Source organism: Pleurodeles waltl, chromosome 3_1 (genome assembly GCF_031143425.1).
Source record: "Pleurodeles waltl isolate 20211129_DDA chromosome 3_1, aPleWal1.hap1.20221129, whole genome shotgun sequence".
NCBI classification, from domain to species: Eukaryota; Metazoa; Chordata; class Amphibia; order Caudata; family Salamandridae; genus Pleurodeles; species Pleurodeles waltl.
In genome coordinates, this window is record NC_090440.1 from 344,054,497 (window position 1) to 344,198,675 (window position 144,179).

Here is a 144,179-nt window from a genome sequence, read left to right on the forward strand (position 1 = left end):
TGAATACATATTCCCAGCTCTGTGCCTTCTACTGTGTGTGCCTTTATTGTAATGAAAGAAGCTTCTCTATTCTAATATTCTCTTTGACTCTCTGTCAGAACACCTCCTCTCTTCTTGGGGTTCACAGCTTCCTTTGCTCCTGGGTCATTCTTGTGTAAAGGAGCTCCTGCCCTCCTTCCTCATATGGCAGAGCTCCATCAGTACCACAAATTCCTACTTGACAGATAATTTTAGCATACCCATTCAGTTCAGATCCTTTTTTAATACTCACCAGAGATTCCCACTAAAAGCTGGATGAAGTAAGCTTCCCAACATGTGACCCAATTATATAGTTGATCTACAAGACCGTTGTAGGGATCTCCTGGCACCTTCTGATAACTCCTTCCCTATTTCCACTGTAGTACCTCTATAAACACTAAACTTCCCCTTACCTGCTGGCTTTAAAAGATTGTTCGCCTGAGTGTTGTCTGCTACAGTTACATCAGCAACTATGCATACAGCCGCATTTGGGATTTTCATGATTTGTAACACAGTGCAGTGTGCAATGTGGCTTATGGTGGTGCTAATATAGACTAAAGAAGACAAGTATTTTAGTGCAGCAAGAACTGCTGTTGAGCCAAGCTTAAAGGTAAACAATTATACTGCATTGCATTCTTCAATGTTTCGACTAAGGTAATTAAAGAGACAGGCCATCCTCAGGATAAAACATACATCCTGAAGCAACTTATTTGCTGGGGTATCCTTGTGTATTATTATGTTTTTTGATGTCATAAATGATTAAAGATGTATATAGACGCCATTAGTGATGTTATTGTTTATCATAAGTGATCTTGCCACCAAGAATAGAAGACCAACAGAAACATTAATAGATTTTGCCAAAAACAATGGTCTCTAAAACGCCAGTAATGCAGTCCCAGTTCACCAGGCCCATGCCTCTGAAAAACCAGTAGGACTCAGACTAAACATTTGCCACATTTATTTTTCAATAGGCTACTCTGCCTCCGGTCAGATACTGTGGTATACTCTATTTACATTGATGTGGACTGGCTCCTTCACTGCTAGCTTAACCCTCTTGGTGTGTGTCTCAGCCAATGATCAACACACACACATTCATCTCAGTGTGTCTGTGGACCATTGGCTGACAGGTGGAAGGGCTTTTAAGAATCATTCAGTACTTCTTCTTTTTCCCCTGGGGCCGATGACGAACTGCTTCTGCATCTCTCCCCACTCCCCGGTCCATCTGTGACAACAAAATGCTGCAAGACATCAAAGCTTTCCCCATCGTAGCTGAGGAAGCAGCAGGTAAGGCTGTTGTCAACTCCGGTGGGGAAAAAAGGGCCAGAAAAGGCCACCCACGTGTCAGGGAGGCCTCGTTGGAAAGGGATAAGCCTTCCTTTTCCAATGAGGCCTCTCTGAAACCAACTTCTGACATTAAATCGGAGCGTGCCGTGACCCACTGCCAGAAACCCACAAGACACCTGGGAGATATCTTTGTGGGTTGGTCCTCTGGGTATGGGCCACCCTCCTCGCCAAGGGCACATTATTTTTTTTTTTTAAATAGGTGTTTTTTCCATGGGAGGCGTGATTGCCCCCGTGGGATTATAAATACATTTGGAAAAAAACTGTGAAATTGTCAGGGGGTCAGCCCTTTGCATCAAGGGCTGACTGCCTGTGTGCCATAATATTTTTTATACATGTATGGTTTCCCTGGGGACCTCAGTATACCCCAGGGAAACCACACAAGTATAAAACAAGTGATCTCTCTCTCTCTCAGTGAGAGAGAGAGAGAGAGCAATCAGCCCCCAGATATCCATACATATAAAAAAGTGATTGAGTAATAAAAATGTCAAGATACTCTTGTGATGTACCTGCTAAAGAGAGATATCAGAGTTTTTTCTAGTGGCAGTTTTGACATGCCATACAGTAGTGCAGAGGGTTAATATGCCTGCTGCAAAGAATTGATCTGCATTTTATGTAGATAGCCGAGTGGATTAGTAAAGCCAGCAATTAGCAGTGCTTTAAAACAAAAGAAATGTATGTGAAAGAGCTGCTATGGAAAGATGAGGGGAACTTTTGCTGGGTGGTAATGAGGGAATCCAAGGAGGAGGTAATGGGGGTACCAAATATGATTGTTGCACTGGATGCCACCAGTGCTCAAGGCTGTGATGATGGGTATGTGGAAAGGTGAAGTAGTACTGTGCCTGTTTGCTCTTTTTTAGTGTCTTTGGAGAAACTGCAGATTTAGGAAAGATGACAAGGTAAGGTGGCTTTGTTGTTATTTACCGTTGCACACATCACTCACGCACAAACCCACCAACTGTTTTAGAACAACCAATATGCCTTCTACGTAGGATAGTGTTTAAGAAGGACAGTTTTCACCAGTAGCAGAGATTGTGTCTCAGTGGATGACTGCTGCTCTAGCAATTACTCTGGTTATGGAGGGAAAGCTCTGAGGCAGGATCCGAGACTGAGACAGCAGATACAGAGACAGCATCTCAGGGAGAGGAAAATGGAGCAGTCTTCATCGGCAGAGTTCCATCCAACGACTCATCTTCCAGTGATTCTGGGGGACACAAAGATGTCTGTTGTACTGTTCCTTCGCACAGCAGCAGGATAGACTAACCCAGAGAAAAGGCACAAGCGACGGCGAGCAAAGACTGAGCACTCTCCTGGCAGCCCCCCAATTTACTTCAGTCCCAAATTCCATCTGGGCGATGTTGGACGTAAAGTCGATGTGGCCACCTTTTTGCCAATTGACTATGTCCATCTCTTTTTGGATGTTGAAATCTGTTAGCGCGTCAGACCTTAATAAGTAAACTTACAAGGGGACGCAAATAGGTCGATAAACCTTTTGACTCGTATTAAGAAGTTCTTACTATAGCTACCGTACATAAATCAATAATCAATACACAATAATCAATAATCATTAGCAATCAATAAGTCAATAATCAATGTAGTCGGTAAACGTCACCCACCATGACCTTTCAGCCATGAATAACCCACACCTTTAATAAAAGTTTAGTAAGTTTATTTCCCTTATATTAACAATGCTAAAGTCATGTAGATTGAACTCAAAATCAAATGAAACACATATATAAACAACACTGGTTGTCCAAAGCGGCGGAAGAAACGCAATCTAATCAAAGCTTGAACCACAACACATTCTAGAGCTACAGTGCAAATCAATAACAAAGTCAGTTGCGACAAAGTTATAACATACATGAAACTCAGTAAAGTAATTCATCAATCATTAGTCCCTGTAATTGTCGTTCATTTGTGAGGGCCCTTAACTAACTTCAAATTAGCATCAGCACGTTGGGCTTCATGCAAAACAATTTAGAAACACACATTTGGAAATACATCTAACTATGGATCTGTCAAAACAGCGCAGTTGGTACCCACGAAGAAAAGGCATAAAATACATAACAGTCACATTTCATTCATATCTACGTATCCTCGGTATGGGTCAGCAAACTAGGATCAGTCTTCGTCCTCAGGTCATCAATCGATCAGCAAAGCATCAGGCTCTCGGTCAGAGAATATGAGCCCAATGACAAATTGAATCTCAAATCTCTCCTAAAGTCTCTTCTTCTCCCAGGGTCACTCTAAATCTCCTGGCTAAATCTCTGAATAATTCTCTCCTGTCGTGTTGTTATATCAAAGTCACCTAAACTATCCACTAATTCTCTATTGGTCAGTTAATCGTACGTTTATACTTTATTCAATAATATTTCTATACCAAATCTATGAATTCTAATATTTCTCCATTCACATGCAGTTCATTGGTCTGCCTTCCGATGTTCTCATCATTCGGCTCGTCAGGTAACAATATTGTTGCATCTTCAGCGCCAGTCAGTATCTTCATTGTCCTCTTCCTGGGAAAGTACATCTCACACACATTTCACACAAGTTGTTACACTAGCGGGAACATCATTTCCTTTCAGTCGGTTCTCACGAAAAGCTTCTGCTAAGCACTTTTAACAAGACAATGGACATTTCACAGTTTAGTTCACTCGGTCAGCATTTTTATTAAACTCTAAGAAATACAGCTTCTGCATGAGGCCTGGCAAAATAGGCCAAGACACTCCCTAAGTTAAGACGTACAATTAATAAAGCGAGAGCACACTTCATAACCCTTAATATGACATATTACTACATTAATCTAATACATTTTAAATATTTCATAAGTATTAATCATCAATTAGTACATTTCGTGAACTCTGGCGGCCATTCTTCGAGGTCACATTTTCAAATGCGTGCATTATTTTTCTACGTTATTCATTTTCTACATAATTCATTATTCAAAATACGAAAACACTCATTAATAAATATCTAATTAGGACACCTGCACTAGCAAATCCTTGAGCGAATTGTGCATCAAACAAATGTGTGTGTCAAACTATTTCTGAGGGAGTATGGAGGCTCTCTAGGTCTTCGTTCTAGACATGCCAGTGGACTCCCACTTTGCTTGAGGAGTTGAAGATATTTTTGGGTGTGGGCTCAAAATGGAGTTAGTGCAGAAACCAACCTTGCAGTCTTACTGGTCTACTGGTTTGGGTAACCCCCATCTTCACATCATACATAAGCAAAGGTTATTTTTTCCTATTGCAGCGCATGCTGCATTTCAGTGACAATTCTGCTTGTTTGTAAGCTCCAGAAGTCCAAGGGCAATGCGGTGTGTTCCAATGAACTACTTGCAGTCAAGTTCTCAGATAGGCATGATGTGTAAGTGCTCACTACAATTCATGACGAGAGCAATTTCCCGGTCTTGGTTTGGGGTCAGATGGACGAAGTTCACAAGCCCACTTGATAACTGGATTACAACAAGTGCATGAGCGGAGTGGATAAGAAAAACTAGGTACTCCAGCCACACAATGCGAGTCGTAGGACTCGCACTTGGTACAAGAAATTGTTTATAATCCATATATTGTTTATTGTCAGACAGCCACTGGAAAAGTAATGTCCTTCCTTGACTTTCATTTGTCCATCACTGAAAGTCTTACTGCTACAGAAGCAGCAGTCTCCACTTCATATGTTCTGGAGAACATGGTAAGGCTGCAGGAGCGTCACTTTACTGATCGCGTTCCTGAAACACCCATTAAGGCACAACCATGTTGTTTTGTAAGGTCTGCTCTGAGCAAGGAGAGTCAGGAGAATCATGTTTACTGCTTCAGTGCCCATTTCAGCCAGCTCTATGTTTTTCTTCTTGCTTTATGTTGTATCATACAAAAGTGAAGTATTGGTAAATTGACTGAGGTGGGGCTGCTGTTAGGTAAACCTTTCATTGGCTGTGCATGAATACCTACCGTCCATGGGTCACTACCTCACTAGGCAAGCAGGCGCAGAATTTTAGTTCCTCTATTTCAGAAAATCATTAAATTATGGCCTGCTCAACACTTTTATCTGCTGTCAGAATGTGGTAGGTGTTCTGTTTGCTGATTGACAAGTGCATTATAGCCCCGTTGTGCATACTGGTAGACAGAGCACATGCCACGTTGTTACAGAGTACCCTGTGTGGCAAAATATTAAAAGCTTGACTAGATTTTGAAGCACTTGTTAAGGAACTTATGTATACTATGCAAGGACCAAAGTGATTGCCCACGAGAACCAGAGCAAGTGTAATAAATCAAACAAATGTCCTGAAGGGACTTTTTTGCTAATATTTCTACTTGCTTTGAAAGTGTGCAAACTCAATTAGTAACTTGTATCATAATGAATGTTATTGAAAAGGGGTACAGGATACAATATCTTGTAGGGAGCTTGTTTTCACATCTTTAGCATAAGATGTGAAAACAATCTTCATGCAAGATATTGTGTAGTGTACTCTTTTTCAATAATATTGGGTATGATACAAGTTAGAAATTGAATTTTCACACTTTCAAAGCAAAAGTAGAAGTGTTGGTGAATGAACCCCACAGGACATTTGCTTGGTTTATTAGTTTAGGGAACTTAGGCAGTATACCCCAGCATGTTTGCCTTAGTTTCAACAGTAGTTATGCTCGCTCAGTTTGAGGACTAGGCCTTGAAAGGCATACAAAAAAGGTGTACACTGTTCCAAATGGAAAAATATAGGTGGTCATTCTGACCCTGGCGGTCTTTGACCGCCAGGGCGGAGGACCGCGGGAGCACCGCCGACAGGCCGGCGGTGCTCCAATGGGGATTCCGACCGCGGCGGTAAAGCCGCGGTCGGACCGGCACCACTGGCGCGGTCCCGCCAGTGTACCGCGGCCCCATTGAATCCTCCGCGGCGGCGCAGCTTGCTGCACCGCCGCGGGGATTCCGACCCCCCCTACCGCCATCCAGATCCCGGCGGTCGGACCGCCGAGATCCGGATGGCGGTAGGGGGGGTCGCGGGGCCCCTGGGGGCCCCTGCAGTGCCCATGCCACTGGCATGGGCATTGCAGGGGCCCCCGTAAGAGGGCCCCTACATGTATTTCACTGTCTGCTGTGCAGACAGTGAAATACGCGACGGGTGCAACTGCACCCGTCGCACAGCTTCCACTCCGCCGGCTCGATTCCGAGCCGGCTTCATCGTGGAAGCCTCTTTCCCGCTGGGCTGGCTGGCGGTCTGAAGGCGACCGCCCGCCAGCCCAGCGGGAAAGTCAGAATTACCGCCGCGGTCTTTCGACCGCGGAACGGTAACCTGACGGCGGGACTTTGGCGGGCGGCCTCCGCCGCCCGCCAAGGTCAGAATGAGGGCCATAATCACTAGGGGAACATTAAAGTTCAGGAGCAAGAGCCCTCACACATCCGAGAGGATGTCATGCTTCAACATCGGGTAGCTCCTCATCAGACCGGCGCTGCAATGTCTGACGGGCTCCCCATAAGGGGGCTCTTTTCCGGAGATCTTTTAGGTAGCAGCTGTGGTAGCAGACGCTACAAGACCTGGTGTTGCGGTCAGGCGCTAATCCTGGCAGGAGAGTGAAAGCTAAAATTGGTTCCCAGTCTTAATAGGAGCGAGTCAATTTAATTAATCAATGGAATAAGACCGGGACCAAGATTAAAAACAGAAGGAAAGTGTAAAATGAGGAATAATGCTCAACCACTTTCTGCATGGTGCTGGAGCTTAAGGAGATTATCATCAGGCTCCTAGGACATGGTCAACATGTTTCGCGTACAGTGGTCTAACAAGATCCTATGACGCTTCTTCAGGACCAATACATAATAAGACTTCTCCTGTTTATATTACCGAAAGTTTGCAAAAATGTCAAACAAATCATATAGTCACTTACATTGAAGTTCACTAATTGTCAGAAACCTCTAATGGTCGCCCATCCCTTGGTACATGGGGGGCCCCTTGGGAAGTAGCATGCTGAAAGTGGTCACTATTTGTGGATGACGGCAGTCTGCAGGGGAACCTACCCGAAACATGTTGACCATGTCCTAGGAGCCCGACGATAATCTCCTTAAGCTCCAGCACCATGCAGAAAGTGGTTGAGCATTATTCTTCATTTTACACTTTCCTTCTGTTTTTAATCTTGGTCCCGGTCTTATTCCATTGATTAATTAAATTGACTTGCTCCTATTAAGACTGGGAACCAATTTTAGCTTTCACTCTCCTGCCAGGATTAGCGCCTGACCGCAACACCAGGTCTTGTAGTGTCTGCTACCACGGCTGCTACCTAAAAGATCTCCGGCAAAGAGCCCCCTTACGGGGAGCCCGTCAGACATTGCAGCGCCGGTCTGGTGAGGAGCTACCCGATGACGAAGCATGACATCCTCTCGGATGTGTGAGGGCTCTTGCTCCTGAACTTTAATGTTCCCCTAGTGATTATATTTTTCCATTTGGAACAGTGTACACCTTTTTTGTATGTTCAGTTAATTGGGAGACCGTACACTGGACCAACTAATCTCCCAGTCCCTCCCTTTGTTGATACTTGAAAGGCATACTCTGACACCCCCAACTTGCATCTAAAAACTGGAAGGAGTTGGATTTGGCACAGTAAGTGTGCTGATTGAGCATGAAAGACATGTTTTCTTGAGCTTCAGGTAGCTAGGGATGGAAGACATTAGTGTAGGTTTACTTGGCAATTATACAGGATTAGTCAGGACTCTGATGAGGACAGAGACATGAATAAGTAAGAAAAGCTTATGGTAGGTGTGTTTTCCCAGGGATATTGCATAGGTAGAATGCAATTAGTAAAGGTAGCACAGATATATATGCCATGACTTCATCTTCACCTACGGATTCAAACCCATTGGTGCCACATTCGCCCTGATACTGAATTACTATGCCACATATGGGAAAATGCTTGACCTGTTTGCCATGCTCATCCTCTGTCAGAACTTAGTAGATGTTCAGTTTGCTGTATGATAAGTACATTACGGTCACACCACTGAACATAGAAGTGGATTGGACATATGCTTCATTTTCACAGACTGCCCTGTGTATCAAAAACTAATGTTCTTTATAGTTTAAGGTGTTCTCTTCAGGGAACTTTAGCAGTATTCCCCAGCATTTTTGCCTTAGTTTCAAAGGTAGATGCCCTCACTCAGTTCAAAGAATGACGCCCTTGAGGCATACTTGGACAGCCACAACTTGTATCCACAAACTAGAAGAAGTTGGATTTACCACAGTGAGTGTGCTAAAGACGCATGTAGGACATCTCCCTGAGCCTCATGTGGCTGTCATGGGAGCCATTAGTAAAGGTTCACTAGGCATGCATTCAGTCATGTTCAGAAAGAAGGTGGTTGTTTGGAAGGTGGTAAAATGTAGTCACTGATTCTGTCCTGTGGCACATGAATGTGATGGACCTTTGCATGGCAGCAATATGTTGATCTGCTTGGCTGGATTGGGCCCGCGGCTGACGGCATGAAAGTCCTCTGTGTGATATATGAATAGTGTGTGAATGGACTATAAAGTGGTTGGTGCCTTGATGTGGCTTTTTGGCTCACCTTCAGAAGTCTTGGTTTAAATCTTCAGATAATTTGATAAGTATTTGTGCTTTAAAGCCATCATTTCTGGAGGTGCTAAAGCCAACCAGTGTAAGCGGTGGATTAACTTTAAAAAATTGGTATCAGATTTATAGCTGTGGCGGTAAGATGGTTCTTACTAAGAACTCCTTCTTTTCTCATTATGAGTAGCTCTGGATTTTGGGCCCTAGCTCAGCTGGCATCTCAGCAGAACTGCACATTTTTGAAAAATTTACATCCAGGGGAGTCAAGGAGTGCATGACTTATGTAGCTCACACCAGGTAATAGTACTCAGAAGCCCATGCAAACGTCAAACTTTGGTAAGAAACATACATTTTCATCACATTTCTGAAAGACTGAAAGAAATGTTGTTTGCATGGACCCACATGTTTCCTACCATCCTGAGTTCCCACACATCTCACGATAAGAACAGTATCCCACTTGTGTGGCTGGCCCAAGAGAAAGGAACACAAAAGGCTCTAAATGGTTATGTTGGGAGATAAGCAGTAGGGGTAGGTGCGGTATTTGGGGCAGTGCTGTGGCACCACCTATGCAACCCTACAAACCACAGACATTTTTAAAAACTAGACAACCAAGGGAGTCCGGGTGGTGTGCCTTGCGTGGAACCCACAAGGATCTCCTACTGAAAAGTGTCTATAAGCCTCAAACTCTGACTAAAATCACAAATTTACTTAACATTTCTGTGATGTAAAGTTCTGGATCTGCATGAATCCCAAAAATTCCTACCACTCTGCATTACCCCATTTGTGCCAATAGAAATGCTGCCCCACTGAAAGCTGGGAAGATGGTGACTTTAGTACAGCAAACTGTTCATCAATGCTATTTTTAAAGAAAAAAACACGAACAGACACTTTTATCTAGAGCAATTTTTTCCCCTATTTTTCTCCAAAAACTGAAAATTGAGCTAGATTTTGCCAGGTTTCTCGTCCCCTCCAGGGGAATCCACAAACCCTCAGTACCTTTAGAATTCCCAGGATGTTGGGAAAAAGGACACAAATTTGGCATGGATGCCTTATCTGGAAAACAATTATGGAGTCCTAAATGCAAACTGTCCCAAATAGCCCAAAAACAAGGCTCAACACAGGAGGGAGAGGGGGCAATAGCTAAGGGGTAAATGATTGACCCGTGTCTTCTGGGTAACTTGTGTAATTTCCATCCCAATAAAAAAAAAGGGATGTTAGTATTTTTCTGAATTGAATTGTGTTTGGAGCTTGTCCAAGCAACTAATATTACCATCACAATATTTCCAGTAAAATCATGACATCATATATCCGTGTTCAGTGCGTCAGGATATACTGGAAGACGTTTTCTTATTGAAAGTTGACTGTATCTGCCGCAGAGGCAAAACTCTCCGGTATAGGCTTGAAACTGTGTTTAGTTTTTATGGTTGAAAAGGCTACTTACTAGGGATGACTCAAGGGCAGCAATCCCATTGTTTCTAGCCAGCTGTTGTCAGCTACATCTTGACTGCAGTACTTTAGTAGAACTGCATACGTGCCAACTCTGGGTTTAGGAGGAAGTACCCATGTTGAAATACAAATATTCAGTGTGTTCGTTCTCACTCTAACGCAAATCAATGCGCTTGCCTTTTAGCAAGTGTGGGGTATACAGAATCCCATCCCCTCCCTCCAAGCCTTTCCCCGTGAGAATTCAACTCGCTACAAACGCATAACAAACACCCCTCCCTCGCACGACAAACCACAGAAAACGTCGCGCAATCAAACTCGTTGCTGGAGGCTGGAAATTCTCTCTTGCTCAACTTTCACTGAGAAGAAGCCGGAATGTTAGAGGCAGTAATCTGCGATATTTTAAACGAGGAAAGGCTGTTTTGGAGTTTTGCGGCCGTGCTTCTCGGTGTTTATACCTTTTTGGCGCTGTGTGCAGCTCGGGTGCACTGGGTAAACACTGCGAAAGAGCTGTGATTTGGTTCGGAAGAGCGCTGCATAATAAAGGAGAAAGGAAGCCCTTCCTTGGCGCTGGCAGCAAGATCCTGCCGCGGCTGAAAGCAAATGTGCCAAAAGGTTTGAGTTGCATCTTGGAAGGAGGGGGAGGGGAGGAGAGCGGAGGCCATGGAGGGGTCAATGTGAGAGGAGGGCCTCACACAGCATGAGCAGAGGAGGGAAAAAAGACTGGCGAGGAGCAGAGCGCAGCCCAAACGTGCAGGAGTGTGTGGTGCGGCAGCAGGCTCAGGGCTGGCTGGGGGTGGGACCCTCTGCTGGAGCGGGGCTTGCTGGTAATCAGCCTCCTCCTTCTGCCGCGCTGCCGCCTTGATGGATTGACTGGAGATGGATCGAATTACACCATTTGCCCAGCTCCGGTTTGTTTTTCTCCTGTTCTTGGAAGGGTCTGGACGAGTTTGGGGATTATTTTGGTGGGAGCCTCTACGTCCACTGAGCAAAACGGATTGAATAAAGGCGCCCTTCCTTATGAGGTAAGCGGACCGTGTGTATGAGCGGAGCCCGGGATTGCGCTGCCTGCCTGCCCGCGGCCGGCTTGGGGTGCGGGGAACTTGTGCAGGACGGCGCTGGCCGGGGGGCACCGAGCACTCCTGGGCAGAGGGGCTTTCTTCCATGCACGGCGCGGGACCTGGCAGGGACCCGTGCCCGGCCAGCAGAGGTGGAAGTTGCAGACAGAGTTTTGGCTTAGATCCTGCTGCATCGGTGTTTGCAGAGGGGAAGGGGGGCTGAATGAGATGGTAGGAGGGGTTCCGTAAGAGAACATTCGTGGTTCAGTGTTTAGGGTTTAAGGGTCGTGGTAAGTGCAAGAGGGAATTGAGGGTCGACGGTAGAATAAGGGCACAGTAGTTGGGTTTGGGGCGAGGGAAAATGGTGGGCATTAGGGGTTATGGTAAGTATGAATACGGCAGAGACTGGTGTGTAAGTAGGTAGTGTTTTGGTCCCTTTTTTAAGAGAAAAGGGTGGTGAGCATGGGTTGTGATCAGACGGGAGTGCGTGAGTGATGTGTTCATCAATGCGAAGTGGGCTCGGGTGAGAAGAGGTGGCGGTACTCTTTATTTCTTGGTTGGACGACTAGGTGAATGAAAGGACTGTGAAGGAGGGGTGGGAAGGTAGGACATTGTTAGGAGGTACTGGGGATGTGGGTTGTTGGGGTGAGGGGGTGCCTGTTGTATCTCCTTCTGTCTCGGGCTTCGCCATTTGATCTCGCCCGAGGCTTTGAAGATCACAAAGCTGATTGCAGCTGGGCCCCTCAGGACAGAGCATGTGTCTGTGCTGGACTCGGACCCCTCCCCCTTGGCTGGTGTTGTGATCCGACTCACAGATCTGAGCTGACGTGAAGCCCCAGTCGTCTCTGGACTGTCCGAGGACGCAAAGGTGGACTTTAAAGTTAACAAAGACTGAGCGGAGGGGCTGGCCTGGCGCCTACGCCTGTGAGTGGTGGAGGGCGGCGGCCAGCGCAGCCTGAGGCCCCAGACACCGAGCCCATATGGGCCACCGCTTTCCCGTGCCTTGACCCGGGCACAGTCGATGTCACACAGGCGGCGCAGCCCTTGGCTCAGTGGTGTGCAGACAGTATGTGCGTGCGACAGTGCCCCAGGCACTGCGGTGCCCAGAGGGGCGGCTGAGCCCCGGGCACAACGCTGACAATACACTTAACATTGGACGTCTGGGTTACGGCGGCACAAACCTGCGAGAAAAGCGGGGAACCAGGACCGTGGCCAGCCCAGAGAGCACCCTGGTCAGGGCTAATAACGGCTCTTTATTTTGAGAGGCTTAGAACGAGAAACGTGAATCATGAACTGTTGCTTTCTCCACACTTTAAATATATAAATCAGCGAGCTGGCTTCCCCCATCCCTTACACTGTGTAGTTATGGGTAGGGCATGCCTATTGTTCCCCATTAAACACTCTCGATATGCCGGTTACATTGTAATATTCCCTCATGCCACGTTCCCCCATGCCCAGGGACGCCCAGGGATGCTCTCTGTACACAGACCGTGTGATATAGATAGTATCCATTCGCACCTGTGCAATATTTTCTTTACGTCTTATGTGGTGTTGTATAGGTTGGGCTGCTTTTATTTTGTGAGTGGCTCAGTTTTCTGCAGTGGAATGGCCTTTTTGTCGCCATATGATGTTTTAATGGTACACCCATAGGTTGGGCTATTACCGTTACTCCGATCTGCCTTCCGTGTTTCACCCACATGTTGACTGGCATCTTTCCCGCTCAGAGATTGGCCTATAATATTTGCCACTCTTGCATGATCAGCAGGGTGGTATCTTTCTAGTAGTGGTTACATGTTAGAGCCATGGGATTGGCTTCCATCTTCCCACAGTCCCTATTGCAGCACATTTTCCGTGTTACATCTTAAACCCATTGACTAGGCTGCCGACAGCCCAACAGGCTGAGTCGCCTTGGAGCCAGAACCCAGCATGGATATTTGGTCCCGGTTTGGACGCAGGACTCATGCTGGGCAGGCACCTTACAGAGACCTCCCGTTACATGTTAAAGGTGCAGGTTGATGTTTGTCTTTCATTTTCCTGTTCGATAGTGACCCAAAGTTTATGACAGAAAATTACCCTATCTCTGCGGCATGTCCAACCCCCCGGTTGGCGGGTTTCTTTCCCACACCCTGTATTACACATCACTAGCTGCGCTCTTTCCCACACCCTGTGTTACACATTACTGGCTGCGCTCTTTCACACAGCATCTGTTGCGTGTTAGCCCCGCAGATTGGCCACTCTTTTCCAAACAGCTTATACATGTTGTCTGATTTCTTTCTCACCACCTGTATTACATCTTACACCCACAGACCGGCCGCTGTCCTTCCTGCACCCTGTGTTATTTACAAATCCACATGTCAGGTTTTTCCACAGTGTATTATTACTCTAGGCACAAAGCTGGCTGTTATTTTTCCACAGCTCGTGTTGTCACGTGCTCGACGCATGTTTGCTGGTATCCGTACCGCAGTTGTGGTAAATGTACGACTCACAGGTTGGACGGTAGGTTTCCCACAGCCTGTATTACAAATCATTGACCGCTCTGTTTCTCACTGCAAGGTTTATGTGGCAGACTCACTGTGTGGGTGATATGTTTCATACAGTTCGTGGTAAATACTAGCATACTGTACATGCCAGGCTCACAGGTTGGCTGGTTTGTTTCTCCCAGCCTGTGGTAAATGTTCGATTCGCAGGTTTGGTGAAGTATTTTTCATTGCACGTGTTACATGTTAGACCTGTATGTTGGCGCGTCTCTTTCCCACAGCATGTATGTATGTATCCTGTTTAAAAATGTAGGCTTTCAAATTGGCTGCCGTGTCTTCCACAGCCTGTGGTACGTTAGAACCACAGGTACTCTGGTGTTTTTCTAAAAGGACCTTTAGGTTGTCTGGTGTCTTTTTTTTACAGCTTGTGCGATATACTCACTGGTTGGCTCAGTCTTCCTCATTCTTTTATATTAGACACCCAGGGCTCTTAAGCCATAGGCTGCTGTGGCACAATTCATTGTCAGTTTTACACGTTGAAGCCGCCATAAGGTGGACTGGCGCCTTCCCACAATTTGTGATGTCTGTCTGCCCCACAGGCTGACCTGCTATCTTTCCAGCGTCTGCATTAGATGCTAGAGGTATATGCTGGGGTGGCATATTTCTCACATTCTGCGTCGCATGTCACGAGGCTGGCATATATCCCTTCATTTGCATTGCATGTGAGAGGGACTGGCATGGCCTCTTTCCCACCGTCTTAACTCATTGGCTGGGCTGGCATCTTTCATACACCCTGCTGTGAATTACAGCTATATAGGTTGAGCTGTATCGTTGCCTCTTGTCTGCTACTGTTCGAATCTGTAGGCTCCGTCTGTGAACTTTTGTTTTTTTTACCACAGAATGTGCTACATGTTGAATATTTGCCTGGGGTGCCATCTTTCCACAGCCTGTACCATACTGCTTACCCAGAAACTGGGTGGGATGTTCTGTATGATCGATGGAATCTCAGACATGCAGGTTGGACAGGCATCTAACCTTATGGCTGAATTACATGTGGCATCATAGTCGAGGCTGGCATCGTTCCCCCAGTTTGCTGTACAAGTCTAATCAATACATTTGGATTATATTTTTCCTCACAATCGGCGCTGCTTGTAAGATCTATGGCTGGCCTGGTATTTCTCTCACAGTCTGATTTTAACTCTCTGCCTCATAACTTGGGCAGTCATCTTTCCCACAATCGGCTCTACAAATCTGCACTACATGGCGGCCCTCACCACCTGCATCTCCTAATTCCCCTGGACCCCTAGAACGTGTAGTGTAACGTCAGAACAAGAGACTGTCAGCGTCTTTACCACAGTCTGCTTCATTAGAGTTGTGCTTGACTATATCCGAAATTCTTTGTTATATTTTGATCTACAGGCTGGGCTGAGCTATTTCCAACAAGGTGCACTAGAGGTAGGGTCTACATTCCGGCCTCGCACCTTTACCACAGTCCATATTACTTGTGGGATCTATATGCTAGGCCTGCACCCTTACCACAGTTCATGCCACATGTAGAATCTATATGCTGGGCCCGCATGCTTACCACAGTTCATTCCAAGTGTAGAATCTATAGGCCGGGCTCGCACCCTCGCCACAGTGCACTTTGCAGGTAGAATCTATCGGCTGGGCTCCCAGCCTTATCTCTGTCCACACGCAATATGCAGGAGCTATAGGCTGGGCTCCCACCTTTACAACAGTCCACACACTATATCTAGGATCTATAGACCGGGCTTCCACCCTTACCACAGTCCACACTACGTGTAGGATCTATAGGCAGGGGTTGGACCCTTACCACAGTCGTCGCTGCATATAGGATCTATAGGCCACACTTCCTTTAGATTTATAGGCTGATCTGATATCTTTCCCACAGCCTTCATTAAATGTTGGATCTATGGGCTGGAATAGCATTTTACCCCACAATATTGGATACAGCCCATTGACAGGATGGTCATCTCTCTCACACTCAGTAGTATACGTCGGACCTATAGGCTGAGTACACCACTCCAACAGGTGGTATTACCCGTTAGGTCTGTAGGCTGTGTTGAACCTTCCCACTGCGTGTCACATCTACAGGCTATGCTGCTCTGTTCCCCACAGTCTGATCTGGATTCTTCCACATCACACACTCAGGATGAAGGTTGATTCTACATATTTAGGGCCTTGGCGGACATCTCAGGTCCTTCTTTCAGTGATGAGACGCTGCTTGCGAGGCTGGGCCGATACCTTCTTTACCAGTACATAGAGGTTGCATTCATGCCACAGGCAGAACACAGGCAGCATCTCGGGTGACTCATTACCAGGAGCAGATGTTGAATTTGAAGTAATTACAATTTCCAGCGGGCCTCTGTGTCACTGCTTACAGAGCCAGCACCCTTTCCCGCGCCCCTGGTTTGATCACGTGCCATATCCGAGTGCTGCATTACTGGGCAGCAGTCTGTCCAATATTTAGGCCCATGTTTATACTTTTTTAGTACCGTATGTGCGTCATTTTTTGACGCAAAATCGGCGCAAACTTGCAAAATACAATTGTATTTTTTAAGTTTGCGCCGTTTTGGCGTTAAAAAGCGGCGCAAATGCAGCGCTAAAAAAGTATAAATGTGGGCCTTAACGGCCCAGGCACGTGGTTGACACTGCTACCTATGTGCACTGGGAGATAGTTCACATTTTGTGATTTGGGGCTGCGTGGTATCCTCGCAACCCTCAACTGCTGTTCACCAGGCCTCCATAAGCTTATCCCTCGGTGTTACACACTGTGGCTGTCACCTTTGGTCCTGTAGGAAGGGAGTAAGTGCAGAAGTCATGTTCAACGTGACTGGTCCCCTCAAACCCCCCACGCCCCCGGCCCCGTCACTACCTTCCGCTCCCCATCTCTGTGCTCTCCTCACTTCCACAATCTTTGACCCGGCAGGGAATGATGGGATATAGGAAGCAAGATGTATATTACAGCCCTACCCCTCCCCCTCTACACCAGCCCCTCCACACTCTCCCTTAACCAGCTGCGCTGTCTCCTCTCGTCCAGAGTCTCCTCCCCACCAATGACTTATCCCCGCAAGGAAGGATGAGGTGCAGAAGGCGTGCTGAACGTCACTGGGTTATAACCCCCGACCCCTGGTCTCGTCAGTATCCCTTGCGCTCCAGCTCTGTGCTCCCCTCACTTCCGTGAGCTCTACATCCAAGCTTTGACCTCGGAAGGAATGATGGGGTGCAGTAGACAGACTGTGAATTACCGCTTCCTGTCCTTTCTACACTTCACCGGGCCCTTCCACACCCTCCTTCCCTAGCTGTACCCCTTCTCTCGCCCTCCCCCCACACACAGGGCTCCTCCTCGACGGCCTGTCCCTGCAAGGATGATGTAGTGCAAAAAGCAGTCTACACGTTATAGCTCCCAGGCCCTTCCACTCTCCTACCTCTCCAGCTGTGCTCTTCCCTCCCTTCAGTGGGTTGTACCTCCAAGACTTGGCCGTGCAGGGAAGGAACCGGTGCAGAGGAAGGCTTAACATCACTTAGTCGATGTCCCTTCATCACTTAGTCAATGTCCTTTGCTCCCTCAGCTCTGCACTGCCCTCCCTCCCCCGGGCGCTATCTGAAAGCCGGGTCCCTGCAAGGAAGGATTTAGTGCAAGAGCAGCCCTAACATTACAGCTTCCCGCCCTCCCCCATCCTTTCAGTGGCCTCGCTCCGGGATACAGCGGCAGCTATATTTCAATCTGCCCATCAATTATGGATGGTAACAAATAAGAGGCAATTCAGTGTGCTCTGGTTGCAGTGGCAGCAATAGCCCACTCCGTACTAGCCGCGTCTGGCCTGGAGAGCCGTGCTTTGTTGGAGTGTAACGTGGCTAAACTTTTTTTGTTTCGCCGCTGGAGGAATGGAAACCGGAGCTGTTTTCGCATTGATTGGAAGGGGTTGGCAGGCTCTTCATTATTAATGCAAGCGAAAGGTCACCCAGGTATTCCTAGGAGGGGATTACTGCAGCCTGAAAGGGCCCCTTCAGACTGGGTGAAGTAGCAGGCTTGCATTGTCTCGTTACCATGTAAAGCTGGTAACTAGCTGCGTGTATATTTCTGTGATCATTAGTGGCGCAAGCAGCTTCATTCAACCTCCCAAGACGTGCTCTTAGGATGAGATTTATTTCATTAAATTGAACTAGTTGGCGGTTTGTAAAAACACTGCACTTCCCGAGAAACACACGAACTTTCACACACTAAGGCACTGATGCCCATGCCATTTTATTGAGCGAACTGTTGACTGTATTAATAAGTACCGTTTCTCATTATTGTACTTAAATATATTTTTTGTGGCAGTCTTAACTTCGGGCATGGACCCGCCCCTCCGTGACTTACAGTGCAGGGACTTAGTAAAAAAAAAATGCTCATCTGAGGTTAAAGTAGAGCATCCTGGTAACTGATGGTGGTTGTTCCATTTTCGCTGTTCGATATATCGGGCAGAACACGTCTTTTTTCAAACTAAATAACAGATTGGAGTTTTAGGGTGAGACAGATCTCGGGTTAGGTACCAGCTGTAAAAAAAAACGGTTTGATTTGTGTGTCCTTTTTCGAACATATCCATCCATCGCTTCCTGTCTTTACGAAGTCGACACATTAATTAGTACCAAACCATGTTAGGTTTTCATCTTTGCAAGGTCGATACTTAGCCGTATAATTATGTTACAATATCACTTGTCTTCTACAGCTGATTGAAACGGCAAAGACTGCGGGTTTAAGCGCTATACCCAGCCACTAGCTATTGTTATCACGTTGATTTTCTTTTGTGTGCGTAGGGCAATCGCTAATATTGTAAATGCCTGTGTAACTACGCAGTGGTTGTGCATGAAAGGTGATTTGTTGCCGACTTCATCAGACAGCTCATAGGGCTCTCGGTATGAGTCCGCGCTGTCCCTTTGGTGCTGGGAGAGAACAGGCTTCCCTTTCTTTCTCTCTAAACACGGCCTTCTTGGTGGTTTACCTTTAATTCCATACATGGTGCTTGCGTGCGAGCGGGGCTGGGTTTAATTGCCACGGGTGTTAGGTTTGCTGCCATTTATCACATAAACATTTGCTCCAGTTTTACGAATAGAAACCGCAACCCATGCAAGGTTGCTCTGGTAGCAGAACACGAAACTTTCCGAGCTCCGGTAACGCTTCATTCAGCTGCAGGCCGCATCCGAGTCCTGGCATCAGCTTTGTAAGCGGGACAGACGAAACGTGCCAGAAAAACTACAGCCCCGGGCTTCAGAACCTGTTATGTGTCAGGAAGCGCACCCTTTGTGTGCATGTTTGGCGGCATGCCTCGTCCCTCCCCTTTTTGCGCCCCCAGCTGCCTGTAAGCGGTGAAAGTAGTGTATTTTCCTAAAAGCGTGCTTGTGTGGCAAAGTATGAGCCAGCCGTGGGGTACCGACCCACTGAGTTAGTTAGGTGCGTGAGCCAGATGCCGCCTGGTCCTACATGTCTCTGGGGCTTCGTGCGGAAGCGCCCGTCGCTGAGCAGTCCATGCAGACCACCCCAGCCTTTGGATTGCGGGGGACTTTCATGTACTGATTTCAAGTGCACTGTGACAGAATAGCAAATCAGAATAGGGTTTTATGTTTGTTGTAGTTGTAGTTGGAAATCCTTTAAAAAACGAATGCCTTTGCGTGCTGTTCTGTGTTTCCTTTGGCAGTGGGCACTGTTAATTTTCCTGCGATTTGTTTATAATGTTAAAACTCGATGACTCTTGAATGGAGTCACCTGTAGACCTTCTTAAAACGTTATCATTGCTTTTTTTGCTCGCTTTATCAATGCCTGTTCGTGTCCCGTTTATTTTTACTTTAATTTTAGTGGATAAAATATGGGAGCCCGATTTTCAAGTTTGTGTTATTCATTTGCCTGGAGTATGCGAATAGTGCTTCGAGGTAGGCATGCTGATGTGCGTTTAAGGTTAATTTTATAGAAATTTTTATTTTTAAGGAGCTAATGATGCGCTGTTGACGTCTGAGTTTCTGTTGGGATTGTTGAGCAGATCTGCAGACCCTTTTTATTCTTAAATTATTTGGCGATGTGAACTGCTTGCAATTCAGCTTCACTTTATTTTAAATAAAGGAACGTTTCACTCGATGCGTCCAGAAAAGGCAACACTCACAACAAATGAGAAAACACATTTTTCATGTATTACTTATTATTGTGTAGTTGCACTAGGGCTCTGGCACACAGGTCACGTTAGTACTTCATTTAAAAAATACAGTAACACTGCACAAGCCCCTGCACGAAGCTTGGCCATTATATCACATAAGTATTTAGCACTGATATTGTTTGGGCGTCTGACTTTAAGCACCAAAGGAAGAGAAAGATATTATTTCACTACCGTGCCCGGGCACAGGAAAAATCCCAGGTGAATGCTCGTGTCGTATTTCAGTCCCTTGATTTTTAATTCCAGTCGAGAAGGGAGGGAGTCAGTGGGCGTCGGAGACTTACCTCTTCCCCAGTAGCTCGGGGGAAAAAAACAAAGGCGAGCTGAATTCAGGTCTCCACTCGCTGAGCACACCTTTTACTTGTTCCTGTAAGAGGGTAAACACGCCCCTCCCTCGCCTAGATTAATAGTGTGCTCCCGGAGCGTTTAACAATGGCGCAGAAAGTGCAATATTTACTCAAGGTTGATTGTGTATTTTTATAACAGCGCAAGCAATTAACTGCTGAAAAGGTGCCTTTTTATCCGAACTGCTGCGGGGAGAGATGAGCTGGCGCTAATGCCCCGGATAAGCCACCGCGGTTATGGGGAAAATCCTCATAAGCCACGTTGTTGCGTTTTTACTCGTCCTGCGAGTAAGCTACCTGTTGAAACTTAAAAGTTCAGAAGAAAAAAGTTCTCTCTGGCGTGTTCGAGTGTCATGCGGGAGAACTGCTGACTGGAAGTCACATTGGCTGCCTCCCTATACCCCATTTCAGAGAGCGCCCCCACCTCTTAATTGGTCTTGTTTGCCTTGTCACGCACAGACAAAAATTATAGCATGTTTAATGCTAACAGTTGGTTATCTTTGTATTCAAGTTGGAAACTTTTCTAAGTTGTCTTACTTCTGAGCATCACGTTTTTGAGTAATCCAAGAAAAAAAAAATGAGGATTTCACATATGTATTCTGTGAGGTGTGTGTTTACTTCTCTGTTTTTTTTTGGCCCCATTAGTCTTTTGTTGGCGAGCCCACATTAGCATTTTAACAACCCTGAACTGAACTTCTGCCTTTCTTCGGACCTGGGCTCAGTGTGTAGATAATCCATCATCCTGTCTCGGGCCACAACAGGCCACTGCCTCCAAGGGCCTTTGGAGCCGCGCTGAGATCAACTGACTGTGAACGACACAGCTGGCGGCAGCCATTTTGTCCCTTCCACGCCACTGGCGCCATTGTCTGGCACTGGTAACCAAAGCTAACACCCAGAACGGGAGCCTCTTTTGTTTGCCAGGCCCAGTCTTGTCCTACTCCAGCTCGCTGGGCACACCTGCAGAAGGAGAGCTGGCTACAAAGTGGCAGCCGAGTCCAACGATTTAACCCTTTCACGGATCACCACTGTCTCCCATTCAGCCTCCCTGTGATTGGAAACACTTGAATGTGACTGCAACTAATCTAGCCTGACATAAGTGTTGGCAGTGCTTTAAATCGGCAGGTTCTGTCCGGTCCTGAATGCCTGCACTTTTTTTAATTTCAAAGTGAGAGTTCGTGGACTTCTCATCACTCATGCAAAACATTTCCTGAGAGATTACAAGCACATCTAAAGAGCAAACGGGTACTCTGAATAGCGATTACCAGCACGTCTATATTTCTGTATAAAGTACTGTGTTTGAATATGCGCTGTGGGGGCGATTACACAAAGATTCAAGGACATGACTGTGTTCCATGTGCTACCGCCCTTCTTCTGACTATTTTTCCAATTTCTGATGATTTTTAGTACATTCCATTGCATCACACGAGTGCGTTGTCGAGGATTACAGAAATAAAGCACGTTTTCAGAAGACAACCTGGACAGGCAAAATGAAACTAAATTGGGTTCTTTGGTTCATTTTGAAAAATGGGACAAGTTACTCATTCAGGAGAAAAATAATGAACACAAGCAACAGTTTCTTACTCCACCTTGGCCGGCGCACCAGCCCTGTCTCGTAGAGGTTAATCTACAAGTATCTAACTACAAGCAGTAGTAGCATGGCTTATGCTTCAGTCTGATGTGTACTTTCTGCATTTTCTGGTGTGAATCCCATGGGCACTGCCTGCTCACTATCTTGTTAGATTCTCCCCCAGGCACACCCACTTTCCCATAATTTAAGAGCAAGTCATGCTTATTCTGCATGCACTTTGCACTTCTGATAAGCAAACACGATTTACTAAAAAACATATTACTCATCGGTGGTTGGTGTGAGTGGCTATAAGCTGAAGATTTCTTCTTGAGACTCAGGATTCCATTTTAACCCACATCAGGTTTTGAGATACATTATGCCATGTCCTTGCTTACATTTCTCTCCTAGTGCAGTACCCGGCGATGATTGCCTGGTGGTTCGCTTTAAAGTCATGGCACAGCCAGCCAGCATTTCCTTGCAGCTGTACATGGAACGTACTGTACCTTGGCTGGGAGCTTTGCACAGATCTTGCCTTGAAAGATTAGATTTGGCCAGCAGCTGTGTTTGCCTTCTTCTTTTCCTGTTTTGTGTTATTGGTCGTCAAACCCATATCTTACATGTTAAATTGACATGCAAATATGGTTTTGATGGTCTGTTTATGTTTCTGCCTTAGGACATGCATGAAGCTTTCCCTTGTCATGCGCTATCCAAAGCAGCTTTCTTTTATTATTAGAGAGCATTGAGTGAACAGAAGAAAATAGATTGCTAGACAGCGTGCCCACCTCCCACATCCACTGTTCTTTTTACTGACTGGAAACAGCACGCCCATTGGAAAGATAGTGATCTGCAGACGGGAGAAGATTGTGGCAGTAAATGTAGCAAATATGCACACGTCGGTGGGGTGGACGCTTGCCTGAGCTTGCCATTAAAAGAGGGGGAGCAATTACTGAACATCTCGGCGTGGAGAAGTGCACAAGTGAACAACATTCTACCAGTGACTCTTGCCCCGTACTGGTTATCAGCAGAGAGACAACTCGCTGGGTTACTGTGCGTGCTGCAGAGTCCTGTGTGCATATCACATGTCTAAATCTCTACTGCTCCGACTGGGCTTTTCATTTACCTAAAGTCACTGAACTGTTATTTATAACGCGTATTAGCACAGAGAGGCAAACGCTATAAAATGGGTTCCGAGATTAGAGAGCATCTAGCATAGCCTGCTAATAACCTTAAAATGATTTGTCAGTATTGTGAAAGGTACCTTCTTATTGACCTCTACAATTTCAATTTCCTGGTTTAACAGCAACCAAAAAGGGCGCTACCTTTGTGAAAGTACAGGCATCCATTGACCCATAGTAGAGACTTGCACTCACGTGCAGTTAGTCATCCATTGCACGGTGAACTAACGTGACTGTACGCCAACAGCAGGAATATAGTTGGATAGACTTGGGAACCATATAGTATTTGCAGACAACACCTGCCTGGGCGCCTCTGTGCATGCACAAGTAGACGTGTATACTTCTGATGTGTACATAGACCGCTTTTACCCCAAGTGTAGCAGAGAGGGAAATCTGTTCAAAGGCTGGCTGCTGTTGGGAGAGTCCACTAGCACGTGTTGAGTTAGCACAAGAGGCTGTCTGTCCCAACCATAGAGTCAGACAGGGACAGCCGGGTGGCTGACACGGCAGGCTCCTCTGTTTATGCCTGTCATTTCTAGACACTGTCCCACTCCCGAGTCAGCAGCAGAAAGGGGACGAGTTTCAGTCAACTTGACGCTAATATACTTTGCAAGCGCATCTTACACGTTGTGTGCTCACAACAGCCTGCGTGTTGGGGCATTGCAGCAAGGACTGTTATTCAGGGGCTCCATAAAGAAAACACTTGTGTCAGGTAGGTGATACATTTACACCTCAGAGTGATTTAGCACTATCCAAGGATTATTCAATATACCTTGTGTAAAACATGATCTTTGAGGGAAGGTGCTGTACTTTAAACATGAATAAAATTCCCAGTATAAAAAACAAGTATTTGCAATGCAATGGGTCTCGCATTTGCTCGAATTAAAGATATTAGCGTTCTAAATTCCTGATTGGACTTTTCTTGCCATACAAATTGAAAATGAAAAGTAAAACAGTTGAGATAAGCATGTCAGTTCAAAGCGCTACAGCCACCATGAGCATGAGAGCAAGAGTTATTGGCTCCCTGCATGAATGTCTAGAAAGGATTGCGGCTTGGATGAAAGGCAAACCGAAAGCAGAGGCGGGGCCATCACATGCTGTAATAGAAGAAAGCGTGACGTACTGTTACGGCTAACAACAATGTTCACTTAGTGAAATCGCATACGAGGGAACTAAGCACCGAAGGGAGAGACATTTCACAAAATGAACTAACAAAAATGAAGCATTTGAAACCAGCACAACAAAGAATAAATTGCAAGAGTGGGTGTGTTTAAAAGCCCACAGAGAGATTACAACAGGCCAGAGCGCTTGCATGCTCGACCCTAAAAATCTTATTAAGCTTTATTACCAGTTGACATAACTACCAAAAGACTAGACCGCTCTCGTGTGGATTGAGCTAACCTTTAGAATGCAACCTCTTCGGCTCCCCAAGCTTTTAGTTCCTTTCATTTCAAGGCTGTAACCTAGGGGACTTTCTAGCCTCCCTTGTCTTATTCCAGTGGCTGCTTCAACCTGCAGGATGTTGTCTTTTTGAAGATAGGGCACAGAGTCCTTCAATCTTCCTCACGGCATTCAAGGACTGCATAAGACCAAATGGCAATGACTAAGCTTACTGCAGGATCCTTTTGGTACCATACCTGTCCTGGGTGTGATGCCACTCTACTCAGTTTCCAGTGGTTGCTGAGTCCACTGTATACATAGATCTGCTCATATTTGTTTATTTCAGTATTTTGAAGAACATACTAATGTTGCCTTCCAGCCTTTTAGGTTCTCACTTAGTGTGAGATACCAAATGTTTCCTTTTGTGTAGTGGAAAATGGCCCATTAGCTAGAGCCAAGACATGCAGCCCGCCCTTTACTGAAAAATAAGAATCATTCCCCCCGCCGATTGATGCAGCCATTGTTTGTCCCAGATTGTTCATTTTTATGAAAAATGATATGGAGTATTGAGTATACACCACAATTAGCTGTGGAAAGCATGTTCAGGAGACATTTATTCTCACTGTCATGTTTACTTAGTGCATCATAGGTCATGTTTAGCTAGTGTTGGCTCTCAAGCATTGATATCAAAGCTGAAATGTCATATTAATGACAAATTAAACCGCAATTTCTGATTTTAACCAAATTTCGAGAGACTTCCTTCTGCAGTTTACAACATATTTATTTCACTATTCTTTTTATTAATCATAATGTAATTATTGCCCATGGTCGATCAGCGTTTGAACTATAATGAGCTAAGAAGTTACTGCATGATGACACCCAAAGCTTTATCAAACACCCAAATAAAAAAATCAAGCATATGTAAATACAAACTTTGAAAGGCAGTTGGCGCTCTGTGGATCAAAAGGTAGAACAAAATAGACATGTGGACAAATTAAGTGTTTTAAATGTGTTTTAAACATAATTTTAAAAACAAAAACATATTTCTTAAAACTACATCTGCTGATAAACTCAGTGGTTTTATCACTACCAACGACAGTATATGATCTAAAGCATGCACTTTTATATTATCAATAAACATTTTCCATCATAGCTAGAGAATATCTTTGTAAGTCCATAATAAACCAACTAACAATATAATAATATTAAATAATACCCCAATACTTGTTAAATACATCCAGGAATGACAGTTTGTGGTTTTGGTGACATCTTCAACCTTACGTTTTACGTTCCTGTCAGTGACGGAATAAAGGACCATATAATGGTCTGCAAATTAATGAACAATATATACAGTTCATTTCTCCCTTCAAACCCGCCTGATCCTTTTTGTATTGCAAATATTTAAAAAAAAACTACTAAATGGATTCGCACCAAACCACAAAAGGCCCCATCTGAGTAAAGTTCTAATTTTGTGCCACGTTTGGCGTAGTTCTGTTTAGTAGATTTTAAGTGGCAATTGAATCTTGGACATAGCTACACAGTTGCTTTGACAGACTGTGTAATATATGTATTATAATGTATGAGCTGAGTGTTATATTGTTGCTAGAGGAATCAGCCCCCCGTCAACAATGGTAATAAATGGCATATTATACTCTATGGATCAGCCTATATGCGTTATGTAATGGTGTCTTTTTAACAAGTGATATTAAACTGAAACCTAAATACAAAGGGTTACATTTGTGCAGTATGGGAAAATCACACTAGAAACCTTGTGGCTATGAAGATAATTTTCCCCTGTGTGAAGTAATTGTTACCTGCAATCTCTGAGGTAATAAAATGTGTTTCAACTTGTAAACTTTGTGTGACAATAAACTTGAGTTTGACCTTTGCACTTTAGTAAATGTGGGAACATCGTATTAATCTCGGGGAGCTGGGCAAAGTGACAGGCACCTGGAGAGGTCCTGGGCTTTCAGAACAGGTCTCCAAGGGCTCCAGTCCACTGGAGAAATGGCCAGTGGAATAAAAGGCCTGTCAGCCCTGCTCAGATTTGTAAGAATTATGATATTTATAGGGAAGGACAGGGTAATGACCCACTCAGGGCTTCAACTCTCTTGAGTCATGGCCCCTCCCCGCACCAGTATTGACTAGCATGCTACACGGCCAGCATCAACACATATGTGTACGTTGTAATGAGCTACTCGTGTATATCATTAAAGTGGTTGCGCACCACAGAGCTCCCCAGTTACCAAGGTCCGTACATGAGTAGTTATCCAGTCCATGTTTTTTTTTCTTCTGGCACTTCAGTTCTTGAATTTCTAATGGGGTCAAAAGGAGTACAAATGCCAGAGTGTGATAAAAACTGGAACAAACGTAGGCAGCCTTGATATTTGACAATTCAAGCTTCAGCAACCTAGGTGGCAGGCTACCAAACAAGAGCGCTATTCCTCATGCACTCATTTTTCTTGTTTTTGTTGATTTATTTTTTTCAACAAATGAAGCACTGTTTCGATGGTACTGCCCTTTTTTTTAGTTTTTTTTATTATTCTAATGAATTCCTGTACTTAAGTGTATAATGTGAGTTCGTGAAACCGACCTACACAGTTGCCGTGACTGCGTTTAAAAAAATAAAGACATATTTTCCAGTGAAAAACTCAAGAAGTGCTTTTGCCTCATGCAATCTGGACATAGATATTTCACCCAGATTTATCAGAATAAAAATAGATTATTGCTGTGCTCCACATATCACTCGTAATGGCCAAGTGCCTTTAGCAAGGAATAGCTCAATCCATCATTGTTCCCGTTGCATGACACTGAGCGCGGGGGCCTCCGCTTCACGCACAGGCAGCGCGCGCTGCACGTTGGTGGTCCGGCCCCGAAATCCTCCAGCAGACTTGGAACTGCAATAGAAGGCTGATACCGTGGCCCACAATGGCAGTGGCTGTTAGTACTCGCAGGCACCATGGCAATCATTCGATAAATGGCATTGTGTCGTTCCCAGTGCACCCAAGAAGGCCCAGCTTAATTCCGCTGTACACTTGTTTACCCCAAGAACCCAGGCACAATGGGCGCTTCATGAAGTTGCGGCGTGTATCGGGCCCAGCACAAAACGCGTTCCTTCGCTGTTGTTTTTGCTACGCTTGTAAATCTGACCTACTTTCTGAGGAAATATATGCCGTTACTTTACTGTAAAGTAAAACTTTCCGCGTGCCAGCATTTCAAGTTATTCTGTGATGTGTTAGATTTAAGTGGCAGAGTAGTCACAGTTAACGGTTTTCAGACTATTGGCAACCATAGGAGCCTGCCAGGGCCAAGTTTATGTACCATGTTTAGCTAGCTTCAAGCGCCTAATCGCTCTGCCAACTGTGAAGAGCTGAGGGCAAACGCTTCCATTCCGTGCTCTAGTGCCCTAGACTTTCCAGCTACAGAATGGTGAACCACATGACGCAACTAAGCCTGTGCCCGAACCCACAATTGTAATAACAGTAGCTGTTTTCTTTTAAAATATGTTCTCTTTTTTTGTGTGCACTTTTTGCTTCCAAGTTGGCATGCGATCCTAGACATTTCTATGAAAAATCGAGCCCCTGAATGCCCTACTACTAAATTATACAAGTGTGTGACTCCTTTCCAACGCTATGGATGTGAATGGTAGGTATCTTAAGCATCTTTTTACTGGATCCAACCTTTCGGAAACATGATGTCACCAGTCAGGTCACCCTTACTCCACTGAGCATGGCTCTTCAATAAAATATAACAATAGATGGATTAAACAGCTGTGGAACGTGCTATTCTTCGTAGCCTTTTCCATCCTGCGGTCAGCATCCATCAAAAGCCTTAATGTCCTGCTTGAACTGAGCAGGGCTTCATCTTTGCTCTGCGGTGGTTGGTGAACCCACATAGCTAAGTGCAACGGGATGGACAGGAAGCCCTATAAATATGTAATGAGAGGATATGTATGTATAGATACCCTGAGCGTCAAAGTGGCGTGATCGTGCAAAGGGAAGCAGTTTAACTTGCAAGATAGCACAGCCAGTCACAACGGTCATATATTAATTGTTCACTACCGGATGGACTCGTCAGAAGAGCATGTTTACTAATAAATAGATGGGACTCCGAATGTTTCTGGATTGAGGTCTACTGGTAAAATTGGCAAAACACAAAGAGCCGGACAGTCAGACCAGAATAATTTCAAAATGCACCTGTCATCCCATGCTGCATCACTCTAGTTGTCCTCATACTGTGCCAAACAGACCAAACTAGCATCAATAACTAGCATATGCATTACTACCTACGACACTTGATTATGCATAAATCAGCACCATAATCCAAGTATAACTGTCTTCCTACTGTGCATCTTTACAAGTAGAGCACATCTTGTAGGGCGTGTAGCACCTGCCAAGGCCTCTCAGGACACGTTAATGATAGATGCATACAAGTAACTGAATCATATATCAACAAAGGTGGGAGAGTAGCAACATAAATAGTTAACTTCTGTCCTGTGGGGGTGTTGTGGGTAAAGGGGTTGGTTGACATAGGTTGAAGTCTAGGTGTAGATTCCTTCAGCCTCATCAGTACTACTCATAGAACAATTAGCTTTAAAGAGTATCAAGCACAAGTGCACCATAGCCAGAGAGGTACTTTAAAGGCAGCGACTACATAACAGTAAAAGTAAAAAAAAAGTTACAACTTCTTGTTAGTTTCCCTGTCCCTCTGTCTGTCAATCATTACACTCTCCTCAATAAGAAAGAATGTATCAATTGCTATCCCGACCATAACCCTTTCAGCAGCATCTGCTCACCTATTCTGGAAATGTGTTCCGGGACCATGAAAGCTCCTTTTAGTTTAATGATGATTTGCTGGGAAACAGTATTTTCTCTAGCCTGGCTCCGAGGGTTTTATGTTTTGCATGGGGCATTTTGAGTTTGGATAAAGTGGACCGTCAGAATTTATCGTTATTTTCTTGTTGCATTGGAGCTGCAATTGCCCATTGCCCTTTGTATCATTTTGTACTGTTTAAAAACATCTCATTTCAACGCTTCTATAGTTAGAGTGAGGGTGTGGAGTGAACTGTTGGATTTGTATGTGATGGAGTTGAATGCTATTATTCATGTTAGAGAGTTGAGGTTGTTTAGTTATCTTTGGTGCTGAAAAAGCATGGCTTGTTGCCACAAGTATTTCATTTGGTGCTCTGCTGGTTGAAGGAAACGTTTATGTTGGTAAGGTGCTTGCTTACCTGTGTGGTGGTAGTGGTGAGGCAGACAGTTGTTTGATTGGAGTGTTATCTTCTATACTACATCTTCTTCTTACCTTTTGTGCTGTTGGACAGTAACAGGTCCAAATCTCTATGGTTCTTGTAAATGTGAGTTGCACTAATTTAATGAGACGGGAACTTGTTGCTGTATGTTGTGTAGTATATTTTGCTGTACTGTGGTAATGGTTAGTGCTGTTGGAGAGTGAAGAGTTGCCGTCTAAATTGCCTGTGGTGCTGTGTTAAGGGAGACTGTGTACAGAGTTGATATTTCGAGCCTTCAAATTGTCGAGTTGGGAGCTCTAGAGATATCAGATTTGAAGTTTTATGAATATTTTGATTTTTTATGTAATTGTTATTTGTATCAACACGAACGCCTCTCACTAAAGTCTGAGATCTTAGGCATATGACACTATATGACAATGTCAAATCATCTAAGACACAGAATTATATGAAAACACTAAATATATAAATGCGGGCAATGCACCAACGTTTTTTGTGACTAAGATGAGAATTTGCTGATCTGAATTTAATTTGAACATTGTACATTTTCAAGCATTAAACGAATGATGTGTTACTAATTACCCTAAGTTCAACATACATGATGAGGGGAAGCCAGTATCCTTTAGGTTATACATTTGGTTCATGGAACCATATGGGACCAGTTAATGCCATTTCCAATTTTGCAGTGATATGATCACGGCCATTGTCCACTACATGTTGAGCCTTTTAAGCAGCAGTGGTTATTGCCTACTAAAGGGAGGGCAGTGATCTTTGTTTTGGTCATTGTTAATTGTTAATTGAAAAGTAAAAGTGCTCTGTTGCACTATGGCTAGGTCCACATTATAACAAATACTTGAAATAAATAAGTAAATGGTGTGGCTCTTAGAGGAATGTCGTCTCTGCATCAACCATATATATATCTTGCCTAAACTAAAGGTCCTCTGTACCAAGAGCCAGTCTGTGGGTGCGGGTAGTGACCATGCTGCTAGTCCATCCGATAAATTATTTTCAGAACATCACTCAATGTCCTTTGAATTTGATGAAAGCATTCTTGGTTTGTTGGAAAGCCAAACTAGCTCAGTCACTCCTTGAATAGTTAGCTACATAGAGTGAACTCATTAGAAAAGTCAGGCTTGGCAGTACATTTGCTATCCCCTTAACAGTGTTCTAAAAAGGGACAACCAAGTCAACGCCTCTCTTTAAAAAAAGGTTTTTAACAGAGGAAAATTATGTACATCTTTCAGAGCAAAAACACCAAGAAATGTATTTGGGTATAGAGAGCCTTAATTCTAAGTCTTGTACTCCATTTAACAAATTGCCTTTGAACCTTCCAGTTCTAAAAGTGGTGTGCAGACCAAAGCTGTGTACGCACATGCAGGTGACTAAATCTATGGGGCAGTATTTGATAGCCGGTGCTTAAAGTCAGAACCAGGAGGCCTGGCAAAGTATAATTCAATGTCCACCCCCACCTTTTGATCAGCTCTGTTATTTCCATTTAATGGAGCATTTCTTTTTGATCTAAGTTGAGGTCGAATCGTGTCATCCTAGCGAAGGGGTAGGAATTAGTCATACATAACAATGAAGGAAAATCATTTTACAGTTTAACACAATTTTGACCACACAAGGGAACCCCAAGTTGGAAATAAAGTTAAAGGGTATATTACAAATCCATACTCAAATTAATGTGGACAGTTCTCAAAAACAAGCTGTAAAGGTACAAAATTACCATTTGGTGACCGAAACAACTTAGTGAATTTAGGTGGACTAGCATAAGACAAACTAAGCCTTAATTAACTGCAATACAACGTAACAACAAGACTTGGTATTCAGCAAATAGGTGTTGTCCTGATCTTTTACACATTAGTGCAAATATAAATCAAGTAACTAAACTAGCTAGAGCCCATGGGAATTCTCCTTATTCACAGGACATGAAGGCAAAAGTTAAACAGCAAAAACAAAACAAAAATAAACTTGAAAAAGAGCATCTGGGGCAAAAAGAAAGTAACTTAAGTAGGTAACGATTGAAGTAAAAAGGGATGGTGACAGCATATCAGAAGCTCGGTCAAGAGTCTTCTCGTGAGTCTAAGTTCTCTCAGCAAGCATTGGAAAATGTGGGGTGAGGGAAAAGAGGTCTGTACCTCAAAGTCCAAGGGAATAGTTTCCTCCCAACAAACTGAAACTGATTAATTAAGGTCCAAAGTAAATGATGATTCGTCCATTGGTAATGCCCAAGGGTCAGAAGATTGCATTGTCCCCTCCCTTCACATCACACAACAGTCATCTGCAACATGCTTAGCAGTTCCCAAGACAGTCCCGGGAAGATGTCTGTCCTTGGTGTCCTGTATGACTTTGCAACAATATGAATAGGACTACTCTTCTCATTCTCAGTCTTTTTGTGTATTTCTCAGGCTCTCCATGAGTAAAACAATAGCCCATTTATTTCCCAACTAACATTTCGTGTGAATGGCACCTGAAAATAAATGACACATTAGCACAAATGAAGAACAGTTTCTCATGATTATAACGCAAAGGCTTAGCAGGCCTAACATAGCTAAGCTAAAGCAAAGTCAGAATTTCACATTTATTCCTGTATATCAAACATATAAATTCCTGTAATTATAAATTGTCATTAATAATTCTTGTTTAAACCTCACGTCACCGCAAATGCATAAAATAACTTGTTAACACGTCAGCAAATACGATGGATAACTACATTTTCTCAACATTAGCCTATACCATTTAGTACATATGTGTCATGAAAATCTTTATTGTTTCAAAAGAAAACACTCTTTATTAACATAACGATTAATGTAATGTCAAAATTGGTGGTTACATTTCAATTAAGGTGGTTATCCCACACGCATTCTTTCCGACTCTACAGTAAATGCACTTCGATATTGACTGTAAGTGCACCACTTCACAATTAGCTTGTCATAAATTCACATAATACAGTGTCAACATTATCATGTATAGATCAACATTGTGACGTCAGAGGTAGCAACCATTTCTCCGCTGCACCACATTTTATAGCACTGCTAGTGTGGTGCACCCACACCACTGTCCCTGGAAGGCAAGTAGACTGATCCAACAAAGTATAATTTTGGACTGATCTCAGATGATGAAGCAGATATTTCACTAGCAATTTTATTGCATTGTTTGTTGGGGAGGACCAGTGTAAATAATCAGATTTCCTTCTTTTAAAATATGCTTTAAAGCTGGGGATGCCACAAATGATGTCCTTTCTGCACTAACTTGTTTAGCATTTAAGTATTGGTTGACCTGTTTTGAAATTTATTCTTGATCTAAAAAGCACTCTTTTATGTATGTTTGTTTTGTCCATTGTGTGGCAGCCCTTGTTTCCATTAATTTGCTCTCAATTGGCAGAGCTGGTAGCTTTAGATTTCGGCCCTGATTTGCAGCTGTGCATGAAGACACAAGGATATGGGTAAAACTGGAAACTAGAATTTTGTCAGAGTGGTTCCAATCAATGATTATCTGAATTAAGGTTGTCAGCTTTTTTTGCTTAGCCCTTACTTTGGATGAGAACATTGTTGTTTCTGGGAACCTTCCTCCATGTTTGGTTCTTTTGAAGGTCAGTGAAGTAGCTTAAGTGAGATTCAATGGAGGGGTGTGAATATCAAATTTCGCAAATAAAAATCAGTATGCCACAGGGTGGAGAGGTGAAATGACCATGATTTGCGGTGGACTGTTGCCATGAAGAAAAGGTTCAGCACTGATCTCCAGTAGGTGGGCCTCTGTCTAGAGTTGTGCAAAAGGAGAAAAATAATGGGTTGGAATGTGGGCCCAAAACATTGCTAGTGTTTAGACTATTTGCAAGCTTTCGTATCATGATCTTTTGGGTATTTGATTGCCAGTATTATGCATAGAAACCAGAAAATGGTGCATCTTTCTAAGCCTGTTACTGCCTTTGTTTGGTAACACTGAAGAATCAATACATTTTACTTGTATGGGCGCCAATCTGTAACTCTTTTGTTAAACTAGTATCTGTCTATCTATCTATCTCTATGTTTGTGTTCTAATGCAAAATGAACAAGTTAAATGTATAGTTAAATGAGGACGAAAAAAATACAATAAAGGCATAGTAGACCCACCTCATGAGCCCTCAGACCCAACTCTCAAGCCAAGAATGCAGTTATTTGAGGGGTGTCACTCCCCAACCCCTCCCCCGAAACTATACCCCTTGATGCACTACTATACTATTGTATGCAGATTACCAATAGACTCTCATTGGTTTGCAGAGGAGGCTACACCATTTGATGAGATGAGATGTGTGTGCAGGGCTTTGTACTATTTGAGCCACTTCAATTATAGAGAAACTAAAACAAAAGTTACTCCACATGCACTTTTTACATTAGAGTGCTAGAGCCTTAGAATAAGCATAGCGGCAGAAAATGAATGTGCTTGTTTGATTTAAAAGTAAATCCTGTCTCTTAACTCGGAATGCTAATCTTTAAGTATTTTATCGAAGATAAGATTTGCAAACTGGGAGTCCCTTATGGATAAATGTTTTGAAATTCGATTTGATGGATGCTTTGTGGCACACGCTTGCATTTCAAACCAACATTAAATAAACAATGCACTGGCAAGTGACATTTGTCTTGCAAGCAGCTTTTGACATTTAACATTTTAATATGCACAGAGTTCTAACATCAAGAGCAGCCCACCAAAGCAAGCTTTTTGTATTTGTGGCTTGAAAAGACCATACGTTCCAGTTTCCAGGGTCCAGGATCCACTTTAGGAACCCGATTACCCAGCTCAATCCTATTTGTGGCATACAAACTGGATAGAGAAGAAGGACTACTTTGTTCTGCATGCAGTCGGTGTCATTCTAAACGCTGTAAATTACTTTGACTAAGAAAGTCACCCAAAATATCGCCTCTAAATGGATCCTAAAATATATGACATTTTGGGTTCGAGAAGAGAAACTTTCCACCTTCAAAGGTAATGCATAATGCCTACTTAGTGGAGAAGTGTGGCTCAATGGTTAGAGCGGCAGACCCTAAAGCAGAGATCTGGCTCAAGACCAGGTTTCAAGTCCCGCTTCGGCAGGTCTTGGGCTCAATTCCCCTTGACCAGATAATTCTCGCCTCGGTGCCTAATCTAATTCATGGGTCACACTCTGCAACTCTGGGCAATAGCTTGCTTAATCTCCACAACGGCCCCAACAGCGCTTGGATGCCTGGCTTCACCCTGGGGGTGCTCAGGAGTGGGCGCCTCACAGGGAAAAGCCAGGAGGGGTTCCATAGCGGTATGAGTATAGCGCCTTGAGACCCTAACGGGTGAGTAGTGCGCTATACAAGTGCTAATTTACATTTACTTCCTTGTCCGGCAAAGTCAATAGGTACAGCCAAACCACAGAACATGAGCAGCCATGTGGTTTGCAAGAGCACCACACAGGCATGTGGGGCAGGAATTGCAGATGCTTATTGTCAGAAATCATATGAACAGCAAATCACGGAGTGAAATCTGAGAACATTGGTACTGGGAATTTATGAGTAGCTCTAATAAGGGAAAGAGCGCATAATTTAAGGTTGTTAATGATAATGTTATAGTAGCGGCAATTACAACCAAGATGTACCATCAGTGCTTAATGTGTGCAGGTGGTTGCAAGTGGGTGGCACAGCACTCATTTTTTGGGTTCCTTCAGAATTTCTTTAAAAGTATATTAGATAATTCCAGGTAGGAAACCCGCACAGAAAAGAAAAAACAACGTTGCTCACAGTGCCATATCAAGTAGAGATTGGAGTGTTTTAAATAATCATATCGGTCATCATATCAACAGTGAGTCAGATATACGGGCGCTTCTTCTAAAACAATAAGGGCTCTGAGATTTGCATATCACTGTGTCACTTACCTCTTCTTTGCCAGGATAAATAACTAGGCCTCAGGAAATATTTCTCTACCTGCCTATCCATATGTGCACATGGTTCGCAGGGAATGTAAGATTGTTCCGAATTTGCAAAAAATCTCGAACATCCATCAGACATGCACATAATATTGACATTAATATATTGCTTCTACTTGAAGAACTGTAGCATGTTTCACAGATGACCAAACCAAACCAAACCAGTGCTTATTTAAAAAAGAGCCTTTTCAAGCTGATTAAAATATAAGGTGCTCAACTACTTCCATCTCTCCCACTTATTATGTGCTCAGTCTATATTTCCTATGCCTTGCTTATATATGCTCGGTTTTATTTTAGCTTGGTTTGCACTGCTTCAGTATGCCATCTGTCTGGTTTTGTAGATAGTCAGTGCAGCATTGCTTTAAATCCTGCTGTTCAAAAACGTGTGGTTCTTTGCTGTATGCCCCCTTTATATGTGCATTTATCAGTAAAAAAAATATTTGTAGTTACTGAGACCTCAGTATTTGAACTGGAAGACATCTGTTGTTTTTAAGATAAATCACAAGGATTTTTAAGGCAGATAACCAATTTGTTGCATGGCATAATATAATAAAAACGGATAAAATACAGATGAAAGAACCTCCACCCTCCTTGCTGGACACACATCAGTTTTACTACCTTCAAGAGTACTCTTGTTCAGAGTCTGGTATTCTATGGATACTACATCCTATAGTGTAATGACCCTACAGGGAACGATATTTTCAACTCTGTTTTACAAAATTGCTCACCTGCTCAGTGCAAAGAAGAGGCCAAACATCTGTAATCCAATATTTCATATTAACACGCACGTATTTTCTTAATTCCTAAATATAATGACACTACTAGAAAAAATAATTCCAACTCAGTTTTCAAAAGTTGTAGTTTATTCCTAACAAAAAAATAAATACATGTAAATATTGTGTATTTCATGTGTGTGTGTATGCAGATTAAAACTAAAGTTAACTTCTATCCTAATATGAAATAAACAAATCTTGAAGGAGACATTTTCGTTGTTTACCACCAACATGGTACCGTATTTGAAGTTATGTTGAGCTCCTTTAGCATTAAAGTTCATCCATGAATCAATATATTTCAACAATGGGGCTTTAGGGGACAGCCGTCCAGAGGGTGGTCTGTCCCCTGGGGGCAATATGGGATTGGCACAGACTAGATAACCTGTGTGCCTTGGGCTACATCCGTTAAAGGATGTAGCCCAATAAAATATAGCTGCCATTTTGGGGCTGCCACCCACCATTTTGTTGGTGGGCGTACACTGTGGTAGCCCCTGGTCATCAGCTTCAGAAAGTTTTTATCCCGCCTGCCACCTTAGAACAGGTAGTCAGGGCATTGCGCTTGGTTTGAAAATATCAGGGGCGGGCGATTGCAACAGGTGCATAAAGGGGTAGGTGGTGTATTGGATATCGCTTGAGACAGGTGCTAGAAGGGGCGGTTGGCCCTCAAGTTTGCAGGCCTTTACTTAAGGTTATTTTGGTCAACATAGGCTATGCAGACGGAAAGGGGAGATGTCAACAGGCCTACATCCGAAATCCTGGAAGTTAAAGGTTATGACATAGGAATAAATATACCACTACATCTCTCCTCCCTGTAAATGATTGTTTTAAAGCAAGTACTCAGAGCATACATACATATACGCTATTATGCACATCAAAGTTCAGTTGCATTCTGGCATGTGTATGTTATGTATTCATGGATGAAAATACAAATAAAACTTTATAATAGTGAAACTCCAACCCCCATCATACGGTTGTAGCACCTTATTAGACATGATTACGTAAGGTGCGGAATAGCCTTATGCATGGACATGGGTGGGGTAATTCACCTATGTATCACTCCAACGATGAACTCGAGAGTGCATCCTCTTCTGGCTTTGACGCTATATACCACTGAAAAGTAGGTAGTAGACCTTGTTCGCTCCATCATGCTACACTGTTTTGTCGATAAACGCAGCCAATAAAGAGTTAGTTTGAGTTCTTTGTTTAATGCCTAGTGCAAATCTTCTTTGACTAGACTCTTGGTTGCTTATTGATTCACTATCTAATAGAATAAGTGTCTTTTATTGAACAATGTTCAGGCTTTATTCAACACGTGGAGTGATATATTTTAAGGTGGAGCGCTTGTCAGAACCAAATAACGTTTGCCCTAAATATAAAATATGAAACTTGATCAAACTCTTATTGACATGAATTATCTACGCAAAAGTTGTGTTGTGCTGGATCAAACAAGATATATCCTGCTATTGCCTCTGTTGCCTATGCATAATAGTATGTTTATTCGCAAAAGGATGAGAGCTGAGTTCATCTGCTCATTCAGTCTCTAAAATTAATTTCAAGAGACTGTGCAAAGCTGACCGATAAATAATTAATGCCATCATTTGACTACCCTCTTGTTCATTCACATTTGTCTTGTATGTATCAGTAGACTAACGCACTATTTTGCCTTCCTGTAATATAAAGTAATTTAGATTGTTTGTGATACTGTATTAATGCACTCTGTTGACTCCCTATATTACGTCATCTTCTTGCTCCTCTGTTTTTTCACCCATTATTCACATCTCCGTTCGCCACAAATCACTCTTAAAGTCAGTTAACCCAGTTTCTCCTTGGTCCCATAATGAGATATTCCCTAACGATCTTACAGTAAATTACACATTTCAGGTGTTCTCTTAAGATGACTAAAAATAGTGTAAATTAGATAAAATATGCTAGTAATTTGCGAAATGCTGAATTTGCAGCGACACAAAGGTGACTCCTAAAGTAAATTACCCAATTTACAGGGAAACACATTCGAGGATGTTTTAAGGCTGTTAAAAGCACGTGAATGAACTTTTCAACAGTATGTATCCGGAAGTCAAAACTGTGTTCCAGGGATACAAATGTGAATTATTAATATTCTCGGGGTGCCTCAGCGGTGAGTGGTACTATCAGCACACATTATGTTTGAAAGTAATCTGTATATCGTCCAGCCATTAAAGTGTATAAGAAAACAAAAGAATTTACATAATAAAATATTCAAAAAGTAGCAATAGTGGAAAACACTTCCAAAAATTCATTTATCGAAATGAGTGCTGAATGCAGTGTTCAAGGGGCCAACAAGCGTCTCGTTAGGTTTGACACTGAATAATCACAATGAAAAATCAAAGTTGATCTATCTACACCATTGAAATGTTGCTGTCGGACAGTACACAAAATAAATGTCAAATATACACAGGTTTGACAGTGAATAATCACAATCAAAAATGCAAATTGATCCGTGTACGCCACTAAAAGTGGCAGACTGCTTTGGAGCCATTCCGAATGTAAGGGGAAATATGTTTAAAGTCTGCCATAAGTGCAAATTCCCAAATTACATTAAATACAAATTGACAGTCTACACCACTAAAAGTTGCAGACTGCTTTTGAGCCATTCCGAATGTAAGGGGAAATATGTTTAAAGTCCGCCATAAGTGCAAATTCCCAAATTACAATAAATACAGATTGACAGAATTCATCAGAAAATGGTTGAAGAACACAGCCTTCCACAGATGTCTACTGATGGTTTTAAAACCGTTTGCCTGATGGTGTTATTGCTTTAAAACAGATAAAACGTGAGTCGTCTTTTTGGATTGAATAGTGCTCATTTAGTTGATGGAGGCCAGAGCTTCTTTCAAGTAAGATGTGTTAATTAATACCTAAAGTTAAAAGCGCCCCTGAGCAGGTGTGCTCATCGGAGCTGTTGGGATGATTGGTGCCTTTCACATCATTTAACTAAAAGGTACTTCTGAGCGACATAATTTTACTGCTTTTGGAATTTGGTGTCATGTCTTGCTCTGAGCAAATATTGAATCAGAATCAATTAATAACACTCTTGTACATCGCCTATATATCTAAGTAGATAAAATTGTCGTAAAGCACAAAATGTTCACACACACTGGCAGAAAGACGCTGTCTTTTACTTTTATCTAAGATTTATTCCATTGTGTATACAGTCTGAGGCGCTAAAATGTAGCTCTGTGCTGGGATAACTGTAATAGCAATAGCCGTACCTCCAGTGGCTCTCACATTCCAGCAGAGAAAGCGCACGAAGCTTGGGAATGCTTCTGGTATTTTTATGGGAGCCTCTTATAACAGGGTTATTGCCCTCTGAATTATGTGGCTATGTCAACACTGTGAAGTACACTCCACACCCAGTATGAATTTTCAGTACAGTGATTTATGTGATATGCCTATCAAGTAGTCATGGGCCCTTTCACACTGGAAAAATATTTAAGTTCAGTTATATAAGTCCTACATGGGCTTTAAAAAGGCATAGAATGTACACACCACCTGATGACTCCGTGTCTTCTGGCATGTCTTCAATTGTAATAAATAATGCCTCGTTTTTGGATTTTGAAAGGTAAGGATGCATGCAGTTTAGCTTTCCTGCTTCTGTTATTGTCATTTTCTCATTGCTAATCAAGCGTCATGTGCTAGCCTATAAAAAACACTCTGTTGGCGAGGTTGGTAAATTTTTGTTGTAATGGGTACACTACCCCAATAGCACTGGCCCAGTTCTGTAAATATGGATGCTATTTGACCTTCTGCACTCTGGCCTCACTGATCTTTTGACTGTTGTTGGCATTGTCTGTATTAAAATTGGATTAAGTGGTTCTTGATTTCTGGGCAAAACAGTATTTACCCACTATTCTCATCTTCCACACCTAGCACTTGCATGTGACTGCTAATCCCCTTTGACAGAATAACACCAACTTCTATACACTTTCAAAAGTCTAACCTAAAAGTACTCTCTGTGGACATAGCAGCACCTGGGATCATGTTAAAGGCCCATAATGTGGATACCTTTAACTGGATGCGTTAGGTACAACCTAGATCTGTGCGCCCCACCACAATGAATGGGTTTTACCCTCAGTGCAGCCACAAACTTACGCCTGCCCATAGGGCAGCACATTGATGAAAGCGGACTGGTTGCTGGTTTTCTTTTCACTGTGAAGAAGATAATCAGGCTGGCACCTGAAGGGGCGACAGAGATCTCCCACCGCAGGTGGGTGCAGTCACTGCACCAGCCTGCAGGAGGATGTCTGGGGTAGTCACTAGAACCCTTTCTTGCCCCTTCCTGAGGAGCACTCTCCTGGGGCAGTCTGGCTGTGCACCACGTTTGTGTGTCACAGGCAGTGTGCATCTTCACAGTTCCTTTGTCTCTGTGCCCTAAACTATCATATGGCAAGGACACAGAAACTAAATGTTTCATCATTTGGGTTGGGGCAATGTCCCCTTGCATATGAGGAAACACCTTCTTAGGATTGCACCAGAGTTACATGTCTGCCAGCATGATCTGTATTACAGAATGGGCTACACAAGTGTCTGCTGCCCCTTCTGTAACACCAAAGTGTCCTGGGTTAAAAAAAATCGGCGCACACTTCTGTTGCACCCCCAGGTCAGTTTTGATAATAAGGCCCCTGGAGAAACATTCAGAGTATCTTGCTTGGTTAACTGTCATGCATTTATAGACTTATTTTCTCACCAAACGAAACAGCATTAATTTATCAATTTCGATTCTCATTCCACCTCAATTTCTGAAACTTACCTCCATTCTGTAGCAGAGCACTCCAAGAGCTGAATAATTAGTCACTGTACTCACATCACTGGTCCCTTCCCATCCATTCTTTGGCATTGAGCTAAATATAATATGAACGTTTTCAATGCTTCTATAACTTAAGGTGGCTCAGCAAACCGCAGTGCGCAGCAATGTTAGGAAGCTTATGCAACAGGAATTTGTATTTTTGCAATGATGTGGAAAATGTGTCTTAATTTACTGATGATTAGCATAAGTATCTTGTCTTTTTGAGTTTTCACTACAAATGGTATTCCTTGTAATGTGGCCTTAGAAAGTTATGTGTGACAGGTTATGTCTGGACTTTATGTGACTGTAAGGATTTGTTTAGACTCCTCTTTTTCCCTTGTTTATGAAGGATTCGTGTATTTACCTGAGGTGTGTGGAGTTTAAAAATGATACAAGTATTTAGAAATAGGCTTTGCCATGGGTTGAACCAGATTTAGGTCTCTGTCAGTGCTCCACCATTTCCTTTTAAATATTATTTAGTTAAACACTGGCTAGTGAGTATCTTTTGGGTTAAGATTGGATTATGTTCAAGATTTGTTCGTGCCACCATCAGTAATCCAGATAAATGTTCACATCCTTTATTTTTTAATGTCCCATTTAGTTAATTTCTTATTATATCTACACTTCTGTGTCCACAAGACTGGTATACCATTAAAATACGGACTCATTTTACATTTTCAATCTTCCTTAAAGTGAGACGTTTTCATTTTTTAATAGATGGGTTATACTGTAAGCAAAGCAGATTGTCCTTTTGGAAGGTACTAAAACTTTGTTTACTTACAGGCCATGCCAGTCTAATGGAGGCTCTAGTAGTCGTGTCTGATTTTATATGAGAAAATGAGGGTTAGGCCAGGCTAATCCGTCGACTTACATCTCCACGGTCGGCTCATTTTTCCACCATGGCGACGGAGTAAATTCCTCTGTTGCCCTGGTGGAGATCCCGACTGCCAAATTTATGAATGACCACCAAGCTGGTGCTTATTTGTAAAGAACTGGCCAAAACCATCATTACAGCGGTTTGTGTCAATGCAGTCTGCTATTTGGAGCAGGGCTGCGTCAGCATGACGCAACCTTGCACTAAACAGTATTCTTTTTTTCTATTTTCAAAAATAAAATCCCCAAAACAGAATTTTCTTTTTGAAAATAAAAAAGTAATGCCCCCATTGCCATGGGAGTCCTCTCCAGGGGCATGGGAGCAATATTTGGGTTTTTCCGGTTTTTACCGCAAACCCTGGTGGAGACGGAGTGTGTCCTGACCTGGGTACACATAGTAGATACGTTGCCTTGTACCGTTACTTAACAGACACTGTAGAGAACAGCACCCTCCATTTGCAGATTACTGCAACCTTTTACAAAATACTCCACGATGCACAGGGCAGTGAACTCTCTAATTCAGGTACCACCTATTATTTAAAGTTGAATTGCTGTAGAGTCAAGTAGCAAACAGATCCCGTTCCACGGCATGTCCATACTTAACCTCCTATCTGCAGGAGCTAAAGGTACACCACCCTGGTGACACGTGGAGGAAGAATCCATGCCCACAGACTGGCCAGGAGAAATATTAAATTCTCTTTTTCTGCAGTTTTTTCATTTCCTCCTGAAAGCCCGACGAGCAGTACATTTCCCATCACTTGAGCTATCAGACCTCAATGTGCCGCCAATCATCTACTTAGCATCTGCATCATTAGAAGTCATCCTGGCCACTTTCAAGCATCCTGGCAGCTTGTTCTGGCGTGGAGGAGGGGCTCCTGCGCTCATACGAAAAGCTGGCGAACAACCCAAGTGTAACTAGCGATACCAGGAGCCAATTAAGATCAAAGCTGATATATTCAGTAATAAGCCTTCATCCTTTTAATATTCAACATTCTTTTTTTCAGTTTGACACAGATCAAGAGGTGTTAATGCATATTCTTTCAAATGAGTCGAGCAGTGCTTTAAAGTGACAAAACTGTTATTTGTTCTTTCACAATCAATTAGTATCATGGTTCAGCCTACTCTGAATTGCTCTACAGCTGGGGTGGAAAACATCCTTGTCGCTGCAATGCCACAGTCTGCTTGAGGCTATGTTCTGCTGCACATTTGCTAGAAGGTGCCCATAAAGAATAAACTGAGTAGACACTTGGAGGAGCAACGGGGGGCAGATATTTCGTTCAGTTCATAAACGATCTGACCAGCGCTTGCAGGTATGCAATCATTTTAGCAGGAGAAACACAATTAAAAGCATGCTTCGGGTTTGAGGCTTTCCAATTTGCATCAGACAAAATGCATTTCTCCAAGCACACACAATGTCCTAACGTTAACACGTTCTGAAATGTGAATTCATTAATTGAACAGGCAGACTCTGAGCAGCAGATGAGACTCTAACGCTGGCCAATTCGAAGTAACAACACATCTTTTGACGATAGTGTGTTCATGTGGAAAAGCCCCTCGAGAACTCGTTAGGCAACTTGGCCGTGCCTTAAGAAGGCTAGTTAGCAGTGATTTGCTCTGGCCTGGGGTACTAGCTACTCATGTTTGGCGCTGTATTCCTTTCAGGTGCACCTCTGTTACAGTGGTGGACTGGGAGGTACCAACACCCCAGGAAAATGTGTTTATATCACTCCCATGGTGTACCCAGTGAATGCAGCAAATGAGTAGGCCATCTACAAGTTGTAGCTGGGGGCAAATAACATATATCTTTAACAAAATAGAGCGTTCCCTCAGCTATTTGCAACCTGGATAGCTGATGATTCTTCGTACCATGCAGCCAAGAGCTCCTGGTCCTCAACCTACCTCCTCTGTCCCTAATGGTTAGTACAAATGGTCCTATTGTTATGCGAGAAGGAAGCATAAGACTTACGTCTTGTACGTCTGTTTGGGTAACTGAGTGGGATGGTGTATCCACTGCACAGATATGTGTTTGTAATTTACAGAAATGAGCATAGATTCCAACTAAGTAGAGACAAGCCTTTACATTTGCAGGGTGAATCTTCACTGGGTTCACATGCTGTGCATTATTCTGCCATCTAGTGGTTGGATCTGGAATTCTTCTGTCTGCTGTTAGTCCTATTTTTTGTTTGTTGCTGCAGAACATCGTTGATCTTTTGATACTCCAGGTTCTTCCCCTGGGACATCAAACATCAACTCCAGAAGCTTGTTTGTTGAGTTGCCATCTTCAGATACTTTTTTCTGCCATTAAATCTGAAAGCAAAATGGGACCACAGACCATTTTCTAAGGATACTACATCTTTAATTCGAGTTTCACTGTATTTGTAATTAACAGAAAACGTCCTCAGATTTCAGCTGAGCAAACGCATCCTTTAGTTCCTTTGTGGTCAATACAATGAATGCACATGATTGGCATAGTAAGTACAGGTTATTAGGGCACACATCACATGATTTAAGTTCTTCTTTAAATAACGTGTGTAGTGTTATGCTTTTGTGCCAACAAGCCTGAGATGGAAGGTTCATGTTAGAATCTCACTATGTAGTACTACTGGATGTGGGCATCTTTTAGAAGAGGATTGCTGCAGCCTGGAAGGGAGATGTAGAACTCTGTGGCTGGGCCTTTTACTCAATAGATCTACTTCTTCAGCGCATTACGAGTTGGCTGTGCTTATTGCCTGTTGGCTACCTTTGCATTGAGAGTCAGCTACTTTTTAACTCTTGTGAGTGGGATCTGCTTCTTAAAAGACAGAGTGACATTAGCAAAGAAACCAAAACACAAGCAATAACTTTTCATGTGCTGGCAGAGCCTGTGAACTTGCTGTAAAGGTTGCGAGAAAGCTAGTGAGAAATGAGATCACTGAAAATGGCAGAGAAAAATAACTTCTATCGCCCACGTCTCAGCAGAACACTGCAACACAGAACGATGCAGTCACTGACAAGTGATAGAGGGAGAGTCTTTGCATGGCACTGAGGGGCTATGCATTTTTCTACAAGCTTTCTGATGAATCAATTTCCCTTACGGGCGTTGCTGCGAATTGTAAGCGTGCACAGTAATGTGATAATTGTCCTTCCAGTTTTGTAATTACATATCTGATTTGAACACTCATAAAGAAAATCGACGTAATTGTTAGTTTTTACATATTTTTCATGCACAATTCTGAATTGCGCTGCACCTTCATAAGAGTGAAGCCTGTGAGTGCCTGTGCTAGAGTATGCATCTCCCTTACAAGACTCTGTTGTGTACAGTAAAAGGCTTGGAACCCGCCTGTCTCATACCATTTGTTGGCTTGCGTGCCACTCTTCTTTACAGCCTCGTAATTGGGCACTGCAAGGCAAGCATCATTTCCGTTCCCTGTGTGGAGCAGGGCCCAAGCACTGATTGATTCAACTTAATCATTGCCCGTTCCCTTCTCCCAACATGATTGAGGTACTATTTTGCTCTTTTTAACTTCTACTGCCCTGCAAACAGAATACTTATGACTGGCAAAAAAGTATCCAGCAGGAGAAACTAAATTGCAAAGTTTTATTTTTTAGAGCCAACTTTCTTTTATTTTGCCAAGTTGCCCTTTATTATGTTGCAATCATGTTTTCTTTTGTTTTTGCTAATGGCCGCTCTTCTCAAAAGATTGCGATTATCTTGTTCTAAATATTACACTGTTTCTTGATTATGAGTAATTTCTGAAATTATGCTTTAACACATAAATCATGCAGTACCCCCTATTCCACCACACTACAATCCACCCCAATCCACCCCACAGCAAAACATCTCACTCCAATCCAAACCACTCACCCCAATCCACTCTAACCCACCCCAATCTAATCTACCGCACTCTAGTTCACAACACTCTGAATCAAAACAATCTGCCTCACTCCAATCCAAAACTATCTGCCCACTCCAGTCCTAAACCATATGCCCCACTCCAGTCCAAAACAATATCTCCCACTGCCATCTACCCCACTCCAAAACAATCTGCCCCGCTCCAATCCAACACAATATGCCCCACTCCAATTTGCCTCACTCCAAAACAATCTGCCCCACTCCAATCCAAAGCAGTCTGCCCCAGTCCAATCTGCCCCAATTCAGAACAGCCTGCCCCATTGCAATCCGCTGCATTCCAATCCAAAACAATTTACCTAACTCAAATCTTCTCCACCACAATCCCAAAAAAATTGCCCCACTCCCATGTACCCCACTGCATCTGCCCGACTCCAAACCAAAACAATCTGCCCCACTACAGTCTGCCACAATACAAAACAACCTGACATGCTGCAATTAGCTGCACTCCAATCCAAAACAATCTGCCTCACTCCAAACTGCCTCAATCCAATCTGCCTCACTTTAATCTAAAATGGTCTGCGCCACTCTAATCCACCCCACTCCAATCTGACCTACTTCAGTCCAGAACAACTTGTCCCAATTCAGTCTTCTCCATTGCTTTCTGCCCCACTCCAGTCTGCACCACTCCAATCCATAACAGTCTGTCCCACTCCAGGTCAAAACAATACACCCCACTCCAATCCAATTCACCCCAATCCAATTCACCTCACACCAATCCAGTCCACCCACCTCCATCCCAGTTCACCCCACTGCAATCCAATCCACCATACTACAATCTAATTGACCCCACACCAACCCAATCCATCCCATCCCACTCCAATCCAATCGCCTCTAATCCACCCCAGTGTAATCTGCTCCTCTCCAATCCAAAACAATCTGCCCCACTCTAATCCAAAACAATCTGCCCCACTCCAGTCCATTTCAATCTGCCCCATTCCAATCCGCATCACTTCAGTTCAAAACAATACACTCTATTCCAATCCACCTCACCCTAATCCAATCCATCACACTTCACCACAGTTCATCCCACTACAATCCACTCTACCCACATCATTGCAATCTATCCCACTCCAATCCAATCCATCCCTTTCCAGTCCACCCTAGTAAAATCATGGCCCTCTCCAATCCAAAACAATCTGCTGCACTCCAAAATGCTCTAACTCCAATCCTCCAATCGAAAACAATCTGCCCCATTCCAAAACGATTCAGTTTGCCACACTCCAACCTGCCCCACTTTAATCCAAAACAAGTTGCCCCACTCCAACCTGCCTCACTCCAATCCCAAACCCCCAGTCCAATCCAAAAAAATCTGCCCCACTCCAATTCGCCCCACTCCAATCCACCTCACCTCAATCCAATCCACCCCACCCCACGCCATCCCAATTCACCCCACTCCAATCCACCCCACTCCAATCCAATCCATCCCACTCCAACCCACCCCAGTCACTCCAATCTGCATACAGTATCCCAATCCAAACCACCTCACCCAAGTTCAATCCACACACTCCAATTCAGTCCATCCAGCTCACTCCAATCCAATCCACCCCACTCCAATCCAGTCCAGTACACCCCACTCTAGGTTCAGACCATTCCAATCCAGAAAATCCAAACCACCCACCCCAATCCAGTCTACCCTACTCAAATCCACCTATCCCTATTTCAATCCACCCCACTCCACTCAGTCTCCACAATCCAATCCACCCCACTGTACGCCAATCCACCCCACTACCTCAATCCACTTCAACCCACCCTACCCTATTCCACCCCACTCTACTCGCTGCCACTCTCTGCCACTGTGCCACTGAACTCTACTTCCCTCTACTCAACTCTACGATACTCTAATCCGCCTACTCCATGACACTCCAACAAATCCACTGTACTCCCCCACTCCACTCTGACACTCCACGCCACTAACTTTTAGCCATGCTGAACATCAGCCACACTGGTGTACAACATAGCAAAATACATTGCGAAAGCCAATAGCTTTTGCATAGGTGAGACCAACTGGCTTTGCCAATGCTTGTTAAATTGTTTGTCGATCTGAAGGGCATTGTTAAGACGGCCATTGGCTCTGGCCCTACGAGCCCTGCAGAAAATGAGTTCAGATGTGTACACACTCAAAGGATAATTAAGGAGTACTACTTTTGAAATGAAAACGGAAAAGATACCTCCGGCCTTGCATCATTTTCAGGAAACTGATAGGAAAGGACTGAAAAGGCTTGTTTCACTTGCCTCAGTCAAGTGGCCAGTACAGGCAGTGCTGCGTCTCTCCTTCTCCTCTGTCCCCTGTTAACTAAGGTGTCAGATTGCTACAGAATCACTTTCGTGTTTGCTTCCTGGGTATGCAAGGCCCACTCAGTTGTTCCTAGAGAATCGCACAGCATCTCTCACCTGTCCGCTGGTAACTAACGAAGTTAGAAATAATTGCTTCGAAAAATCTGTCCTTCTATATTTGCCTTGAATTATTGGCCTGGATCAATCACCGAAAAACAAATTTTAAAACTTCTGTGACGGGTTGATGACGCTTCTAATCAAGCAGGGCCGCTTCACCACAGGGATACTTGATTAGACCCTTTTGATTGCAGCATACGGATTTCAATACGATTTAGCTCCCTTGAAAAGCCTGCTCTGCGGGATTACAACACTTCATGGTGTAAAATACCAGTATCGGTCCCTTATTCAGTCCTCTGTTCCTTAGAGCTCCTTTTTTTGTTTTACAGGAAGTGACGTGCACGCTCTACAGCTAGTGTCAGTGAAGAATAAGAAACTGTGAAGTTGGGCTCCGAGGTAAAATGCTGGCCCTTTACTTCTGGGTTCAAGAAGGGCACATAGACAATAACGTGTGTCAAGGTGACCCTGAAAAGACTGCTAGCGTACGTCTGTTTCATTGTATCACTTCTAACATGGCAGGTGAAGAGTTGGCTCCTTTTGTTGCTGTCAGGCTCTTTTGTTCGTTGAACTATGTGAAAAATCGATAGACAATATCTGCACCCTGGAGTGTTTAACTTTCTAAAGTATAAAGTCACAGCGCAGTTCTTGGAAAGATACAAGAATGCGGTGATGCTTCTGAAGAAAGCCAACCACCCACTGCAAAGAGAGATGGCTAGTCTTTCAATGAAGTCCCCTCGTCAGTCAGATCCGAATACAAAACATACCTTTTATCTATTTCCTGCCCAAATCCCAGGCAGTTTTTTGTTACTGATTAATAAAGCCGTTTATTCTGTCAATTAACTTGAATCATTATTTGTTTTTCAATGCATTTCTTGTGCAGATGTTAATGCATAACTTCAGTACGCACTTATAATCTCTTCCTTAGCAATATTTTTAGGACTAAATTCACTTTCCAACATACACAAAACGCTCTACTATAATTGTGCACAAAACCTAAATACTATTCAGCTTAGCTTAAGCCCTCCCTCACATTGCACACTTTTTCTCTCTTGTGTTTGTGTTTTAGGTAAAGCATAACTGGACGTGTTACACGCTCAAGATACAACCAGAGAAGTGCGCTTGACTCTGGACTCGAGCAAGACCCTAGGATTTTGCTAGATGACAAAAAAGGGCTGAGTGGGCCAGGATAAGGACCACAAGGGATATGTTGCTTCCCCTGCACGCCTCTTGCAGATAGTCTGCATGTATGACAAGGTGCAATCACGTCTCCGCACTGTCAAGTGGACCATCATAGGGCTCTAATAAAGAATTAGCCAAAATCTAGGATGTGGTCATTTTGTTGAAGACCTGTCTTTTCCCCGTCCACCCTCTGACCCCACAGCAGGCCTTCTCCAGTCTGCCTTCATGCACCTTGGCAACCTGCTCTCTTTCACCCACTTAGAGCAAGATACAGTCGAGCAGTCACCTAGTAGATGCAGCTTTGCTACCACACAACTTTTAGCCACCGGTGGAACTGCACATCTAGCTGCTTGTGACAGAAAATATGACACCCTCAACACAGAGCTATAGCTTCAAGGCTTGTGCTGTCTGTCACTATTCCTTGCTCTAGAGTTCCCACCAAGCCTCTTGAAGACTTCTTAACCAAGACCAGAACACACACAGCACCGATCAGGAAGAGGTCGCACCACAGCTGTTGGTTTATGTGACCCAATTCTTGCCTGTTCAGTACTCACGTGAGATATGCACATATCACTGGGGACTGACTAGGTTAGCTGCTGGCATGTGCTATGGAAGAAGGTAAATAGCATACCTACCTGAACCCACTTTTCCGTTGAAACTGCTTTAGTAAAAGTGGTACACAGGTTGTAAGATATAGATATAGATATATCATCCTCGAGCCACTAAAGCACATTACCGAGAGATAATGTCACTAAGATTTGTGATCAAGGTGCTTTTGGCCCTCACCCTTCTGGTTCCCCTTGATCAGCATTACGCCCATTACATTTACATACTAGCTCACTTGGTGATGAGACTGCTGTTCTCAATGTTTAGGAACTTTCCCCTCTGGGAGAACTAACGTTTCAGTAGGCTCTCTGTGTGGCTTTATGCTAAGTGTAGGCAAAATTAAAGTCCTCTTTCCAGACCAGTTGGGCAGTTGTGCTAACAAATGCTGGCATATTTCATTGAGAAGCCTCTTTCACACTTCCAGACCTCAGGAAGTACCTTACAGACTCCTTGTTATGGATGCAGAAACATCTTCAATTCCACCTGTATGTTGTTGCTCATAGTTTTTCTGTTCGTGCTCCAAAATTGTGGCATATGCATCATGACGTGAAGTCATCAACATGTAGGGGACCCCTCACGACCACTTTCACACTCCAAGTTTCGAACATGTACTTGTGTTTTTCTATTTTTATAGAGCTCAACCCCTAATGCTTGCTCCTTCCAGTTTGCTGTGTGATTGTTTAGGTGAGGATGTTCTTGTGCTTGGTGGTGATGACATCTGTAATAAGTATAGAGCAAACAAGTATGAGTGATGAAATAAGTCGTGTCCTCAAGGTTATTTAATCTAGTGTGGTTTAGTTTTAGAATCAACATGGCAACAAAGGCAACTGAAGCACAGTTGTCCTAAAACAACGCAACTGTCTACACGTAGAAGGACATCAAAAACCCTACTGAAGAGTAAGCATGACTTCTACACGCTGTCTGCTCGGGGTTATATTTGTTTTTACCCTTATATAGTATTAATTAGAATGGTTTTAAGATGCAGCAAGACACGTGCAGCTGTTTTTTGTCAACAATAATCTAATTGCAGGCACATAGACGAAGTTTAATGAAAAGAGCGAATGTGAATTTTCTGTTACATACATTAGTGGAATAAAAAGAGGGAAACAAGAACGATCAACGTGCCCGTAAAAGTGTATACACTTGACGTTAATTGGGAGTATGCAATTGAAATTATAGGAAATAATCGTTTATAAAGTTTCAAGTTTAGAGATGTGGTTGGCTACTGTTTGGCTGTACCTTTTGATATTCGGCAGACATTTTCAGGACCAAGAGATTATTTAATAAGTGAGAAATAATGTATACGGAAACCCAAAAAAGTATAAAGAGGACCCGAAATAATTATAATAGTTTGGAGAATCAAAAATGCAGGTTGTGCTGCCATGTTCGTGAATCAGATGCAGCGCTGAATTATTTGCTGAAGTGCTTCGCTGGTTCCCTGTTAGGTCTGCATAATATCAAGAAAAGTCTGAACAACGCAAAGAAGAAAGTATGTATTGCTTACTACAGGCCTAGAGAAAATAAAGAATAATCAGATGAGCTCCAAAATGAGCCAAAATTCTTCTTGACTGGAGCAAAAACACTCACAGCTATGTGACCAATAATATTAGACGTGTGACAGATTATTAACTCGTTGAAGCAGTAATTTATGTCAGGGAAGAGTTTCAAAGTGTCAGCAGATGGACAGGAAAATAATATGTGAGTCACATATCACTGACAATCTGCAGCATGGGACCTCCTTGCCAATACTGAAATTGAGCACTTGTGGACTGGTGAGTCTGCTGGCGTTTGGTTTTGGTTTGGCTGGACCCAAGAGAACTATAGTTACTTCAGTAGAAGCAAGTCAAGGCAGTCGGCTCAATCCTTAAAGATAACGTGAAAGAAAACAAATTGGAGCCCTATTTTTGAGCAGTACAGAAAGGCATCACCCATGAGGCCGACAAGTTTGCTGCACATCACAAAAAGTGCCCGTGCATATTTCCAGCATTCCGGTAGCAAACATTTATCTTGGGGCCAGTTGGGGGGTGGTTTGCACAACTGGTAAGCAGACAGGTATGTGCTTATGATAGCTCTGTGATGAAAACAAAATCCAACAAAATCATTTGCTGCGCCGGGGGAGTCTTTATTTCATTACACTAAAAGAATGGCAACACAGAGTTCTAATTGGCTTACTCGTAGCCTGACAGACAAATGATAAGCTTGTTCCACATATCCACATGTTTAAAATATATTGGTCAGAGTCAAAAAGAGTGAACAGAATTTTCATCTAGGAATGCCTTCTATATCATATGTGAGGCGTGCGGGCAGCATCATTGTCTGACGCCCCCTCCCCCCAGTCGCTGCAGCAGTCTAACTCGAGCAGATAATGCGACCCGCACACACTCCCAGCCACGCATCCCCTGCAACCCTCCCGCTGAAAGCTCAGAATAGCTAGCATTTGATATGAGGATACCAGACGGAGGCTCTGTCTCCTGGTATTGCCGCACCAAACTCCAGTCACTCTGTTATGAGGGCCAAATTGGAAAGATAGTTTCTCCGATTTTGCATGTGCTGATTTCTCCGGGCTTAGTAATGCATATTATATGGAGTGATTGTAACTCTTTGTAGCGCATCATTTACTTTCCACAGGGTTTCGTACTGCTGTGTGGCAACTGCTTAAGCAGAGCGTGTGTGTTTATCCCATTAGTGGCTTCTCGAGGAGGTATTTCTGGGGCCTCCCAGCAAACTAGAAGTCTGTTCAGTGGCGTTTGTATTTTGGCTATGATGTGTGTGTCAATATCTACCAGATCCAATTTGAGAGACAAGTCTTCTCTTTGAATGCAGTATGTGAGACATGTTATCTCTGTCATCGCTGTCCCTGTCCCAACTCTTCTGTGCCAATGCAGTCCATTTGCCAGGTCTTCTCTTTCAAGGTGTTTTTGTCAGTGTATTCCTATCCCAGGTCTCCATTCCGCAGGTCTCCTCTGTCAGTGCAGTGAGTGCTGTCCCCGTCCTAGGTATTTGCTTTCAGTGCCCTGCATGTCCCCGTCCTTTTCTTCCAGTGTAGTCCCTGACTCGTGTCTTCTGTCAGAGCAGTCACTGCCCCAGGTCTTCTCTTTCAGTGCAGTTCCTGTCTTACTGTCCAAGGTGTTCTCTGAAAGTGCAGTCCGTGTCCCCGTTTTTCTCTGTCATTACAGTTCATGTGCCAGGTCTTCTCTGTCAGTGCAGTCCCTGTCTCAGGTCTTCTCCTTCAGCGCAGTTCCTGCCCAAGGTGTCCTCTGTCAGTGCAGTCCGTGTCCCAGGTCTTCTCTGTGAGTACAGCCCAGGCCCTGTGTCTTCTGTTTCAGTGCAGTTCCTGTCCCAGGGCTCCTCTTTCAGTGCAGTCCCTGCCTAGGTCTTCTCTGACAGTCACCTCTGTCCCAGTTTTTCCGTCAGTGCAGTCCATGTGCCAGGTCTTCTCTGAGGTGTAGTCCTTATAGGATTTTTCTCTCAGGTCCAGTCCCTGTCTCGGGTCTTCTTTGAAGAGCAGTTCCTGTCCCAGGCCTTTTTGTCAGTAACACTTCATGTTCCAAGTCTTTTCTTTCAGTGCAGTCAATGTCCCAGGTCTTCTCTGACAGTCGCCTCTGTCCCAGTTTTTCCCTGTCAGTGCAGTCCCGGTCCCAGGTCCTCTACCTCAGTGTAGTACATGACCCCGCTCTACTTTATCAGTGCAGCCCCTGTCCCATGTCGTCTCTGTCAGTGCAGCCCAATTCCCAAGTCCTCAGTGTCACTAGAGACCCCGTTCCAAGTGCTCTCTGTCAGTGCAGTCCATGTCCCAGGTCCCATTCGCCAGCGCACTCCATGTCCCGGTCTCCACTCCACTTCCGGTGCAGTCCATGTCCCAGGTCTTCTGTCTCACTGCAGTCCCTGTCCCAGCTATGGGATTCCTCGGAATAACGTGCGACTGCCTGTGGTTCGCCCCTTATTTCGATGCACACCCACAATCCTCCTCTCTCCTTGGCTTCTCATTGCTGCCCCGCGTGAGCTTTCGGCTCCGAGACATTATTTTCACATGAAAGCCGCATCACTCGCGGACTCACTCACCCACATCACCCGTTGGAGGCAGTGAAATACTGAAGCCACCTCTGGCAGCTTTGTGCTTGGAAGAAAGGGTGATGTATTTGTTTGGTTTACTCTGGCGTTAAACAGTTAAAAGAAGCATCTAACAAGCCATCTAGGGAATACCCATTTTATTGCTTTACATACAACTCACTGCAAATAAATGCAATACTGGCTATCGCAGTGCCAGGCACCTTCCTATGCAGATTGAAGCTGGTCCTTGCTTTTAAGGGATGCTCAGTCAGGACTTTATCTAGGATTTCAGTTCTGGGTTCCACAAATAATTTAGGCAGGGAGTTTAAAAAACACCTCCGTGTCCATTAATTTAAAGAAAAAGGGTTAAATATTGGTGCTTGTCAAAAAAGCATTTCATTGGGAGGTTTGAAACAATTTCGAAGCTGATTTGAGCATCAGTCAGCGCTTCTTGTTCAAACTAGGTTCACATGCTAAAAATACCTTTACATGCGTACATTGATGTCTTCACAGGTGTATTTCACACTGTTCCAATCGCGAGTAAGGTATAGTTTGCGTGCACTGCAAATCCCATGAGACGCCCCAACAGGACAAATGTGTCAGTGAGCATGTTTGAGAACTGTATTTTCTGAGATGCCCTTAAGCTTTTTTCCCAACCTATGTATTGTACTGTGTCCGTAAATTTAAGTTTTCACAAGTACTCTAGCAATTGTTATTTAATTGTATGGCATAGTTCAGGAGATGTAAAACCATTTATTTCTGTGATTGTTCTCATCACTGCTGTACCGCAAAAAAGGACAGAAAATTAGCCAGCCTGTGCTAACATAAACGAGCCATTTTCAAAAAGTACTCCGTTAGTCAGGGTATTTACAGAGATATGAGGAATTACAATATAGAGTGTATACACAAGTGATGAGAAAATGCATGTCACTATCAACATAGATTGCAAGTTCAACATCAGCACAACATGTCTGGCACGACAGCTGGGGTATTTCTTTAAGTAAAAACGTAAATGAGTGAATTCCCTGTTTAACGAAATGTGGGAGATTAAAAGGAACATACAGCGCCTATATTGTGGTTTGTATGTATGACACTCCCGATTTCACCCCCTTTAAATGATAGGGCTTTACAGAATGCTTGAATAGAAATGGGGATCTCGCAGATACCCCGAGCGGATTGGCTCAAAAGGGTTTATCTGTTGCGACGGTCGTCTTTCGGGTCAGGGCGAGTCCATGCTGAACCTGATTGCCATAGGCACTGCGAGTAAATAGAATTCTGAAAACACACTATTGCTCAAGCCCAATAAAAAACGTTTTTGAGATGCTGCCAGTTCACCCTGGTTTTATTGTTTTTGGCAGTGCCGCTCAATTTACAAGGCCTTGTTGGCTTTTAAGAGCAGTGTAGTTTCAATGGTGAAAGCTACACAATTAAAGTGATATTTTAAATACCACAGTGCACAACATCACTGCCCAGATGTGTGTGTAACCAACGCCAAACTTTTGTGTTAATGCTTTTGCCTGAAGCACACCATTATTGTGCCACGTTCTCAACATTTTAATGGGATTTGACATGGCAGTCTAGTGGGATTTTTACCTGTATAGTGGGATTTTGATCTAGTATGAATATGTCTGATTACAACAGTTGTTAATTCCTTAGCTAAGCGTGTGGCCTCCAGCTAGTCCTCCGCTCCACTGCGTCCTTCTGAACTTCGCATTCCAATCAGAACTCAAAATAGTTTTGTTTTAAACTGGGTCTTTAATAAACAGTGAGAAAATATCAGCTTGCAAATTTCTAGTGAACACAATAAGTTAGATTTAACTTTTAAGTGAGGTGACTTCTTAAGAAGGTTACCGATTGCTTAGACTACTAAAAGCGATTTTTTTTAACAAACCCTATTTTCCATCTGGCCTCTGGTTTAGCTCTTCTTCTTTTATTTAAAATGAGAATTTCGCTTGATTGCTTAGCTGAAAATTTTAATATCCATCCTGCCTTCCCTCCCTCCATCTTGTCTCAGTAGTTGGATAACCTGCGGAAGAGCCCATATCCTTACACTACAGGCTTTCATTTATACACGCCTGTCTTCTGGACCACATCTTTAATTTTAAAAGTAATTACTTCTCTTATAATCACAGATTGTGGGCAAGGCAGTCATATGCACTCTGCCTTTTAGACGAGAGTCCGCTAAACGTTACTTCATTGTCCCATATTTGAACATTGATGTTTGCTAAATTTCACAGCTCTACAGTGTGACTGTAGTTAGGTGGCTGTGACTGGGACTAGGTTTAACTGCGTGGCTTATTTCAAAGCATGTAATAAACCACAGATTAAGTGGATGCTGCCACAACCAAAATCTAAAAGGGGATGGGGTAAAATATACATGTTTTCTTTAAAATTTTACATAAAGGGCTTCAATTAAAACTATATTTTAAGCCATTCACAGCAGTTAGAATCATCTCACCGAATCCAGAAGAAGGTGAACTAGCTCGTTCACATCTTGCAGACCTCCTCTCTGTGAAATTAATGCATCAGATCTTGAAAGGTAAGAGAACACAATGAACTGTGATTTGAATCATAGTAGATGCCATTTTATACTCAGAACTACTAAAATGATGCACTCTAAACTGATTTTTATTTTGTAGATTAGAAAATGTACAGGAAGTACTCCCAACGGTGGGAATAGTGATGTGCTGAAATAAACTAGACTTAGGCCCTCATTATGACTTCGGCGGTCTTTTCAGAAGACCGCTGAAGTCACGAGTGACAGAAGACCGCCAGTGCTGGTGGTCTTCTGACCACCATATTGCGAGTACTGAAGGATTTCCGGCACAATCTGGGTGGAAATCCTCCAGTAGTCGTGCTGGCGGTCGGAGGCTCAATAGCGGTTCCACAACCGTCCCCGCCAGCTGTATTACGACCGGTAATATGGAGTGGCGGTGTCCAGATGGCGGGGCGCTGCCGGCAGTGGAAGTGCCTGTTCCCTTTCCCTGCCAGACGACCTCCTCGCCAGACAAGGTAAGTCAGTCATCCATCAGGGGGGGGGGATGTTGTGTGGGTGTTGTCTGCGTGTGTGAATGTAAGTGTGTATGCAAGTTTGAATATGGGTGTGTATGCAAGTGTGTATGGGTGTTTTAATGTGTGTATGATTGTTGAAGTGAGTGCGTGTTGGAATGCTTGAGTGAATGCGAGTATGGATGCATGTGAGTAAATGTGTGTATGGATGTATGTGAGTGAATGCGAGTATGGATGCGTGTGAGTGACTGCATGTATGTAAGTGTCTGAATGAGTGTATGCAAGGGTGCATGTGGGTGTGTGTGTGTGCGTGTGAGCGGGGAAGGGGGCGCTGGCATGGAGTGAGGAAGGAGTCACTGGTTTGGAAGGAGGGGTGGGGGAAGTATTGAGTTTGCGGTGGGGGGTTTGGGGAGTCGTCTGCTAGTGAAAGGAAAGAAATTTCCTCTCACCGTAGCCTTTCCACCAGGGTTTTCGTGGCAGTGCTACTGCAGCGGAAACCCTGGCGGAAAGCCGACTCGTTATACTTCTGGCGGTCTTTAGTGGACCGCCGCATCAGAGATGCTAATCTACAGGCCGGCTGTCCAACCAGCAGGCGGTACAAGTGGGAATGTGGCAGGTTGGCAGAGGCCAGCCCGCCACACTCATAAAGTGGCGGTCTTCACCGCCACCATGGCCTTGGCAGTCTTCGGACCACCAGGGTCAAAATGAGGGCCTTAATTCGCACATGATTCTAATTAGAAGGTTTGGCTAGGGAAAGATGGAGGACTTGTTCTCCAGGGAGGCAGGCCCCCATATGAATATCTTTGAATAATGTGTTCCTCTTGCGCAATTATCCAACTGGCAGCAATCCTATTGGAAGAGGTCGATGAAGCAACATGAATTGTTAATCAAAGTGATCAATTTTAGGCACAAACCCACCAAGCTGCTGGAATGTTCGCATGTAACTTGCCTGCCCATATTTTAGGTATCTCCTCAGGATTCACAATTGTTGGTGAACAGAGGGTAATAGGTTTAGAATCTAGTTGAGATATTGCCCGCCCTGAATCTGATAAGGCTGTGATAAATGGAGAAATGTACAACTGCAGAACTTTGTGTGAGCTTCAGGAGGAAGTCCGTAAACATGAAAAAAGTGATTTACCCTGACTTTCATTTCCGGCTTCACCTAAGTATCTGTTCTTGTGAGAAACCGAGGAGCAATTTTCAGAAGACAGTTGATATCTATAGATATCACTGATATGAAAAGGCAGTCCATCATTATTTGATTTTAAAATAACCTAATGAATCCCGATCACTTAAAAGCATCGATCAACTTACTGCCACTCGAATAGAAGTCTTTCGAAGCATGTCACTCAGTTACCATCCCCGTCAAATTACAGTGAGAGTCGACCATCTGTTGGGAAACAAAGTATGTAGGTACGATCAGCGGTAGATTTGATGGTCTTAATTGGTGTTCTATATGAGGATTGTGAACAGTATTAAACTTTGTTTTCTACGTCTTCATATACAATTACTTTATGACGTTTACACCGGGTATTACCATTATAGTGTTTTAAATATACAAACCACTGCATTTTCTGCTACTGTATCACAGTCACTCTTCAGATCTAGTTTGTTGACCAATTGTACAACACCCAGATTCTTCTGAGATGTTCTGTTTGGTACCAGTCACCTTCATCCAAGTCTCTGTATCATACTCAACTCTTCCCAGTTTAGATGTTACTGATTCGGCCATCAAACATACAGGATCATTTGAAATTGCCGGCGCTCTGATGATGCTTTGCGGACCTGTTGTGTTCTAAACAAATGCTAGATAGCAATCTGATAGTTTCACCAACTGCCCAGTTGTCGAGGGGTCTTGCAGTTCTCATCTGTATTTTGGAGGGAATGCTAGCTTTCTAAATTTGCGGTATGTACGAATCCTACAATAAACCACTCAGGTTTCTTTCCTCAATGTTACATAGGCATATTAAACTATACTGGTCATAATCCTGGCTGCTGTGACATATGACCGATGTGTTTCCTGTTTTTAATTATGTATTTTGTCTTTGAAAAACGTGTATTCAACAGTTCAAATGCATCCCTTAAGTAAGTTGGATATTAGAGACACCTGTAGCCAAATTGAACCTCCCCAACTTCATTGTTTTCGATAGGCAGCACATTTTGCATAAATATGAGATTAAAATGTGGAAGAAATGGCTGACAAGTTTCTGATAGTCTTTGTAAGAACCAGTGATTTGGACACCTAAGACCATGCAAAACAGATGTGCATCCCGGCAATAAGGATGTTCAACCAACTAGGGTGCTTTTTGGAACATGATTGATGGGAATTTGTTAATGTCCCACAATTTTATCTGCAGCGCTAATGGAGGACAATTGGAGCACCTTTCTGAAACTCACAAATAATGTGTGATTTATAGGAGTTGTAGGTTGATTTTTTTCCAAATAAAAATGTGGCTTGAAAAAGTTACAGTGTTTAAGGTTTTTCATACAACTGCGACGAATGACATACTGCATTGAACATGACTTCACAATTGATAGAAAAGTATAGATGTGTCTCATGTATACTATTGCTAATTGAATATATTAGCCTTTTTGTTATTTCTTAATGTAGGTTACCGACTCTCAGTTTAGGGTAGTCGTATCTTCTCGGACTATGGATGTGTTACATCATTGATCGAAGATTGAAAATGAGTTAAAGTAATGGAGTGCCGAGGGAAGAGGGGATAAGACAAGTGAACATGAAGGGATAATGAGTTTGTTCATGCATGGTCCAAGTCCCAGAATAGTAGAAATTTACTGGCTGTAAGTGACGCGAATGGAGATCTGGGTGAATGGTTTGAGAGTTTGTGAAAATTGGCCATAATTCCTTGTCGAAAGAGAATACCATGGCTGACGAGCATCCCATTTATTCTAAGGTTTTGTTCAGTTAGAGTTCCTTAATGCGAGTCCTGTAGAAAGCAACTCTGCAGCCAGAACTATCAGTATGTGCCTCCATGCTGAACAGAGTGGTTTTTTTTGTAGATTATACTGCTTATTATTGGTTTCTGTTCTGCTTCTAAGTGTTCCTAATTTTGACAAAGAGGTGATCTCAGGCCTTCGTAGATAAATCGATGTGCCCACAGTCACGCATGTCTTAAAATATGGTAACATGAGGTAGTCCAGATTAGGGCACTGATCTCTTGGTCTCAAAGTCAGGATCTCCTTCCTTGCCAGGACTGACTATTGCAGCATGAAGGCTAAATATTTAAACATCTCGTTACACCTGTTGAAATAGAAGTTACTATCAATTCAAAAAGCGAGATCGATTGGGATAGACTGGTACAGTTTAACCAGTACAGCATGGATTCCTTTGAAAGTTTTTTCTATAAAACAGATGCATGAAGATTCTGGTAACAGATTTGGTTGGTTTGCACCGGTGCTCCAGGGAGGGATTGTGAATGGTAGGTGAGTGGCCTCAAGGTTGTTAGTATACTGGTTTGCCAGGTTCCTAATTTTTTCAATTTGCAAAAATTCACTTTAAGTTCTCTCCGCAAATGTTGTCCTCGCCTTGTTGGGCAATCTTCACTACATTTCATGGTACTTTTCACACCGATGTCAGAGAAGATTGAAAATCTAGACTTTTTATATTTATGACTTTCGCTGTCCCTACTGGCAAGCATATTTCAATTTTGTTCCTGTGCAAGAAACTGGCTAAGGTCACAAATTTCATTAAAAAATTGGGAAAGTGAAACATTTTGCTCATCACTCGCGTAATGGTTAAAGTACTTGGAATATGTGTATGAAAACAAATTATTGAGACATTTGCTCCTTTTCGTAGTAAGGGGGGTAGAAAGATCATGCTTTTTTTAATTGCTTTTTTGAATTACCGGTGATAAGCTAGCTGTGCGGGCTTTGAAGTGAAGTGTGTGAATACAACAGGCACTCCGGTGAATAACGTTTTCATAGCAGCCATTTAGAGAACGTCGTTACTGACGAGATAAACGAGTCTACAATAAAATCACGTTTGAAACTGAAAATCATTGCTTTCTCACACTACCCAGAGACGTTGCTTTCTATAGTCAATTCTCACACTGTGGCCTGGGTTTTATGTACTGCAGTGTTTGCAGTTCAGTAATACTGCATCCAGTATTACCAAAACAGCAGGTTCAGATAATTTTGGGAATGGGAACCATTAGAGGATCATAAAAAATCCCCTATTGACTGCTTATGGAATGACGAACAGCATTCAGAAATCAGTGGAATTGCGCCGATTCTCGCATGTTATCCCAAAAATCAAGAGATTGAAACACATTTTGTTCGTGAGCATGAAATAGAAACGGATGAAATCTGTAGGCTCTACGTATCTCTATGTTTACCTTGTCTTTACTTCACCTCATACGGAGAGTCCTTATCATATGTATTTCATTTTACCGCAAAATAACACAAATTGACCTTGTATATTGAGCGCCATCCATTCAGCCCTCCTAATTCCATGTTCTGTTGTAATGTCATTCACATTTGCTTACACACATTATGAGCAATGGATCAACACAATTCAGCTATTGGTTTAACTGATTGTGAATGACATAATTCTGGTATTGCACAATGTGTTTAATCCATACTATAATTAGTCGCTTTCAGTATTGGTGACTGATGGTGCTAACTGTTCTTTTACATTAGTATAAAATATATGTAACCCAAATGAGTAACAAGTCACAAATGATGTGGGTGAGGATCAACCAGTTGCCTTCATCAGCAAGTGACTTCTCCCCAGAGAGCAGTGTGGGAGTACAATACAACGGGAAGACTTTGCTGTGGTTTGGTCATTGAATAAGCTGAGGCCCTGCTTGTTTAGGACCCACTTTAGGGTTCAAGCTGACTACAAACCTGTCAGATGGTTAATGCAGACAAGAGGGGAAAATCCCAAACTCTTGAGGTGGTCCCTCTCCCTAAAGGGATGGACTTCTGGGCTGGGGGGGGCAGGGGGCATATCAGAAACTGCCACCTTTTGCATGATCTCCCCGTTTTTTTTTTATTGATGCTGCTTTTTTAACTCTGTACCCTGGGACTTTGTTAACCAGGCCTCAGTGCATGTGGTCTGACCCCCTAGAACTTGTCACAGGTGGCTCTACTCATATATATTGACTGTTATTGCTTGTTTTGCTTAGGTGAGGGGAGGTAGCTCCCCCAACACTGCTACTAAGCTGCTCCTATGTTGTGTGTCTTAAAACACAAAAAAAATCACAAACAAAATAGCCACTGAAAACCAAAATATCATCTGCCAATGCCTCTTTTTTGAATTCTCACACCGAAGGATCTGTACTGCGCAAATTTGCATAAATTAATATAGAATGTAGGCCACCTCGCATGCAGACAGAATGGGCACCACAGCCGACAGTATTCCAGTGTTAATATACGCTGATAATGTTTTCAGTGCAGGTGTGCCTTCTCAAAGAGCCTGGTACATAATGCAGAAAAAATGAAATGCCTGACCTTTAAACACTGTCAGACTATTTTCTGCTGCAGACACTAGATTGTAGTCCAAAACTCTACAAAGGTTTTGCAGAAATCTATTCGGTATATTATAGGTGCACGTGATAGTATGTCATGTACATTTTTGAGAGGTTTCTGTGGAACTGCAAGTCACAGGCTGAAAACCTGGCTAATGCAACTGGGCCTTTAACCTTCAGTGGTCGCAAACGTAAGGGGGGTTGGGGTTAAGTTAGGCTGTATACCTGCACTAGCTATCGCTATAAAGCTTATGTTCTCATCAAGATTATTATTCGTAAATAACGTAATAGCATCAAGTGTGCAGTTAGACATGCTTATAATACACAGGACCAATTTGGCCAGGTTTACATTCGCATTGCTTAATCTAGGAATAATTAAGGTACCACGAAGGACAATATAAATATGTAAAGCAGGCATATCTGTGAAGGGGGACACATCTGACAACGCTTGTGAACATTATAATGAAATGATTATTGAGCAGTTTAATCGGGTGTATAACGGTGCCTGCAGTTCCAAACAGCGGTCTATCAGTAATCACCTGGATTGCCATTCCTAAGAAATAATGTCCTATTATTACAGCGTCCTCTCTGGGAACGTGTGCGGTTGAGTTCACGAGGGTGACGCAAGCGAGGGGTAGCAGGTTGGAGAGGTGTGCCCTTTGGCAATGTTTTTCCTCATATTCCATAAATCTTTAGTTTATTGTTTGTTTATTGGTTAATTCCTACACTCTGGGAACAACCAGCAGTGCCATAGAGTTTGAACGTAGACTGTCAGTGGATCCCAGAGAGGCACTTGCACTACTTACCAGTAATATTCACCATTCCACGCGCCCACGCTCTCCCTGAAGGAGCTGTACAGCACGTGTGCGTCCACGTGTCTTTAAACGAGGCAAGGCCGGAAGTGCATCCAACAAATACTTTTCATTTGGAATCCCACTGATGACAGCTTTGCATTCCTCAACCACTGGGGCCATCCTCACGTGGACGTCTAAAGTTATCACACTTTTATAAGAGGGCGACATCTTGGGGGACGAAGGAAGGGCTGACGTTAGTCCTGCATGTTCCCGGCTTCCAGCAAGCAACGTGATGTCTGTGTTGGCCCGGAGTTACACAGTGATTGTGAGCTGTGTATGCGCTTGAGTAGAAAGCACCTTCTTAACATGGGACAATGAGGAAACCATCACTCCCTCTTTAGAGGAGGTCAAGTGTTGTAATTTGGAAAGCCTACTTTTTGGGTGAAAGCAGTAAATGTAGATAACTTAAAAAGTGCAGGTAAGTGAAGTCATTGTAGTCAAGTAAATGCAGGCTGTTCAAGAAAAAGATTTAAAAAGAAGTCCTGGTCGAAGATGCCTGAATGCAGTTTCACATTACATGGTACAATCTGTTCCGTGACCAAGACATAGCTTAAAACAGCAACGAAGTTGCTAGCTTGGCTGTTTAAAGAAAGTACAGCTGGAATTCCTTGGTCGAGTTTTGATTTAGTCCTTCTGCACCCTTGAAAAAACATTATAATCACATTCTGGGGCACATTGCCTGTTATTATAGCCAGGGAGGCACCTACTTCCTTAAATAAACTCCTAAAAACGTCTATTTTGGGACGGCAGTCCTGTCTTGACCTCAGGGGAGGGAAGTGGGAAAGTATTTCAGGGGGCATCGTAAATACATGGGGGATGGCAAGGGGTTAGTAAAACCAAAAGTAGACTATGATTTGGGTACAATTGTGGTCCTTTGCCCCCAACAATATCCCCTGTTGTCCATTAATCCTCTCTTGTAGGGGGACTGAAACCCAGGACAGGTCCATATTTCCATGCTCACATGCTGAAACATTTAGCCGGAATTCGCTTATATTTTGCTTTAGATTTTTTTTTTTTTTTTTTTAGTTTTTCATAAACTTTCCTGTGCCCTGCTTGGAGACATTTCGGAGTAATCGCTCAAGAATTCGATGTTTTTTAAAGATGCAGGTTCCACCATTATTCACCGTTAATGCCATTTAAGACTGGCATTCCTTTTCAGCATCTACGAATACTGCTTAATTTCATTCAGAGTCATCCTGGCGCAAATGTGTTGTAACTCTTCTTGCACGGACAGCCACATTGATTTCTTTTCATGAGAGTTTCTTGTCCACTCCTTTTAGTTGTCGTGTACATTTCCGTATTCATTCATATCCTGCCATATTTGTTTGGTCTTATTTCATTACAGGTTAATTTTTCCTTATTTGCCAATTTGTGTCCTCGCTCTTCTCTCGGGAATGGTTTCATCATCATTCTTCATCAACCTTGGGACATTTGATTTTTGTTTGTTGTCAAAAACTCATGGTAGTATGCAAAATAGCATCTCCCCTGAAGAAGTACGACGGGGACGGGAAAATGGGGGATAGTTTGCTAAAGGTGCTAAAAGCAACACATTGACAAAGCCAATAGGTCTGTTTTGCATTTTCTGTCTGGATTAAAAAATAAAAGAAATACAGTTGCATTGTAAACAAAAAATGTTTTCTCTGTGCAGGCTATTGGTAAGATAAAAATGCAATATGTAATGTTTCAGAATACTTTGAGATGCAGAATGATACACCAAAAAAAGCTAACAACATGAAGCCAGAGAGAAATGATTCTCTGGGCGGAGCCATAGCTCAGGCTGTGTGATTTTGGAGAATTGGTAACAGTAGATCAGACAGACAACTGTTCTGTCAAACCAGACCTAAAAATAAGAGAAAGAGAAAAATGACATCTGAGTTATAAAAAACAAAGCAGGAATGTGACCTGAGTAGTGAAGGAAGAGTGGTGGTATTTACACAAGCATTTGAAAAGCCACTAGATCTTGCTTTGAAGTGCTGACAATGCCAAACACTTGCACGTCTTTGTTGGCATGAGTTAGCTCATAAACATCAGAACTATTTTTTTTGCCATAGCTTATGGTAAATGGATGTATACCTTGATAGTACACTAAATCTGTGTAACTGTCCCGGGTAAAGTTCTTCCCTGTCTCTTCAGTCAGACCCACAGTACTAAAGAAAAAAAAACCTCTGAAATACAAGTGCCCTGGCAGGGTAGGACATTTTTTAACAATAATAATCATATCAAATCCTGCAAAAAAGTGCGATTTTTTTAGCACATAAAAGGAAACCAAGCACATCCTATTTCAAATCAGGGGACTGATGTTTATTTTCCCGCTTTGGCCGAACGCAGAGACATTACAAGATCTGGACCACGATCAGATTAGTAACTTCCAATTCTTACCGGATCTCTGCTAATATAGAATTATTTTGCCTTGAACAAGCCCTACGTTTGCGCACCACCAGAGAGCAAAACACTTGTTGGCATATTGGCATTTTCAGATTTAACCAAGGCATATTCTGAACTTATCAGAAGCTTTGTAGGACATTTTGATTTTTTATTAAATCTTCTTACACGAGATTGATTGAAGTTTCGATTTGATTTAACAATACTGCTTTATATTGTTGTAAACTGTCCACCACAGTTTTCACTTTGGACGTTGCTCTATGTGGGATTAGGGGTTTGGCCCACAGTAGGTTGGGACAGAACTCGGAAAATCCACCCATATAACAGGAAAACTGAGCTCCTAATGTTTATCCCTTTAACCAGTACGTCATGCCTTGATAACGCATTCACTGACTATGCCTACCCGTAGCAGGTAAAGTGCTTCGCTGTCTCGTCGGTCTGACCCATAGTATTAAAGAAAAGACAACTGTAAAATACAAGTGCCCTGGCAAGGTAGGGCATCCTAAAAGTTCTTTAGCAAAAAATAATTAAGTACTGCATAAATGTGGGATTTTGTTAGCACATAAAATGAAACCGACCACATCCTATTTCAAGTAACAGCGCTTCAAGCCATATACCATAAAGGATAACATTACATAACCAATTACCTGACACAAACTAACCCAAGCAAAGCAGAGCGCAAGCAAGCGCAACATGTCTGAAGCATAAATATACCATGGAACAGTAGAACACAACTCAAACGTAACAAACATTAAATGAACAAGCATAGCATAACGTCCCTGGACATCAGACACGCCACAAAAAAACGAAATAACACAAGAACTAAAGCCAAAAAGGTACTTAATGATAGATGAACATAGCCCAAGCCTTAAACCTGAGCTAACGGTTCAATAATGCCATAAATACAAATGGAGAAAATGAAAACTAGGTAAAAAATACCTAACAAAACAACTAAACATAAAATACCATAATATAACAAACAACACTAAAAATAACTAAACCAACCTAGATACACATAACTTTACAATAACTAATCCAGACAAATCATGACTAGCGTTGCAGTAGTATGCACCTGCGACCCACTACTGACCTATAGGGAGTGCACCATGCAGGCCTTGTTCTCCTGGACTCAGCAGGCACCAAATGCCGACAGCGGATTGTTAAACCATAGATAGCCCTGTTCCTTTCCCCTGACCGACAGGCTGTACTTCGCTTTTCCTTTCTTTTTTAGAATTCAAATTGACAGAGTGATAAAAACCTTCTTTAAGGGTGCAGAGGAGGCAAACACGTTAACCAGCTACCAGCTGTTGATATGAATCATCCCCTCTTAAGTTTAGTTCTATCCTTTGTAATAAAGATTCCTTTAGCTCCACCAGGAGTTTAATCATATAATTCACCACTATACATTCGGCATCACACACCCACACCATCTTCCAAGACTGTCCTGTTTAAGTGCTCCACCCTAGTCATTGAGTAGTTGTAGGCCACACCAGGAGCTTCCACAGGTGTTGTGAGGAGGCTCCATATAATGAAGCATGCCACCCTAGGGTGAGCGAGAGTTTTCATCCTTAAACAAAAGTTTTTGTGTTTTTTTTGTAACAAACGATTTAAGACCCCCTTCAATTAATCCAAGATGCCATTGTCTGTACCCTACGAGTAGTTATGTATTTTTGTGCCCTTGGTGAAGAACCAGTAGAGATTCTAGGGATGGGGATATTGGTCTGCAAGGAGTGACTTTGGCCCTCCTACGACTCAGTTCTACCCAGCAGGGGAGTGCATCGGTCACCCATGGTTGGAGAAAGGGCATCCTGCTCTCAGGACAGAGAGCTGTGACCAGTTCTAATCTTGGTATTGTTTATTGCTGCTGCCCTGCTAAGCACGTTTTTACAAGATGTGAAAAAGAACATTGCTGATGAGATGAAGATAACAAAAAGGGGGAGAAAAAATACATGAAGTGGGAAGGTGAATAGATTATGGGAAGGAATAAATAGGAGAGGGTAAAAGGAATGCATGGAGAAAAGCTTGAGGTAGAAAAAAAAGAGCAAGAGGAGTGAGAAGGGAAGAAATTGCAGCATGTCACGCTTTCCGGGTAACTGGAGCTCGGGGCATTAACTTGTGTGGAGATCGGGTGCTTCGCAGCACAGGGGCGCCCCACCACTGCTGCTGCCTCACACTCGATTTAACTCTGTGGGCTCCAGTGTATAGAATCCGGGGCATATCTGTGTTTAGGGGTGAAAGAAAAGGGGAGCTCTGCAGTGGAACAGATGCAGCATTTACACCAAAAATATGTCACTGCAAGACATGTTTGTCAAGTAATCCGTGTTATGGCCTCCTCTCTCACGCATGCTGTCTCATGGGCACACAAATAAGCGAGCCATGCCGGGACACCACTATGTAAGGAAAATGGTGTACCCCAGCGCCATACTGTGATGACCACTCGACTGTGGCTGCCATCACAGTGTGAGCCACGAGGGTGGTGCAGGGATTACACATCTGGTGGTCTAAGATAGTGGTGGTAAGCCTCGACTCGGGCAAGAGGCTAAGTTTAAGAGACTTCTCCTCTGTGAGCACAGCATAATTCAACTTGATTCGTGGATCTTGTCCTGAAAAAGGAACAAAATAATAAGTGAAAAGAACCATTCGATTATCTTGAGCCTTTCGGCTTTAGCATGAACTGGAGCAGATCAGGCTTAAGTGGACAAGAAAAGGGTATAAGGGCAGGAGATTATTGCCACTAGCCCCCAGGAGCCACATATCTTAAATATCCCTAAAATAGCACATCTGCTCTTCTCTATGTTAGCACGGAGAGACAACTTCCTGGGACCTTAGGACCACCCCTAAGCATTGCCTGGCTATGTCATCTCCCACACACCAGGCACCTGGCACCTTGGGAAATGAGAAGAAACCTCATACTTGACTGACAACACTGGCTCTAAGGTGCCACCGTGCACACAAGTTTGCTTGCTCTCTTTACCCGTAGCTAGTTGAGATAGTAGAAGAGCACTGGAGATATTCCCAAGCCACAGTTATAAATGAGTGAGTTAGCCAAGCAGGCATGTACTTCTAATCCCTTCCCTTCAGAGCACCACAGATGTCTGCAAGCACTATATAAACCTTGCTGTATCTTCTCTTTCTCCCCCGAGCCTGCAGCCCAGTTTGAGTTATTATGAATAAATCAAGAGTAAAACCGAAGCTGTGGTAGCTTCCCCATAAAAATGCACCTATTATGTCACCTAGGGCCACTGTGCATGTTTTTTCATGCAGTTAATTTGTGAAATTAAAGGAAACCATGAACAGACAAATGTTCGAATTTATTTTCCAAGAGTTTGTGTTGGAGAAAAGGAAAGAGAGGATGCTCTGAATGATACATGTGTAAGTCGTAAATGGTTTCATTAGCAGGCAGTGGACCTGCGATTAGGCTAAGGATGTGTGGTCACATGCCCTGATGCGCAGCCATACTTGTCCTTGTTGCAGTGGGAAACACTTACCTCCAAATCTAAATGGAAAGGAGATGCCACCTTATTTGACAATGTTAACGGGAAGTCCTTAAAAACATGCAAATAATTTATTTTGCTTTAACAGACAAGAAGTAATGGTAGAAGTTTAGAAGCCGAGAAAAGAATCTGTCATGCAGTTGGTCAATTGTTGCCCACCTCGGCGGTGTGTTGTGGCTTATGATGAGCTAAAGTGTAAATTGGATGTTGATGAGCTAGAGGTATGTTGTGGAACAATTCCCAGGGGAGGGTGGGATGCTGTGATTTTTCTTCTTAGCGGTGGTAAGTAAAACTGGCTGTCGTGAAATTTAGGAGGTTTAACAGGCAGTAAAAATACATATTTCTGTGATGCTGTCTTTCCTTGCTTATACTGTATCCAGAAGGAGCGTGTCTCACCTCTGGTAGCTCCCTAGATCATGCCAACACATGCCGATGAGTGAACATCATTGCGTGCAGCGTTATGCTGAGCTGCTCATTTGTTGGACATCTCTCCTTTCTTGCCAGGGTCCCTAGGGAGAGCAGCATGTGGATGAAACACAAGCTTCACTGACCCATTTTCTGCAACCTGTCCAAACTACGAATTGGGAATATCTCTAGTCATGTAAACATCACGCATGGCATGTAAGGAATAAAGATGAAGTGAAGTGTGAAGAAATGCTGGTGGTGATAGTGTTGTGGGTAGAGAGGTTATTCCATTCAGAAGATTGGAGAAAAAAGTTAGGACTAGGGTGTGGAAAAGGTTAACTTTTGAAGGATGTGCGAGTAGGTAGTTAATATATTGAATGTCAGGTTGGAGCTCATATGATGTGCTATTGAGCAGCATACCCTCAGGGCTCTTTCCCTCCATGATTCTGTTTAGTACTCAGGGATCTCATATTTCACTGTCACTGCTTCAAACTAACCCAAATATTTAAGAAGGATGTTTTTCATGGGAAGCTAGTTGAGGACACCAAATAAGAACAAGTAAGTGATACAAACGTATGCACATTAACACGGAGGTTTTCCATTGTGTGGCATGCTGGCTTGGGCCTACAGTTGTGGCAGATGTTTATGAGAATGCCACCTTGCTAATTTATTTTAAACCTTCTTTTGAATTGATTTGGCTTTTTGTCGCCGTAGCATGCCAGCAGCCGGACATTTATTCTAGATGCCTTTAACAACTAGCAAACCCTTTACAAATACCAACATTACTTTGCCAGTCAAGAATCCCTGGCCCTTCCTGGACTAATACTTGATTTACCAAACAGTTCTGGGTATTATCAACAAAATGTGTCTGCAGGTTTACCCTAGAAGCATTCAGTTGATTGAGTCCCTGCTTTTTAGGTGGATGAGTACAGAGGGAAGGCAGGGGACACCATTCAGGGGTGGTGATTAACTACTTTGTTAAAATTATGTCTTAGGGATATGAACCTTTTCTCTGTCACAGGAGCATTTTCCTGGGTATTTAGGATCCACGAAGAAGGTAGGGTCATGTGTCAGTCTGTGTGTGGAGCACTGGCTCCTCCGTCGAGATTAGGATAAAAAAACATGTGCACAGTCAGTATCAGTCTAGAAAAAGGTGATCACAAGTGGGATCTTCGGAGCCCTGCAAGAGGATTGTTCATTTCTTATCTCTATTTTTGCCTAACTGTGGAATTCACAATTAAAAATACATCTCGAGAACAATACCATCAATTTAGATTGAATTCAAATGGTTTTCCTTTCACTCTAAATAGGTGGTGTAATTATGCTATTACCATGTGTAATTGCGCATGCTCAAAAGATAATTATGAAATTACACCCCATAACTACCAGTATATTTAGCAGATTAAAATAGAAAAGGTGTACTTTATCCAAATGAAGCTGTCTATCATGTTTTCTCCTACAGGCACATTTGTGCCGCAGGAAAGTTTGGTGAACAAAATGTTTCACAGAAAACGATTCTTACAAAATTCTTAGGACTTTTGGGTGGTTGTTGAGCAGAGGTTATTAGATACCGGAGCCAGGTTCTTTAAATTGGAAACCCAAAGTTCAAGTATGTGAACAACAATTATCAAGCAAATGGGATTTGAAGTACAAATAAGGACTCTTTCAAGTCGCCTCCCGGACTTCATTTTCTTTTGGTCTGAGCATGTCTCAGTGCTAAACAGTTTGAAGGGCAGTTAGATGCTTCCTTCTGAAGCGAAGGAGCAGGGAACAGCATTCGCCACTGTACTCTTACTATTCAAATTAAGACAGAATTCACCCAATTAAAGAGAGTCAGCAACTTCCACATTTTACACTTTCAAAACGGAATTTCCCCAAACCCTCTCAACTATACTCACTTGTAAACACCGTAAGGTTGGATATTGCTTGTAGAATAGCAGCCCCAGCCTTTTTAGGGTCGAGCCTGCGTTGCATGCGCTCGCGCATGCGTATCGCAGCGAGACGCTTTAGTGTTTAGAAAAGGGCTCTGAGCCCTGTCGATGCCATGTCAGTGTTTTTCATTGGTTTGTGGGCTTGCCTAATAAAATCTGCTTGCTTTCATTAGTCGAAGGCATGCATATGTCATGCCTTTTCTGGTGGCTAGCCCTCCTCGAGCGCATCGACCAAGTACAGAAAACATGCGAGGCTCACTGTTTTCTGTCCGGCTCGTGGACTACTTTTTCTCTAATTTACTAGCGCGATTTCGCTTGGCAGAAGTCGAGCGCTTTACATAGTTAATTGCACTTTTTCGGGGTACGTACATAAATGCACTTTTGCCGATAGGTGAAAAGTCGGGTTAGGAGTTTACAACGCTATCAGCTCTAACATGAGCAAACGCAAGACCTGTTGCATTGCAAATGCTTGTTATATGTTACAGTCAGGCGTGCACTCAAGGGGCGTTTCAGGACGCTTCACAGGTGATTTCATTTTCAATTACTAAAGTTGAGAATTTAGATATTAATGGAGGTTTTTTTGGGCAACGGCAAGGGTGGCAGACTTGATTGTTGCATGGACAAGGTGCAGTCCTGCTACACCCCCACATACGTGTCCATGCTTTGAGCAGTGATATGGTTGGAACTCTCATGCAAAGCTCGGTGACCACTCTTACATACTCCATACATATCTTTTAGAATCCCCAGGGTATTGGAAAATCAGGACACGTGTGGCATGGATACCTTATGTGGAAAAAGGTAATGGAGCACAAACTACTCCAAATAGCCAAAAAAGGGCTCAGCTTTTTGGGGGCTGGAGGGAAAGGCGCAGCAGCTAAGGGATTCGTTGAGCTGCTGCAAATTTGCAGGATGGTCCCTGCTGGACCTCGCAACTAGAAGTGAACTTTGGGAAGACCACACCAAAATGAATTCTGAGTGTGAGGGTGGACCTAGCAGGGGATGCTGTGGACTGCGCTCGGTTCTTTCTACAAGAAATGGTTAGCTAGAAGAACAGTCCTGCATTGCCGTAGCCCTGTGCTTTGTACATTCTAGTGACTACAGCTGCTTCCCACTGTCTTTGCCTGAAATTACTGCAGGTTTTCACACTGCTATGTTAATGTTTACCCATTTTCAGGCGTTGTCTAACATACCACTCTTGTGAGACCTTTTATTTTTTAATAGGGCTTAGAGACCACCCCTTCCTTGCCGAAATGTTACGGAGCCTGTTGAAACACCCATGATCGCCTGTAGAACAGGTTATAGGCAAGAAAATAATTGCCCGTTTTCCAAAGATAAAAGAGGGTAAATGGAGCATGAAGTATATCAGACATCAAGCAAAGTGTTTATCTCGAAGATTATCTCAGTGTCATCCCTGCAATCGATTCAGTCTAGTTTTCGGATTGGAAGATAAAACAACAAGTTTCTGACCAAACAAATATCTCAAACGGACGAATGTTTTGATCAGCTCAATATTTATGAATATATCTGTCATAATGTAATACTAGATTCAGAGCTCAGCCAATGTAGTGTGCTTCATTTGCAGGCGTGGCCCATCCTTTAGGGCGGAGGGGCCACCCCCCCACTTTTTGCCAGTCATGAAGAGTGCCGGTCAGGCTGACAGACACTCTTCATGTTCAGGTCAGGCAGCCAGGAGCAGACATGCGCGATTTGCGCAGACTCCTGTCTGCCTGAGCTGAACTTTGCTGGGCTGAAGAGGTCACAGCTCCTCCGGGCGTGACCTCCTCGGGTCAGCAAAGGTGCCTTGAGGCCCTCCCCTGGGTGACGAGGGAAGCGTCACCCATTAACTTTGACCTGGGTGCCTCAGATTTAAGCCCTGAAGCGCCCAGGGCGAGTGTCTATCAGTGACACCTCGTCACAGAGTGGGGTGGGGTCAACAGTCTCACTGACCTCATCCCACTCTGTGACGAAGTTGGGACTGCTGCCTTCCCTCAGATGAGGAAAGGCAGCAGTCCCAACTCTCCTGGGACCTCCAAAGCTGAAAGTAAGTGTGTGTGTGATCTTTTTAAATTAATGTTTGGTGCGTGCGTGCATGTTTGAATGTAGATGAGTGTTGTTAATGGATGTGCATGCGTGCATGTGTATGTGAAAGAATGAGTGTGAATGTACTTCCCACCCGTCCCCCTCCCTCCTAAAACTGCCAGCCGCCACTGTTCATTTGGCTCTCATGATCATTTGTTTTACTTCACTTTACTCACGGTATGAAAACAAGTCCTCAGTGCCTCTGCTCACAGTGTGTTTGATCACATAACTTATTTGATGGTGTGCCTCTGTGGTTGATCTTCTTTCACATATGGAGCGCACAATTAAACATATACTACTTGCCTGACCTCTGGATCAGGCATTTCAAATGGCTTGTGAGGTCACTTAAAGCAGATGCGTTTTGGGTAGGCCAATACCAGTTCACTCCAGTGCCCTAAAAACATTTGAACTGCATGTTTGAACTCCACAAGTATTCTACCTAACCTAACCATGACAAATCCACACATTATATTGTGTACTAAGTTTTAGATACGTACTTACATATCCTTTCCTTGACATATGCTCAAAAATGCCACCCGATTACGTTTGGATGCGATCCTTGCATTGTTGTGGTGCTGAGGCACATATCCGCATTACATTGTATGTTGCATTGCAGGATTGAGCCACATGGCGAGTTTAGGCACAAGGGTGTTCTAACTGGGATTTCATATTCAAACTACCTTTCATCTCTTTGTTCTCTGAAAAGAGTCCCAGACAAGAGAAGCTTGAACCAGATCTCTGTTTACGTTGATTCTACCATACAGTGCAAGCCCTCTGATTGCCAAAGACCTTCTGTGCACTTAACAAAAATTTACAGTGGAGTAACAGCTCGCCCATTGCTTTCCACTGATTGGCTTATTGTCAAGTTCACTTGCTTGCTTCTTATCCAGTAGATTCCCCTGTCCACGCTTGCCCATCTTGTGTTTGTCCATCTCCGGAAGCATAGCTTCTTTACCTTCTTTATGATTAGTTGGTTTATTTCCTTCCACTGCTCACTTTTAGGGACCTACAGGCCTGATGTATAACATTTCCATTCATAAAAGTGGCTGCAAATAGCCCACCATTTTTTTTAATGAAAAAATGTTTTTGAGAACCCACCTATGTACTAATAGGTTAATTCACAAAATTCCAAATCATAGTAGGTCTCAATCTGACCTACCTCATCAATAATCATGAGGTACAGTGCAAATTGTGACTCATTAGGATTGGATGTCATCACAGAAATAGTGGCCAGACTCACTGCAATTGGATACCATCACAGGGATGGCGGCCAACTTGGGTCAGCAGACCAACATGCCTGTGATTGCATTTTAATAAATTAAGACCTTTTTAGGGTTGAGCGCGCACAGTCGCTCTGGACCATGTTGTGATTTCTCTGTGGGCTACTAACCACGCCCATGTCACAATCGTCACTTTCATTAGTTCGTGGACTTGCTTTTTAAAAATCGATTGATTCCATTTGTGAAAGGCATGCATACGTCATGCCTTTTCTGGTGTTTAGCCCTCCTCGAGCACACCGGTAAACTACTGAAAACACCTGAGGCTCCGTGTTTTCAGCGGGTTTCTGGACTACTTTATCTTTTCATTTTTTGCGCAGCGCGATCACGCTAGGCAGAAGTCAAGCTCTTTGCATAACATCGACCCTTTTACATAGATAGTTGCACTTTTGCCGGTTACGTGGATAATTGCACTTTTGCCAGTAACATGGATAATTGCACTTTTGCCGATAAGTTTCACTGCAAGCGAACTTCTGTTTCCTTTTCTGTGTCTCCCTCACGCTCATGGCGGCCATCGGCTCGCAAATGTGAAACTATTTTTCTTTTCTTTATTAGTTTATGTGGCAAGAAAAGTCCATTTAGAAGTTTACAACCCTAATAGTTCTAACACGAGCAAACCCGAGATCCGTTGCATTGAAAATGCTTGTTTTTTAATGCAGCCATTGTTTTAAGGGGAAATGGGTTTAATTTAAAAAGAAAAACTTTTTTTAAGTTTGTGAGTGGGCAGTGATCCGCTGGACCACTGCCTACTCTGTATCAAACATTCACAAAGAGGATGATGTGCCAATGAGATCCATTCTCTTCTGCGAATAGGTTACTATCCCAACTCTGAAGTCAATAATTTTTTTATGATTTGCAACTGGATTACAGTTACGTAACTGTTATACATACCATAACAAGTCACTGTTTGGAAGTGATGCCCCAAACTTGCCCTTACCAAATTACAATTTGTATGTGCTTCAAAACCCAACTTTGTGATTTAGTAATATTATAAGGAATATTCAGCAAGCTGAGTTCCTTGCTAGAACACTTAATATGCTTTCAGAATGTTATATTTTGTACCAGAACAGTTAGATGGGAGGCCTTGATGAAAGAGGCAGCTCTGGGGAGTTCATCAAACAAACCCCATAAATATATATTATATTTCTTGTCATTACTTTGAGAAGTAATTGCAGCAAGTGAGATGTTACAGAATTACAGAATGGGTTGCATACATCTAAAAAAACAAGATATTGTGTGGTAGCTAACCCTGCGATGCAGGCTTTGTACGTCAGGCCTTACTTTTTTCTCTGTGGTTCAGCACTCCATGAGAGTGCATGTGTTTTGCAGCCCTCTACCTCTTGTGCTTCTACCCCAACCAGATACCCACCTTACCTGCGCTCTATGTTGCTGTCTTCTTCCTTTGGAAGCTCTCCCCTGGGTGCTTCTCCGCCACCAAACTCCATGCCTCCCCCATGCTTCCCCACACCCTCTGTGCTGCGTTCCCTCGTGTGCTGTTTTTCCCTTCCACCACCCACTCTTCTGTTGCTCCCCCCCAATTGCCGACAGACTCTTTTAAAAAAAACTTCAAATTGAAAACAGCACACTCCTGCCATTTTTTATTTTATTTAGCGATTTATCTCTGATCAGCAAATGAAAAAATGATGCACATGCGTAATGATGTATGCACATATATGTCACCACGTATGAATGTGCCTACAACATGACATGGCTGCGACATCACACCTTTTATTTCGTTTCTTTTTCTCCTTTTGGTCATGATGTACATCATCTTTTCGATGCTGTACAGCAACAACAAAAGGCATTCGTCAAGTCAAAATATCACAATGGCGAGACCTGTTGGCTTTGTCAAGGTCTGTTTTACTTTTCAGGACAATTAAAGGACGCTTGTACATGGTCAGATACTACATTAGCAGAGGCTGTGATGTTTGAGCCAGAAGCCACTGCAATCATCAGTTTAAATCCGGCCCAAGACAGGTCACATTTGCGCGCATTATTATTGGAGACGGGAAATTTCATTACAATTGATGATTACCGCCGTTCGGTTACCTTAATAGAAAATACTCGAGCTGTTCGGGAAATGGAAAAGCATAATCATATTATTAGACTGACATTGTGCAAGAAGGGATCCCTTTGACCCTTTGCAATATGCCTTTTTATTCAGCTGCAGAGAAAGTACAAAGGCATTCTGTGAAGAACAAGTTATTGTACCAGCCTAATATGCCGCTGGTTGTGAAGAATTCTGATTGTCACTCATCCTTAACACAGATGATGACATCACTCCTCGTATGAAATCACGAACTAACAAAAGACATGAATGATAGCGTACTTTCACGTGCAATACTCTAGCTGTGCACATGGCAAATCTTACTTTAAACGTGCACTCAATAATAATATTGTATTGCACTTACAGCCATACACATGATTACGTAGCGCTATAGTGTTGCAAAAGAAAGATATCGGTATTGTCCAGCTCATTTATATTCCCTTTATTGGCCTCGGAAGCAGGACAGCTTCAGCTCACTGCGCCTTAAGGCATACCCAATGATGCTCTTTGTGCCCTTTGTAAAACCCACCTCTTGCATCACTGGGCCATTACTCCTGCCACTAGGTAAGGTGGTCAATAGTGTTAGGGTGGCCCGTATAGCAGTAACGTGATGGACTGCTTGGCAGAGCTCTGAGACACTTTGAGCATGCAGCCTTCAAACAGTGGCACTCAACCTAGTGAGCATTCTACTTCCTAAGATAAAGAATGAGAATTGCTACTTTGTCTGTGGTGGCCACCGAGTCCCTCCCAATGAGCCCCTGAAAAGCCACAAATGGCTAGCTTTGATTTGTAGGTGAGCTGCGGCGGTCTTGGGGTACACCCTGAGGGCGAACTTCAGTCTGAGGGGCAAGTGTCTTATGAATGCAGGCATACTACAGGGGCCCTCTGGGGGGGAATCACTAGGTTTGGACTCTTCCTAGCATGGTTGGGATTCATTGGTGTAAGTCCCTCCTATCCCTCTCACTGCCGCATGTATGCCAGTTGTAAGTGGAACAAGAGACGTGGTCTATAAATTGGTCTTTGAGGGGATATGAGGCTGATAGGGCCGAGGAACACTGGGAAAAGTCAGTTAGGACTGATTGAAAGGTCACTGTTTGTGTCTTGCTTTTAGGCTGACAAATAGAGCTACGAAGAACTGGCAAGCAATGACATGCTTAGCCTATTGCAGCCTCATCACTGAAGGGGCTAAAATACACGGAAAAGTTTAAAGGAGCTTCGCTTCCCAGATATCCTTAATTTGCTTAGTGATCAGAATAACCCTGCCAAACAAAACATGATCTGCCTGTCTAAAGCTGACCTCTGCAAGCCTGGCAAAATATCCTAGCATACACCTATAGAAAGTAAATGTGTGAAACCTCCGAACTTTCACAAACCTTCCAAAACAAAAATAGTAAACCCCGTTTAGCATTGAACTAGAGGCTACCTCATCTACAAAACAAATATGTTAATTAAGCTGCTGTAAATTTGCAGAATGGTTCCTGCTGGACCTCACAACTATAGGTGAACTTTGTGAAGACCACACCAACATTAATTGTGTGTAGGAGGATGGACCTAACAGGGGATGTTCTGGACTGCGCTCAGAACTTCCTGCAAGAAATGATTAACTAGAAGACAGTCCTGCCAATTTCTGCACATAATCCAATCTAGACAAAACATTATTTTATTTACAGCAGGGCTTTTTTTGCAAAATAATTTCAGGGACGGATTTTTCGTAGAAACGTTTTATGTCCGATGCTGGTTTGCTTACAGTGTACAGTATTTGCCAGCTGCAATTAGGAGCTGGGCTGATAGTTGATGAATTTATTTATGTCATGCTTGATTTTAAAGACAACTCATATTTTGCCAATGCGGTGTGCTTTTTCCCTCTTTTTGGTCACTTATTTGGCTGGTCTGATTTTGTTCAAACCTTTTGTCATTGCAGTTACACCATATAAAGTGTGAATTTTCTTAAACATCAGATACATTTGAGAACCCCTCTTAATTCAGTTTAATTTGTTTTGATCTTTTCATCACCGTTCAGGTTATTTTAACTATTGGTTTTCTATTAGTATTATGGGTCTACCATATACCAGAGAAGCCTACTAGCTAATCAGCTGTTTCTGTTGACTAGGACGAGTGTACACCTGCACCCTCCCCCTCCCCCCGCGTGATTTCTCACTTTGAGAGATAACAAGTGTTCAATGACTCTGTGCCCCTACTTGATTTGTATGGATTGCTGTGTGAAATCAGGTGTTCCTTTATGTAACTATTGATTCACTGCACCTTATCTTCAAGCTTGTAATCAAATGTATGGACTGCAGCCTTTTACACAGTGAAAGCATTCCTTTTCCTGAGGAACAATTGCCCAAAGCAATCTTGTGATTGAGTAAATTGTGGCTATTCGCCGGATCAATAATGTTCTACAGTGTGCCTCCATAGTTCTATGCTGTAATGCATGTTCCATGCAGCCGCCCAACTCATCACATCAAGATCCATGGCTGCAGCTTGGGAGAAGCAATAGTGATTAATACTTTTGTTTTACGACTAAGGAACGTGTGTAAATTTGCGAGATTTACTCATTTCAGTTACATTTTATTGGATGTGGTCAGTGACCTTTCCTTACAGCAGTTTAAAAGAAGGTTGCAAAATAGGGTAATGGAGACCAGCAGTGGGAATGTGTGGAGGGCACCGAGTGGCCAGCCCAGAAACGACTCACAGTGGGAATCGAATTCTGTCGCCAGCTGCACTCATTTTCTTTTTACATGCAATAACAGGAGAATATTACAAACGCTTTGGAGTAACGTGGGAAGATGGTAAAGAGACCATGCCTTGGGGCGAAAGCTTTGGTAGAGAGGACAGCACGAAGCGGCTGAAGGAGCAGCATGAGTCCTGGGTGGAAGGGGGGCAAACAAGACATGGCGCGTGTTGCATAAAAAACGATGAGAATTTCAGCGAGTATACTTAACACTCCTTGCACCTGCAGTCCTTTACGCTTGTAGCAAGTGCTAAATAATGGAAGGTTACACCTTGTACCAAATACTGCAGTAGAGATCCCTCCCTCTAAGTAGACTATTCATTTATTCTAAAGCTACACCCACTTATACCTTAAGGTGGCAGCAAAGAAGGCACAGCTCAGCCAGCCTGGCCCATGATTTTCTCCCACTGTCTTCATATGGCTAAAGATGGACGTGAAAGAGATGGAGGCAATCAATTCCCTTAAGGTCCAGCGTTAATTTGTGCAAGATACGTTCGGAAGTAATGATTTCCACTGCTGGTTAGCACAAACACACCGGAGCGAATTCCCTGACATTTGCATCACTGTGCTAAAAGGCACGTTTCAGCTCATTAAAAAACCCTTCAATATGTTTGACCTCAAACCCACCATGAAGGTTAGGACCACAGCTGTGATAGTCCTTTTAGGCCTGATAGCAAATGATATACTTGGAATATTGGTCTCTGTTTGTAAACTGCACATTGCCTATCAGTCATGCTTTAGGTAATTAGGGTGACACTATGACTACAATTAATCTTTGACCTCGTTTTTTATTTATTTTTTGTATAACATTTGCTACCTTGTGTTTTCTGATGTTTGTTTTTCATGATGTATGAGCCCAGATACCGAAATTCACCTCTGTATACAGTGTCCAAGAAATGTCCCCTTTACTTGCCACTTATTAAAGGTATTCTTCACTGGCACGATTTACTCCATTGAAACCAGACAAGCTTCCATCCCTTAACTGTTAAGTGTCCCTTCTCACTCAGTAAACATTCAGCGTTTGAAAAAAAAAATCCTTTGATTAGCATTTGTAACTGGCCTCTGCGCTTTTTTATGAAAGCAAGTTGGCAGGTGTATCATGCGAGTATCTGACAGTCAGACTCTGTTTCTCCGAGTTTTGCTCTTCCTTTTTTCCAGTAGATGAAATAGGCAGAACGTTGAGCTGTTGCCTCCAGTTTCCTGGTATCTCGGGCGATAGTGTCCACAAACAGGTATCTGGTCTCCAGTGGCCTGGGCACAACACCCTAGACCTGAGAACGTTTTTAAAAAGATCGTGTTTTAACGTTGTGTTGAGGACCAGATACCGGTTTGTGAACACTAGTTTTCGAGAAGTATTATTTGGGTTCTCCTGTAAGATCTCAAGTGCTAGGCAATTTCTGGGTACCCATGGCAGACTTTAAGATCACATGGAACTATGTTATTAACGTGTCCCGAGAGGCCCTGCCCCGCAGTACTGCCTGTTAGGAGGTTTTGTTCTTGGGCTCCTTTTAGTTCACAAAAGCACGTTCTTATGTTCTGTGCAGCTCAGATTCCCAAGCAAGATTTGCCTTGAGAGCTATGACAGGTACAAAGAAAGAACTTACTCCACTTCTCTTTGTTATCTTCCATGTTTTATGCCTCGGGGAGGGCCGATACATGTCCCAACATCACCCTCCATGATTCCTGGTTTCTGGGTCTTGTTGGATCACATTAGTTTAAAAATGTTAAGATCCTTCAGGGCCTTGGAGACATCCATGTTACAAGTGAAGCAGTGTTTGCTTGTCCTCTGGATGGGCAGAGTGGAGCATGACCTGCAGGGGTTGACCTGGTCCTAATGTCCCTTCAGTCCAGGACTCTTAGCAAAGATTAGTTGATAGAGACCGGCCTATTTATAGGACAGGCTTCTTTTCCAACAGCGCCCCCCCCCCCCATCTCCTCTAAATTAAGGATCAGTAAAGGTTGTTAAATCCACCATTGCTCTAGAATTTCCACAGTGGCATAAACTTATTTCATGTTTATTATTGTTCTGGAAAGGCTTTGTGTATCCATTAACCCCACTGATAATAGAGACCAAAGCCAAAAGGCCATCTCATTCACCAGGAGGGCCTGACCTTAGGTAGATATAAGGCTCAACAAACCATGTGCATTAATACTATAAGCATCATTTTCCAAAACAAATCCGAACTACTGAGTTGCAAAAATATTGCTACCATGCATCAGTATTTGACTCAGTTGAGGAGATGAATGGCACTTTATATGACCTTATCACTTGTGTTTCCTTTCCGTGACTCGTACCGTGCGAGCCCTCTATGGCACTGCAGCGCCACCCCCGCCCATTGATTTTCTTTGCAGCACGCCTTGATGGCCGCACGCAAGACATGTTTTCACAGAGGCTAACCTGCTTCTCTTTGCAGCACACGCTGCAGTTCTGCACCGCTGCGCGAGGGCGCTTTTCCGAAACGTCAAGTCACGTTATCTGCCCACCCCCTCCATGAATTTTGGACGATGTCTGTGCTGATCCACTTCAGGGGACTCTTTCAGCTCCCCTGGGCGCTCTCAGAAGCACTCTCGTGGGGTACCCTTCTCCGACTCCATCTGTCGGGGTCAAATACTCCCTACTTAATATAAAATATGATTCTGGTACGCGACGTGGACGCTAGTGATGTTGCCGTTTAACGAAAAAAAAAGTAGCACTTTGCAGGCAGAGCGTGGGCAATTTGTTTCCCATGGGAAGTACTTCCCTTACCTCTTTCCGCGCACGTCAGGTACTATAATTAGCCATTGTCAATACAGTTTGCGCAGGGTTGTCACCGAGCGGTTTGGCTATAATATACCGCTGCCAATAAAGCGAAAACTAGCCGCTGTTAAATGAGCAAACGTAAAAAAAGCCCTTTGTTCTTGTATTGAAATCCTGTCATCCCGTCTCTCCCTCCGCAGGTAGAAGCGGCGTGTTTCCGCGCGGGAAGCGTTAACCATGCCGCCGGCCACGCGACTCCCCCTGCATTGTGCCTGCGTGACGCTATTAATCCTCTCACAGGCCCTGGCAGTCAGCTTTCCCGAGGATGACGAGCCCATTAATATCGTCGACTACCACTGTAAGTAATCTACACGATGTTTGCATTAAAGGAGGGGAAAAGAGAGGAGACGTGACTTTTATACTAAAGGGGTCCTTCTGAAGGACGGCGTGTAGTTCTATTTAATTGTGTATTTTTTGTGCCCATACCCCGCCGTTCAGACCTGCTACTTTTAAATGACAGAGATAATTTCAAACGCATTGAAGAAAACATTTGCAGAAGCTGGCCCTGGTGCAGTCATTTGTATTCGAGGCATTACCAGAGGAGTTTAGTTTAAGCCCCTGCACAGCGCGTGCATACAGCTAATCAATGCTGTACATTGATTCTTTGACTCTGTAATCCTGAGTGATGGTGCAGCCCATTTTTACTTGCAGATTCCAGGCAATATCCAGTATTTAGAGGACGCCCTTCAGGCAATGAATCTCAGCATAGCCTGGACTTTCAGCTGATGTTGAAAATTCGAGACACACTTTATATCGCTGGCAGGTAATTTTCCTCTAATCTGTTTATGAGACTCGAGTGTTTTCCCTGATGCAGTGTGCCCATATGGCTAGTTCATTTAAAGCACTCCACATAAAAGCATGATCAGCAACGTATATCGAATACACTTGCACATGGATCAGCCCAGTTCGGCGTCCGCATCTCATGTATCTGGTGTATAGGCTAGCTAGTGGTCAGTCTGTACAAGATAAGCGACGTGAACTTACTCATATAAGGTGTTTTGGCTCAAGCCATAATGATATCATTGATGAAAACACTGGACATGTTGGTGTGTGAGTTATAGTTACTTTAGGGCACGAGTTATAGTTATTTGAAATACAAAAACTATGGACAGGCGGTGCCACACATCAGTGTTCATAATTAGCATATTACACTCTTCACATGTGTATCCTTATACTATAGATACATATATAATATTTTATAGGTTGTCTCACCCCCCAAGTACAGCAAATAACCAACCTTATTCATTTTCACATTAAAGAGGTACTAACAGAAGAACTATTGGGCAGTGAGCAGCAGGCTTGTAGGTTGTGACAGGGTATTGTGGGATCACCGGCACACATTTATTTCAGTACCGTATTTAGGTTTCTCCTCCTGGGACGATACATCCCTTACGTGACCTCAGAGTTGTTGGAAGAATCTTAAGATCAAGTGCAGCATCAGACATATCATATTGAAGCCATAAAACCAAGCCCGATGTTTTATTCTTTTGCTCAATAAAGATAATCAGAGGACCGGATGAGCATGCCATCTGCACTGTATTATTATGTGTAAGTCCATGAAGCCTGCATTGTCCCGTGGTCCCTAATGTCGCATTTCCATTCTTTTCAATAGAGATCAAGTTTACACAGTCAATTTAAATGAAGTTCCGAAGGCGGAAATGACCCCAAGCAAGGTGAAATATTTAGTTACAGTGATTGTATTACCTATAGTTAAGTGTTACACATTTGGACATAACATTTAAAAAATATATATTATTCTGTTGCTTTCGAGCAGAAGTTAACATGGAGATCAGGACAGACGGACAGGAGGAACTGTGGCATGAAAGGCAAACACAAAGTAAGCACCCCACTGTAACACTTGGAGTTTTGGAAACAAATCAACATGTGCACAATCTGTTCATAATGCTGTTTTTATTATGTTTAGGATGAATGTCACAACTACATAAAAGTCTTTGTTCCAAGAAATGATGAGATGGTATTTGTCTGTGGGACGAACGCCTTTAATCCCGTATGCCGATTCTATAAAGTAAGTGGAGTTTATGCCATTGATCCTCTTTTAACTATATATTTTATTTTTATAACATGTAATACAGTTTCTGGGAATTGTGACATTTATGGCTGCTGGTGCTGTTTTCTGGACCCCCATACATTTGAAGTTTAAGTGTGAAAGCACTATATTGTTTTATCTGATTTAATCTTAATCATGTGTATTGCTTTAATTGTTATATATGATATGATGATATGGTAACGTATTTTATTGCACTTTTATGTTCTATTTAGACCGAATAAGGTTTGAGTTGATTGATTGAACTGTCATATAAACTGCTGTGCTTCACTAGCATTCTGCTGGAGTCCTCACAATGAATGATCAGAAAAAATGGGCCACGACATCCTGCAGGAAAAATACGATATCATAAAAGACAGGCTTTTTCATGTTGACAGGTTACTAATTCCTTGGAGAGTTTGCACAGTGAGTCTGTGCTGTCTCCCGGGACAGGCAGGATGTGTGTTTTAACAAAACCACAGTAAAGTGCTGGAACTTAACAATAATGTCTTATTGAGCACTAGAGTCCCACCTTCCAGTGAGACAAAAACTGCCTATGGACTGGCTGTCCTAAAACTATTCACAAATAAACTGGTTCTGTGTGCCCCTCCCCTTAGGTAAGCCTCTTTAAAGAGTGGACAGGGCATCTTTCACTGACCATTCCACAAAAAATATTCCACAGCCTTTTTGTGACGAGGCTGGAATCCAGAATGGATAAGGAGAGTCAAAGGTGCCACAAGCAGGAGGCTCAAGGTACTGTAGATGATTTTCTCTGATATTGGAATATGGAGGACGAGTTTGAATATATTGGCAATGCCCTAGAAGGTTAGAATCCAGAGAGGGCTTCTTAAAGAGGAAGACATCAGCCACTTGTAAGGTGCAGTTGGCTACAATTACTTCATTAAACACTTACTACATTCAGAAGCAACAGTCGCAGGATGATTCTTTATGACCGCAGGGATAGGACCTGTGGGATGATCAATGATCCTGTAAAGATGCAGAATGCTTTTTAAACATCTTGAGAATAAAACAGAATTTAGTGCATTACATATTTCTGGAAGGATTAAGTGATTAACAAATTAAATTATTCAATTCATGTAGGAGAACTTCTAGCACACTGCATCATAGGCTTTTGATTGTCAGGTAAAGGTAAAATGAAGGAAACAAAACGTCTGCTACATCTGAGGGATATCAAGGATGAATCGGCGAAATTGTGGGAGAAATCCATAATGGAGACAATATTTTGAGTCTTACAAATGTATGCATTACCAGTAAGCTAGTCCACTAATAGATGGCCTTACTGGCAGGCATTGGAGAAGTTATACCGACTACCCTTATCCAAGGAATCAAGTAAAGATGGTGCCAGTCAATTTTCATTTAATTAAATGCTGAATAACTCTGAATACCAGTGACATAAATCTCTAAAATAAGAACTGAGTGACTGCTCACACAAGAGACCACACAGGTCTTACTGCTTGACCTCTAAACCTGACTCGGAATGGGAAAACATTCCCTTGACTTTGGGGAAAAGGAGTGTCATTAACCATTTATAAGGATTTTAGGATTTTCAGTAAACATATGAGAACCCTAGGAGATGTTTCCTGATCACTCTCAAAAGCGCATCACCCATCAGCTCAGAGGCTGCAACTAGATGTATGCCACACTCATAAACCAACATGACAACACAAGAACACTGGTCTTACTGTGGGGGGAAGTGTAGTTTTAGGTCTTAGTGAACATCCAGAGAATGATCACAGTGCATCTCCGAGTCAGTTGTGGGACTTAAGTAACCCAGCTGCCACGGCTACAGAAGTTCAAAGAACAATCCCACGGAAAGCAAAGTAGCTAATTACTTACAGACTAGCATAATTTTGTTTCATGAACTGTTTTCTCAAATGATTGGGCTTTAAAGTTATGTAGTCCAGTTGAACAGAATGGAAAAGTATGAAACTGACCATGTGGCTAGGTATTACATTGGTCCTTATATGAATTAGTCAAGTATAATCCATGCAAACAATGTTTAAACCAGTTTGCTCTGCAGTTACAGAGGGTTAATAACAATTCATACACTATCTAGAAAAGAATGTTGTTTTGCATTGAGCGCAGTCCAGGGGCTCTGGGCAGTTTTGCATTGATGTTCCATAGCTAGTTTTCTGTACAATGTTTAGGAGTTTGAAGCGAATCCATGAAATAACAGGCAGCAAGTGCAGTACTCTCACCTAAGGTGTATGGGCGCTCCTTTCCATTCGGCACTGTGAGACAAACTCCATTGCATTGTTGACCTGGATAGAAACCGCGCTGACCAAAAAGAACAGTTTGCCTCACAATGGTGGTAGTTGACTTCATGAGAAGTACATTGCACACAGCCCCACAACCATAATCTGCTCTAGTTACGCTAGGCTAACAAGTGCGTTTTATCAAAAAGTCTGAAATGTAAGTGTTGGAATGTTGACAAATTTATATGTAAGGACAAATAGATACATGTCTCTTTCTAGAGCACTAATAGTTACATTTCCATTTTTTTTCTCTCTAGTTGAATAGCTTGGAATATGATGGTGAAGAAATCAGTGGTTTGGCTCGGTGCCCTTTTGATGCTAGACAAACCAATGTTGCTCTTTTTGCTGGTAAGAACTTGTACAGTGATGATCTGTTATGACTAATCATAAAAAGGGGACCGAGGCTTTTAAGAGAAAGCGCAGCCTGCATGTGGGCGAACAACTTTTAAGAAATAAAAGCTTTACAACTAATTGTTGAACAGTATTTGTGTGGGTGTCGGAGCTTTTGTGCTATTTTATGTCCTATCCTGGGGAACCACTCCCTGGTGATTAGGTATTGCATTGAAAAAGCAGAGATGAATGTATAATTATGAAAAAAAAAACATTACTATTGGATTGCACATTCGGTTATAATTGTTTGTCAAGAAGGTCATATTACACTAAGGCAAAACGTCATAGTTTTATTACTGTTCAACCTTCTCCATGAGAAAGAAAAGAAAAAAAAAATATATATATATATATATATATATTTTTTTTTTAGATGAACAAAGCAAAGTCAGCACATGACATTTAGCTACATGTACAGGATGCTGAGAAGGTAATTCTCAGTAAGTATTTGAGCATCCTCATGGTGATAAAACACCAAGGGGATTAATATACATAGGGCGGAATGTCCCAGTTTGTGCTCATTTTTGAAGAAGCTGATCCACCTTTCAGAGTGTAGACAACACCCCACCTTCTATTGGGAGAGGAACAGAGATTCCTCCGCAGGAAGGTAAGTGCACACATCCATTGCAGCCCCAGAGAAGTTGATGCAATTCGGCTTCCAATAGAACTTGTGCCTGTAAGATATCAAATGTTTGTAAAAATGTGATTCTCTCATTGTTTCACATATTTATAGGAATTTGTGACATGATTGAATAGGATCAGCAAGTCATTGACACTTGTCATTTTCAATACTCTTCATCCGAACCAAGGAGTCAGGCCCTGAATTACATAAAATGCCCCAGGGGCGTGTAATGGGCATGTGTGCCCACTTTCTGTGCCCCCTGGGAACTTTGATATTACAGAAGAAGCTGCAGATGCCTACAAGTACCCTTTAGACATACAGGTTGCACAGGCACACATATAGCGTAAGAGAGTTGCTAAGAAGGTCTTTCCTCATTTGCGTGGGAGCAAGGCCCATGCAAATGAGGGAAGCCATGTACCTCTGCCTGCACAGTATTATGGATGTGGGCAGAGAGGCAAAGAGACTGTCCAGAGGGACACTTACTGTGTGCTACAAAGATGTGGCGCTGAGTGAGTGTAGTCGTGTGGGCACCCTCTGAAAGAGGCTAGAGAGGGACCCATGGAACCACCCTGGCATCTCCCTGCAGGTGGGTGCAGTCAGTCATTCACTGTACCTGCAGGCGGTCTGCTATCACCTTGTGTAGAGCAGTATAGGAAAGTATCCTCTTTCTTGGCATGGTTACCTCCATTTTGTGCCTGTTGTCAGTGTGTTTGACTGTGTTCACTGGGATCCTGCCAATCAGGACCCCAGTGAGTATGCTCTCTCCCTTTAAAGTTGGTTACTTGAACCACATACACCCCACATTTTGCATACTGGTGCCACCATGTAAGTCCCTAGTATATGGTTCCCAGGTCCCCAGGACATTGGGTTACCAGGAGATCCCTATGGGCTGCAGCATGTATTATGCCATCCATAGGGAGCCCATGTAAAAGGTAACAGCAGGCCTGCCATTGCAGCCGGCATGAAAAGGTGCATGCACCTTTTCTCTACAGGTCACTGCACCAGGTCACTGTAAGTCACCCCTGTGGTAGGCCCTCTTAGCCCAGAGGGTAGGATACAAGTACCTGTGTGTGAGGGCACCCCTGCACTAGCAGAGGTGCCCCCACAAACTCCAGTTCAATTTTCCTGGACTTCGTGAGTGCGGGGACACCATTTTATGCTTGTACTGGACATAAGTTACTACCTATGTCCATCTACATAATGGTAACTCTGAACTTGGGCATGTTAAGTATCAAACATGTCAGAATCATACTCCAATACTGTTGCCAGTATTGGAAGTATGATTCCATGCACTCTGGGTGCTCCTTAGAAGATCCTCAGCATTGCTCCTACCAGCCTTCTGGGGTTTTCTGGACAGCCCAAGCAGCTGCCATCCCTCACGCAGGTTTCTGCCTTGCTTGATCATCTCAAGCCCAGGGAGACAGAACAAATTATTTTCTTTGTGAGAGGAGGGTAACACCCTATCCCTTTGGAAATAGGTGTTACATGGCTTGGGAAGGGTAGCCTCATCAAGCCACTGGTATGCTTTGAAGGGCAGATTTGGTGTCCTCCATGCATAAACTAGTATACGCTGGTTCAGGGACCCCCAGGCCCTGCTCTGGCACGGAACTGGATAATGGAAAGGGGAGGGCCCACTCCCCTGTCCATCACCACCCCAGGGGTGATGCCCAGAGCTCCTCCAGAGGGACCCTGGATTCTGTCATATTGAATCCAAGGTGGGCAGAGGCCTCTGGGAGCATCTGAGTGGCCAGGTGAGGCAGGTGATGTCAGAGTCCCCTCCAGATAGGAGGTCACCTGGCTAGGTGACCAATCTCCCTTTCAGAGCTAGTTATGGTCTTCCTCTGTGGTGGGTCCTCCGATTCGGCTTACAAGAGTCCAGCAGTACTCCTCTGCAACCTATACTTCAACTTCTAGCCACTGGAACTGCAACTGGATCCTCCAGAAACTGACAATCTTCATCTTGCCCTCCCACGCAGGACAGTATCCCCAGGCACCATGTCTCTTGCAGCTACAAAGGCTTGTTGGCATCTCCTCCCAGGAATCTCCAGGCTCTGTGTAGCCCAAGCACTCCTTCTTGTGATGCACAACCCTCTGTGTGCTTCTCCTGCAGCGTGAGATCCTTCTCCAGTTGTGCTGCGTGGGCTCCTCTGCGACTCCTGATTTCTCTTTCAGTGGGTCTCCTGTGGGGGCTGCCTTTTCTTCTGTGGGCTCTCTGCCTTGCTGAGCCCCCTCCACCTCCCCACCAGGGCTCCCCCAGTGGGTTAAGTCCTCCTGGACCTTGCTGGTCCCCGGCAGCTCCACTTTTGCTTCACCTTGACTTCCGCCTGTGTCAAGGCTTGTTGGTGGCCTTTCGATGCCACTGACCAACTGTAATCTTCTGTCCGGCATGGGATGTCGACTGCATCCACCAGGAACCATTCTCCGGCACTGCTTACCATATTTGTCCTACCGTCAACCAACTCCTGCAACCACAGACGGGTGGGTAGTGGCTCCTGCCACCACCGGACACTCCTGTGACTTCTGGACTTGGGGCCAGATGTATCAAAGAGTTTTACCCATTCTGTGTCTATGGGAAAATGCTTTAGTACATACGGCCCTTGGTCCCTTCTTCCACAGCTGTTCCTCTTCATGAAACCACAGCTGGTTTCTTGCAGTATTGTCTGGGTGTTGCATTATCTTCTTTTTAGTCCTTTTGGGGAAAATCCAGTAACGTACTCCTTTTTTGCTGGTCGCTGGGGGGCACTGTGGTTTCCTAGTTCCCCCAGCTCCCCTTTACACATTCCACTTACCTGGGTGGGAGGTCCATTTTTAGGGTCGAGCCCGCAAAGAGCTCTTTCCCTGGTGTAATCTCTCTAGGGGCTTTAAACCACGCTCAGGTCACGCCCATCAGTTTGGTTGGTTCGTGGGCTTATCTTTTAAAATTCAATTGATTTCATTAGTGAAAGGCATGCACACTTCATGCCTTTTCCGGTGTTTAGGACTCCTAGAGCACACCGACCAACTACTGAAACATAGAAGGCTCGATGTTTTCCGTGTGTTTTCTGGACTATTTCTTTTTATTTGGTAGGCAGCACAATCTTGCTGAACAGTAATTGAGCGCTTTGCATGACATCGACCCTGTTACATGGATAATTGCACTGTTACCGGTTAAATGGATAATTGCACTTTTGCCAGTTACATGGATAATTGCACTTTTACCGGACACATGGATAATTGCACTTTTAACAATATTTTTCACTGCGAGCAAACTTCTGTTTCTTTTTGTGTATCTGCTTCGCGCTCATGGCAGCCAATGGCTCTCTTTTGTGAAACTGTTTTACTTTTCAGTTCATGTGGCAAGAAAAGTCCAGTTAGGAGTTTAAAACACTAATAGCTCTAACTCGAGCAAAGGCGAGACCCATTGCATTGCAAATGCTTGTTTAGTATATGGTTTCTTGGGCTCCCTCTGGGATCTCTATCATCTACTGCTATTTGCACTGTTTTCTATTGCTATTTATGCCTATTTCTGATTACTGGTGTGCATATCTAGTGTGTTACATTCCTCCTATTAGAGGGTTGCCTCTCAAGTACTTTTTGGTAATTGTGTCACTAAAATAAAGTGCCTTTATTTTTGTAACACTGAGTGTTTTTCTTTAATGTGTAAGTGCTGTGTGACTACAGTGGTATTGCATAAGCTTAGCATGTCTCCTAGATAATCCTTGGCTGCTCATCCACAGCTACTCCTAGAGATCCTGGCTTATAGGCACTGCCTACACTGCACTAATAGGGGATACCTGGTATAAGGTGTAAGTACCTTAGGTACCCACCACACACCAGGCCAGCTTCCTACAAGCAGGCTGTCTGCCATGTGAAAAATGGACCTGCTGCTTCAAACATCAGCTTCGTCTGTCACTAATTTGATGTCCCTAGAGCAGCCACAAGTTCGCTTCTGCCCTAGGGACACTGCACCCTGCGCCCCTAGTTAAAGGTTTTGCTGAGAGGCAAACAGGGACAGTACGCCACAGGACTACTGCCATGAAATTAAACATATATAGATTATGTCAGTATTATTACTTACAATATTCATTACATGTGTGCTACATACCACTAGAATGGAGGCCTCGGAGGGCATACAACATAACATTGTAAAAAAACAACAAAGTCCTCAGGTTAGGTGGGCTAAACCAAGGTAAAAGTAGTTCTACAAAGATGTCCAAAGACTTTAAAGCCTTGAGGGAGGTTGTCAAGCCCAGGTGTTAGGACAGACTGGACTTAGACGTTAGACTGATCATGATCTAATCCTGTAAAGTAGACCATTGGGATTTTATATTTATACAGTAGAAAATATATCTATATAATTTGCGTCACAAAGTTAATTGTTCCGTGAGAGCTGTGCGTGTACCGTCTGCTTTATATGTCTTGAGCTGGTAGTAGTCCCACGTACATTATAGAATGTCACTGTAATGCAGACATTACATCTGAGCAGAGACCTGAGAAAAACATGGAGCAAGTCGTAAATGTATCAAAAAGCAACTTGATTAAAAGCAAAGACATACCTCTCCACCAAAATAGGGCTAAGTGAAAATAAAAAATGCATGTTACAAACGCAGAGTGGGTGAGGAAACACAGCACTACAAAATTTGAGTTTAAGCAGTTGTATCATGTAGACCTTTAAACGAAATGTGACCTTGTGTTACAAAGATTTGCATACTGCCATATTGCCATCAGTTTGGTTTTCCAGTGCAGTCGGAGTTTGTTAAATTTTGATAGAGAGCAAGAGTTTAATAGGCTTGTTCCGTGTAAGCATTTGTTTGTATGAGTGTTTTAATGTTTAATGTTGTTTGGTTTGTTTCCAGCTTGTTTTTTTTTTTTTACCACTTCGGGAGAGCGCCATTTCGGTGGTGTCAAATATTTTATTTCTCTAATTTTGTCTTTATAAACAAACACATGCTTAGGCCTGCGCGCGCTAGTCCAGGTGTTCTCGTCGACTCAGGCCTGCTGCAAGATGCAACAGCTGGGGACAACTAGCATGCTTGCAAACTACTGGCTAGAATGGAGCGTGTGGTTGCAGGACCAAAGTGACAAATTGAAAGCTGCATTTCTGACTAATGTTGCTGTGCTATTCTTTATGGGATGTGACATTTCCTCCCAAAAGAAAATGGAAATGCCAGCACAAAGTGATGCCCCTGTAAGCAAACATGTAAATTGACATATGATGCATTCACTTTGTGTCTCGATTTCCGTTTTAGATGGGAAGCTGTATTCAGCAACCATGGCTGACTTCCAGGCCAGTGATGCCGTCATCTATCGAAGCATGGGCGATGGATTTGCTTTAAGGACCATCAAGTATGACTCCAAGTGGCTCAAAGGTAATTCTGGAAATACACTCAGCACTGTGCATGAAAGCTAATGCTGTCTTACTTTCACCGGCATTTACATAATACACAAATGACAATGTATAGCCTCCAGGCGCTTTGGGATATCTGTGTTTTCGCGTGGCTGTGGGCATTCTGGGGTCTAGTCTGCTGAGGGTGCCCCAGGGCTGTCTGCTGTGCAGGGTTGTCATGTTTCAGCATGCGTTGGTTTGCTATCATGGGATATGCTACACTACAGTGAATAAAATATTATACATTGCTTGTTAAGAACGCCTGGCTTTAATGTGACTGGTATATAAAAAGAATTCCTCTTTTGCTGCTGAATTAAGTTCTACATATTGGTCTGTTCGTTTTTACCATTAACTAGGTTGATAGTGGAATCTGTAGCAGTGCAATCTAAACCCCCCGAGGCCGTTTACGGTCCATTAGCTGACATTAAAGGCTACACGTTTGTTTAAGCTTGACTGCCCCCGTATTTAGGCTTTGTACAGTCTCTTCAATATTGCAGCTCTCTCTATCTTGTATGTAACCATAGAAGCATGCAAGTCAAGCGGCGCGCGGGCCTACCCCCAGCTCTCCTGGTAATAGGCTGCGTCTTCATCTCTTCCAACAGAGCCGCACTTTCTCCATGCCATCGAGTACGGAAACTATGTTTATTTCTTCTTTCGGGAAATTGCTGTGGAGCACAACAGCCTGGGCAAGGTATGTGCCGGCCTTCTTCCTTCTCTAGGATATTCTGGGCCCGAATTAAATCTCCACGGACGGGTTAAGCATAACCCGACCTTTTGTAGCCATCCCATGGTTTTCCTTCCTCGGCCCCAGATTCCTAGACATGCATGCATCTAATTAGAGAAAAATGGAGCGTGTGTTGTGTGCAAACATGTTAAAGAAGCCTCAAGGCATTGTCCTTGTTTTCTCTGCTTTGTTTCGAGCATATCATTTTCTCCAGGTATCTCTTAGCTTTGTGGTTTGCTAAACTCTTCCGAGAATAGCAGATATTCTATTTTTTGCCTGTTGTCAAAAAGACTGCTGAACACAGGGTCCCTAATGCCTTCAGTTAATTAATATTTCAGTAAACTAATGTAGGTTGTTATGCTTGCGCTACACCGCAGATACTCCATGGTAAAATATTAAAGTACGCATGCATGGTTAATTAAAGACTTTTAACTCTACTTGTTTTGTGAGGGAGGGCGGTGGCCAAACTGGGAGATTGCTCATTCAGGCATTGGCATGAGCAAGCAGCAGCACCCACAATGACGTTGGTTTGCTTTGAAGGAAGACACACAAATAAACTGATAGTCTATCGTAGCTTTGCTTTCAGTAATGGGGTCAATCATATTTTATCGAATGCTTTCCGCTACTGTTTCACAGTGATTCATACTTCTGAATTTGGGCTCTGTTTCTAGGCCGTGCACTCGCGTGTGGCACGTATATGCAAAAATGACATGGGCGGATCGCAGCGTGTGTTGGAAAAGCACTGGACCTCGTTTGTGAAGGCGCGGCTCAACTGTTCCGTGCCAGGAGATTCCTTCTTCTACTTTGATGTGCTTCAGTCAATAACTGACATCATTGAAATCAATGGGATCCACACAGTGGTGGGCGTCTTCACCACACAGCTGAACAGGTGAGGGTGGAGGTGTCCGGCTTCAAGGCAGTGTCCTACATCCCCATTGTGCTTAGAAGTTGGTGTCACTATTGTCTGCCTCCTCACCATGACCTTTTCTTACACTACAGCATTCCTGGATCAGCGGTGTGTGCATTCAGCATGGATGACATTGAAAAAGTATTCAAAGGGAGATTTAAGGAACAAAAGACCCCGGACTCTGTTTGGACAGCTGTACCAGAAGACAAAGTACCTAAGCCTAGGTATACCATTATTCAAACGAGTAATGACAATAATGTCAAAACAGAAAGACAGTGTAACATAAAGACAATATGTATTTAAATTATCTTATTTCTATGTGCAATCAACGCTGTCTTCACATCAAGTATGAACACTGCAGTCGGCTGTAAACCTATGGGGCTTTCAGGGTTTATAATACATTTTACAAAACTTGCCAAGAAGAGAAAGGGAATAGAAAATCAGGTTGCAGTTACAAAAATGTTCAGAGGCAATAAGCAATTCTCCCATCAAAACATTTTTTTTTATTTCAGGCCGGGTTGCTGTGCCAGGCATGGCTTAGCAGAGGCTTACAAAACGTCTACTGATTTCCCGGACGAAACCCTGTCCTTTATCAAATCCCATCCTTTGATGGATTCTGCCATTCCATCGGTCATCGAAGAGCCCTGGTTCACGAAGACACGAGTCAGGTAGGGAATCCCAGAGAGGAAGGGGCCTATGCACCAGGTACGCTTTTGTGTCAAATCTAAAATGAACTTTTTGTCACCTTGGCAGGTACAGGCTGACTGCTATTGCTATCGACCACTCAGCTGGGCCCTTCCTCAACTACACCGTCATCTTTGTTGGCTCAGAAGCCGGAGTGGTACTTAAAATCTTGGCAAAGACAAGTCCCCTCTCTCTGAATGACAGCATATTACTGGAAGAGATTGAGGCTTACAATCATGCAAAGTAGGTATTATGTTCTTTTGGATATCTGCCCTTTAATACATCTAAGATGCTTTCTGCGTCTAAGATAGGTTAATGTTTGCGTTGTACATTTAAATGTTGTCCTCACCTCTGTCAAGGTCGTTCCTTATTTTTCTTATATTTCATATGTGAAACAGGATTGTTGCGACCTCTGTGCTTTTAAAAACCTTGTATTGTATTGTGTGCTGGTATTGTAATACGAATGGACACCGTTGTTTGCTTTAGCCTGGAAATGATATGAATCAGGATAATGGGTTTGGGTTGTAAAACCTATTATGACTCTCTAAATGGTCCTTTCAATTTGTGCTGATGCAGAAAAGGGCAGTGATCACACCACCTTTGACCACAGAATTCCAGCGTAAAGGGCACATCTCTAATTAGATGCACGTCGCCAGCTAAGCAAAAAGAACCAGTGATTCAATCAAAATGGAAGCATGGCTTCTGCCCTATGCCCAGGCCTATCGACAAAGGCCACTCTGCCTGTAATGTATATCTCAGTCCTTCTCTGCCTCCTCTCCTAAAGTAGCACATCCCTTCCAGACTTGACCGCAACATAGTGACACCAGGAGAAAAATCAGGACTGGTTATTTGCAGTACTGAAAAGTTCTAGTGCAGGAAAGCATTCTGAAACAAAACTAACTGTAACAGAGCGCTATGAAATGGCAGCAAGGTAAAATTACCACAGTATTAAAAAAACTCCCATTAGTAAGCAAGTACACACAATGCACTGTAGAACAACTGGGTAGAACACTGCGACCAGCTTAGTACCTTGAAAAATCCGTCTTGAAAGCAAGAATTTTAAATTAGCAAAGTCCTATCTACAGCACAGAAAAAAAACCTCAAAGTTTAGCATTATGCACAGAGATAGAATAGAGTTCAGCGTTTCACCATAAAGCCTAAAATGTGATTCTTGCCAGATGTCCATTAAGGTTGGCCAATGATCACGACATATTCCAGAGTCTAATTTTCCCTCCCCCACCAAGTGCAAATCTCTTAAAAGACTGTTTACTACAAGTATACATGTGTGAGGTTTTATAATTATAGGCTACAACCATGAACACACTTAAGTGTCATGAAGAGAGCAGGCATACAAAAAAGAACATATCCTTGCAATTGAATCCCAAAATGGTGTAATGAACACCACCCAGCCAGCTGCCCAACACGTTCCCTGAGCTCCCACACACTACACCCGCTGCCATTGCTTCCCTCTGCTTGCCCAGGACCAGGCAGATCCCTGCCAGATACTTGAAAGGTTCATGCAGTTCGACTGCAGGTGCCTTGTGAGGGTGTGCATGTTCCTGCAAAGCTCCCTTTATAGCCCTACCATTTTGTTAGGTAGCTGGAAGAAATGTGGTAAATCAACACGTGTATACCTTTTGTCAAACAAAAAGGCTGATTTTGTAGGCAGAAAATGGACACTCAAACGGAAGGGGTAAATGTTAGTTCTTGCCGGCCATTTGCCGTTCCCATCTCCACCCATATGCCTCTAGTGTATTGAAACCCTTGGCGTTGTGTAGCTCGCGAGACGCATGTTAGCTCAGCAACTTCTGCGAGAAAAGGCCATCACTCATGTGCGGCGAAAGAGCAAAGTAACTGCTGCGCTTTCCTGGAGGCGGGGCTCAGGCTCTGGCGGACGCGCATTATCGATATCCTGAAAAATGTGCAGGCTGTTCAGTGGCGGAGTGGTTCCTGCTGAGAGGCACATAGCGCTCCCAATAAAAACAGGGGAAGTGGCAGTCGTTTCAAAATAAATTTGAAAACAAACCGAGGTTGATTTACGATGCACTCAGCATAGCACTGATTTAAATGTCTCGCTATTCCTTGAATGGCGCACTTAAATTATTGTAATCCTGCTCTCCTGGTATTGTTATTCTGCACAGCATCCGGAAATGTATTAAAGGAAAATCATGCACATTTTGCCGCCGTTTGTATTCCCGCTGATTGCCTTCAAGTGCCGTACCTGCAGACGAGGCAGATAATTTATGAGCAAATCAAATATGTTTATCTTGCTGAACATTGTGCCCTTTGGCTGATGGGTTGTTTTCCTGAAAACATGCAATTTCTGTTTTTTTCCCCTCCTTTCTAACAGGTGTGCTACCGACAGTGAAGAGGACAAAAGGGTCCTTTCTCTTCAGTTGGACAGAGAGCACCATGCATTGTTTGTGGCATTCTCCAGTTGTGTTATTAGAGTGCCCCTCAGTCGCTGCGAGCGCTATGGATCGTGCAAAAAGTGCGTACAATTTAATATCCGTGTGATTCTTGATTTTCACAATGCTCCTTGACCATTCAGAGCTAAACGACACTGCCACAGCTTTGCGCCTAAAGTCTCCTATCTCCAGCCTGCTATTTTTTATGACACCCATGTTCTTTTTGTATATTCCATAAACCACCACTTTCCTTTCCTCTCCTCTAACACGTTTACAGATATTGTTGTACATTTTATTGTTGATTTCTCTCTGTCTCAGTGAGGGTCTCTTTTCCCAGCCTCTACTGCAATTGTAGCATTCTCCGCAAATAGGCAGTTTGTTATTGTTAGAAATTGATTCTTGTGAAAATCACGTGGCTCAATCTTTACATAAGTATCTAGTGCACTGGTTTTCTAACTTCTCAACCTCCCCCTTTCCAGGAAAAAAAATCACCCCCCTCAGAATTTTTCACAATTATTCTATTAAGTAGGCAATGCTTAAATACGTCTAGACTTATTTAAACTTGCAGTTAAATTCTGTTACCTTTTAAAAAATGCAATAAATGTTTTTTCTGCTGAAAACAAAGCAGTTATCTGCATAATGATTATTTTGGCCAGATCCTGGTGTCCCCGCCTAGGATCACTTGTGCCCCCTCTCCCCAGTTTAAAGACCCCTGATCTAGAGGGAGGCTTGGAATTCTGTGTTCTTCAGCACTGGTCCCCCGCTATGTCCACTCACCTAGAGCATGCTGCTCCTGAAAACCTTTTTATGAAAACACTTTTTCTAATATTCAGAAATTACCCACCAGTCTACTCCTATAATGTATACCTCCAAGGCTTCCGTTTCCCTCTTTACTCAATTATTCGCGTACCTATTGTTGTTCTGAGCTCTGCATATTGTTGTCTTGTATGAACAGTGCATTGAAGCCAGTGCAAGGAGTCACTGTACACTTCTTGAAACAATTAATGCTATCACTTAGGCAAGATAGCCTTATTTGTTATCATACTCTAATTTCGAATAAAAACATAAATTTTTGTAATAATTGATTCTTGTTTATTTTGACAGATCTTGTATTGCTTCACGGGATCCCTACTGTGCCTGGATTAACCACAGCTCATGTGGCAAGGTGAAGCTGGGCATGTTGTAAGTACAGCTGCAGACCTGCTAATCATATTATTGCATTGGTTTGTGTACGCCCTTAGAAATGGGGTGTGCTGTGTGGACATGGCTTATGTTTGTGGAGACAAATTATTTCATACTCTAGTCCAGCGTAGTAGCAATATACCTCTGATCATTTTCCCAATTAAAAATGTTCTTATCATAGGTAGATCAAGTGTGAAGGCATCACATTTATACCAGTGTGTTTTAAAGAAGCCTACCAGACTGCAATCATCCTCAACTAGCACTGGCAAAGCCAACAGATCTAGCATTGGCTGCCAGCCTGTTAGCTTTTTCAGTGTTAGTATTCGAGCCTGAGAATCAAAAGTTCTTGGCCAATATCAGACCTAACAATATAGTGCTTGAAGAGTTTTAGATAGTTACAATACTTCCTTTTGCTTAAGATGCGGGAGAGGGTGCATAGCATTGCCTTTTTCTTCAAGAAACATTCCCAGCACCATTGAAAACATGCAGGAGAGCATTGTGTTGTGCAGATCATTCGTGAGTTTTCCAGAGAATTCTCTCTAATGTTAGCTTTGCAGCTGTTATTCAGGTGTACATGTTTGCATTGCAGTGAAAGCAAATGTAGACATCTAATCAAATAAATGACTTTTTAGTGATCATCCCTGTGTAGGTTTGGTTTAACAAATTACATTTAGACAGCCATTCTCCACGTTTGCTGATGAGAGATTATTTTGTTAGCAGAAACTGTATTAGAGCTGAAACAAATTGTATTGCATCTGATGCAACAAATATGTACAGTTACATTTGCAGAGGATATAGAACAAATATTGTACATAGATTTGCTGTACTGTGCAAATGTTTCTTAATCTAAATGTTAATACTGACATTTTTGAAAATCTGACCCTAGGTATGAAAGGCAACAAAACATGGATGAGCATACAAATGAACTATGGGCAGTTTTTATTTGAGACCTGGAGCAGATGTCTTGCATTGTTTAGTTGTTTTATAAATGCTTGTGAATGGAAAGCTACGTATGGCAAAGTAGGATACTTCAAACCACTAGAAGAGAAGAACATTGCATTTTCTTTGATATCGTGTGACCCTGAATTCAATGTCCATTTCTGTCGAATGTAAATATTCATTCTCGTCTCATTCGAAATTACTTGACCTTATTTGTTTAGCCGTGCCCCAATCAGTGTTTCCGCTACACACTCAAGTCATGAGTAGCGTTATCCATTTGGATCCCATCAATCCACTGAGAGAAACTCCGAGGCACTTCAGTGCTGTGTAACCCCTCACACTCATGTGACATGTACATGTGATAAAATAATATAAACGCTGCACTTTTTGATGGGTTTAGGGTATATTTTCAGAAAAAAATTATTTTATTTTAAGAAGAATGTTAGGACCTATCATTTAATCTGATCAGGAAGTTTGTTTTTGCAGTAACAAAATGCACTGGTAAGAATTTTTCTAACACCCACTGCGTTACAGAACTGTTCATGCAGACACTCAGTAAATTTTTGTTATTCGTTTCCCCTGGCGAATATATTGATATGAATTTTACCTTTTTACCGTTACAGCACGGCCTATGAGCAAGACGTGGAATTCGGTAATACAGCACATCTTGGAGACTGCCATGGTAAGACTGAGTCACTCTCAAGGTTAAATCCTCTGGAGCGGTAATTCTGATTTGGAAGCCCTTCACATTAGATTGTAATGTGTCTTCCGAGCACACTCATACAGTGTGCACACGCCCCTAACTGAGCTTCCTCAGATTGCAGTGCTCAGTGTGCGCTCAGTGTTGGAAACGCCTTTACCTTTTGTTTTGCATCTAACTTCATGGGGCCTCCACTGAAAAGTAATTTAAACCAATTTAATTTTTATGATCTACAATATTTTGTTTTCCTTTTAAACTACTATAGCGTTTGAGCACTTTCTTTTCCTTTTTGTTATTTTTCACTGATTACCTGTTCCTTTAATTCTTTTAGACCTTTTGCCTACTACAACTACACCAGATTACAAAATATTTGGCGACCCAACATCTGGTTAGTTTTTTTTATGAATTACCCTTTCTTTTCTTCAGTTCAGCATTTTTCAGCCCTTTTCCCCTCCTTTTGCTCAGTTGGCAATTCTCCATTTTTGTGCTTTTGCTCATATGCCACCAATAGTAGAGACAGCTGGTCTTCTCTTGCTCAGCACTTCACCTCTGTGTACCTGCATGTTAAGAGTTCATCATTTATTGAGGCAGATATTTTATTAAACATCTTAATTGGCCAATGCAGCCTCTTCACAGCACGATAGCACACACAGCTTTACTTTCTATCACCCGACCATACATTGCGAATGCCTTTTTTGTGTCATCTTCTGTACATGAGTGACAAATGTCACCTCTTTGTGTCCCCTTTCTTTGGAAAAGAAAAACTTTCCTAAAATGATTACAAGTACGGTTGGGGAGTTATTTTGATTCTTGTTCTAGATAAACTTCGGGTTTCATTGCCCATTTAGCCATTTAAAATGATTCCATAGTTCAGATGTTAGTGTTGTATTGTTAATGTAATGGAATGTCATCAAATAGTGTTTCAGACTAATACATGTTTACTGTTCTAGTTAATTCTTTATCATGATGGGTTAAGGTGTTTGTTGGAGAAATAACTTAATCTGGCAAGAGTGGATGAGTATGAATAAACACGAAATAATGAAAATATATTTGCTACCATAGACCAGGAATTGCCCTCATCTTCTGTAACTGCAGTGACAAGCGCCCCAGTAATATCACCCAATGTGATTGGTTCCTGGGAACCTAAAGAGACTGGCTCTCGGAAGTTTGTAGTCCAAGATGACCCAGAGACTTCCGATTATATTGATCCAATATCAGGTGTCCCAAAGGGTAAGGCCTTAAAAGGGAAACATGCATAGCTGAAAGGAAATCTGAAGACAATAAGCAATATAATTTTGATGTCTCACACATAGTGCACTTGTGAAACCGAAAAACCTTAAATCAGGTGCTATATTCGAGTAAAGAAAACAGGTTTCCACGAGGTGCCACTGTACACGTTAACTTTGTGGTACTGATCCATAAATATTGTTCTATTTTAAATATTAATATTTTTAAAGTGATCTCTTACATTATCCAAATACATGTATGATGGCAAATAGCTGTCATGTTTTTCTAATGCTTGGCTATTAAATATATTGATATCTTCTGACTTTAATTCAATCCGAAATACCTACTGTGGGATCAGCTTTCCTTTCAGCCATGATGGCAGTGCATTTTTTCATTTTATCCTAATCTCAGTATGTTTTATTTAAACAAGTTATTTTTCTAATACTTTATTTGTTCCATTAAGTTGATCACTTTGTCACTATACTCGTTTATTATTGTTCTTTATTTTTTCAATGTGATTGATTTTATGTTTTGTTTTCAACCAAACTGCCTCTTTGTTTACTTTTTGCTTAGTTTATTTGTTCCTTGCTTTTCTTTTCTGCACAACGCCATTTTAACTCATAACCCAGAACATTGCAAGATGTTCAAAGGCCTTGCCTCTAACAAAGATGGATATTCTTAAACAGTTCGCCATTTATCCTCTCATTGAAATAGATGGGACTATTGCATGCCCCTTACACAGTAGCAAAAGTAGGTACTGATGGACTAACAGTTACATGAACATTGTCTGTGGTTTTCTAACAACTAAAGCCGCTTACCGTATTAATTCCCAGCCTAGAAACTAATCCAATATGTGTTTTCGTGCCTTTTGCATAAAGTGTTGTTTATTTGACATATGAATGTGCTTATTTTAAACTTTATTTGAAAGTATTACCTCTCATTCTGATGCAGTAATACGATTTAAAAATTATATTCAATCTAGCAAATGTTAGGAAGCAACTAAGAAATTGGAAGAAGTGCAATGTATATTACGGAAATAAAATTTAAGCCCATGGGATAAAATACCTAAAGTCTACTGCTGAGATAAGAGTGTACAAGTTAATAATTATTCCACAGTATTAACAGCGCTGCATAATACCATATGTACGATGTACAGATTTAGACCTCATTTGCATAATCCTGTTATTCTTTTCATAGTGAGTCATAATTTAGAAAGGGAATTGAGAAACAAATCTTCACATGAATTATTAATTGCCAGTCCAAATGTACTGGCACCTTCTCACCTCAATTTGCCAGCGGAAATCACCAGTGGTAGTCAAATACAGTTATTTGTACTTCAGGTAACATTTGTAGATTGGAAAACGTAAGCCATACAGCCAAAAGGAGAGACCCCCATCTTGATTAATGTGTGCAGGCAGTGTTCCTCCCATTTTATTTTACTTTAACAATGTGCAAACTTCTTAAATGCTTAATCAACGCGGAGAAGCATTAATCTGTCCGTTGTAACACTCTCATTTTTAAGTAAGATGATAAGGGGTATTTTTCAGTGCGATAAAAGTGCAGTAGACAAGAGTGAAACAAGATAAGTGACACTATTTTTTAGGATTACTGATTGTCAAACATCTGTGTGTAGATAAACTGGACCACTTATATCAATGTTTGTTACAAAAATTAAGGTCCTCATGACAAGTCTGGTGGTCTTGAGACTGCCAGCCTTGCGGTGGCGGTTCAGTCCTCCAGATTACAACCCGGGCGGTCGGACCACCAGGGGACCACCGCCACTGCCAGGAACTTGATTCCCTGCGACATGGCGGCAGTCGGAGTGGTGGTCAGCCACAGCGGTGCTGAGTTCAGCACCACTGTACTGATCACGATTCCAGTTTCTGCCAGACTTTTCATGGGGGGACTCTGGCATGAAAAGGCTGGCGGAAACACAATGCTGGGGGCCACAGCGGGGACGCTGCACTGCACACGGCCATATTCTGGGCAGTGCAGGGGACCCCTTGCCCAGCACCCTCGGAATGCGCACTGTCTGCTACGGCAGACAGTGTGTATTCTGAGGGTGCTGGGGGCCCCTTCTGTGCAACGGCATTGGCCTTGGCTCCATGAGGAGCTGATTCCAATGCTGCTGCATGGTTTCAAATGGACCGACTGGTGGAAACTTCTGATTTCAGGGGTTTCCGCCAGTCAGCCCAGTGGAAACCTTGTAATTGACCAAGGGGGGACACTGCCAGCTCTGCGGTGATCTCCTCTCCACGGGGCTGGTGGCCTGGCGGTTGGCCCACCGCCTCGTAATGAGGCCCTACGTTTTTAGGCATCTGTGTTAATACCTCTGTGCCGTATCTGAGCTATTGCATTAACTAGAATTCATTTTCTGTTGTCCTTAGTTGATGCATTTTGTAAATAATATAGTTAGCATTTAGATAGCTTCCTATTTTTGTTTAACATTTAGCAGTATTGTGTACCTATAGTGTTTGCTGGTGATATATAGACATTATTGACTTGATAATATGTACCAATATATATTTATTCTAGGTGTAAGATGGGAAGTTCAGTCGGGAGACTCCAACCATATGGTACATATGAACGTCTTGATCACCTGTGTCCTGGCAGCTTTCGTTCTGGGATCGTTTATTGCTGGGGTTGCAGTCTATTGCTACAGAGAGATCTTCATAAGGAAACCCAGAAAGATGCACAAGGATGCAGAGTCTGCTCAGTCTTGCACCGATTCAAGTGGAAGTTTTGCAAAGTTAAATGGTTTGTTCGACAGTCCAGTCAAGGAATATCAGCACAATATTGATTCACCTAAGCTCTATACAAATCTACTGGCAAGTAGAAAGGAGTTGCCACCAAGTGGAGATACCAAGTCCACCATCTTAATGGAGACCCAGTCCCAGCCCCCTGAACTTGCAGCTCTTCCAACTCCAGAGTCCACCCCAGTGCTTCACCAGAAGGGTCTGCAACCAATTAAAAACCAATGGGAAAAGGCACAAAATAACATAAACACTTCACGTAAAGAGCCAGCGTTAAAAAGTCCTCAATTTTTCCCTTCCAGCCCTCCACCACATTCACCTCCGAGTCATGGATATATTCCTAGTGCTGTGGTTCTTCCAAATGCAACACATGACTACAATACTTCATTCTCAAATTCCAATGCCCACAAAACAGACAAGAAAATCCAAAACATTGATCACCAATTGACAAAGTCTTCAAGCAAAAGAGACCACAGGCGATCTGTTGATTCCAGAAATACCCTGAATGATTTCCTGAAACATTTAAATGAAACAGCCAGTAATCCCAAAGCTGTACTGGGAGATATACAGTTAACGCACCAAGTGGGTCACCAACCTCCACACCCCACTTTGATGTTAGATACCATGGGAAATTTGTCGGAAATTCCACCCAAGGTTCCAAACCGAGAAGCATCCCTCTACTCCCCTACTTCTCTTCCTAGAAACAGTCCAACAAAAAGAGTGGATGTTCCAACAACTCCAACGGGACCAATGGCATCACTAGAGCGACAAAGGAGCCATCCTAAAATGTCATCACAAAGGCATTCAATATCTGCACTTCCTAAAAACATGAACTCACCAAATGGTGTTTTGTTGTCCAGACAGCCTAGTGTTAGCAGAGGCAGTTACATGCCCCCTGCTCCTGGCACAAGAATGGACTACATGCAAGGAACAACAGTGACTGTTCATGCACCTCCTTCGTTGTCCCGACAGAGCAGCTATACAAGCCATGGAACTCTTCCTCGTACAGGAGTAAAGAGGACACCATCCATAAAACCAGATGTCCCACCAAAACCCTCGTTTGGTCCTCAAACTACACCTGTCAGACAAATGAACAAGTACAGCTACTAAAACCTGATTAATGAATAAACATTTATGGTATTAATCGGTACTAATTAACAATATGTTGTAAGAATACCTGTAAGACAGAGACCTGCTTGTCTAGTGAGGAGAAGGAATTGGCCAAAGAAACTGTCTTTACTTCAGCAACATATTTGTTTTGCCATGCATAATGTTGGAACAGACAAACAACGAAATTGCTATGAAAACAAAGGAATGTGCTGGTCATTACATTTCTTTTGTTTGGCGCTATGGAGACATGTAGCACAGCGGGAATAATTTACCATGGTGAATAACTGATACAGTACTCTGATACTGAGCAAATACTTGAAAAATGGGTTTCATTTTAGACTACTGTTTGAGTGGTCTTCCCATTAAATGTGAACATTTTAATATGTATGCATTCACCTTGCCTCTTGCACAAATGTCAGAATATGGTAATGTTTTGAAGAACTTCTGTGCGAAGAAGCAATTTACAGAAGTTCAGTCTGGCCCAGCCGTAGCATTTTTCATGTGTGGCATTTGGTTTACACTGCATATAAATCATGTGTATATGTATGCGTTGGTATTGGTTGGTACCTTGCACACAACAATGCACTTAAGGTTTCCTATGGTCTCTTTTATGCTGGGATTGTACACTGGGTATGTCACAACAAGCAAGATGACTGATTTCCATCAGCTATCCACTGGGTTCAGATTTAAGATTTATTTGGAGCTATTTGTAATTAAACTCATGAGCTGAGCCGTATAAGCTAGCCAGTTTTAAGATTACAATGATTCTCCTCTAAATGTATTGCTGCTATAGATCCAACTTGTGCACCTTTCTGTTGTGAACCATTTTGAGGATCTTCCTGCTCTGTGGTAGTACCATAGTCCATTGTATGGTAGTCCTGGCTACCTGTCCACTGTGAATGTGATCCACACTTTGTGTTAATGGCAGCTTTTAGTTAAGAAGCCCCTTGGTTGATTCTTTTATACTAAAAGGATTTTTTTTAGTAATATTCAAATTTTCACCCTTTGTTGGCAAACTAATCTTCAGAAGAAAGACAAACTGGTCTGGCGTGAGTGGTATGTGAAAAACAACAGTGGTGCAATTGTTATGTTGCTTAATGTAAGTATGTATTTGGAAGTCATGCAGGCAATGACGATATTCTGTAAATATTACTGTATGTGTATGTTTATCTGAATCTGTGCATTTTGTGCCTTATTCATGAGAATGATATCAGTACTATAATATGTTGTGTCCTCGGTGTAGCACATCACATTTTCTGAGTGCTGGATGTATTTGTTCCTTAGAAGACTCCCAAACAGTTGAAAAAGATGAAAAAGAAAACAAATTAATTGGAAATGGCAGCCATGAATGAAAAGACAGGAGCATTAAAGCGCCCTCTTTGAATGCATTCCACATTGAAGATGAAAATTACACATAATGTGAAATTAGTGAGTGTTCTGGGTAATGCAGCACCTGTTTAACTTGCGTATGTCATTTACAAGCTCCTACAGGCACACGCTAGCATTGGCTGTTGTGCAAACATGGTGATCTTAGCTTGAAACTGCACATCACCATACCCTAAATGGAACAGGATGTTAATTACAGCAGAGGCAGAGACCCCGACAAGATTTACAAAGGCAAACAAACAAACGTGTTATTCTGTGATGATAAGGGTTTATATGTAGATGATTTTGTAATTCTTGAAAGACTAGCACTGTTTCTACAAACTTTAGAATAGCACTAAAATGTCTTCATGCAAGGTTTTTGTCAGTTGCATAGCTATTGTATGCTCTGTTTCAACACTGAACTAGAGTATATTTTTATTCAAAGATTGCAATTGTTACTAAACATTAGAACACTTGAAAGAAACTTGTTCATCTACAAAGTGGGAAATGATAAACTCAATATATATACAAAGTTAAAAATAATAAACTTAACATATCTTCAATACAACTTTACTTAAAGGGAAACAATATAACTAAATGAACCTGGATAACAATTTGTAATCTTGTGCAACTTTGTAACATGTATTTATCACTATTCTTGTTAAAATTCCCTGGCATTTTTCCCATCAAAGCCGATTTGAATTCCTGTTATAAGTAATAAAAAGCTATTCAAGTTAATTTTATATTAAACTGCACAACAAACCTACGTGACCCCTTCTAACTTTGTGTAACATTGTGCTGCCTTGTAGGTTGTATATGTGAGTTCTATCAGTATTTCTGTTCAGACTTTTAACTAAAACATTTCATCTGTTAATCTGCTTTATCCACTTGTGCAAAGGTAAACCAGATTGTACCTTTTTAATGGGAAGGCATAAAAGTAACCCTAAAATAAAGTAGCTCTATTCGTCGTGTAGAGTACTTTTCACTTGTGTAGATATCTTGTAAACTGTATTGTGGATGTGTAAATACTTATGGCCTTTTTGTTTTTTAACACCGCATGTAAAGTCAGAATAAAATATTCAAGTGAATTTTTTCATTTCTACTTAAATTGTTCCATCATTTGTTTATATTCTTTAGTTTGGTTTTCAGATTACTGGATAGTATGTTTTGTTTTTAAATGGAAAAGGTGAAAGTATACAATTAAACAGTTATTTAAGCATGACAGTTAACTGCTACCGATATGATAAGTAAAGACACAGCAAAAATAACCAGACTTTATGCACAATACACTTTTGTTGAAATTGTACACACTCTTAACTCTTGCCAAATTTGACAACTATCAATCATTTATGCTTCAGGATCTCAATCTGGTGGACATTTTGTGAGGCATTCTAAAGCACTCAGGCATAGGGGCAATTGTTTTGGTATTGGCACCCATTGTTTTCTTCGTATCTGTAACCAAGACTAGGAGGAGCTATGAAGCAAGTGAGATCCCTTGGCTGTCAACCCATACCACATCATTATGCCCATTTCTACACAGGCAGAGGAGTGGAGATGATAAAGGTATTGCCCAACTAGCCATAGAAAAAGGATAGCAATTAATAGCCACCACACACTTGAAGCATCTCTAGATCAAGTCACCCCACTGGAGGAAGTCCGCTAAGTCGGAATCACAAGAAATGTTCAGACCCATAATGGCAGAAAAGTCCTTTATCTACAGAAACCTTAACACCTGTATAGGTCAGTTTAAACACAGCCTTAAGGGATTCCAGCACTAATTATAGGGGGTATTATAAAATGCAGTCTCAGATTATCAGTGTGAACTAATGAAGCTGGGCCAAATCTGGTGACATGAAAAGTAACCCCAGCTTTCTTTGTGTCGAACAGTATTGACCACACTAAGTGATGCAAGTAAGATGCAAAAGGGATAAAGTGTCCAATACTTGGCAATTCCAAGGGTGACTGAATAAAACTGTGGACCAAGGCAGCTCCTTGAACATTGCAAGAACCACCATAACTTTGTTTTCCAAGAGAGACTAGGCTCACCAAAATGACCATCGCCAAATGCCTTTGCACTATGTCTAATTACAGACAAGCCCACATGCATCCACTGTACTGTACACCCACATCGAACTCAATGAGCTGAATGGTTCAATAATTTTCATAACTCTTACCACTGGTGCTTTCATATGTTTTACACCTCTCCCTCCACCCTCCCCACCTGACTTTTGGATCACCTGTGCCATCTACCGCATTAGGGCACATATGTCTGTAAAAGTTAAGAAAAAGTGAATTTGTAGTTTCAATGCGGTCTACAAAACCTCACTACCTATAAACTGGCACTCACAATCCACTCTTCAGAACTCGACTTTCTGATATACCTAATTCCCCTTACCTCCACAAAAACATGCAGTGTATTGACTCAAAATCCTATAATTTAGAGAAACTTTTTCTCACTAACATCATGTCCTTCTAAACTTGCTTTAGGACTTTTCTTAAATTTCTTATAGTTTTTTACTGACATAATTTTCTCTGAGAGCTGCCTTGCTGCAGCGATATAGTGACTAAATGTGATTTAAGAATCCCCAAGGATAATCCCCTTTTTACCTCTGAGGTTGTCTCTTGCAAATATATGAAATGAAAAAAAAAATTGAATGTTTTGCTGCATTCTACATTGGATTTAAGAATGAATGTGTTCTTTTGCACTAGAAATCATTCAGATCTTGTCAGGTATTGGTACAAAGGGAGTTTGATGATAATCCGCCTGACTCCCTTGTGTGCCCCTCTACTCTTACAGCTAATTTGTCCCAGAGCTTACGGTATTTCCCAGGAGCAAAGGAGAATTGGTTGCAGAGAACAGGGTTAACTCTTCCATACAGAGTCCCTAGGCATCTCTCGCTTTTGACAGATATGCTATCACAGGTAAGTATGCACCATTCTACATGAACAGTTGAAACTCGGTCTTTTTCCCTTTCAGTTTGTACTCCCCAGGCCGTGTGGCATTGCTCCATGAAGCTAGGGTCGTTTTAATGAGAAGAATGAAGGGAAGATGGAAAGCAGATGCATGAAGCAGTAGGATGGTTTGCATGGAACAGGAATGAAAAGTAATGAGGTCTGAGATGACCAGGATAATAGGTGCAGTATGGTGATAGGTGAACGAACTAGCATATAAATGAACAAATCTCAAATCATGAGATGAAGCAAGGCAAAGATCAGCAACAATCTTGTTCATAAATATTTCTCTTTAGGTTTGCTTGGAAGACCTGCCCTTGGATGTAGACGCCAAACCACACACCTTCATCTGCTTTGATTTCCCAGCCACCACAAGGCGGTTTGCCACATGCACTGCACTGCGCTCGCCCATCAGTATAGTCAACTTAATCTGGTGTCTACACACCATGTTACCTGACTTCATGACAGATCTGACAGGTGTAGAGTTTACTGCTAAGTTTTAAACATTGAAGCCAGTGAGACAATGTAGCACACTGTTTAAGACACCATACTTGCTACTAAGATAACTGTCTACAGAAATGCGCCTACCTACAATTAAAGTCATTTGTTTCACACCGAAATTCAGTTCGATATTTCTGTCTACTTTTGTGGGCTCTTGAGAAAGTGGCATACTGATGCAGGCACAGTGGCTCCTATTCCCCACCACTTTTGTTTTCAAATGGCATGTTGCTTAGTAAAATACTTAAAAAAACAATACAGATCTTTAAAAGTTTAAATGAAAATGTTTGACAGTGTGCTTTCCTTTATTTCTCATGTTTCATCAATTTTTGTGCACTGTCAGAAGGTAAAGATGTTGTGCAGCGTGTATAGTAGCCTTTTTCATTCTCTTTTTCTACATCTGATCCCTGCTTAATGCCAAGAAAATCCCTTTGCAGGTTTTCTGGTTCTTTATAAAGGATTTGTATGATCACATATGCGAAGTTGCCGTCTCAATATTCAGCATGAACTATGAGGTAGATTCAGAGGATGGCAAGTGAAGTCAAAATAAACCATGTGCTATTGATGTCTTGGATAATGTAAGGAGCTTCCCTTCTTCAGAATACAATTATGTGAATTTGTGCATTGCCATCTCCCTTGTCATATTCTTTATCTGGGCTGTTAACTCACCTTCTGTTTTTCCCATGGTCCCCTTTCCATTGTTTAGTCTGCCTGTATCAATCATTTTTTTACTAAATGGCCATGCCCATTGATCAAAGTTGTTAAAGCTAATCATCCTTTATTTATTTTCATGAGGACTGAAAAATATCACTGTTGGACAGTGTTGTTTTTTTTTTTAAGGACAGGTGGGTACCTTCAATTAGCAATAGGCCACAGTCCCCCACTAGGTCCAGTCAAGATTCCAGTAAATTAATCCTTGCTCAATTCTTGGTATCTTGCACAACGAGCAGTTGTGTAAAGCGTGTAATAGCAACAAAACAGTAAAAAACTAACATTCAATAAATAACAAAAATCAGACACCACTCTATGAACATAGGAAATATTTCTATCTTTAAAATGACACCAAAACGACAATAATCCAATATAGGGAACCAGAGATAAGAATTTTTATAAATTAAAAGCAAATTGGGCACCTATGGTTAAAGAAGGTTGCACTGGACAGGAACAAAGTCAAAGATTCAGGCCACCCATGATGTAACACTGTTACACTTACTTTCAGGAGTGCTTCTTGATTCAGAAAAGTGGTCCATAGACCTGGTTTGCCTCTTGAAGTCTGGGACTACAACTCCTGCAGTGCGCCTCTTCAACTTATGGAGCTATTTACAATAGTTTCTCCAAACGTCTTCAAGCTTCTGTATCTTCTTCTAGAAGTCCTTTTTTCTTCCTTGAAGTGTCCACAAAATTGATCCAAGGTTTCAGAAGCTCCGTGTTGCTCCTTGGGAGCTCAGACTACAATTCCCAGAATGCACCCGGTCAGAATCCTCAAATGGACACTGGTCAGCTGGGCTCTTCATGCAGGACTTGATGCAGGGGACTCTAGCCAGCTCATTTGTCCCTGCAGCTTACAGGGAGTCCACTCCTGTAGTTGCAGAAGCAAGGCAAAGTCCTTTTCTTGGTGAAGCCCAAAGTGTGCAGCTGGTGCAATCCTTAATAGTGCTTCTTCAGGTGCAAACCAGGGGTTCAGCAGAGCAGTCCATCTCCATTATCTTCTTCCAGGAGGGATCTGAATTGCGGGGTATCTCCACAATAGTTATCCTTGCTCATGGGATGGGCAGGCCACCACCCACTGGGATGACCACTTCCTGTGAAGTGTGGCAAAAATCAGCCCCAGAAAGCAACATTCTCTAAAAATCCTAGATGGTAAAAATTCATCCTTGGAGGTAGGATCTGTCTGAGTCCACCCACTGGTGTGGCTAAGTCCCCCTTAACTCACCCTTTCCAGTCCCTCCCCTAATCTAATCTGCAGGGCTCTCATTTGTTGGGGGGAGCAGGAAACGGGGGAGGTCCAGTTTCTGTCCCAAGTGGCTTTCCCTCCTTTGGAGACCAGCTTGGATGCTCTTTCCCCATCCTGCTACTCTATCTGCTGCAGCAGTTCTCCGCCCATCAGATTTGTCATTTGTCTCAGCCCAGGCCACTTCACACCTCATTAATGTAGCCTGGCTCAGGCTGCCAGAGGCTGACCAATCAGGAAAGAACACTACAGGGCTGAATGTGGTAACTTTCAGAAAGAGTTCTAAAACTCTTTCCCTGTGCTAGTTATTTTAAAGTCAACATTTGCAAGTTGTTGGATTTATTATAACATTTAATATGGTACCAAAGTTGCTATTTTTCTAGCTCATCTCTTTTGGAACTAAGACTTCATTATTGTAAAATAAAGTTTCCCACTGTTAGCCTACAGAACCCATTGACTACAATGGAAAAAACACATTTGGCTGTTTTTCCCTCACCAGGACTTATAAAACATATTTTATAAGGTCACTGTTTAGAATTACACTACACTCAACCTTGGGGGCACCTAGGAATCACCTTAGGGGTGACTTATATGCAACAATAAGGTAGTTTGAGACCTTGAAAGTACTTTAATTCCAAAGTTGAATTTGGCGTTAATTTGAACTTAAAAGCAGCCAACAATGCAGGCCTGCCTTTACAATTGTAATTTTAATAGTATTTATATAGCACTTAATACCCCTGATGAGGCGTCAAATCACCTTTTGGTGAGTAGCATGCTACTCCGGAACCCAAACGGAATTAGTGGTGGATTAGTATAGGGAAATATGAGTACAGTTTCAGTATTATTATGAGTTAATTTGAGCCGCGGATATGTGAGTTTGTTAGTTGGACTGACTGGAGTAATGGAGGGGTAGAGGAGGGAAGAATCCAGAGGTGTTAATTGGGAGTTTATAGTAAAAGGATGAGGCTTGGGACGAGTAGAGGTCGGATGGAGGAGGGAAGAGTCTGTGGAAAGGGTTAGGGAGATCATAGTAGTAGGAGGGGTTTTGGATGAGTCAGAGGTGAGATAAATGAGGGAGAATTTAGTAGGGTTGTTTGGGAGATCATGGTAGTAAACTGAGGTTTGGGTGAGTTACATGTGGAAGAGGAGGGAAGAGCTTTGGCAGGGTTATTTAAGAGATGAAAGTAGTAGAAGGGGTTTGGGAAAAGTCAGAGTGGGGATGGAGGATAGATTGATAGAGACATGACATATGATGATGGGTAGACAAAGTAAAGCTTACAAAAGTAAAATATAATATTTATTTATATATATATATTATATATACACACACACACATTTTTTGATCATTATTTTTATTTAACTTATTTATTCATTATATATATTTTTTACTTATAATTTGAATTGTATTTATAGATTTTATTTTATTTTTATTTAATTTTTCTCTAGTACAGTAGGACTAGAGTAATAAACAAATAGATATGTAAATACATAGGAAATATATGTTCAAGGAATATAATGGGTATAATCTGAAAAGAAAAGCAGTCTTATATAAACAAAGGCTTTCAAGATTTGTAATATTTGAAGTTAATAAGTGTACTCTTCTAAAATGTATTTATCTTTACTCCATTTTTGAATAGCCAAATGCTTATGATAATAAAACATTTGATAATTGTGATATAAAATGAGGGCAGGGATTCATAAGTATCTAATATAAGAACTTATCTAGGAACTATGCAATGACCTATGAACATGTTAAGCATGGAATAACATACACACATATATATATATATATATATATATATATATATATATATATATATATATATATATATAATTCGTCAACAGATGGACAATTAGCCATCTGACGGCTGCACCGATCCCGTCAGTGAATTTTCAATGGTAAAGTAAACTTGCATCCAACAGGCTCGAATTCAGTTGATAATTTTATTTCTTAATACAGGTGACACAGCGTATATATACACACACATACATACACACATGAATACACACACATATACACCTACATATATATATATATATATATATATATATATATATACATACATATACATATTTAAACCATGAGTAAATATACATTAGTTAAACAGGTTTAAAGAGTATGTGTGTGATTTATTGTTCTGACATAGTAATAATATATATTTCCTAAAGAACTATATATATCTAGAATATACACACGATCAGATTACAAATATTTGTCAGCACAGGCATTCGCAGTCCATAGCTGTTTAAATATGGTGGTTATGAAGGATAGAGTCAACTCTTGAGTAGTCTTCTGAAGACAAGATGGTTATCTGTGGATCTTATATTGGGGGTAATGAATTCCATATTTTGGCTGCTTAAACGGAGAAGGATGTACCATCTTGTATGGTGGTGTTCTAAGGCGGGGTGCCGATCTTGAGTGGAGGTTCCTTTGTTGAATGTATTTGGTGATTTTGTTTCTGCTAAAGAGCGGTCCTGTTCCATGTATAGCTTTGTGGGTGATACAAAGCAGCTTGAAGGTGCAATGTCTGGCAGTGGGTAACCTGTGTAGTGCTCTCAAGGCAGGTGAGATGTGGACATGTGGCTTCACATGTAATTGTAGCCTGGCAATGGAGTTCTGAATATGTTGTAGTTTTTTCATATTAGATAAAGATGATCCATGGAAGAGGCCATTGGCATAATCCAGTTTGGATAGTGCAAGCGAGATAGTAGCCTGCACCTTGTGTGGAAATCCGAGGTGGGGAAAGATGCGTCATAGAGCCTTCAAGGTGATGAAGTTTGTTCATGCTAATTTGTCCACTGGGGCATTCATTGTTAACTTGGAGTCCATGGTAATTCCTAGATTTTTAACTTCCTCGGATAATTGAGGAGGTGGTCCGGTATCGCAAGGCACACAGTGGGTCATTATTTTTCCATTCACCGCATATGAGTATTTCTGTTTTGGAGGCATTTAGTTTGAGATGGCTCCAAGTCATCCAGTGATCAACGGCTCTGAGGCAACTGAAGATTTGTGAGTTTTCAATGTTTTGGGGGCATTCTAATTTAAGTAGTATTTGTGTGTCATCTAAATAGTTGTAGCATATGAGTTGAAAATCATTGATCACTTCTGGTAATGATATCATGTAGATGTTGAAAAGCAAAGGAGAGATGATCGATTCTTGGGGGACCCCTGCTTTTGTGAGGTAGGGTTTGGACAAGAAGGGGGAGAATAGATGATATTAGTTCTTTTTTCAAGGTAGTATGTGATCCAGTCGAGAGCAGTCCCTTCTATGCCGGCTTCGTGGAGTCTTTGAATTAGGGTGTCATGGTAAACCATATCAAAGGCAGCCGAGAGGTCCAAGAGAAGTAGTGCATCAACTCAATTGTGGTCAACTGTGTTTTTAAGATCATCCCAGAATGCTCTGAGTGCAGATTCAGTACCTCTTCCTGGGCAAAATCCAATTTGGTAGTCTGAAGGTATGGAATTGTCTTCAATGAATTCTGACATCTGGGCGAATGCTGCTGTTTCTATCAATTTGCCCCGAAAAGGTTCATTTGTGATTGGTCTGTAGTTGTTGGGGTCCTGCGGGTCTAGGTTTTTTTTCTTTAATAATGGTCGTATGTATGCTTTTTTCAGGTCTACAGGAAAAGTTCCTATAGTTAAAGAGTTGTTGATGATTCTTCTTACAGGTGTGGCAGCAGAAGTAGATAAAAGAATGTTCTTGAAGATGTGTGGTGGGCAAGGGTCAGAAGGGCAACCAGGTCTGCTTGCTTTGACCAAATCCATAAATTCACCTTGTGATATTTGTTTGAAGGCCTGTAGAGGCTGGGTTGGTTTATTCTTAGAGGGTATTTTAGGAAAGGGGTTGGTGCTGATGGTTTTCTTCTGTTTTCAATAGGAGTCCAATGTGTCTGCCTTGGTTGTGTAATGAGGTGCCAGCTTTTTGTGAAGTCTTGAGTAGTAGGATGATTTCCTTCCATGCATTTTGATTTTCAATATTCATAGAGAATTTTATAAAATTCTTTGGTTGTAGATTTAGCATTTTGAATTCTGTCCGAGTAGTACCTTTTATTAGCTTTTTTGATTGATGATTTGTATATTCTGTTAAGTTTGTGTAGCTGGAGTTTGTCTTTACTGTTGTTTGTTTTGAGCCAGGTCCGCTGCAACTTTCTGATTTGTTGCTTTATCTTTTTAAGTTCCGTGTTTCTCCAAGGTGTTTTTTTTTTTTTGTCCTGTTTAGTTTTTCTAAGTGGTATTAGGATACCAAAAGATCCCTGTAGCCACTCATAAAGTCTTGGAACAGAATTAATTGTATCTAGATCTGTGTTGGCTGTTAGTTGTGTTTCTAAGCAATCAAAATTGAGTTTGCTCCATGGTCGAAAGGTGTATGTATGTAAGTAGTTGTGAGGTGTGCTGATTTGTGGTGTTTGATGTCGGAAAGTTATCAAATGGTGGTCTGACCATGTGATTGGCGTGATGCCATGAACGGTAACTAGTTCAGGCTTAGCAAAAATGACATCTAGGATGTGTCCCGGGATGTGTGTGGGATTGTGTACAGTCAGATGTAGGTTCAATGCGACGAGGCCAGAATAGCTTTTGGATGGGGCACATTGGGTTTGTCAAACCAAATGTTTGGGTCCCCTAGAATGCATAGGTTTGAGTATAATGTAATAAGGTTTGTGACTGTTATCTAGAAAAGCATCTGGGAATGTTTAGTTATTAGGTGGAGGTCTGTAAAGGAGAAGAAAGTTACAGGAGGAAGTTGGAGTAGGGTGGCATCTCGTGAGGAGGGCTTCACAACCTTGTATGGAAATGTTGTCTCTTTTACTGAGCTTTATTGCTTGTTTGAATATAATGGCTAGTCCACCTCCTCTCTTGCCCATACAGTTTTGTGTGATGGTTTGATAGTTTGTAGGAAGGGCTTCATGCAACACTGGGGCCATGTGATCTCCCGACCATGATTCTGTTATGAATAGTATGTCAGGTTGTGTGTCTGTGAGCATGTCATAGATGTGGTGCTTGCTTTTTGAGAGTGACCGAGCATTTATGAGCTGGCAGTTTAGAAAAAGTGTGATAGTGGTGGTGTTGTTTTGTTTAGGAGAATGGTGAGCAGTATATTTTGAGCTTGTAGCAGGTGTGTTGTTAGTTGTGATAACTGATGAGGGTCACAATAGTCTTGTTTTTCAATATAGTGTTCTTCCAGCAGGCTTAGGAGGCATTTTGCTGGGTCTGTGTGTGGGGGTGGTGGACTTGGTGGCTGAGAGAGATATGAAGAGTGTATTTGTTTTGTAGGGTAGCCTTATTATGTAATAGACAAGGGGATGCAAAGCTGTTACGAGTGGCATGTTGTTTATTTTGTTTGTGCCTGTTTAGTGTTGAAGGAGTATGGGTTAGGGGTCGTGGAGGAGCATGTGGATCATTATGTAAGGGTCTAAATTGTGCAATGGATGAGAGGCGGGTGAATGCATGTTGCTGTGTTGGGGTGCTTTTGGTAGATGTTTGTGAAGAGTGAGAATGTAGGGGTAAAGATTGGTCATGATTTGTATTCTTTGTGTAGTCATGAGGGTGGGAGGGGGTGTGACGATAAGTATAATGAAAGTTTGTGTTGTTTTGATGTGCTGATGTGTGTGGTCTGTATTGCTTTTGTGGAATACTGTGAGGGATTTGTTTGTAAGTTAGTGTTGGTGAGTATTAGTAGAGTACTACAAAGGGTGTTGATATGTTTTGGTGATGAGTGTATGACGTGTGTAAGAGGGGATGGATGTGTGTCAGGGGAGTTTGTATTAATTGTGATGACTGGAAGAGGTAATATGTGTGGTGAGTGGAGTGTGAGGATTGTATGGTTGTGTGTAATTGGTGAAGAGAGGGGAAGGGCGAATAACACCATGACCACAGCATTATACTCAGGAGTACCCCATATACCCTGGGGTCCCTAAATCTACATGTCCTATCATATACAAGGGACTTATAGGTAGGTTGTCAGAGCCAATTATAATTACGACCAATTTGCATATACCATATTAAACAGAGCACTGGCCCTGGGACTGGTTAGCAGTGCCCAGGGCACAGTCGGAGTCAGAAAACACCAATAGCAGCTAAAAATCAGGGCAAAAGGTGAGGGGGCTTCTGCAATCAGCATCATTTTCCCACAACCACTGACATAACAAATACAAACAAAAGGCTCAATATCACCCAAACTGTATTGCACAGGTGATTTCATTGTGTAATGATCAAAATATTGCATATAGACCAAATTACAATAACGCAAGTAGTTCAAGTTAATTCACCAGAGGTAATAAATGGTCTCCAGTTCTAGCTGAGTGACAGTAAGGCAGTTTTCCAAATGCAGTACCTTTTCAAAATAAAACCCAGAAAGTAATTGTTGCCACCACGATCAGGCCAAAAGTAGCCTAGCACTGAACTAAAAATAAAGGGTCTGTGTTAATGTAACATTGGTATGTCTAGCTTGAGTCTAAAAAATGGATGGGCCGCAGTTGGTTGACACATCACATTGTGAATTAGTTTACCACATCTGACAATCTCTTCCCATTAGCATTTAAGTCTGTTACAGGAGACATATAAGAATAGCCTGCATCTGAATTTTGTACACCTAGAACAATCTGCAGATACCATAGAGCCTCTCCAAAATATAGCTGTGAGGTATAATAAATCCAAATTACAGTTGTAAAAGTCTGAATAGGTAGTTTGACTGCTTTCAAAAACTGGTTGGAGGCCACAAGAGCTACACTCATGATAACTCTTTGAACTGTGATGAAAAGATGCTTTATACACTTTGAAGATAGAGACATAGAATTCTCTCTCAGTGCAGCATAGTGTTCAGAGATTAATTGAGTTTAACTCACCGATCTAAGCTAATATTGTAGCATGACCCCCTGCTCCAAGAAAGGTAAATGCCTGTGAACCTTTGTATTCATTCTCTCTCATCTTTAGTTGTATTAATTGGCTGACACTTGAAACACTAAACTCAGTTCAGTGATAATAGTTGTAGAAAAAAAGCTGTCTTCCCTGTATTGGAATCTCATACTCAATTGCTGGAAGTCTCTAAATCTTGGATATATCAATACACGCTTTAACTAGGGCTCACACAGTTTTCAGTGTAACCTTTTTGAAGAAACCAGCATGTGTACATCTACATTTTTCAAGAGATGCCTGATTTTGCAGCCTAAAGCTGAAAAGAAATTTGATGAAAAAATTGAGTTTCATTGGTTTTACAGTTCATGGCTTGATAGATTCATCTCTCCAACACTGGCCAGTATCACTTATGAAAATCTGGGAGGTTTAAACCACCATGTGCTGTTAATAGACACCGTTTATTGCAGGCCCTATAAGGCTGACAGACTGCCATATAGAAGATCTGATACAGCTCTAAAGATTTTTGTGAAAAGGACTGAGGAAATTAGGTTGCCTGAGCTGAATACAAATATAGAATGCTCCTAAGAATAGTCATGGTATCAAAAAATACCCCATCCTCCATCACTGAAAGAGGTAGATTATGCCATGTCATTAAAAACCATTGTCTTACCTGATAACAGTTTAAAGCTAGCGCCTAAAAGCCATCATGCTCAGCAAAAATCTTCATTCTTAAATATTCAAATGCTAACTTACATGGAAATTAGCAGGAGTGGTATTAGATGGTAAAACCTATCTTTTATGATAGTTACGTTTATACATTTTATCGTAGGTAAGTTCAATAAAGTGAATGGATGCCACATTGCTCCACCAAAGAGGTGATTGAGGAATGAGGATCTACTGCTGCTGTATCGTATTTTGAGAATTTACAGGATGGAAAAATGGCAATAAAGAGCAAGACGTTTTAATTACAGAAATGAACAATTCAGTGTAAAGGGCAAATAAAATAGGAAATAATAGGCAGCCCTCTTGTATACCTTGTTTAGTATTGGCTATCTTAGAAAGTAACTGATTCAGCTGTAACTAATCTTGAATAAAGTAACTTAATAATATCAATACATTTGATAGGTAGTTAAAACCTTGCCAAAACGTGGCATAAAAATCTCCAGTTGACTGTCAAAAGCCTTTTCAGCATGGAGAAGATTCACCCATAATTGAGTCTTAATTAGGCAGCAACATCAAACAGCGTAGTAATTGAGTTGCATGATCAGTATTCGGTCTTCCTTAGATAAAGCTATGCTGTTCCGGGAATACAGGCTTAGGTAATAATAGATAGCACTACTGGCGTTAAGCTGTACAAATACCTTTCTATCAGCATTTAAAGGGGGAATTAGCCTATAGGATGAGCATACTTTTAAAAAAAAAATAGCAACAACAGTATTTAGGCATTACTAATGAAAAGTGTGTTGGAACATGTGAAAAGCGTGTTGAACTACTACAGAATTGACAATAGTGGATCTGAAAATTCCTGGTAAAATCACAGCATAATTCCATTGTCTCCTGCAGATTTATTAACTGCACATGATCATGTCTCCAAATTCAGTGCTTGCTGTTTGCTCAATTACGGATTGATGATAGACAAATATTTGAGATTCCCATACATCCACAGGGTATCTCAGCACTCTTCATTGCAGAGTTTAAATAAAATTGTACAAAACACTTTTATGTTTGCTACCTTTGATGTGTATTTGTGTATGCATCTCCCAATCTTCATCTTGTATACACTGTTTCTTGGAGTGAGCCTACCTGTCTTTAGCCATAAGAGCCATAATATAACTGGAGTAATAGGTGTGTACATAAGCATCATTAATTAGAGTTATGTCTACAAACTGGTTCTTTAGACATTAATCTGTTCCAGCCTGAGAGCGTATGCCAATGACAAGCCCCCCTGATGTGCATTGAAGGAACTCTAAGACTGATTAGAAGCTTCTGCATCCTAAGCTTGTTGTTATGTTTTCCATTGTTATAACTAGTACAGGGACCCTAATAAAACCTTTAACATATCCCATACTATGTGGCTATCTGATGAGAGTAAATAAATATCTTCATTTTTGCAGTGTGAATCTTTTCTGAATTCACATTCTGTGCATTATTCCACCATTTAGTGGTTGGTTCCAGAATTCTCCCCTATATTGGTTGTCCTTCGTCTCTCTCTTTTGTTTTGTTTTTGTTGGGCATCAAAGGATCCACCATTTGGTTTCCTATCCCTTCTCCTCTGATGCCATATGCCCTCCTCTGGAAGATCCCACTCGTGGTTGCCATCTTCAGATTCATTTTTTCCACCGTTTGGTCTGGAAGCTTAGCTGAGGACTTGAGGACTCTTCAATTCATGAAAAAAAGTGAAATTTGTGTGGAGTTCATCAAAGAATATTAGAAGATCACGGAATTAAGGTACAGCATAGTATTCATGTTGTTGGAGTTTTCAAGTTCGTTTGGAGAATGCCCAGACAGGGGGCTCCCTGTTCCAAGTGATGGAAAAGACTCTATTTCAATTCTGCTCAAACTGCCATCATAAAAGAAACAGCATCAGGTGTGTAACTTTTGTCTACCACTCGGCCTCAACCCACAACTGTGAAGATGTTGAAAGCAAGAAAGAGGCAGACACAAGCACACTATTTCTTGCAAGGACAGAAACAAACACCATCATTAAAATACCTGGGTCTGTCAAGCGACAACAATGACAAAATCACCAAGGTGGCAGAAGGAGAAGGCTTGGTTGTTCAGCTGCGAATCGTCATCATCGAGAGGGAACATCAGAAGTTGAGAGAAAAAACACCTCAGATAACCCCAAAAAGGCACACAGGGGCAGTCTAAAACACCCAAAGCTGCCTCAGCAATGAGGAAATCCCTGACCAAAGGCAAGCAGAAGCAGAAAGAGCCCCATGTGTCCCATTCCAAGGATACTGCAGGTTGTCGAACACATGAAAAGACAAAGACGCTGAGAGAAGATCGGAATCAAGACATTTCAAAATCAAATCAGATTAAAAGCAGGGAGATGGTGAAAAAGGCATAGAGGGAAACACCCTCAAAGGATTCTCTGGCATCGAAAAGAACATCTTTGACATTGCTCGACATTGAAGAGATTGAAAAGAAAAAATGAAATCTCAAAGCAGAAATTACCACACTTCTGCAAAAGAAAATATTTTGACACATTACTTCGGGAGATCAGAATCCCACATAAGCATTGACCCAAAAGGAACAGGTAGAGAAGGAAGTTCAAAGAGTTAGAGCCTCCTTTAACATCAGAGCCACAAGGGGAGGAAGAACAGCAATTCTTTTTCGTGGTAGAGGAAGCAGAGAACATGGATGTGGCTATGTTCCAGGACTATGAGGGCTCAGAGTATGCTGAAACCTACTGGCAGGACATGGAGACAGATTCCACAGAAGAGGCAGTCAATACTTATCTGTTGAGGCCGTCACCCCCAGACAACATTACAATTTATGGACAACTAATAAAAAAGGCAGCAGACAATTATGGAGTGCGGTTAGAGCAGTGGTTCCCAACATGTGCTCCAGGGACCCTCGGGGTCCGCAAAGCCTCCTCAGGGTGTCAGTGACTGCTTAGAAAATTCAATAATATTAACAGATTAATGTGTGTATAAATAAAGTGGGTAAATGTGCAATTGAAAATTCAAAACGTACTGTAAATGTCAAGGAATTTGAAATGGGAGGCTAAAAATGTTAATAGTATCCTCGTATTGATCCATGGGAGCAGTGCAGGTGCATCACACAGAATATAGTATGGACGATGTGTGGCTTCAATTAAATTTAGAAAAGCTCCAACTTTCCATCTTTCCTATTGAATGTCTGGTTTCAAGCCAGACGTTCAAGCAAATATTATTAATGCCCCTTTCAACAGGGAGCAGCTGTTTGGTAGTGCTGTTGATGAGACCCTTCAACAATTGAAAAAAGACAAGGAGACTGCAAAATACATAGAAGGATTGCAATTCTGAGGGAACTTATGGCAAGACCACCAATGAGCATAAGACCAACAGGAAGAGGATGTTTCTCCGGGTCAGCATCACATCAGGGATTTCAAAGCACAAGCCAAACCCAGTGACCTCCATAGCAGTGGCAATATCAGATGCAAGAATGCCAGCTGTTTCAGGGACAGGCATAGGGAAGAGCACAGCCCTGCAGAAGAGGAGCAAACTTATCCAGAAAGTGACTTGGCAAATCAACAAACCCCCTCACACACAACACCAGTGGGACGGAAAATAAAATACTTCCTTCAGGATTGGAGGAAGATAATGTCAGACAATTGGATTTTAAACATCATAAAATATGGATATTGCAGAGAATTGGTAAAACCACAACCAGGAGAGGGACTAAAGAAAAGGATTTTCTCAAAAGAGGAAACATCATGTCTACACAAGTTAGTAGAAGGATTGGTAGAAAAGGGAGCAATATAAAGGGTCCTCAAAAAAGAGATCTTATTCAACATATTTCCTAATTCCAAAACTAGACGAAACTCTACGTCTAAAAGTAGACCTATGGTTCATAAACAAATTCATAAAACACAAAAATTCAAAATGGCAACTCTGCAGGTAGTCATTCTGCAGTTACAGGAAGGAGACTATATGGCTACCATAGACCTAAAGGACACAAGCTTGTACATTCCAATGAATCACAGACACAAGAGATGCTTGAAGTTTGTTGTGAACAAAACACATTACCAATTCAAAGTGCTGGTCTTTGGCATCAAATCAGCACATTTGTGAAGACGGGGGATACATATGTAGCATTACCTAGATGACTGGCTAATAAGAGCATACTCATCAAACAAATGCAAAACAGATATACAAAAGGTATTAACAACACTGTTCAAACTAGGGTTTCAAAAGCCAGAACAGGAAAAAAATCTTTCTATGAGCAAGACTCAACCAAATAGAGGCAATGGAATTTCCCTGCGAGAAAAGGATAGCATCAATACTACAAGATGCTCGTCGGTACAAGAAAAGGCAGTCTCTGGCTGCGAGGGCTGTGCTGAAAATCATGGGAAAGACAGCATCATGCATTACTCTCATTATGCTTGCAAGGCTACATATGAGACCAATTGGCTGCAAAAGCAAGGGTCTCAAGCTACACAGTGTTGGGAGGATCTACTGGTTGTCATGTAACAAATACAGGAGGAAATGGCGTGTTGGAACAGATCACATTTAACAGTGGGAAAACCTTTTACATAGCCAAATCCAATAGTGACCATTTTTACAGCCGCCTCACATATGGGTTAGGGAGCACATATGGACTCACTCAAGTTCAGAGGTATATGGGGGAACAAGAAGCAGTCCATCATATCAATGTTCTGGAACCTTATACCTTACACATCTACTAGACTGCAAATTAACATATGCACCATTAAAGGTACACCTAGCAGCAATTGTGGCATACCCAGTGTTTTCCCCAAACTTTTTGCCTACTTCCTCCTATTTTTTCTGACCTGTTTTTGTTGGCGCCAGGACTCTGGGCACTTTACCACTTCTAACCAGTGCTGAAGTTCATATGCTCCCAGCATAAAATTGTATCACTAGGACCCTGGGCACTTTATCACTTCTAACCAGTGCTAAAGTTCATATGCTCCCAGCATAAAATTGTATCAGTGATTGGTTTCTCCATGATTGGTGTATTTGAGTTACTAGTAAGTCCCTAGCAAAGTGCATTATGTGTGCCCAGGGCCCCTAAGTCAAAATGTTACTAGTGGGCCTGCCACACTGATTGTGCCATCCACATGAGTAACCCTGTAAATATGTCTCAGACCTGCCACTGCAGTGTCTGTAGTTTTAACTGCCAGTTCAACCTGGCAAGTGCACCCACTTGCCAGGCCCAAACCTTCCCTTTTACTACATGTAAGGCACCTCTAAGGTAGGCCCAAGGCAGCCCCATGGACAGGGTGCAGTGTATTTAGAAGGCAGGACATATACTGGTGTGTTTTACATGTCCTGATAGTGAAACACTGCTAAAGTCATTTTTCGTTATTGCAAGGACTATCTCTCCTATAGAGCAACATGGGGATTGCCTTGAAATATCTTTTAAGTGTAATTTCCCTTTGGGAGCAGCTAGAGATGTGGAGTTTGTGGTCTCTGAACTCACAATTTAAAATACATCTTTTGGTGAAGTTGTTTTTTAAATTATACGTTTGAAAATGCCTTTAGGAAGTGGGCATTTTCTTGCTTGACCATTCTGTCCCTCTGCTTGGCTGTGGAATACATATCTGGGTCAGGGTGACAGTTGGGCTGCTTGTGAATTCACTGTAAACAGTCACACAAAGGGAGCTGAGATGTGCTCTGTATATCCTGATGGGTCTTCCGGGGCTAGAGTGGTGGGAGGAACTGACCCTTGCACCTGGATAGGGCTATGCCTGTCCTTACAGAAAGCAGTCTCCAGCTTCCTGGAGTGTGTCTGGGGTCAGGGCAGGAAAGGCAAGGTTTTGTGCCCTACAAAGGCTTTCCTTTGACGTTTGCCTACTTCAAAGGCAGAAATGAGTATAGTTATTGGTCCTCTCAAACCACAACTTTAGAATCGTTCTGGACTGAGGACATTCTGCCAGGAAGAAGACATAGATGCTGTAGGAGGGACTGCTACCTGCTGCTTGCTGTTTCTGTCCTGGGAGTAAAAGGGATGGACTTTGCTTTCTACATTCTGCTCCAAAGGTTCTCCAAGGGCTTGGACTGAGCTTGCCTCCTGTTAGAAGTCTCAGGGACATCAAGGACTTCATCTTCCAGCACCTGGGCTCTCTGGCTGAGAGACCTGACTTGCTAAGTGGTGCCAAATTCAGTTCCTGGGCCATTGGGACTGAGTTTTGGTATAACCAAGAGGAACCAAGTGCATCGACTCCAAAGTTGCACTGTCCGACTCCATGCCACTGCCTGCACCAGTGCTGTGGTTCCCGCTGAGTGGAAACGACCGTGACCAGCACTGCAGGCCTGACGCCGCTGCAGTGCCTCTGAAGTCCTGCCACAGCATGAGTCCTGAGTGGCTGTCATCCAGGCCCCGACTCCGCTGCAACACCTGTGGCCCCGTGGTGTGATTGCAACACCGCAAAGTCGACGCCCTGTGTCTTAACCTGTTGGATTCATAAACCCCACCAAATTAAAAGGAACTAACGCCTCACTACCGACGGCACTTCACCTCCCCTGCAACCGTAAGGAACCAATGCCCCACCGCCCTGCCTAGCAGTAAGGAACCGATGCCTCATCTCACCGGTAGCAGTAAGGAGCTGATGCCGGACTGGCTCCAGTGACACCTCATCTCCACGACTTGGTGCAATGTCTCTGTTTCCTGGGTTCTGTGTGACTCCCTGACCAGCCTGTAATCCCTCCCAAGTGGTTTTGGACTGTTGGGAATGACTCTGTAAAAACATTGTAATAGCCCCAGTTGGAGCGATTGTGTTTCTAAGTGCTATACTAAGATTTAATCATTGAAAATTCATATATTTGGTTGTGTATGTTGAATGTTTGTTGCTTTGGCCTCTGATATAAGCCACATTAGTATTTTCTTTTTTTTTTTTACAATAATGTGGCCCAACAAGGCCAAAATTCTCGTGCCACATTTGCAAAGTGGTGCAATGCATGCATTGTGCCACTTTGTAACCATTTGCACTACATTATGCCTGCGCCAGGCATAATGTATGCAAAGGGAGCGTTCCCCCATTAGGGAGCCGAAAAAATGGGGCAAGGAAATCGAACAGATTTCCTTGCCCTATTTTTTTACGGTACTTTTAACGCCTGCTCAGAGCATGCATTAAAAGGGGGCCCCCATTATTTGTATTGGGACCCTATGTACTCTGCAGGAGTAGCACCAACATTTCTCCTGACTGACAGCTTGACAAATCTCCTGGGCCCAGGGTCTTCCTCTGCAGTGACCCTAAGACAGAATGGGCCAGATGTATCAAACGTTTTAGCATTTGCAAATGGTGAAAATCGCAAAAATCAGCTGTTTGCGAATGCAAAAACTTGTTTTGCGATGTATGAAAGGCATTCACAGGCCAAAAACAAGGAATCGCAAAAATTGCTAATTTTAGCAAAGTGACATGGTTTTGTGTGTCGCAATCTGTGATAAACCGAATCGCTATTTGCATATCGCGAATTCGCGACTCGCAAATAGAGATTCGGTATTTCATGTCATAAATTGCGATGCGCAGGTTGCGACACGCAAAACCATGTCGCTATGCGATGCATCAAAAATTCGCAAATTGCAAATATTCGCAGAATGGCCTTTTGCACATGCAATTTACCACAAATTGAAACCAGGTGGTAACCAGGTGCAACCTATATAAAGAGTCCCAGAATGCCTCAGCCTCTTTTCCACAATGACTGCACTCTACATCATGGCGAGGAGAATGAGGATCTTGGCAGGTTTGAGGAGAGGGAGGAGGAGACAGGAGTGCATTTTCAGAGTGCGCATAACTCTTTTTGACCAGACTGAGGAGGAGTATATGAGAAGTATAGGTTGAGCTCAGCCATGATACTTGACCTGATAGCTGAGCTACAACCCATACTTTAGCGCACAACACACAGGACCAATAGCATGCCCACCCATGAGCAGGTATTATGCTCCCTGCACCTACTTGCCTCAGGGAGCTATCAAGGGGTCATAGCAGCAGCTGGAGGGGTATCACAGAGTGCCCTCTCTAGATTTTTCAATGCATTTCTAAATGCCATGCTGAGCAGGATACACCAGTATATCAGATTCCCCCACACTCCATAGGAAATACAGCAGACAAAAATCGATTTCTACCAGATAGCACAGTTCCCCCATGTCCTAGGTGCCATAGATGGGACACATGTTTCAATCTGTCCACCATCGGCCACAGAGTATGTATACCACAACCGTAAAAACCAACATTCAGTAAATTTACAGGTGATATGCAATGCCTCCTACATCATAACTGATCTCGTGGCCGGGTACCCAGGGAGCACACATGATTCATACATCTTTCACCACAGCGGGATTCACACAAGATTGCTAGCTGGGGAATTTGGTGAAGGATATCTACTAGGTAATTTACAAGCTTACAATGTTGCATTGATGGCAGTATGACGTCAGATGGCACAGCTACTCATTATACCCTCTGTTCCTTCCAGGAGACAGTGCCTACGCAGTGCGCAGCTACATGATGACGCCCTACCTAAATCCTGCAACACCAGCAGAGCGGAAATACAATTCAGCACACAGGGCAACCCGCAATGTGGTGGAGCGCACCTTTGGCCTGCTGACGAGTCGCTTCCAGTACATCCGCAAAAGTGGAGGGGCACTACAGTACAGCCCAGACACGACCTGTAGAATAGTGGCCACATGTGCGATCTTGCACAATATAGCTACCACCAGGGGCATACCTGTGGAAATATCGGAGCCAGACTCAGATGACGATGATGATCCCATACCACCCCAGGACCAGTGCAGCAGAGGGCAGGCAAAGGCGTGCTGATATCACGCACAACCATTTCAGATGTAAGTAATGACAACACCACCTCACTGACGTATTCCGGTAGTTAGCACCTTTATTACCTTGACTTCAGGTAACATATGTGTCACTAGGACAAAGCAATGCACAATAGGTAGACATGAGCCATTAACAGTGTCACACTATTATCATCATAGTTTTACTGTATTGCTACATGTGAAGGTAGTCCCCTGTAGCCCTCAATGTCACTTCTTACGACCACGCATTCTACTTGAGTGCGCAGTGGCCTTGCCGGCACCTGTTGTATCAGGCTTACAAGCAGTACTGTGCCTTTCACTGCGACGCCTAGGATCCATCACGGGGACTGCAAGACTGCTGAGGCTAGATGACTCCTCAGTATCCCCAACACCCAGTTCGCTGGATGTAGCACTGCGTGCTGTCTGCATTGAATCCAAAACGTTGGTTATTTGCATCAATCCCTGTGCAATGTCCCGACTGCTATGTGCTGCCTCCACCTGTGCGGCCACAGCAGCCGTGATATCAGGGCAGTTGAAGTAGCGAGCCGATTTACGGATCTGCAAAAGCCATTGAACATTCCCATGAATGGCCGTTGGCACCTGTGGTGGCTCACACTCTCATGCCTGATCTCAGTACAGAGTTCCTTAATGGCATTTGTCAGTTCCTTCATGTTATCTGCAGCTGTTTGCTGTCCCTCATGCAGCTTGCAGATGTTTACATTCAGAGAGTCCAACTGCTTGTGCTGTCCTCCCATATTGGCATTGTGTGACTGCAACTGCCTGTGCATTGCCCTCATTATTTACATTGCAGGCGCTGCACTTTGAGCATGGATGCTTCAAGTCCGCCAAAGATTGATGGGCCCTCGCCTTCATCTGTGTGCTGTGTGCCTGCATCATGAGGCCTCCTGCGGGGAGTTGGGTGACGCTGGGGCAGGGACTGCTGCCTTTCTGTGGATCTACCTTCTGGGGGTGGTGTGTGGCCTTTATCCGGCATTTCATCAGAGTCCAGGTTCAACTCATGGAGAGGTAACACCCTTGCCCTGCGTCTGATTGGTGCTATACACAATGACTCACGGGTGTTTGAGTCGGACAGTGGCTATGTTTCTGCATCCCCCACATTGGCACATTCTGCTGCTGCTGGGCCTGAGCCTTCTGCAACGACAATGTGCAGCACGTCATTTATGAATGTATCACCAAATGTTGCACTATGGTAATAAATGTACACTTACATCATATCTCTGTGAATTGTGTGTGTTGTTCTTCTGTGTGTCTGTATACTTAATTGCTATCTATGTGCTATTTTCAGCTCAGGGTTGTGGACTACCACTCCCATAAGGCATTGTTGTGCCGCATGTAAGATGTGACTTACGGTAGGGGAATCAGGACTTAGTGTCATATTTAGCCAACTTTAATCGGCTGGTCGCTGGGACATCCTGGCCAGAGGAAAAACAAGCGGTCTTGTTTTACAAGGGACTCAAAGAAGAGTTAAAAGATATCTTGGCGCAAATCAACCCGCAACCCACAGACTGTCAAGAATTAATAAACCTGGTCTTGAGGCTTGACCATCGTTTAACTGAGTGAAGAGGAACGTGTAAAAAGATGGAAAAATATTCTTGGCATGTTCACAATAACAGAGACTCAAGAAATCTGAAAGAAAGAACGCCTGAACCGATGGAGATTGGAACCATCAGGAGACCTTTGACCAAAGAGGAAAAGGACCTACGCAGAAAAAATGGACAATGTCTCTATTGTGGGCGAAAAGGTCATTTTGTCAAAGAGTGTTCGATCAAACCAAAGAACAAACTAGGTACAGTTCAGAAGGTTGCAGCCAATGCATCAGTCGAGTCGGAAAACTAAAATACCCAAGATGCAGAGAAGGGTTGTTCTTGGGTGTCACCGTGGACCCTTCACAATCCAGACATCTCAAATTGGGAATAAGAGTTCAGGTCAAGAAAAAGACCTACTTCAAGAAGGCCCAAGTCGACTGTGGGGCTACCGGAAATTTTGTTGATGCCCAATTGGTTCGTGCATGGGGGATCCCATGTATTGAAAAGAAGACCCCAGAAATCATTCAGGCAGGTGATGGAAAACTCTTAACTGGAGGTACAGTAACTCTTCAGACTGTCCCCTTGATAATAATTTGTGAAGGTAAAAATCAAAGAAAGAAACATAAAGAGAAACCTATCCTTCACGTGATCCATGCTCCCAGTATGGGATCATTCTTGGCTTGCCATGGTTAACTCATCACAATCCAGAGATTAATTGGACAGAACGAAAGATCATGCTCTCATCAGTGCTATGTAAAGAACAATGTCTCCAAAGGACCCAAAAATCGGAAGTTCGCAATTCTTACATAGCTACCGCCGCAGAAAAAGAAGTCCAGTTGCCCAAACAGTATTCATCGTATGAAGATGTATTTGATGAGAGGGAAGCAGAAAACTTACCGCCCCATGGATCTTATGACTGTCAAATTGATCTAGTCCCATGTGTGATACTTCCCAACTGTAGTGTGTATGCCCTGTCAGAACATGAAAATCAACATTTACGAAAATATTTGGATAAATTCTTAGAGAATGGTTTCATCCGCCCCTCTAAGTCTCCCACAGCTTCTCCTTTGTTTTTTGTTCCAAAAGCGAATGGAGAGCTTCAAACTTGTATCGACTATAGGTGGTTTGAACAAAATCACCATCAAGAACAAATATCCTTTGCCTCTAATTCCGGTCTTACTGGAACAAGTAAAGAAAGCAAAAATCTACACGAAGCTTGATCTTCGAGGCGCTTACCATTTGGTCAGAATGAGAGAGGGTGACGAAGGGAAAACGGCATTCAAAACTAGATATGGTCTCTTTGAATACACTGTCATGCCTTTTGGTGTGTGCGGTGCGCCAGCAGCATTTAAATTTTTCTTAAATGACGTTCTTAGAGAGTACCTCGATATCTTTGCCATAGTCTACATTGATGACATTTTGATCTACTCAGATAATGAAAACAAACATGTTCAACATGTCAAGAAAATTTTGGCAGCCCTTCGTAAACACCATTTATATTTCAAGCTAACCAAGTGTGAGTTTCATGTTACCACAGTTGAGTTTCTAGGGGTCACCCTTACCTGTCATGGTATGGTGATGGCAGAAAAGAAAGTAAAAGCCGTAGCAGATTGGCCCATACCAAAGACTGTTCGTGATGTACAATGTTTCCTGGGCTTTGCAAATTTTTACCGGAGGTTCATCAACCATATTTCCCAGACTGCAGCTCCAATTACTAAGCTATTAAGAAAGAAAGAGAAATTTGTATGGTCCCCAGAAGCCGATCAAGCCTTTTTAACTTTGAAAGAAGCTTTTTCCACTGCCCCAGTTTTGACTCATCCAGACGCGGATCGACCTTTCATAGTGGAAGCTGATGCTTCAGATGTGGCGATAGGAGCCATTTTGTCACAACGAAACAAAGATACTGGTCAGCTTCATCCTGTAGCTTATATGTCCCAGAAGTTGAACGAAGCTGAACGGAACTAAGGCGGTCATTCTGACCGCCGCCCGCCATGCGGTCACCGCCATTTGGCCGATCCGCGGTCAAAAGACCGCGGAGGCCATTCTGGCTTTCCCGCTGGGCCGGCGGGCGCCCGCCAAAGGAGCACCCGCCGGCCCAGCGGGAAAGGCCCTGCAACATAGAAGCCGGCTCCGAATGGAGCCGGCGGTGTTGCAGGGGTGCGACGGGTGCAGTTGCACCCGTCGCGATTTTCACTGTCTGCTATGCAGACAGTGAAAATCATGCTGGGGCCCTGTTAGGGGGCCCCTGCACTGCCCATGCCAGTGCAGGGGACCCACGACACCCGTTCCCGCCATCCTGTTACTGGCGGTGAAAACCGCCAGAAACAGGGTGGCGGGAAGGGGGTCGGAATCTCCATGGCGGCGCTGCTTGCAGCGCCGCCATGGAGATTCAGCCCAGACAGGGGAAAATCCGGCGGGAAACCGCCGGATCCCCTTTTCTGACCGCGGCTCAGGGAAGCACCGCCAGCCTGTTGGCGGTGCTTCCGTGGTCATCCACCCAGGCGGCCGATGACCGCCAGGGTTGGAATGACCCCCTATGTCATTGCTGAAAAAGAGCTTCTGGCGATTCGTGACGCCTTTAAAGAATGGAGACATCTTGGTGGTCATTCCAACCTTGGCGGTAAAAGCCGCTTACCGCTGTCAGAACATCCCGCCGCGGCCGCGGTAAACCACCACGGTCATTCTGACCCACAACAGGCAAACCGCCAAAATACAGACATCCACAAATGTCCGCCACACCAAAGGCCAGCGAGAAACTGGCGATGACCAACAGAAATACGCCCACACTATCACGACACACAAATCCACGCGGCGGTCTTTCAACCGCGGTATTCCATTGGCAGTACACACCGCCGCGCTCAAAATACACACACTCTTACAAAACACAGCCACATTGGACAATTCCAAATACACACACCTGATACACATACACACACCACTCCCACACACCCAATTAAATATAAAACACACACCCACATCACCCACAAACCTCCACTCCTAGAGAATCGGTACCACGCACAGAGAAATAGATATCCGAGCACCCAGACTCGCATATTACATTTACCCAGCAATATTACCACGCACTTCACACAACACACCAATACACATCACCACACTTAGCACCACACAATCCATCCCACACATCACCCACACCACCCCATGGCACCGCAAAGACACCCCAGGTTTTCTGAGGATGAACTCAGGGTCATGGTGGAGGAAATTGTACGGGTAGAGCCACAGCTCTTCGGAACACAGGTGCAGCACACCTCCATTGCCAGGAAGATGGAGCTATGGAGCAGAATAGTCGACAGGGTCAACGCTGTGGGACAGCACCCAAGAAATCGGAACGACATCAGGAAGCGGTGGAACGACCTACGGGGGAAGGTGCGTTCAATGGTATCCAGGCACAACATCGCGGTTCAGCGGACTGGCAGTGGTCCACCACCTCCTCCCCCAGAATTTACAACATGGGAGGAGCAGGTCTTGGCGATCCTGCATCCTGAGGGCCTCGCAGGAGTATCTGGAGGAATGGACTCTGGTAAGTCTCATCTTCACTACTTCATCCCCCCACCCCACCAGCATGCCAACTCATACCCCCACCCACACCCTCACCCCCAGCACACCTACTCCTTGCAAATGTCTCACCATCACAACCCACCCATCCCAACCCCAAGCCCTGCATGCGACCACAAAGCATGGACACCCATCACCAAAGCATGCCCACTGCACATCCCCATCCCCCCCAAACCACCGTCACAAAAGCCCCCACACAGGAATGCAAGCACTGGGGTACACGGGCACCCACCCATTGCACGCTATGGCACACACAGATGCAATAACCATCCCTTTATACCCCTGCAGGACCCGAACGCCATGTCACCGTGCAGGAGGGTCCACAAATGTCCACTCCACCCCCAGAAGAGTCCCACAGTGATGACAGCACCTCTGTCGACCTGGATCTAGATGACCAGCCCGGCCCATCGGGGACCTCGGGACAGTCGGTTCCCCTCAGACAGCCACAGGCCACAGCAGACCTTCCCCCCTCTGGGAACACCAGCACAGCACCCACCCAGCGGGCCCATACCTCTGTCCCCAGGACACGTCAATCAGCGGTGTGTCCACCACTACAGGGCACCCAGGTTAGCCCACCACCCCAACAACAACAGGGACCTGGGGGCAGTGGTAGTGGGCACACGGTCCAGGGGACAGAGGCCCAGGGAAACAGGGGAACTGGGAGGGCTGCTGTGCGACAGGGGGGGACAGGCCCAGGGAACCCACTCTCCACAAGGCCCTCTCCTCCATCATGGGAGCCTACCATCATTCCCAGGAGAAGATGGCGACGGTACTGGCCAGGTTTCAGGAGATCCAGCTCCTGCAGGAGGAACAGTATTTGGGGTTCAGGGAGGAACTACGAACCATCAGTTCCGCCCTGGGCACCATTGTAGGGGCTCTGAATCTGGTAGTCACCACATTGCGGGACACTGTGGCACCACAAAGGGCCCCTGACACTAGCATGGACCAAGAACTGCCTACCACCTCTGCCGGCGCTAGTGGACAGGAGGCCCCGCCACAGGACCAACAGGCCACCAGCACCCCACCCCCTGCAGAAGGAGAACCACCCAGCAAGCGGGCCCTGAGATCCAGGAAGAAGACAGAGTAAGATGCCAAGACCCCCATCCTTAAACTGCCCCTGCTCCACTTTCCACAGGCATTTGGATAATGCACCTGTGATACAAATAGTCTGGACTCTGCCATGGACAATCCTCCACCATCACCCCTCACCGATTTGCAACCACCCACCAATATAAAGCACTGTAATAAACACAGTTATTGCACAAAACAATCAGCAGTCTGGCTGTGATTTTGAACAAATGTATTAGACATTACCGTGCCAAAATGCTTATTTACATTGTGATGCCAACATACCAATGTCACACAGCTGTAGTCCATGGGGAAACAAAGCAGATGTCACGCAGTGGGGCCCACATCTCTGAAATCGGAAGGGAAAGTCACAACTCAGTTACCATACACTGGGGGAAAAGGACAGACAGTAGAGAGGTAGTAGTGTTTAAGTATATGTAATATGCCGGTGTGTATTCTTACCTGTGTGTCAATGGAAATACTGCTGTATTACTGTGTTCCTGTTGTCTATGTCGTCTTCTTCGGCTTCCTCGTCTTCACTCTCCACAGGCTCCACAGCTGCTACAACACCACCATCTGGACCATCCTCCTGCAGAAAAGGCACCTGTCGTCGCAAAGCCAGGTTGTGAAGCATACAGCAGGCCACGATGATTTGGCACACCTTCTTTGGTGAGTAGAATAGGGATCCACCTGTCATATGGAGGCAGCGGAACCTGGCTTTCAGGAGGCCGAAGGTCCGCTCGATCACCCTCCTAGTTCTCCCATGGGCCTCATTGTAGCGTTCCTCTGCCCTTGTCCTGGGATTCCTCACTGGGGTCAGTAGCCATGACAGGTTGGGGTAACCAGAGTCACCAATTAGCCACACACGTTGCCTCTGGAGTTGAGCCATCGCGTAAGGGATGCTGCTATTCCGCATGATGTACACGTCATGCACTGAGCCAGGGAACTTGGCATTAACATGGCAGATGTACTGGTCTGCCAAACATACCATCTGCACATTCATCGAATGATAACTCTTCCTGTTTCTGTACACCTGTTCACTCCTGTGGGGGGGAACCAAAGCCACATGGGTCCCATCAATGGCACCTATGATGTTGGGGATATGTCCAAGGGCATAGAAATCACCCTTCACTGTAGGCAAATCCCCCACCTCAGGGAAAACGATGTAGCTGCGCATGTGTTTCAGCAGGGCAGACAACACTCTGGACAACACCTTGGAAAACATAGGCTGGGACATCCCTGATGTTATGGCCACTGTTGTTTGAAATGACCCACTTGCAAGGAATTGGAGCACTGACAGCACCTGCACTAGAGGGGGGATCCCTGTGGGTTGGCGGATTGGTGACATCAGGTCTGGCTCCAGCTGGGCACACAGTTCATGAATAGTGGCTCGGTCAAGCCTGTATGTCAGTATGACATGTCTTTTCTCCATTGTAGACAGGTCCACCAGCGCTCTGTACACCGGAGGATTCCGCCATCTCCTCGCATGTCCCAGCGGACGGTGCCTATGAAGGACAACAGCGAGCACAGAGTCAATCAACCCACAGGTACGTAACCACAGCTTGCACATAACACGATTCTCACTCCATTGAATGGTTTGTATGAGTGTTGATGCAAGGCCTGGGTATGTGTGACGCAGTAAAAAGTAAGCCATGTGGGACCCTGAAATGGCGGCTGCCTGACCTGTGAAGTGCGACAATGGGATGTGAGGTAAATGCACTGGCGTGGCACACCGTGGCGGTAGGCGGTCGAAGCGGCGGCGCAGAGCAGCATTGGTTAACATTGAACCCTATGGGTCTCATGAGCCAATGCCAATGTGCGCCGGCGGTCCCGGTACGCACCGCCGCGGGCGTGACCGACATTTTCTATCTGCTTAATCACTCGATACCTGATCTTCGACAGGAGAGGACCTACACTGCAAGTGCTGCTGTGACCTCGGTCTGGAAGAGACAATGGCTCATGCGACTGGGGAAAGGGCCCCTGCCTTCACAGCTCAGGAGTTGGAGAAACTTGTTGATGGGGTCCTCCCCCAGTACGCGCTACTCTACGGTCCTCCAGACCAACAGGTAAGTACACTGGGAGCATGCTTTATGGGCAATGCCTGTGTTGAGTGGGGTGGATGAAAGATGGTGGGGAGGGGAGCGATTGAGGCATGCATCAAACGACGGTGAGAGCATGTGCCACATGGCAAGGGTAGGGATGGGGGGCCACTCACATTGAATATGCAGAAGGTGATGACTATTTTTCTCCCCCTGTACATTTCACATAGGTCAGGGCCCACCAGAAGATCGATATTTGGCGTGCCATCGGCAAGGACGTCCGGACACTGGGGGTCCACCACAGACGGGGCACCCACTGCTGGAAGAGATGGGAGGACATCCGCCGCTGGAGCAGGAAGACGGCGGAGGCTCAGCTGGGGATGGCCTCACAACGTGGGAGGGGTGCCAGTCGGACTTTGACCCCCATGATGTCCCGGATCCTGGCGGTGGCCTACCCCGATTTGGATGGGCGCGTGAGGACATCACAGCAGACACAAGGGGGTGAGTACACTCTCATTCTGCTGACTTTGCACGCAGTGGAGGGGTCTGGGTGGGGGAGGAAGGCTGTGGGTATCCCTAGGCCAGGGCGATTTCTGTAGGCTAGGCCCCTCTGTAAGGCATGGCCCTGTGCCCCCGCCCCCCACCTCTGTAGGGTGCCTAGTAAAGCTATTCATGGCCCTGTGTCATCTATGTGTGCAGATGTCGTCCATAGGCTTGTAGGCCATGTCCCACGGATTGAGTAGTCGACCCCAAGTGCGCGGCGTAGTGCAGGGGGCTTCTGTGTCTGTCCTGTCCGCCAACAGTGTCGCCAATGCACGCACTCAACATGTCTTTATTTTCTCCCCCCCCCCTTTTTTGTGGTCTTACTGTTCATGTGTGCATTAGCATCATCAGGCGGAGGAGAAGTGGCATCGGAGCACGAGGGAGCTGCATCCCACATGGCCATGGAGGGCCATGCAATGGACTCCGAATTCACCAGTGGGACAGAGGGCGAGGGGAGCTCCACAGCGGGGACTCGGGCAGACATCAGTGACACCGACTCGTCCTCTGAAGGGAGCTCCCTTGTGGTGGCGGCAATATCTGTGCCCCCGCAACAACAGGTACAGCCGCCACCCACCGCACCAGCACTGCCCTCCCAGCAGCCCCTCAGCGTTTGCCCCGTGCCCGCTCACCCAGGAAGGTGGGCATCTCCTTCGCCCCAGGCACCTTAGGCCCTGCCCCAGTCACCCCTGCTGCCCTCAGTGAGGAGGTCATTGACCTCCTGAGGACGCTCACTGTTGGGCAGTCTACCATTTTGAATGCCATCCAGGGTGTAGAAAGGGAGGTGCACCAGAGTAATGCATACCTGGAGGGCATTCATTCTGGTCAGGCTGCCCTTCAGCGATCGTTCCAGACTCTGGTCTCAGCACTGATGGCAGCCATTGTCCCTGTCTCTAGCCTCCCCCCTCCAACTTCCTTCACCCATACTCTATCACCTGTACCTCTGCCTATCCCAGACACACCATCAGACCAGCCTGCACACACCTCAACACCCAAGGGAAGCTCAGCCAGACATAATCACCACACATCACACAGGCATTCACACAAGCAACATCCACATACAGACATACCAACACCCACTGCCTCCACTGTGTCCCCCTCCTCCTCGTCTCCCTCCTCCCTCCCTGTCACGTCTCCACTCACACCTGTATGCACAACATCTTCAGCCACTACGTCCCTCAGCAGCACACACACCAGAATCCCCCGCACACGTGCAGTCACCACCCCCACTGCCATTTACACGTCCCCTGTGTCCTCTCCCAGTGTGTCTTTGACCCCCTCTTCCAAGATGCACAAACGCAGGCAGCCACCCACCCAACAGCCATCCACCTCACGACAGCCTCCAGCCCAAGCACCTGCACTCAAAGACACCAAACTTACAACTCCTACAACCACTACCTCTTCCTCCACTCCCATACCCACTACACCTACCCGTCCCACTGCTCCTAAAAAGCTTTTCCTGTCCAAACTCAACCTCTTTGCCCCACCCTCCAGGGCATCCAGTTCGGTACGAAGCCAAGGCACAGGCAGCCCACCCCCGGAGAAACATCCCAAGATAGGCAGTGGCCGGCGCGAGAGGGTGAAAACACCAGGGACTAAAACTCCTACCATGGCTCCGGCAGGAAGTGTGGAGACAGCTGGCACACCGCCCAAGGTGGGGAAGGGCCACAGGTGATCAGGGAAGGCTGGGAAGGGCAGCACGCCCGACAACACCGCCATCAGCCCAGCTGGCCAGGAGGGCCCCGCCAGCCCCATCCCAGGTGGGCAGGAGGCCACCAACAGGCCCGGCACAGCTGCCCAGGAGGGCCCCTCCAGCCACAGGACAGATGGGCAGGAGGGCCCCGCCAGCCACAGGACAGGTGGCAAATGACCTCCCCGCCATGGCCGGATCTGCTGAACTGGGCCCTTCTTCTCAAGTACCGCTGCACTGGGCACCGCCGTCTCAAGTACCGCTGCACTGGGCCCTTCATCTCAAGCACCGCTGCACTGGGCACCGCCGTCTCAAGCACCGCTGCACTGGGCCCTTCATCTCAAGTACCGCTGCACTGGGCACCGCCGTCTCAAGCACCGCTGCACTGGGCCCTTCATCTCAAGTACCGCTGCACTGGGCACCACCGTCTCTAGTACCGCTGCACTGGGCACCACCGTCTCAAGTACCGCTGCACTGGGCCCTTCATCTCAAGCACCGCTGCACTGGGCACCGCCGTCTCAAGCACCGCTGCACTGGGCCCTTCATCTCAAGTACCGCTGCACTGGGCACCACCGTCTCTAGTACCGCTGCACTGGGCACCACCGTCTCAAGTACCGCTGCACTGGGCCCTTCATCTCAAGCACCGCTGCACTGGGCCCTTCATCTCAAGTACCGGTGCACTGGGCCCTTCATCTCAAGTACCGCTGCACTGGGCACCGCCGTCTCAAGCACCGCTGCACTGGGCACCGCCGTCTCAAGCACCGCTGCACTGGGCCCTTCATCTCAAGTACCGCTGGCCCATGAGCGGCAGGGGCTGGCCCGCATCTGTGTTGGGCAGGGCTGCACAAAGCACTCTGGACACCAGGCCCCCTCCAGAACCAGTGGAGACTGTTATCCACTTGTGAGACTGTGGCTTTGCACTCCCCAGGATGTAACAGTGGGCAGCCCACCCACTGTCTGGACTTGTGAGACTGTGGCTTTGCACTCCCCAGGATTGAACGGTGGGCAGCCCACCCACTGTCTGGACTTGTGAGACTGGGGTTTGCACTCCCCAGGATGTAACAGTGGGCAGCCCACCCACTGTCTGGACTTGTGAGACTGTGGCTTTGCACTCCCCAGGATTGAACAGTGGGCAGCCCACCCACTGTCTGGACTTGTGAGACTGTGGCTTTGCACTCCCCAGTATATAACAGTGGGCAGCCCACCCACTGTCTGGACTTGTGAGACTGTGACTTTGCACTCCCCAGGATGTAACAGTGGGCAGCCCACCCACTGTCTGGACTTGTGAGACTGTGGCTTTGCACTCCCCAGGATTGAACAGTGGGCAGCCCACCCACTGTCTGGACTTGTGAGACTGTGGCTTTGCACTCCCCAGGATTGAACAGTGGGCATGGAGGCCCCTCGTGGATCTGGCGTCGTGCACTCATCTGGCTGAGGTGCCCCCTCTTACCTTCCCCCTGAGGTGCCTGTAGTTTTGCCATCTGATGCCCCTGCAGTGTTCTCTCCGTTGGAGTCAGGTATCCTGTGTGGGCTTTGCCCATGTGATTTGGGCCCAGTGGTCCACGAACAATGCCTGCTACAATGCTCGGACTTGTACATTTATGTATATAAGAGTTTTTGATGAGTATATATATTTTTTGGGCAGTAATACAATATATTCCAATGTTTAGAATCATTTCCTTTTGTATTTGCATTCTTCCGGGCGGTTTGGGGGGTGTCACTCTGATGTGTTGCTATGCATTGATGTGTGTGTTGTAGTGGGTGAGGGTGAGGGTGGGTGTGTCGCATATGTGTGTACCCGTAATAATTTCCCCTCTCCCCTCTCCCCTCCCCCTCCCCTGTCATAGGTGCAGTACTCACCGTTGTCTTCTGCGCCGGCGTTCGTGCTCCTGGTAGAGGAGCAGGAACACTATCGCTGGGAGTATGTGGAGTTCGGGTTCCATGCTGTCCTGATTCCTCGTGGGCTGTATGGAGGTGAGCGTTTTCCCTTCGAAATGGCTGTTTCCGCCGTGTTTTTATCGGCGGGGCTACCGCCCCGGAAAAGGTGGCGGATTGGTAGGTTGTGATACAGTGGGCGGTACATTGTCTCCCGCCTGTCTGTTGGCGGTGACTGCCGCGCTGTTTGTTTGTACCGCCGTGGCGGGCGGTGTGTTGATGTGGCGGTCGCTGTTGGCGGTTTCCGCCAGGGTCGGAATTCCATTTTTTTTCCCGCCAGCCTGTTTGTGGTTTGGCCGCCGCTTTAACACCGACCGCCAGGGTTGGAATGACCCCCCATTTGTTGAGAGCCAAATATACTGTCACAGTATATACTGATCACCATAATCTTCAATTCATGAGTTCCGCCAGAGTTTTGACTCCTCAGCAATTACGCTGGATGCTGTTTTTTGCCGAGTTTGATTTTGTAGTAACTTTCCGGCCTGGTAAAGGTAATCGCAAAGCTGACGCCTTGTCCCGCCAAGAGTCTAACACATTGCCTGCAGTTCAACCCTCCAGAGCTATCATTGCTCCTGACAAGGTCCTATGTATCATAAAAACAGAAGATTTCTTTGAAGACATCCGCAATTTGTTCACTGTTGAAAAATGGCAGACATGGGCCCAAGCAGATCAAAGAAGGTAGATCAAACAAGGTTTACCCTTTCATGACGCCCGTTTGTTTGTGCCAACTACCAAACTTCGCAAGATAGTGTTTCATTGGTTGCACGTTATACCTACGGCAGGTCACCCAGGTATTCCTAAAACTCTTGAATTAATCCAACGCTATTTTTGGTGGCCTACCTTAACAAAGGATGTAAAAATGATGGTAAACAACTGTGAAGTTTGTGCTCGCACAAAAACAAGTCATTCAAAACCGAAAGGGTTGTTACACCCACTCCCAACCCCAAGTTGTCCGTGGGAGCACATCTCTTTAGACTTTATTACAGGTCTGCCAGTGGTTCAACAACATTCAGTCATTCTGGTGGTAGTAGATAGTCTCACAAAATATGGACATTTCATTGCCTGTAAGAAATGACCTACCTCTAGTGAATTGGCAACTATTTTACTGAATAGAGCAGTTCGTTATCATGGACTGCCAAAAGTGATCCTCTCCGATCGGGGGTCGCAATTTGCCTCCAACTTCTGGAAGACATGGTGTAAAACACTCCAAGTGTGATCTACTCTATCTACGAGTCACCATCATCAAACAGAGGGTCAAACGGAGAGATTAAATCAGACTTTGAAACAATACCTACGTGCCTACGCTGAAAAAGCACTTCATTCTTCGACATCAATGCTCTGGTTATCTGAGTTAGCCTACAACAACTCTTTCCACACTTCTACTGGCGTTACACCTTTCTTTGGGTTGTTTGGCTAACACCCTCACACTTTGCCCATAACAATTCCTCAAGAAAGCTCTCTCACTCCAGCTGTGTCAGAAACAATTCAACATTTGCATCAAGCTCAGAAATCGATTCAACAGCATTTAGAAAAAGGCAAACAAAAATACAAAAAGCATTATGACGAGAAACATTGTGAGGGACCGCAGTATCAACCAGGTGACATAGTATGGCTTTCCACAAAAAATATAGACTTTAAAAGGAAACACACGTTCAACCCTAAATTTATAGGTCCTTACACTGTTCTTCAGCACATCAATCCTGTGACCGTTAAACTGCATAAACTGCAATTGCCAAAATCATTACGGATTCATCCAGTCTTCCATACTTCCCTCTTAAAAAAGGCTGTCCAAAAAATCCACCCTCATCCAGTTCCTGTTCTAGTACATGGGGCAGAAGAATACGAAGTCAAGAGAGTGTTCAAAAGACTCGAAACTGAGAGGGCGTAACCTATGGTACTTGATCTCATGGAAAGGTTATGGCCCTGAAAGTAATTCATGGTTTTCCGCATCTGATGTTCATGCTTCAGTACTTTGTGAGACGCTTTCATAGTCTCAATCCAGACAAGCCAGCCCCTAGAGCTCGCCTGGAAGAGGAGAGTACTGTCAACACCAGGACGGTGCGCGCTCTACGGGCGTCTAGAATGCAAAAACCAAACACTCTCAAGATAATGTAATTTATGCATTGTAATAATATGTTATTGTTTACCTTTTGCATTGCAGAATTCAATCCAAAAGATTAATTTTTAAGGTGCTTATAAATACTGTACATTTGCAATGTACTGCTGCAGGTTTTCAGAGTGAGTCAGGGTGTGGTCCCTTTCCAGGACCTTCTAGAAGTTTTCCCTGTAGCATGCTTGGGTGTGGCTGTGGGCTGAGCCAAAACTCTATAAAAGGGAGTCAGCAGCAACTTCCTGAGCTCCTGTTCCGGTGGCCTACCTTGGCCTCCCAGGCCTCTGTGCTTCATTCTTCAGTGGTGATTCCTGGTCAGGGCGGTAAGGCGGAGGTTGGGCTGGGCTCCCGACTCCGTATTCGTTGACGCTCTAATTCTTGGGCCTAATTTTGGATGCTAATAACATTTTGCTCCTGCAAGTGTAACTGCGCATTTAAAACATTTCAT

General features: G+C 43.5%; 1 protein-coding gene across 3 annotated transcripts; it reads left to right on the forward strand.

The window, feature by feature from the left end:
* Positions 1–10,636: 10,636 nt before the first annotated feature.
* On the forward strand, positions 10,637–108,600 carry SEMA6D (semaphorin 6D). 3 transcript variants are annotated; one of them, XM_069222487.1, is made up of 19 exons: positions 11,088–11,365; positions 82,946–83,103; positions 83,457–83,568; positions 84,418–84,478; positions 84,580–84,642; positions 84,730–84,831; positions 87,383–87,473; positions 93,363–93,482; positions 94,102–94,190; positions 94,895–95,112; positions 95,223–95,354; positions 95,643–95,798; positions 95,884–96,057; positions 98,165–98,305; positions 99,327–99,404; positions 100,967–101,025; positions 101,375–101,431; positions 102,106–102,273; positions 104,806–108,600. In XM_069222487.1, exons 2-19 carry the CDS (start codon positions 82,983–82,985, stop codon positions 106,131–106,133), a joined length of 3,270 nt encoding a protein of 1,089 aa, XP_069078588.1. In that variant the 5' UTR covers positions 11,088–11,365; positions 82,946–82,982; the 3' UTR covers positions 106,134–108,600. The 3 variants fall into 3 exon arrangements, with proteins under 3 accessions (XP_069078590.1, XP_069078588.1, XP_069078589.1); XM_069222488.1 differs by lacking the exon at positions 101,375–101,431; XM_069222489.1 differs by lacking the exons at positions 101,375–101,431; positions 102,106–102,273 and having other exon boundaries at positions 10,637–11,365.
* Positions 108,601–144,179: the final 35,579 nt, after the last annotated feature.

Coding starts and splice junctions, on each gene's coding strand:
- SEMA6D (XM_069222487.1), top strand. CDS start 82,983: ATGCCGCCGGCCACGCGACTCCCCCTGCATTGTGCCTGCGTGACGCTA. Junction 84,479..84,579: donor CGGAAATGACCCCAAGCAAG/GTGAAATATTTA, acceptor GCTTTCGAGCAG/AAGTTAACATGGAGATCAGG. Junction 99,405..100,966: donor AAGGTGAAGCTGGGCATGTT/GTAAGTACAGCT, acceptor TTACCGTTACAG/CACGGCCTATGAGCAAGACG.